Source organism: Vigna unguiculata, chromosome 8 (assembly GCF_037176805.1).
Source record: "Vigna unguiculata cultivar grain cowpea cultivar isolate G323 ecotype 2 chromosome 8, ASM3717680v1, whole genome shotgun sequence".
NCBI lineage: Eukaryota > Viridiplantae > Streptophyta > Magnoliopsida > Fabales > Fabaceae > Vigna > Vigna unguiculata.
The window spans coordinates 41,302,400-41,435,572 of record NC_140799.1 but is presented as its reverse complement, the minus strand read 5'-3'; the positions used below and the strand labels follow the sequence as shown (position 1 = coordinate 41,435,572).

Genomic DNA, 133,173 nt, shown 5'->3' with positions numbered 1-133,173 from the left:
TGAAATATCAAATAAACTTAACAAAAATTTGATTAAAATAACTAAATTTTCGTATTTCGAGAGATGAAAGACTAAATTGATCCAAGATTTGAAAATGAACTAATTTTCAAAATTCACTAAAAATTAAAGACCAAAAACATATTTAACCCATAATTTTATTATTTAAGTAAGTTTTAAGATTCTAATAAAATTATCTGTTTTTGAGAAATTTAATTTAAATATAATTTTTTTATATTTTTTAGTTAAAATTTTATTATTTAATTTTATTGTTAACTAGTTTTATATGAATGTAATTTTATATCGTCGTTAACTAAGTATTTGGAAATAGAAAATAAAAATATTTAATTAAATATAAAAATTTGACAAGTGTTGCAACATTTTAATTTTCTAATATTATTAAGAAGTAAATTTATTTTGAATTTGGAGTGTTTTCCTGCTTCCCATCAAATTTCTTCATGCACCCATCAAATTACACGTTAAATCAGTTCTAATATATATTTTTTTCGGAAATTTTTTTTCTGATTATTGGTTGGTTGGCCCAAAACTCGTATTCTAAAAATGTGGATGCTAAAATACTCATTGTTTAGATTTTGAAGTTTCTTTTTACTACTTTACTTCCCACTTGAGAGTTTCAATGCTTCTAGAAGTGGATGATCACAAAACAAAAAGATAATTGTTTTTTTTTTTATGTTTCTTTAATTTGTCTAATTGGAATGTTGTATGTTGTCGGGATTTTCAAATTCTGTAATTGTTAAAAATTTAAATATGCTGACTAAAAATGCAATCAACTCTAAAATTAATTACTAAATCCTTCAATAATGATAAAAAATTTCTCTTAGTTATTGAAGTTGTTTTACAATTTTTTTCTTATAGGAATGTTATTTTGATATAAGTAACTTTCATAAAAATTATTGCGGATGATTTTCCAATGTGGAAAAGTATATGTTGATTACAAAATAAAATAATGTCAATTTAACTCAATTTTTCAATCACCAATTCACGTGTTTACTTATATATCCTACTTCGATCCAACCTTGGTTAATATAACAATTTATTATATATTTTTGTTATATTATTATTATTTTATTATCATACATCAAATATTAACAGATCTAATAAATTTATCGAACCATGTAATATATATAATTTATTAGGTAAGAACACCTAATAAACAGTTTCCTTAAAAATGTCATGACCCTAAAAGTTGCACTGAAATTTGAATTATATTTTGATAAAGTGGAGTTGAGAATCTAAAGCTAAAGAAGTGTGCATGTAATTAAAAATCCAGATAGAAAAGAATACGGTGGATGTGTTCCCACACTTTTTGGTGATCCAAAAAATTGAAGTGTTGTCGAAGGGGAAATAAAAGTATAATAATATGTGTATAGAATATTAGAATCATTTACTTTCTTCATAACTTTATCTGTCTGCTATTCTAAACATAAGATTGGCCAAACACGTACGACTGAAAATCTTTATATTCGATTCCTTCCCTTTCTCCCATCCCTAGGTTGGAACAAACTATATATATATATATATATATATATATATATATATATATATACCTATCAATAAATCTACTTTGAATTTTTTTATTAATAATTTTTTATTTATTATTAAAATGTTAAATATGTTTTTAATTTTTTAACTATTTGTGAAAATTAAAATTAGTTTCAATTTAAAACTTTGATATAATTTAATTTTTTAATTTTAGAAATGTGTGAATTTAATTTTTTTAACCAAAATTTGATAAGTTTATTTGATGTTTTAAATGAATTTTAAAATAGTTTTTTTATTAACATTGAAACGAAAATGTGTCTAACGATATAAATAACTTAAATATTATCATAAAATATGTTTAAAACTTCAAATAAACATAAAAGAATTAATTTGATTAAAAAGACTACGCATATTTCTACGATTAAGAAACTAAATTAAGTCAAAATTTAAAAGATGAACTAATTTTAATTTTTAAACCCTTATTAAATTTTGTTCAACTTTATTATTATTATTAATACTATTATATTATAGATTATAATTTAAAATATAATAAAAATAAGTAACAAAAAAACTTGATTATAATTTAGGTTCTGATTCATAAATTAATTATATTTTTTTATTAAAAATAAAAAAAATTTAAATACTAATAATTTTTAATTTGTAAAATAGTATTTAAATTAATAAATAAATAAATAATTATTTAATGATGTAATATAATGATTAAGACATCATTTGCAATGCCATCTTAGATTTAATTGAAGTTTAATGCCATTTTGCTCTGTTTTTTTAAAGAAACATTGTCTTGGATTCCTTACTTCACTTCCTCTGTTTCTCCATTCTGATGTGTTAGTAAAAGGAGTTACTTTCTTTTGTCTTTTTAAATGCAACACACTCTTTCTTCACAAATCATCACTTCACTTTTCTCCTACAAAACCCTCTTTTCAGTCAAACATTTCATTCCAATTTCAAGATAAAGTTTCTCTTCTCTTATCTTCCATCTTCTCCACATTCTTCTTCCCCTTCCCAGTTTTTTTACAGAAACATTTTCTCTCTCTCTCTCTTTAACATTATCTCAAGAAATGGTTCCTTCTGCAATCACAACAACCTCAAGAAAAAGGAAAAGAACAAGAAGAAGCACAAAACAAGAACCATCAAAGAAAAGTGACATGGATTTTTCTGATGCTGCTACGTGTTCCACTCCCAAAGGGCAAAAGTTTCTGATACCACAACTTTCAACATGCCCTCCACCACCACAGAAGCCAAGAATGCTTTCCAATTTCTCTCTGCGTAGATCACATTTACCCTTCTTTGCACCACCAGACTTAAACATTTTCTTCTTTCTTGCGTTTCAAAATCTTCCCCATTCCTTTCTCTAATATATATATATATCCTGGTTCGTGATACTATAAAAGTTCGTTAGGATAGATTCTAACATGTGTTTTAAGTCTAATTCAATTCCGTAAAACTAGTCTAAGTTGAGATTTTCATCTCGTTTATATATTATGAAATTGTTTTAAAATCTATCTCTGTATTTAACAGGGTGCACTTTCGGTTTGTTTTCTTCTTCCTTTATGAGTTTAAATTTGAAGTGTTGTGGTGAGTGCTTGTGGGTGTGGTTTAAGGTTTTGAGTGTCATAGTTTGCAATGTTGGAAGTTGCTATTCTGAAAAATACTTAGTTTGTAAAGTGTTTGGTCTGAGAGAATTAAAGTCTTGTGCTTTTTTATGTATGCAAATTCATCTTCTTTTCTGTTATGTTCTGTTTCTCTTCTGCACAACTGTTACTGAATATGATTAATATTTTTACTCTTTTGGTTAATATTAAGAGTTTTGTTACATATTCATACTAATTTTTCCTACTTCATATATTTAATATAATATTCATACACGATAATCTTATAGAGAAAAGCTAGAGATGTTTCTAGCATGGTAAAAAGTTAATATGTTCAGTAATTTTAACGTTGTTATAATATAATTTGTTAGCAGCTAATTATTGGGTTTATGACACTTTTTTGAGCAGTAAAGACTCATTGCCGTTAAGTCAGTTGAAACCTTTTCGGTGCAACTGCCACTATTGTTTTTTTTTTTAAATATTCACTTTCCTTCTTATTAATTAATTTTATATTAAAAAATCTGATCAACCATTTTGTATGAAATTTCTTCTCTCAGTCACAATTTTATGTTTATTATATTTTGGATTCTGACAAGTCAAAAGAAACTATTATTAACTTTTTTGGATTTTGATGTGTCTATGCAATGGGTTATCATATTATATATTAGAGGATGAGAATCCGAAAAAGGTTCCTTATTATCTTACTGTTTTTTTTTTTTTAAGATCGTTATTCACAACAACACATTCTAGTGTGTAAGATTACTCAATTCATTTAAAGTGTACAGAGATTAGTGTAAGTTATCTTTAATATTTAAGTTTGAACTTTCCCTTTTCGAAAAATAAAATAAAGTTTACTCATGTACATGTGTTGATGCTATTACAATTCCAGCAAAGAATATTTCATTAACATTAATGACTCATGTGTTGTTGAAAAAAATATATTAATTACTTTTTATTTAATACATACTGTCATAAAAATTAAATAACTATTAATTGTAATAATGATGATGACAATGATGTTACCATAAAAACTAATGACAGTGAAGATGAATATCAGAATTGATTAGACTCCTGAGAATAATATTTTTATAGGTGATGTTCAGTTCTTGAAATAAATGTAAATATAAAACTCATTAATTAATTGTATAAATAAATTCATTAAATTTAAACTATATTAAAATTTATTAATTTTTAATATTTATATATTTTAAGTTAATGATTTATCAAACATTAAAAAATATTAAAAATAAATTAATTAATATAAAATAAATATTATAATTAAGTAAGTTTAATATCACTTTGATAGATATTAATCTTATTTGTTTTTAATGATAAACAAATTAATATAATTTAAAAATGCTAATTAAAATAAATAATAAAATTAAATAAATTAGCATGCTTTAATGGATATTAACTAAAATGAATTTAGAAAATATATAAAATCATATAAAAAAATTCTACTATTTCACTCTCGTAATTTTATAACTACACGAATTATTTAAGTAATCACTTTTATAAATAAAAAGAAATTTATATTTTAAATTTCAAAATTTTATTAACCAACAAAAATAGTAAAATAAATATAAATCAAAATCTAAGACTTATAACATCTCCTAATTCTACCTCCAACCCTTGTATTATCTTTTTTATTTTTATTTTGTATTATCATTTACTTTTATTTATTTTTATTTATTAATATAAATTAATTTTGAATATAAAACATGATCATATTATTATTATTATTATATATATATATTATTTAAGTGAATTAGTTTTTGTGAGATAGACCTAGATTTTATTACTAGGATATTATAATCATTAAAAAATTATTTTATTTAATATTGATTAAATTTGTAGTGTTACCTGTTATTAGATTTCCTCTATGTTTAATGTATTCATTTGATTTAAATTTGACTCCCTCAGTAATAAATATAAACTTATATTGTAATAAAATGTATTTATTATAAATATAATATATATAAAAAATATTTATTTATTATAAATTAGATGATAATATAACTTATATATTCACAATTGTGCATATATTATAAATTTTAATTAAATAACAAAACATCTACTCTATATATTTTGTAGAGTAAAACACTAGTTATAGTTAAAGTTGATACCCTTAAACTATGAGTTAATTAGGCTGAGTTAGTAGGTTGACAAACCGAACCATAAGTTATTACTTATTTATTGGAACAAATCCCACACTATAAAATTACAAAATATGAATTAAATATTTTCATCCGAGTTAGAGAAGTTATGTTGAGAACCAACTGAAATTATTTACTTCTAATTTTTTTTATAAGTATAATTGATTTTTATAAGTTTAAAAGTACAATTTTTTTTTATGTGACTCTAAACAGCACCTTAAAAAGTGCTGCCACGTTATTAAAGCAATATTTATTGGATTTTGGAGTGAATAAATTGCAATGTTGATGAGCTGTGAAGTGATAATACGTGTCCTCCTCACTCCTCACTGGCAGGTAAGGCTTACCTTTTCCCATTTTTTTAAGTAAAGAAATAAAATTGTTTTTATTTTTATGGTGGAGAATCAATAATTCATCCGAGGAAACTAAAAAAAGGGACACGTGGATAACTTTGCTGTCAATTCTCGGACGCTGTGGGTCCCACTCCCAGGCCACGCGTTCACCGGATTCTGCTACTCAAGTGCGTGTCACGTGCCCTAGAAATTTTGTTTCTTTTTCCTTCCTCGGAGGCTTTGATATCCTCACCCACCTCTCTCACTCCCTACCAGTTTTCTCCTTTTCCCTCCCACCCCAACCCACGTGTCCCCTCCTCCCGCGTGGTGCTGACGTCATCATCGTATGTCACTTGAAATTTAAACCCCAACACTGGACTAAACTTGTTAGTGTTGTTAACATTGTTTTTATTTTCACTTAACTCGTGTTATTGTCTCTCACCAATTTCTCTATCCTCTTATAATAACAACAACTCAAGTGAGATATCAACATACACCACTCCACATTCTGGAGACAGCACAGCACAGTTCTTTCATTTGCCTCCCACCTCCCAAATTTCCTTGATCAACAGGGGAATTTGGTCTAATTCTGATTCCTTCTCTTTGAAGGGCTTTTGAGGATTAGGGTTTTGGGGGGTGATTCTTTTGTTTGCTGGATTAGGTAAGTCTTTGTGTGATCTGAATGTAAGGATTCTGTGTCTGCATGTGTGAATTCTGTCAAGGTATCACTTACACAGTTTATTCTATGGCATGTGATGTGGGAGACAGATTGTTTTTGGTTGTTAATAAGGTAGAATTGGGATTTTGTTGCATGCACTAAGATCAGCCAAACCTTCAGATTTTTGTGATATTCTATGAAATCTACCTCACTAACTGGTGTTTATCTGCATGTTAGACTGATATTTAAGGTTGCATGTTGGAATATCCACTGTTACTGTTTGTTTTTTGACTAAACAAGGCAGAAACAATGTTGCTGAATGTCAAGTTTTTGTTTTGTAGGGGCATTTGGTTGCTGGGCACTGGCTGGGAGTTCAAAGATTTTAGCTTTTAGCTCGTGCTGAAGATCAAGTAAGAGAAAAATGAAAGCTTTGTTTTAAGCATCTCTTTGCCTTAACAAGTATTGTCTTTTCGTGACGATTTTTAATAGCTTTGAGTGGGGGTTTCTCGATTTACTTTTACTTGCACACCACGTGTTATAATTTTATTCATATATGAAGCTATAAAATGTTTTTATGTGTAGCTTTTCTGTATCAGTCTACATTTTAAGAGGTTGCACTAGTTTTTAGTATTAACATTGTCGGAAATACACTGTTTTCAAAACTTTTTGAGTTATATGAATCAATCATGAGCATTTGTCGTTACCCTAAAAAGAGGGCTTGCATTTTCTTGTTGTATCAAGTTAATGCTCTTACTTCACACCTTTGCTTCATTTCTGTGATTAATGATCTATTTGTAAAAAATATAAAAACAGCTCGGTGAAAAAACCCTATAAACAAACCTACCCAGAGTTACTATCACAGGTGTTTGTCTTATTTCACTTGTTACCATGTTTTGTTGTGAGCTCAATTGTATTTGGTACATAATTTGACTTCATTAAGTCTTTCAATTATTAATAAAGCTGTGAATTGTGCTTTGATATCATACTTGTCAATTTTTGCCAGCACTTCAATGCTTCTGATACAACTATGACTATAGTTTTCATTTGATCATGTAAATTTGTTTCACAAATACCTTATTTATCCATTCTTATTTATCTTGCCTTTGATTTTATGAGGAATATAATTTTCATGTGCAATATACTTTTGCAGGGATCATGCAATCAAAATCTGAAACTACCAATCCGCCTAGGTCTAATCCACAATCCTTTACGCCTAGCAATGTTTATTCTGAACCCTGGTGGCGTGGTATTCATCCTCATTACAAACCTGTTCCTCCACAAGCAATGTCAGGAGTGAACGCATCAAATTCATCATCACTTGAACGTCCTCCACAAGCAATGTCAGTAGTGAACGCATCAAATTCATCATCACTTGAACGTCCTAATGGCGATTCAGAATCCAGTGAAGATCAATCTTTGTCCAACAATGGGGTGAATGAGGAAGACGATGATGTCACCAAAGAATCACAACCCACTGCTCCTAATCAACCAGGTGCATTACATTGTATTGTAAAGAAAAAAAAATATGCAGACATTGAAATCAGGAAAGAAAGCATGTGCTTATATATACACACAATGCGTGAAATTATGTTGGTGTGATTTTTTTCTTTATTTCTAAGCGTTACAAGCTTAATGGAACACTATTCTTTTCTTGGCAGGAAGTTATGGACAAGACCAACAAGCCATGCTGCATTCTTCATCATCTGCACCTTCTAGGCGTGATGACTGCGTTCCACCACATGCTCCACAACTAGAACTTATTAGCCATTCATTTGTAAGCCTTGCCCTCATGATATTATTTTTTAGCACAAAGATCATAGCTTTAGGACTATGTTTAATAGCATTAATTTTTGCTGTTCGTACTTGTCTATGATGAAAATTCTATAGTTGGAAATATTATAGTTCCATTGCATGTTTTTGTGATGGATCCTAGTATGCTTCAAAATCTAGGTATGTGCTACAAATCCTTATTATGGTATTACCAAGAGTGTTTTCACATCATACAAACTTTCTAAACTCATTGTTTTGCATGTCTCATAAATCATTCTGGTGAGAATGTAATCTGTGCATAGCCCCCGAGGGATTGATTTTTTCTTGATATATGATAAAAGAGCTATTTGGTCTATTTTCTGTTTCAAACTATGGTTATATTTGGAGGATATCATTGCAATGATAAATAACCTTATTATATTTTTTCCTATTAGGGATATGCTCCTTTTATAGGAATGCCTCATGCTAGAATGGCTTTGCCGCTTGAGATGGCTCAAGAGCCTGTTTATGTGAATGCCAAACAGTACCAAGGAATTCTGAGACGAAGACAGGCTCGTGCTAAAGCAGAGCTTGAAAAGAAACTAATAAAAGTCAGAAAGGTACAAATGAGCACTGGCTTATGCATTTTTCTTACTCCATAGTTCTGTATTCAAATTATTCTTTTGAGTATGCTAACCAGAGTTTCTTCGCAGCCATATCTTCATGAATCTCGTCATCAGCATGCTATGAGAAGAGCAAGAGGTAACGGAGGGCGTTTTGCAAAGAAAACTGAGGTCGAAGCTTCCAAACATACGAACAAGGAAAAGAATATGGGTGCTGCAGGTCCAGTTTCAGTTAATTCATCTGATTCTGCTAAGACATGGAACTCTGCCAGTGTGCAACAAGACGCAAGAGGTTCTCAGGTGCATGAGAGATTTGAGAAACACAACTATGCAAATGTTTTGCAGTCATCATCTGCGTTCTGTTTGCACTCCGGTGAGAGAGTAGAGGAAGGGGACTGTTCAGGTCAACAACGGGGAAGCATCTCCTCTGAGCAAAGCTCACAGAGGCGTCTTGCTATTCAGTAAATCACTGCTTCGGTTGATGGTGAGGTTGGTGTATAATTGAGGGAAGTAGTTCTTTGAGTCGAAACCATAAACATTGGCAATTTGCATGCCGTGCGGCAAATCATTCTTGGCTGTGTTTATGCTGGTCATCATACGAGGAGAAGAATGATTGATTGGGCCCATGATGTTTGTCTTGTTGAAGTCAACCAATCCTTCGTTATATTCTCTATTGTTTTTTTTTCTTTATTTTGTACAAACAATGTTAAGCAGGTAGGAAAGTCAAGCCTACGGATTAGAAGACATTATGGAACAAACTGTTTCTTTAGATTCACTTTATGCTGGCTTTATTCCATGTTATCTTTGCTTGGTTGTTAATGTTGAGTTTGAGACATCATATTAGTTCAAGTGCATACGAGTAGCATTATGTCATTTCACCGTTTTTTTTTTGTGTGATCAAACAAAAAAGTGAAACTTATTTCGTTAACAAAACTTGTAATAGCTATTGGGTCTTGAAAAGCGAATGCATCATGAAATCGTCTAGTTCATTTTGCCTTCAATGTTTTGCACTTAAATGATAAATTTTAGCCACAGTGGTATAAATTCGAAGTAGGAGTTTTCAGTAGACGATACCTTATGCAGGACAAGGCTGCCTTATACGTGTTGTCATGTTTGAACATTGAAGTGAGCATGTGTTGTTCTCTATCTTAAAACCTGACCAGCTCAACACTCTGCTTTCATGCCAACAATTTACATCTTAAGAGTTATCTCAACATCTTAGATGAAATTGACTAGTTTCTCGGAGGATCATGCAAAGAAACACTTCTCATATCACAACATTAAGCTTTGGCAACAGAATCACACCATAAAGCTAGGTACAAACTTGGAATTCCTGAACTGCAACGTTTGCATTCATCAACGTTCCTAACATTATTATTTTTTTATACCAAAAGGTGACCAATTTTGAAAATATCAGAGAATCTGCATGTTTATTGTCCAACCAGATTCAGTGCAGTCCTCTCTACTCTTTGCATTTTACAGTCAATGCATTGTTGATGAATAAAGACAGGACAGTTCAGATCTCAAATACATGTTTCAAGTCTAATTTACCGAGAGAAAAAAAAGTACAAGTTGTCCAATCTTCATTTCATGGTTCCAAGACACTAACTGTGTGAATGAATCATTTTGGGGCCTTCAAAGTACAAAAGAAACTACTTTCTTAGCCCCAATACCTGGATAGGTCTGAAAGCTTCTCAGCCAATTTTTTGAGCTACTATTCCTTTAATACATCCAGTGAGAGTGAACAATCCAAAAACAAAGCCAACAATGCTGAAAGTTCGAAGCAGGACCCACTTAGTCGTCCATGGTACAGTAGAGGATTGATTCAAATATATTTCCACAGGAAAATATATGGTCAATGGCCAAAAAATCATGCTACCCAGAACCCCCAAAATCTGGTTGAAGTAGGGAAAGACCATTGCAATCACAACTGTGGATGCAACATAAGCAGTTCTGAAAGTCAGGCTGAGAAAATTAAGTTCAAAGGCTGGTAGCAACGGGAGTTTCAAGATATATGTGTGATTCATAAATTCACTATCCGGGAAATTAAAACGGAACCAACTCTCAACAGTGGCAAAAAGTGGCTGGCTATACACCTGCACCAAAAGAAAGTAGGTGACAATTAGATGATTTTACACTTTATGATGATTTTACAACAAGCTACCCAAGACAGGTGATGCATAATACAGGAATTGAAGAAATATTAACAGGGAGCACCCAAAAAAATTGACACGGTATCTCTATATTCAATGTACCTGATATGAACCAACTAGGTGAACCACTATACAAACGTTAGCAAAGTTCACAAGCCAGTAAGACGACTTAGAGGATTCAAACCCTGTTAAAAGGTTTCCTGGTGTATTATCACCAAAGGCAGCATATCCAGCACCTCCACAACTGAGGTACATAAATGTTGTGACAGTGACCGCAATTACTGAGGCCTTCTTCATGGTTTGGTTTTCAGGTGGAGGTGATTTCAAAGTATCCTTCAATAATTACAGAAAATTATATCAGCCATTACAGGTAAAGTTACAGTTTTGTGTGTGGATTTGCAAGGTATTTACCTGTATTTCCATAATAATTGTTGAGAACGGAAATGAGAATGATATGTCACCAAGTGCTTGAGAAACCAGCCATAACTTTTCAGTTCCACTGGAGGTACTGATTCCTCCAATGCTACCCTCAGCATGTCCTTTGTCTGAGCAAAGTTTTGTCAGAAAATTATACACATTTATCTGATCAAAACTAATACTTATGGTGGGCCTGAGCTAAGGCTCCCATCATACCTATGATTTGTGCAATGGAAAGCCCCATTCCTATGAAAGAATAAGTAAAGGACATAATTGCAGCAACAACCGACAACCATTCAATGTTATGGAAGTTGGGTATCTGTGAGAGAATAATTTGGATAACGCCAAAAAGCAGCATGTAATATGCATCTGCAAATTCACATGATGCTTCACTCCCTTCGTTGTGGTAACAAAATGAATGTTGTATTGTTCTGCAGCCACAAATACAAATAGCAGTCCAAATTAACAGTGGCAATCATATAGTATTATTCTTAGGACAGACACCAGTGAGAAAATCTTGTTTTGGAACAGGTAGCATCCATAGATAAACAGAGGGAAAGAAGAGCAAAGAAAAGAAAATTTCATGACAAGACAGGAATCAGTATGATAAGTCATCAACACACCTTAAGCTGATAGCTGTTGTAATGACGAAGGCGATTGCAAAACCATACAAACTTATATTCACAAGAAGACCACTGAGCCGCCCATTACTTATTCCTGCAAATGTCCAAAGACGATTCTGTCATATAGATAGCATTCTTTCCAATGACAATGTGGTAACAAGATGCAATTTTTTGTTGTGATGCATTATTGTAAGGAATATCCTTGGTTGTTCATGGAGGCTAAGTTCTTTTGGGAGATTTGGAAACACTCAAAAGTGAGTTCTCAATTAGATTTTTCAGCACACAAAAGTAAGGATCCAAACTCCTAACCACAAACTTAGATGAACGAAGCTCATCTCCACCAAGAGGTAAATAAACTCATATCACATCAAATCAATAACAATTTCAGAATATTTATTCCCTACCTAAATCCCTATAATCTCATCACTGTGAAATTAACATTGAATTTGTCTCTAATCAAATCCATACAACACATAGTTCATGCAAAGAAGACAAAACATTCAAGCTCATCACCATCCAAAGATAAGTTCATGTCTCTCAACCAGATTTTTTCCCTTTTTTTTCATACACAAAGGTAATGCATCATTGTAAGGAATATCCTTGTTCATTAATTTTCTTGGTAGATCTGGAAACACTCAAAAAGTGAGTTCTCCCCAGTCAACTATATTGTCAGAGGATTCAACCCCCTCACCACATACTTAAATGAACCAATCTCATCATCACTCAGATCAGACACTTGGTGGCACCACATGCTATACAATTCAAGAAAGTAGATAGGGAATGAATTGAATTGTTCGTACCTAAATGCAGATGGACAACATCAAGGTAGGAAGCACTCCTATTTGGGCCATGTTCAGGATGGGGATGGCGATAAGTGTTGCATAGAAGAAAAGAAGAGAACAGAGTGATGGAAGCAATGAGAATGACTGAGAGTGGTCCTGCAAGCCAACCAAGCTGTGCAGTGCTCCACGGCAGAGACAGCACTCCGGATCCTATCACCCCAGTCACTATGTGTGCCACTGCTGTCCACACCGTCCCTTTTGTTCACAAAGTCAAATTCAACCAAATCCAGTTCATCACAGTCACAAACAAACACCAACATGTTAGTTAGTAATAACATCACTATTCACTTTTGCACTAAACATTTGAGATGACCCACGACACAATACAACAGAACACAAAACAACACAAACCTGTCCTTTTGAGAGAGCCAGAATTGGTGAGCAACAGTGGGATGTTGTCACTTGACTCAAGTGCCTCAACCATCTTCTCATTCACACCTATTCCTATATCAGATGACATGCTATGTGCCTCATTCTCCATCTGGTCAATTCCTGGGATATGACCTTATATAGAATAGAAAGCAGCGAGAGGGAAAAAAATTTGATTTTTCTCTTGCTGTGTTGTTCGACAGAATGGACTGTGCAAAAGGGTCAAAATTTCATTTGGGAATGAAGCATTGAGACAAAAAAACTGCACTCAACAAAGGCAAGGCCAGATCAAGATAGATGATACTTGTCAACCAAATAAAAAAGGTTGTTTTTTTTTTTTCTCTTATGGTTATTGGGGTTGTTTTATTGAAGATGGTCCCATACTATGAGAGCCGTACACGAGTTGTGTTTGTGGTTTGAGGTTTTTGCCTTGTTGTTTCACCATAGACAACAAAACCTGTTACAGAGCTGTGCCGAATAATCTAGATGGTTGCAGGATTTGGGGTTAAAATTTCCCAAATAATTTAATTGTTTCAATTAAAATATTTTTTCATATAAAAAAAATACTAAAATAATGTTTCATAAGTGTAATAGAATAAACGAAAAATAATATACTTGTTAAGTGTTTCATTAGTGGAACTATACTAAATAGCTTTATAAGGTTGTAGAGCAAATATAGAAAAAAATTAATAATATCAAAGAATCACCATTTTTTTTATTTTTTTCTTCACCTCTTTGGTGAATAATTAAGAAGCTGGTCATCTTTATGAGCATTTGTGCAATGGTCCCATCCTTTCATTAAATTACAAGTTTTCTAAAATGAACACGGGATCTTAAAATATCTAATGGAATTTCTTAAATTTAAGACTTAGTTTTATTAAAAAAATAAAAATACGATAATATAGTTAATATTATTGTATATATAAATAGTTAACTGATAAGAATTTTTATGTAGACTATTTCATCCATACTGATCTTATCTGTCCCACGTCAATTATAATTTTACTATTTTATAAAATATTATAAATCGAGTAATGTTGATAGTTTTCAGTTTAAAATTAGTTTTTTCCCATTTTTTATTTTGTTTATAAATTAATTAGAAGTGAGATTATTTCATTAATTATTTTTTAAATGCATATTGAAAAACTTATATTGTTTAAAAGGAGATTTTGATAGATAAAGAAATTTCCTACCACACATACACCCTCATAAATGACATAAGGAACAAATTATACTCCAAGAATGATGAACAATTGTTAAAATTAGATGTTATTGCAAATAGTAGAGATTCACATTATTAAAAATACATTGTAATAAGTAATGAAAACAAATCCTAAAATGATAATGGAAAAAATTATCATAAATTTATTGTCATGAAAATTTCTATGTGTTATTATCCATTTTGTTAGTTCAAAAAAACTGGTATAAAATGGATAAAAATGATTTTTTTTTAAATCAGAATAATTATAAAAATATATAAAAATTGTGATGTTAACTTGTTCACATATATGCTACTGTTGGTAAAAGGAAATTTCCGTACACTATTTTAGTAGAACATCTAAATATTGTACTACGGAAAAAATTGGTTAAAATAATTAGATATGGTGATATACTGAAAAACAAAATTATGTTAGTGTAATATTATACTATTTCATATTTTCAAATGTTTAATATTGAACATTGAACTTGATTAGGAATGATCAATTCAGACACAGAGGAAACAAATTTTTTAAATGATACGCAAAGATTTGTTACCTTATTATATATCTTGTCATTCTTGAAATAATTGAATAAGTTAAGGTTTTCTTGATGTGTTATCATAATGATGAAAAGGTTTAGACTTTAGCAATATTAAGTAATTTTCTCAAAGGTTGCATCCACAAATGTCTGGAAAGAAAACAATTCATTTAAGTAATCATGAAAATTTTAAACACTCTTATCAGAGTATTCTTTAATATTAATTGGTTTGATTTGATGATGTCATATTTATATTTTGTTTAATTTATATAAGTGATAGTTTTTTTTTCTACATTGCAAGCCATAACAGTACTAGTCTTAAGATGCATTTTTGCTAATGGACTCCTCAAGTGAATGTATGTTAAAAAAACATTTCTATATAGGTATCAATATTTTAGAAAGTAAAATAAGATACAATACCTATAATATATTCAATTTCTTATTTAAATTTCTTCTCTTAAATTTTAAAAATTAATTTTTAATCACTATAAAACACATGTAGTAACCAACAAAAAACACAAGTTTAATATATATACTTACAGTTATACAATTTATTAAAAATATGATATATATATATATATATATATATATATATATATATATTTTAAATTGATTATAAGATAATTGAATTTATTTCAAACAAGAAATAAGATTTAAATTCTATCAATTCATTTTTAAGTTTCACATCTTTAAATTTTTTTATTTAAGTGTAAGTATAACTGTAAGTATTAGAAATACAAAACAATATTAAGAATTACCGGTAATTTTCCAAACAGCAATAACATTTACAAAAGTAGACCTAATATTTCGGCGTCTGTGCTTAGTGCAAATCGAGCAGCCACCAACCTCCGTTCCGCGGCGTTCGCTGCCAAGTCCTTTCCGTTTCCTTTCCTTGCCTCACCGCTAATAGGTACACGATTTCTCCCAAATTTCGCATTGAAATCGAAGTTTATAATAACCAATTTATTCATATTTCGCATTCTATTGATGTCTTTTTTGTTTTCTAAAATGTTCTGAATGTTTTTGGCTTCCTTCCCTTTTTTCTTCAGCTTCGATTTTGGTGCAGTCACGAAACCCTAACCATGGCACACAGGTTACTCAGAGACCACGAAGCGGACGGTTGGGAGCGTTCTGATTTCCCCATCATATGCGAATCCTGTCTCGGCGACAGCCCCTATGTTCGAATGGTCTGTTTCAAATATTTCACCATGTTTTTTTTTTTTTTTAATTTGAGGGATTCTGCTCTGTTTTTGCGAGATTGAATGGGATATTGGAAGGGAGCTTGTAACAAGTGATTCTGACTATGACACCAACTCATTCCCTGACTTCCTTTATTCTCTTAGGGCATTTTTTTTTTTCTCTTTCTTTAACTGTGTCATCTTCTTTCACTCGTACCGGTTATGAGAACAGTAGCACTTCCTCCTGTCTGATCGACTACTCGTTTGTTCTGTGCTTGTTTGGTGAGGAATTTTAAGGGTTGTAGGAACAACTGAACCGAATTAGATTTTGATGTGTTGAACCTGGCCATGTGACCAGCCAACAAGAATCGAAGAGTTAATTTGTTATACTTTGCGCTTTACAGTTTTTGCATCGTGATGATGATAAATTTATAGATGCAGCTGCTGAGTTTAAAACCTTTTTTTGTCATTGAGGCAGGCCCATGGTTTTGTTTTCAACTGTGTGAATTCGGAATCCCTAAGCATTTTAGCATAGTTCTTCTAGGGCGTTTCAAAGTAAACAATTATTTTTATATCTTTGTATTTATTTTACTTTTAGTTTCCATAGAATTCAAGACTACCGGAAATAAACGAGTTAGAAATTATTTCAATTCTTTCATCTTTGAAAAAGGAAACACTAGGATTGTTGATCACATAGTAGTTAATGTTTAGATTTAAAACCATTGTTATATGCTATTTTTTTTAATTGCTTTTGGTCATGTTTAATTTTGTGTGCAGACAAGGGCAGAGTATGACAAGGAGTGCAAGATTTGTACACGGCCATTCACTGTGTTTAGATGGAGACCCGGCAGAGATGCGAGATATAAGAAAACTGAGATATGTCAGACATGTAGTAAATTGAAAAATGTCTGTCAAGTGTGCCTTCTGGACCTTGAATATGGACTACCTGTTCAAGTCCGAGACACAGCTCTCAATATTGATTCCAATGATGCGATTCCGAAAAGTGATGTTAATAGGGAGTATTTTGCTGAAGAGCATGACCGTAGGGTATGTTTTCCTTATGTCAAGTTATGCATTTATAGTTTCTGATAGTTGAATGTAATTAATGGTCAGAAGAGTAGTTAGTGGGTTTAGAGTCGATCTGTATCTAGTTGTGAATGAATTATTATTTTTGTGGTTAACATATTTTCTGTAATATTTTGGAGTTACTTTTTTGATTGCGTGCAGAATTCCTCAACCATAGAACTATGATTTTCTTATTGTAATTTAACAGCTATTAAAATCTCAAATTTTCTTTTTCCATTTCTTTTAGGATTTATACTATTTTAACTCAGTTCTCATTTATTAGTTGATCATATCTTTTTACTAAGAGTGAAAGCATGGTGCAGGCTAGAGCTGGTATAGATTATGAATCTTCTTATGGCAAAGCACGCCCTAATGATACTATCCTGAAGCTTCAAAGAACAACCCCTTATTACAAAAGAAACAGAGCACATATTTGCAGTTTCTACATAAGGGGTGAATGTACCAGAGGAGCCGAATGCCCTTATAGACACGAGATGCCAGAAACTGGGGAATTGTCTCAACAAAATATTAAAGATCGTTACTATGGGTATGTATGGTTAAAAGTGACATACTTATTTGCTTATGACTTTTTAATACTTGTTCTCTCTTGCAGTGGCCCTTTTTGTTCCAAATTAGTTTTCTCTATGTATTGTCATTGGAACTGGGCAGCAACTAGAGCATTTTGTCATCTCCTTGATGGATATAACTGTTAGTTTATTAGGCACTCACTCAATTGTTTTGTGGTTGTCCTATGCGATGACCTGTTGCATGGCTAAGATAAAAAGCTTGCAGGGTTTTTCTCCCGCAAAGTCATGTGATAGTTCTGCTTGTAGGAAGCTGTGTTTAAACAACTATAAGTAAACCTTACTCCACCTAGTGGGTCTGGTATACATGTTAAAATCACTATCTGAGGATCCAAAGTGCGGAAATAATATGGATTACTAAGTTACTAACTACCATGTAATTGCATTTTTGTCTTTCTTTCTTTCCTTCTATATGTGAAGTGAAACGACTTATCTTGTCTGGCATGCATGCTCCTTAGCCTGTAATTTTTCTTACTTTTAAGGACATTTTTTTGTACTTTGATTATTCTTAATTTGTAGAAATAATTATATTTTTTTAATATGGACTAAGGATGATTCCTTTGTAGTATGACACCTTTAATTTTCAATCGTAGCAAAAAGTGATGTAGCAGACGTCAATAGCCATCAAACATCTTATTCCGAGGATATTCTTTTGCTTCTATATTTTTAGTGCATCATGAATATACGATCATTTTTTTTTCTTATCTCATATTAACCTATTGCCTATGTATTCTTTGTTTTATCTGCATAATTTTCTAGTGACTACTGATACTGATGATATTTCTAGCTGCTTTAGTATGTGATGTTTATAATTTTGCCTCCGTTAATTTTCTGTTCATGCCTTAAATTATTCAGGGTTAACGATCCCGTGGCCTTGAAGCTACTTGGCAAGGCAGGGGAGATGGCCACACTGGAGGCTCCTGAGGACGAGAGCATTAAAACTCTCTATGTTGGTGGACTTGATGCTAGGGTCACTGAACAGGATTTGAGGGATCACTTCTATGCCCACGGAGAGATTGAATCTATAAAAATGGTTCTGCAACGGGCTTGTGCTTTTGTATCATATACTACCCGAGAAGGTGCAGAAAAGGCAGCAGAAGAACTCTCAAACAAACTGGTTATCAAGGGCCTAAGGTTAAAACTGATGTGGGGCAGGCCTCAGACATCAAAACCTGAGTCAGATGGCTCTGATCAAGCTAGGCAGCAGGCATCTGTTGCTCATAGTGGATTGTTGCCTCGGGCAGTTATATCACAGCAGCAGAACCAGGACCAAACACAAGGAACATTTTTCTATAACAATCCACCACCTATGCAGCAGGAAAGAAGCTACTACCCATCAATGGATCCTCAAAGAATGGGTGCTCTCATTTCATCTCAAGATGGTCCTCCTGGTGGGCCTTCTGGGTCCGGGGAGGACAAGTCCAGTTTGGAGAAGCAGCAAATGCAACACTATGCCCGACCAATGATGCCTCCTCCACCTGGCCAATATCACCATCAGTATTACTCTCCATATGGTTATATGCCTCCACCTGGCCCTTATCAACAGTATCCACCACCTCCATACAATACTGCTGTTCCTCCATCCCAGCCGCCTGCTGCAAATCATACTTATCAGCATTCTACGCAACCAGGTTCTTCACAGACAGGGTCTGTACAGGCTGCTCATGCCCCATCTGAATCTGGAACATCAACTTCAGGGTCACAGCAGCAATGAACTTGCCCATGTACTGATGTTTTTAGTTATGCTTTAGTTATTCCTTAAACCGACCATGACGGAAATATTTTCACCCAAGCTGTCAATTTACTATCACTACTACCTTGATATTTCTTGTGTTGTGGCTTGAACAAGTTATTTTCATTATGTGATTTTGTAACTCTTGGCTTCCTGGTTAGATCATTGTCATGCTCACTTTAGTATTACTCCGGCTTCAGTTTTGCTGCAAAGCAATTGGTAAAAAGATGGCTAATTGATTTTATAACATCTTATAATTCATGAAAATACATTGTTTTAAAATTTTCTATTGCCGAGGGTTGTTTTTTACCTTGTATTTCGGAAAAGCTTGGAGTGATTCTTTATCGATTGCTGTATTAGTTGCTTTCACTAAAAATATAGCAGGATTCCTGATGGTTAATTTCTTACACCCGTGTGGCCAGTCTAATATAAATTCTAACGATAAAGTGACATGTGAATGATAAAGATGGGGTCTTTCATTCCTTAACTGTGCACTTGCAATTTACAATCTCAATCAATTCTTTATTCCCCATTAATGATTTCCACTGCATTTCAACTTTTTTTAATAATAAAAAAAAACATGTCCAGTCCATATGGTATAAATGACTTTATATTACGTAAATTCAAAACAATTTAATGTGACCTTTACAAATTTTGGGCTGGAACCAATAATCCTTATTACACTTTTTTAAAGGGAACCAAACAAGACTGTTCCATGCCTAAGACAAACTTTACAAACAATGGAATTAACGTGAAACTGAAATACATGAAATAGATGCCAAGAAGACAATGAACGCAAACAAATGAAGCACCCTTCATTAGCTTAGTTTCTCGCTTATGATTCCTTCAAGTGATCCAACGAGACCTAGTAGTGACACAAGAAAGCAAATAAAGCTGAAGGTTCTTAAGACGATCCATTTTCTAGACCAAGCTTCAATTTTCCTCTGCACAAAATACATCTCTACAGGGAAATATATAGCCAATGGCCAAAAGCCTAAGGCTCCTAACACTCCCAGAACTTGATTAAAATAAGGAAATAGGATCGCGAGTCCAGTAGTGGAAATCACATAGGCTGTTCTGAAACATATCCTGAACAAGTTTAGCCGAAAACTTCGCAACCAAGGAAGTTTCAATTGGTAGAAATTATTCACAAAGCCACTGTTAGGGTATCTTTTTGAACACCATCTGTCAACAGCACCATATATCGGCTGACAGAAAATCTGATAAAAAAAAAAGATCACATACAAGAATCAGAACTACGATTAATTTTATGAAGTAGTAGTTCAATTGAGTATGCATAAGAAGCTCCAGTCTTATGTATAGTACCTGATATCCTCCCACCAAGTGAAGAACAATGCAAGCATTAGCAAAGTCAATGAGCCAATAGGGCTCATAAAACCCAAACCCTGTCAAGAGATTCCCTGGTGTTTGATTTCCAAAAGCTGCATATCCAAAGCATCCACAACAGAGATAGAAGAATGTTGTAATGAGGATAGCAATCATGGAGGCCTTTTTCATGGTCTTGTTTTCTGGTGGAGGAGACTCTAGAGTGTCCTTCAGTCAAAATAAACAAATTCAATATTTTTGTTTCAACTGTAACATTTTGGTTATTATAAATTTCAACAAAATCTCTTTGTATTTTACACAGTCAAATCATTTAAATTGAATTCATATGAAAGAGTACCTGTATCTCAAGGAGGATGACTGAGTATGGATATGCAAAGGCAATATCACCAATTGCTTGGAAGACTAACCATAACTTGTCAGAAATATTTGCAGCAGGTACTCCTGTTAAACTACCCATAATTCTTCCATTTTCTGCCAATGCAGCCATAAATTTCATCATCCATTGTTCTCTTTCAACTCTTTGATATGCCTAAATCTAACATTCCATATATTTTCCCATTTAATATGTATTTAGCAGCTAGATATGGATTTTAGTACAAAATACATGTTTTTCCCTTCATTTTGTTGCTTCAATAACCAAAAGGTTTGGATGGACAAGTAAACAAAACCTTAATTGTGAAAATGAAAGTTACCTATTACTGTTGTGATGCCAAGTCCAAGTCCAATAGATGAATATGCAAAGGACATTATGGCAGCAACAATTGAAACCCATGCCATGTTATGAAGATCTGGTATGAATGACATTATGATCTGAACTAGTCCAAACAGCATCATGTATTCTGTATCCCCATATCTACAAGGAGCCTCATGCCCTTCCTTGTGATAACAATTTGATTTCAGTATTGCTCTGTGTTTATAGAAAAAACCAAGCATCCTTAGAACATGAATAAAATTATCATCAAGGTAGATTAGTGTCTTCAATATGACATGAAATAAAGAGATGATAGAAGCAATGAGCTACAGCACAAATTCATACTTGCATATAAATAATGATCTTCTCATTCTAGATGGGGTTTAACTGGAATAATACCTCAAACAGGTTGCTGTGGTAATTACATAAGCAACAGTAACCCCATACAAGCTCAAATATTGAAGGAAACCAGCCAACCATGTCCTTTTATTGCCTAAACTAACAGTAAACATGATTAGTTTGCATAATTATGGTGGCAGTTCAGTGGAACCATGTTCCAAGTTTTAGACTAGAGTGGCTACCAAGATAATTTCTAACAGCATCCATGTAAGTGTAGTTTCTTTTCCCAGATAGAGGATCCAGAGTTCTGTAACAATCGGAAAGGAGGAATGAAGAAACACATGTCACAATTGCGCAAAAAAACAAGAAAAATGGTCCTGCAATCCATCCCAACTGGGAAGTACTCCATGCCAGAGACAGAACACCAGCACCAATAGTTGCTGTGATGATATGAGCCACAGCACTCCGTGTAGTTCCTGGTAGAATTGATGGAAGGACTAAAATTCAGAAGCCAAATTCATATATAAGAATATGAAATGCTTATGGTTGTGTTATGGCCCCAGAGATTTTTACCAGTCCTCTTGGCATGCCCATCATCATCATAATCACCAGTACCACTTCTAGTTATTTGGAGAGAGTTTTGAACAGCCATTTTTATCCAATAATCCAACTCAGTTGTTGTTCATGACTCTAACTGAACAATCAAACAAACTACAACTAACTACAATCAAAAACAAACTACAACTATGTCTGATAGCAAAATGATTTTGGTCTCCATGTAACATGCTTTGAAATTGTGAAAGGAGATATCATTTTACAAGTAATATCAAAATTGATGAAGGACTCTGATGTCTATGACAACTCTCCTAAAGTTAACAGACCAACCAGATGCATGGAAGAGGTTTCAGGAAATAAACAAATCTAGAATAGGCTGATAAATATGTGTTTGTGTCTTTATGTTGTTATTGGTGCATGAGCCAAACCAATATTCAAATAGTATAAACTTTTAGAAGCCATGTTCTTGGATAACTAAAGGTGTGTAAAACAAACATTACTAGCTACAAGACACAGCATAAAATCAGGAAAATTTTGAATATAAAAGATGCAGGTCAGAACAGGAAGCGATGATGAAGGAGATTCTTTGAAATTTGAAGCTAAGAAACTGTGCAGCGTATGAGTGTGGTTATAGGTTATGCAGGACAGCTTTTAATAAAAAAGACTATTCAGTAGTTATCACGAGTTTCTAATAGTGGAGATGTCGTGTTCTGGTGGAGTATATTCTCTGTGTACTACCCAACACAGTGCAAATGGTTCAGTAATGAGTACCTATCAGAGGACCAGAGTTACGTGAGTGAATGAGTGAGCCCAACGTTGGAAGATCCAAAATATTTAACATCATCACATCATGTCAAGAGTATCACTCACCTTAGTCAAAACACCACTCTACATTACATCACTATAGTGTGTCTACTATTTCAATCAATCTTTACATAACATATTCAAAATTTTCAATTCATGAAAATTTGGAACTACCAAATACCTCTCATGGAAAAGAGAGATTGATAATTTCTCTTTTTCATTATGCAGCTCCCGTACGTGTTGGAAGTCCCACATCGATCAGAGATAAGACCAATTCATAATATATAAGTGAGGTGCAGACCTCACTTTACAAATTGGCTTTGTAGGGTTGATGTTGACTGAAAATTAATTTGAGTGTTTTAATAGATATTCCAACATGGTTCAAATGGCAGTTTACAATAAACCAAATGACTGAATATTTGTAATGAACGTGGTTTTGTCGTTGAAAATGAAAGCCCGCCAAACATGAAGACCATACGGTTTTATTTTATGCTATTTTCAACCCTTCTTTATGATACCTATACGTAGCCTCTTGCACTTCGATGAGTGTATAGAAAATATTGGGTTTCATTGAAGAATGTAGGACTAGAAAGTGAGACGTAAAGCGAACGTAATAGTAGCAGGATTCAACCCTATGACCCACTGGTTTAGCTTCCTTCATTTCAATCTCAAGGAACTCGGAAAATCTGAGATTCCATTGAAAATTATGCAGGATCATTGGGGTAAAAGCGTCATCTTTATTCGTTCAGTTTTTGTCTTTTGTCTTTTGCAACTTTAATTGATACGAATATAATTTGGGTCGTACATATCGTAAGGAAGAAGATTGTGCTCTTCTTATGGGACTTTGTGAAGTTCCCAATTCCATGATGATTTATTTTATAGAATGCAGAATTGAGACTAAGAAACAAGAGTATCAATTACACTACCTAGGATTCCAAGGAACCGATACTAAAGTTGGTAGACACAACCCTTTAGTAGCAACGAAACAAAGAATCCACGAGTTGTGTTTTCCTGTAGATTTGCACAGAAAAGTTCTTACTCTTATGATAGTTGTGGACAAATAAGTCTCTCCAGATAAAATACTTTATATATTAAGATTTGTTAGTATTTTGTAAAGAGAATTACACGGTCAATGGTCTGGAATAGGTGTGAGTCAAAAAAGTCAAAGTTCCACATCGGATAGAAAAGATAAAGTTAACACTATATAAGAATAAAGACCCATAACAACATTGTCTTAAGGTTTTGGTGTAAAAGTGGTGTCTAAGGTCTTGTATGTGTAAGACTAATGTTATATAACCATATGGAACCATAATCTCTCAATGACTATAACCATGACTATAAGATGCCTATCATTATAACCATAACTCATATATGAAGAAAAAACTATATATAAACCCAACATCAATTTATAGGTCTTTTAACTTGATCTTTCAACCACATATATTAAATACAATTATTACCAAACCACAATTAGTAGAACTATTCAATTACTACCAAAATTTTATTTATAAACTTAAATGCAGTTATCCAACTATTATCTAAACACAATTAAATGAACTTTATAATTATTATTAAGAAACATTGTCATCTTTCGCACTTTTTCAACTACTTTCATCTAAGTTTACCCAACAATAATGTCGTTGGACAAATAAAGAAGATAGATGTAAGAGTGCAGGAAAAGATAGGTCAACCTTGGATTTAGGTTGAGTCCAATGAGTCTAGATTCTAATCAAGTTAAGTTGGTTCATATTCAAGTCGATTAAAGTGTTCAATGAATATTAAGTTGGGTCTAGTCCAATCAAGACTAGATCAAGATAGGTTAATTGAAGTCTATTTGGATTGAGGTCAAACTGAATCGATTAAAATTATAGAATTCATTCAATCAAGTTGGACCTGACCTCTATCAAGTCAAGTTTTAATGGGTCTAGCTTGATTTAAGTTAGGTGGATAAATACAAATTAGATTAGGTTTAACTTAATCAAGTTAAACCTACTTTTATCCAACTAGATAAAAAAAATTACAAAGATCATTGAAAATTTTCAAACTGAAATTTAAAATTCACTAATTTTAAACGATCAATCACTTTAATAAAATTATAGAATTTTAATTTCTTTTAACATATATTAAAATATATTAAATTCTCTAGAAAACAATTATCTTTTTAAAATCTCCTATCCAAACACACAATAAGATAATGGTTAACATTATCTCTTTATTTTCAAACAAGGAGAGTTATGTTTTGCATCTCCATACAGTTTTGCACCCTCATAAATATAAAAGTCCATACTTTGTCCTTCTAGTTTATGAAAAAATAACTTTTAAATGGTCTAATTTGATTTTTTTTTTTTTTGGGTTGTACAGTCCGATAGATTTTTTTTTTCATGAGAAAAAAAAAATTCTATATTTCATGATTCATAAATTATTTTTTCGTCTGAGAAATTTGGATTATATAATTTAAGATGTGTTTTGGATTGCATTGTCCGAAAGTTATTTTTTGCATCTCTTACACACTCAAATAGCTGCACGAATAAATATTATTTCAAATATTCTAAAGGTCCAGTTTAGTTACAAACTTAATTATTTGGGTCAGCCCGAGCAATTATCGTAGTTCCGGGTTGATAGTTAACCCGGCCCGTTAAGGCTAACTTAGAAATGAAAAAGAAAAACTAGTGCCTAATATTTGGGTTTTTCTTCCTGCACTTCCAAAATTTCTTCTACACCTTCAAACTTTTTTTAAATTTCCAAAAAACTCTTTGACCCGTAGGCACCACACCTCCAAAATTATGTCGATTTCCGGAAGTCAAAATTTTTGACTTTCGGAAGTCAAAATATATCACCGGAAGTCGATTTTCGGAAGTTAAAATATATCACCGGAAGTCGACTTCTGAAAGTCAAAATATATCACCGGAAGTTGACTTCCAAAAATCAAAAATCATCACCGGAATTCGACTTCCGGAAGTCAAAAAGTATTCCCGGAAGTCGACTTCCGGAAGTCAAAAAAAATTCTACTTCCGTAAGTAAAAAATCAAATTTTATTTTAAATATTTTTAATTCTTTTTAAAACTTATATTTTTTAACTTTTTAATGATTTTTTTAGTTTATTATTTTATTTATTTTTTATGTTTTCAAATTTCTTAATATATACTTTTTCTAAAAATATTAATATCTATATATATAATTTTATTTTTATTTAATATACTAAAAAATAAATATAAATATAAAAATAAGTAAAATTAAAATAATATTAAACTTTAAATAAAAAAACTAAAAAATAATAAATTTATTCTGCTTCATTTAATTTTATTTAATATTTAAATTCATTTTAAAATAATAAAACTTTAAATTAAAAAAAAATAAAAAAGAAAATATATATACAAATATATATATATATATATATATATATATATATATATATTCGTTTTTTTTAAATTTTAAATTTCATTATTTATATATTATTTATATATGTTATTTTAAATATGATTTTTTTATTTTTTTTATTTTTATTAAATTTTTAATAAATTATATAAAAATAAAAATAAAATTAAAAATATAAAAAGATATATAATTGAAATGATTTTAAAAATTTGATTAAAATAAAATATTTAAATTTTAAACAAAATTAAAAAATTTAAATAACAGAAATTATAATAATATCAATAAAATAAATAAAAATAAAAATAAAATTGTAAAATATTTTAAATTAGAATAATAACATTAACTTAAAAACAATATATATATATATATATATATATATATATATATATATATATATTCAATTTTTTATTTAATATTTTTATTATATATTCTACTTCATTTTATTTTATTTAATATTTAAATTTAATTTAAAATAATAAAACTTTAAATTAAAAATTTAAAAAGAAAATATATATATTCAAATATATGTACACGGAAGTCCACTTTCGGTATATATACGGATTTTGACTTCCGTTTATATATATATATATATATATATATTTATTTTTTTAAAATTTAAAGTTTTATTATTTTGTTTGAAATTTTTTTTAATTTTTTTTAAAATTTTTTATTTAAATTTTTTATTATTTATTTTTTTTAATTTTTGAAGTAATTTTTTTTTAAATTTATATGTTTTATAATTTTTAATATGTTTTTAAAAAATAAAATAAAATAAGTCAGAAAATATATATTTGAGAAAGAATTAAAAATATTTAAAATCACTTAATTTTTTTACCTACGGAAGTCGACTTCCGGTAATGTTTTTTGTTTTTTGGAAGTCGACTTCCGGTAATGATTTTTATTTTTCGGAAGTCGACTTCCGATGATATATTTTGACTTTTCGGAAGTCATATATTTTGACTTCTGAAAATTGACTTCCAAATGTATTTTTGGAGATGTGATGTCTGTGAGTTTTCTTAAATAGTCAAAGGGTATTTTGGGACTTTAAAGAAATTTTAGAGGTACAGAAAAAATGCTTAGAGGTGTAGGAAGAAAGACCCCTAATATTTTCAAACAACACGACTATAAAAGTTGATTGCTACAGAAAAGAAAACCCAAAAAAAGAAAAATTAGTTTAAGAGGATTTTACCAAATATACTTTTATTGTTGAGTTATCTAAATTACGCTGAAACATAAATTGATGCAATTATAATTAAATATACATGTCGTTGTGTTCATTTTGAAGAACATATTATAAATTCATTTACTTTGAAATAATAAAAAAAATAATAGATAGTTTTGTGCTGGATAATATTTATTTTTTGTAATAAATTTTAGTGCTTACGTTTTATAGATTAAAAATATCTAAATATAAATCATTTCACTTAAAAGTTAATGTAATGAAAAACAATTGGGTAAACTTAGCACCCTCTTATTTTTAACATAGTTTATTTCATTAATGGATACATCTTGTCCATTATTTCTCCACTTTTCTATTTTTATAAAGAATATCTAACAAAAAAAAAAATGATGGTTATATTTCCCTCCTTTCCTTATCTATATAAATAATCTTCATTTAAAAAAAAATACAAAGAACAAAATTAAAAATAGGCAACCAAACATGTACATGCTTCTTTTTTTTTGTATGTTTTATATCATATAAAGTTTTACAAAATCATTTTTATATCATAGAGCATTTTTAATTTTCTAATTTTACAAACATCATTTAAAATGAAAATTCATAGGAAAAGTCACATTATTCTTACAAAAACAAAAATAGTCTGAAATGGTAATTTAGACTTCCTTCATGAAAACTTATAAAACATTGAAAAATTATGTGGTGATTTTCTATGTGTACATTTCTGTGGACTAATTTTCATTCAAACTAGATATTTATCTCCATTCTATTTCACAAGATTTCATATATCCAAGTTTGTGACATAATATATCCAAGATTTTCAAAGCAAATTTTGAAATCTTCTATGTTTTAGTAAATAAAAACGGCAATGGTCAAGACAAAACTAAAAATATTCAAATTTCAAACCAAATACGCATTAGATAAAGAACAGAAAATTTAATAAAGCATGAACAAAAAATACCTGATACTGGTAGCAGAAGTAATGATATATGCAGTGGTGGTGCCATATAAGCTTGCATACAACAGCACTCCACAAACTGTTTTCTTCGTCTCTCCTGATTTATCACAATATTTCTTAAACATATATACTCGGTTTAAATTAATAATCATAAAAATATTCCACTTTTATTTTTAAAATGTTGTGAATAAAAGTAAAAGTTTAATAAACAGCTGCAACATGTCAAACTTTATACATTATAAAGAATCAGATAATGATATTTTGACGATTAGATTTTGACAATTTCTTTTTATAATCTGAGGTGACATCTTCTGAACTAAGTTATGGATATAGAAAAATGGAAAAATGAAAATATGAAAAGTTATAGAAGATGTCAATTTAAAAGATGTCATCTTAGATTATAAGAGAAAGTTGTCAAAAATTCATTTTTCATATCATAAAAACAATGATATTTTGACAACTTTCTTTTACGATATTAGATGACATCTTCTTAATTAGATTATGAATATAAAAGAAACGAGGCATGTGCAGTAACCTTGGTAGAAATGGACAGCATCGATGAGGGAGGAACAGCGAATGTTGCCATGTTGAGGATGAGAAAATGTGTAGCAGTCAGAAAGAAGGTTTGAAGAAACAAAGGTTGTTCCTGCAAACACTAAAATGATGAAAGGACCACCAATCCAACCTAATTGTGCCACTGACCATGCCAGAGACAGCACCCCTGCCCCTATCACACCAGTTATTATGTGTGCCACTGCCTTCTGCAGATTACCTTCATGCACATAAACAATTTTTTCTTTCTCTTCAATCATTCAAATGTTCATTAATTTAACACACAAAACAAAACCCTTCCAAATCAACTCAGTAATCAATGCCATCCATTACGTACATTCAATGAAAAAATATCTTACTTTAATGAATGAGTCTCAATAATAAAATAACAATTATTCATCTTTATCTTTGTTTTTTTCTATCATGTAATCATGCTGAATTGGAATAAGATCCTTAAAACACAACAGAACTTATGTTTAAGCAGTGTTATTAAACTGCAATAGTTAATTACGTTCATTACCCTTGTCTATGTACAAGAACAACGAATAAATTAAAATATACAAAACCGGTGATAACACGACAGGTCTAATAAATAACAAATTTTGTTTATAGTCTTGATCTTTATATAATACTCAACTTTCTCATTTTTATTCAATGTGGAACTTGGAATCACATTTGGATTCTTATTGATATTTTCATCTCAAACTAACGGAGTACCCATTTTTCTTTACCGCCGTTCTTCTTAGTGTATTGTTATAATATATTAAATTATTGTATTTTTACTTAATTTCGTTATGAACACCACAATGAAAAACTGTTTTTTTTTTAAAAAAAACTGACAGAAAAAACTAGCAACTACCATTCTCACACCAATCAGTCAAATAAATACATGCTATACAGTTTTTGTATCTAACCACACTTGCTAATACTATCTGATTTCAACTGACAGAAGAAAACTATTGTTTTGTATATACAAAAGCAATTGTTGGAACTGTTATATGGATTGTTAGAACTTAGAACATTAATGGGGCGAAGAGGAAAAAGGAAAAGGTTTCGAAAACGTTGAAATCAGATACAAAGTTGAAATGATGAGGAATATGAGACTGATAAATATATAAAACTAGTGTAGCAGATAAGTTGAGATGCATGCACAAACCAGTTCTTCTTAAAGGATGTTGAATCAAAGGTGAAAGTGAATCCTCTGGTATTTCTTCTTCACCCATTTCGATATCTTGAAACGAATTCTTGCAACTCTTCGAGGTTGATCTTTGGTAGCTTCTCAGAAGAACAGTGAAAATGAAATATGAATATGATGAACACAGAAAACCAGTTCGGAAGATCACCTAACTCCTCTATCTGCAATTCTTGGTTTCTTCATCACTTGTTCTTCTTCTGCAACAGTTTAGTTTTGTCACCAAAATTTAACGTTGATCTCTGTAGAAAGTGGAAATACCTTTTTTATTTATGCCAAAAACCATTGCCTGTGTCCCATGTTCCCCACTAAATACTTTCCAAATAAAATAATTAAATTTAGTTCTACAAGATTGCTAATATATATTAAGAAATTTATTCATAATTTAATGATTCCGTCATAGTTTACATCAAATTTGAGAGTAAAACTGTCTTTAAATATAAAATTAGTAAAATGATTTTTTTGACAATTAAATTTTGACAAATTTATTTGAGATGACATCTTCTAAGTTATTACTTAATTATCCATTTTTTTATTTTTTTATATTTCAAAATCACATAAAAGATGACATCTCAAGTAATAAGAGAAATTTGTCAAAATTTAATAATTAAAATATCATTATTTATAAAAGTATAATCCTCGTGAAACCAATATCCCATGATTAAAATCTAAATTTACAAATCCAAAACAATATTAGTTAATTTAAACCTTAAAATACACACAAATTTTATTAGTTGAAAGCACGGTTTATTGCTAACTTCCTTTTTCTGGTAAAGCACGTAAGCTACAAAAGAAGTCTGACTTTTTTTTTTCCAACACGCAAAAGATTGCAGGAGGAACCACATATTAAACTTCAAGTTTATTTAATAATTATATAAATATAATTTTGAACACATACTTTATATATATATATATATATATATATATATATGTCAAGGTCAAACATGTGTTGAAAATAAATATTGTATACATATAAATGAAAAACATTTATGTAAGAGAGAGAATATTTTGAATCTATCTCAATTCTGGTTGTCAAATTCTTATATAGGTTTGTCAATTTTGTTTGTAATAATTTATATCTTTAAAATAGTAATAATGAATTATAATTAAAAAGAAAACACTATTACAAATAAATTATACCCGGATATTTGGTTAATGAAAGAAAAATATAATGATCTTCATTTGGTTGAAAATGCAATCATTTATATTGAAAATCCATGATGCACAAAGATAAGCAACATAATAAAAAAAATAGTAAAATACTCCTATTTATCGATACACAATAACTCACTCTTAGTTATAAAAATAATATTTTTCTACCTAAACAAAAAATTATACATGGACCAAAAAGTCAGAGACGTGTCCCTTTCAATAAAGATTGTTTATGTGATATTTGTATTAAAAAACGAGTCTTGGGTTTGTTTTAAGTTTAAAAAACTCATATAATTTGCATTAAAATGTTACTTATTGATGTAAAACCCAGAAATGCTATTGAATAAAAGAAACATGTCACAAGAAAAAAAAAACTAAAAAATTTGTCATAGACAACGTAAGTACGGTTTTCGAAAGTTTAGATTAACTTTTGTTTGACTTGAATTTAGATGTACATAAATATTAGTTATGCTTTTACTTTTATAATATCGCAGTAATTATTTTTAGTAGGATAATTAATTTTCTTATTTGCATGAATTATTTTGTATTGTATGCTAAAGGTCATTTCAAGGGTTTGTGATATAATTTACTTTCTTTTTAGGTTTTACTGTGTGGCCTCAATATAACTTTAACTTTAAAATCTCACTTTAATTTGTTAAAAAAATTATTAGAAGAAAAAATGCATTTAAAAAGAAAACATTTTTATTTTTATAGTCTAGAGTATTATTTAAGATCCAAGATTATAAATTTCACATCATGTTACATTCCAGTAATTTGGATAACACTCGTGTGTTAAACTCATCCATAAATATGAACCTTCCTGACATAAAAATCACCTAATAAAATAGAATTTAGAGTGACTAACCCAATAGAATATACATTATCATAGATGGCACAGTTAACTGGTTTGTTAATGATAAAACCTAATAGAATAATAGATGGCATAATTAACAAACCAGTTGCATGATCATGCATGGCTTCAAATGCAGAAACCAAAGATAGAAGATTCCAACAGCGAAAAATTGAACAAGGAACTCAATGCCAAACTTAGCATGGAAAAAAAAAATTAAAGTCTCAGCACTTGTCAACTTCAAAGGTTAATTCTTGATCCAATATAATACCGGAAAACAATTAGTGTGCTTTGACAACTTGAGGCAGAGATTTGAGAAGGGACAAAGATGGCCTTCGAACGGTGTGATTAAGCAGTAACATAAATGTCAGAAGTGTTAAGGCTCCAGCTTGATGAGCAGTGCCCAGTGAAACAGGTACATACGAAAGAAGCGTTGAAACTCCTAAAGTGACCTGTAACCATGCAAAACTAATTAAATAATAATACACTTAATCATACAGTAGCTAACAAAAAACAAAAGTCCAGATTCTTTACCAGATTTCTACCGGTTCTTTTGCGTCGTCTGTTGTATCTTCAGAATACATTGATGTTGGTACTTTAAAAATCTTTTTAATATATTTTAAAACATAGATTAAAATACCCACATCAATGTATTTTAAAGACACAGACAACAATATAGTATAGAATCTAAATTCAAAAGGAAATACCACCATAATGTCTTTCTTCTTATTTATTACCATCTTCGTATTCAATATAAAACTGCAAATGGAAATTATTACCTGAAGAGCTGCCATGCCAACAGTGCCTCCAATCACAGATCGTATAGCAGGATGTAGGTCCAGCTTTCTTGTTGACCACCATAAAATGCCCACTGAAACCAGAGTTGCAGTTGCAAGTATACGGTGATCAAGCTGTCAAGGACAAAACACCTATCAGAATTTCATGTTGTTAAACTTTGGCTACCAAACCACACTATGTTATGAGGATAAATTTTCCAAACACTTTATTCAGTTAAAAATTCTCAAATCTTGAAAAGCGAAGATATATCCAACCAAAAGAAGAGTCAAGAAAACAAAGGTGTTACTATTTTTTACTTTTCAGAGATGTCAACATGGATTACTTACCTGTACAGTTGATGTATTCTCAAAGAAATTTCGAATCAGAGGCTTCATTTCAAAAATGTCTTCGGGTATCCACGTATCACCCATCTTAGGAAAAGTATTAAATGCATGGCCCTGGAAATTCACATGTAAGCGGAGTGATCATTCTTCATCCTTGCCAAAGGCTCTATTAGAACATACAGCATTTCAAATAAAAAACGGAAGGCCAGAAACTATTGAGTAAGAGAACATACAGCATCATTTCCAGCAACAAACGCACCAGAGACAGCAGTAAGACCAACAAGCACGCTGACAGGCAATGCAAATCTCCTCACTTTAGCTGCCCCACGAACCCATGTCAGGGATTCAGTGGGTGGTTCAGGCAAAACAACAGAAAGTGCAGTCCAAAAGAGGCCACAGTAAATAGCAAATGCTGATGTAAGATGAGCTGCTAGACGATAAGGGCTTACCCTTGGCTGAGAATATTCAGATGGTGGTTCCTATGGAAAGAAAATGTTAGTAGAGTCTGATAGAGCGGGTCAATTTTAACTTCAAACAAAGAGGAATTTATACTATTTATGTTCCAACCTCTAAACCACTTTTGACCATCCACCAACCAATGAGACCCTGGCCAGCACCCAGGCCAAAAAGAGCAGAGAGTCTAAGTCCTAATCTCAGGGTAATATACCCTTTATGAAGAAAATATGAATATGGCAAAGCAAACATAACTCCTAATGCCCTTCCCCACATACGATGTGCATATTCCATCCAATAGATGAATTTGAATTCTTCAATCTTCATGCCTCTGTTGACACTGCAACAAGGGCAAAACTAATTATCGTCATGACATTCATGAGAACCACTAAGCTCTCTCACCGAGAGTCAAATCACTTCCACTTAGTTAATACCTTAGTTTTCTTGTAATCGATACACAATCAATACTTAAAATTGTAGATTCTGATAAAAGCTTGAAAGGTAAAACGAGCCTGTCCATTGGCACAGTTCCAAAAGGCTATTTTAAAAACTGATCAATGCAGTCATCTATTCTCCATCACTGTCATACTCTGAATCACACAATCATGCTGGTCATTTTTTCTTGCAATGATTAAGTTTGAACTATCATTTAACCACGTTAATTTCATAATGGAGTTTGAGCACAGTTGTATGCAACATTATTCCTTGAATTTAAATTATTTAACTTTTATGATTTGATTTTATAAGCTTTAGTATACAAGTCAGCCAACTTGAAAGGGACTTGTTTACATGAATTTTGTGTATCTTTCCACCCAGAAAAAAACAAGTCCCTTGATGCATTTCATAAGTTGATGAAAAAACTAAAGGTGTAGAATTATAAACTCTACAATGATATATGCTCACTCAGGTGTAGCAAGTGATTATTACCGTTTGTACTCAGGTGACTCTTTATACTTGTCAAACTCTTCCAACCATTCCTCATCTGACAAAGGAGGAAGAGTGCCGGTGAATTTCCAATCAGTCATTGAAAGACCAGATCGGGTGAGTCTGGTTAAACCACCAAGCACCACCATGCTGAACACCCATGCTGCAGAGCCAAAGAGCCATATTCCAACCACTTTCTGCGCATGAGAACCCCCAGTCACAAGCAGCTTCAATCCCTCCTCCTTGTGTTGAGCCCCAGCAGCCACCACCTTAGAAAAGTTCCTTGTGTATGACACATGAACATGAGGACCCTAAAAGCACCATCACAACACAACTTCCTCAGAACGAGCATCCACACATAATACCAAAAGGGACTAATTAAAAAAGAAGAACAGTAGCAATGTTCCCATAATGGCGCAGATATTTAACATTTAGGAGTGATATAGTGAATATATGAAGTAAAGGAAGAGATCACCCCATAGGTCATACAAGTTATAAAAATTGAAAATTGAAGGGAACCCAGATGAGAAAAGAAGGAGAAAGTGCGGAAACCTTGGGAAGAAGTTGCGATCGGAAAGCATGAATGTAATGGGTGGCGACGGGAGGGGTTAGAAACTTCAAAGGTGGTGCTTGGGTTGAAGAAGAGAAAGACGTCGTCATTCCTCTTAGCTTGGGAATTCCGATTGCTTCTTTGCCGCGCCTCAACACTGACCACACCGTTCCCCTCCCAAACATCTCTCTCTCTCTTGCAACTTGCAACTTTCAATCAGGGTTTAACCAAGGTTTTGTTTTGCCAAACCCAAACGAACACTACTAACACCTATTCCCACCACTTACGTGTCGTTTTTTAGGCCTAAACTCCAAATTTTAACCTTCCCTGCCCTCAAAATAATATGAATTATATTAATCGTAGCTTTTTGAACTACTTTTTCTTCTTCTTATCATTTTGTATTATTCATATTTGTATAAATATATTTAAAAAAAAACATAAATAGATAAAAAGAATTTGTGTCTGTGGGCAGTAACTGTGGGTTATAGCCATATTTTAACTTTTTTTTTTTTTTAAATGTGGTAGTGTTTTGCTTCTACTGCTTTTAAGTTTTCGAAGATGCTAATCACTGACATACCATAATAGAAGCAAATTTTTCAAATCCTTTATATACCAAAACAGGTTATGCAAATCCTTTATATACCAAAACAGGTTAATCTTCGTATTAGACTTTTGTGTTTTCACAGTTTTAAGAATGGCACCAAAAACTCTTTCATCTTTTCTGTTACTTTTTCTGTTGTCTGTCACGTTATGTTAGAAAACAAGTGCAAGGTTTAATCTGGCTAGTAATGAGTTTAGGCTAGAGATGAAATGATTTGCTAAGGCCTAATTATATTAGTAATTATGATTCTTCAATTTATATATTTTTACTCTAGACTCATGTTTTGCTGGAAAAATCACCCGAAGAAAAAAAAACTTCGGAAATTAAGCACAACTTAATAAAACCAAGAGCAATACATTCTGCTAAAGCATAACACAAGAAATAGGTAGAGAAATTTGTGATATTCTTTTATTGCTTCTGATTAATTTAACTGTTACTAGTCCCCTGGTCCACGTATATTCATCAAATTGTCATGAACCATTTATACATTAAAAGTATATATAGTCCCTATTAGACAAAGTCCCTGATTCAAAAATCAATGGAAATACTCCATTGGTATAACTCTTTCTCGGGTACTCTCAATTCAACAGTCACCAATCCAGTTTCTTCCTCATACTTGAATTCTACTTCTTCTGAATCCACAGTTATCAACTTAGGCCGAACTGATGAATAAGCACCAAATTGGCCACAACCACGAACTTTCATAGCTACATTTGTACTTTCATTAGATCCCAAACTGAAGAATTCTTTGACAGCCCCTCCTGAATTGAACATCTTTATTAAACCAATAGGAGAAAATTTGATGTCATTGTTCAAGTCCTTCACGGGAACTATTGTGAAAACTTCGTATTCTTTGGATTTCAAGGTCACTGGGAGGGTTGCATCCTTCGGAAGGTAAACCACTTCTCCTACAAATTGACATCATGAAAAGGACATTATTCAGAGAAAGTTTGGTTAACATTTGTAATCTTTGTAAGTGTCGTGTCAAGCCAAAAACTTACCACCAAGATGGGAATAAATAACAGCATCTCCTGTCCATTCATCATCTGTTATCCTAGATAAATAGTCAACATCTTTAGCTCTAATGAAACCTGTGACAGTGCCTGGATTGTCATCATGGATAAGGTTCTTCTTATCAACTTTGCACCACCCAGCTCCTTGACAATTGAATACCGCAACAACTCCAGAAAAATCATTCATGTTCCAAATCTTTAGAAGACTGCAAAAGAGCATTCATGCTTTATTCAACTGTAGAGTGTAAAGTGTAATATACTGCATCAATTGGTCAAGTATATAATATAGGTAGCCAAATCATTTTGAATTCATTACCTCTTTCCATCTCTGGCTGGATCAGTAAATAAACAATCCTTTGTTGGTCTTCCTGGAAGTTTAGCTCTTAGTATAGAACCATCAGGTAGTACAAGTTTCTTCAAAAGATCAAAGTCATGGTGTCCTGGCTTGTCACTGCAGAATATAATACCATCATCCCAAGGTAAGATATCAATCATGAAACTAAATAAGTACTGAAAAAAAAGTTACAATCTTCATTCACCTGACATATATTGGACATCCTCCTACAGATCGTGCTGCTGCGTGGTATTCAGCCATTGGATGCAGACTCTACATATCACAAAAATTGTTAATCAGTTCCACCTTAAGCATGTGCATGAGCATACTTTTTTTTCACTAAAATAGAATCTATATTTGGTAACTTACATGAAACATATCCCAGTCTGGCTGCATAAATTCACCAAGGAAAATAGTATTATAAGCCACTGATGCAATGTGAATAGTGTGGGAAGCAGGGTCTCTTGGCCAGAAATCATCTGATGCCCTAATAACAGCTGAACGCTTTGCACTACACAAGTAAATTCATTAAGAAAATCATCAATAAATGTAGTGTAACGTTAATGAAAGGATTTACTGAACAATTCATACCTGTATAGTCCATCAGTGTTGTGACTCATGCAACAAATAATTCCATTATCAGGGAAGTTCCTGGAAATTGATGCCTCTAACGCCTGGTGGTATTTTCTTGCAAGTTTCACCCTCCCACCATGTCCTGCTCCAAGAGTTTCAAGGATATTCTGAACATCAACCTTGACACCATCAATACCAGCAGATGCCAAATATGAGTGAAGTTCATCATAGAAGTGAAAAACTTTCTCGGGATTCACAAGACCAAGCCCATTGATGGCAATGGTTGCCAAAGCTTCATCTGGTTGATTTGACTCAACTCCAGGAGATGAGACAGGGAAGGCCATCTTTGAGTCATAGTGCTCCATGCCGGTAACCCCGGGTTTAACACCACCCCAGTATCCTGTTATTGCGTGCCACACATATACGTACCTGGGGAAGATTTTTCGAAAGCATGAGTGAACTGAATAGCTTATGAAGAAACAGAAGCAATAAAATGAACATGGCATACTTTATATCATGCTCTTGTTTGATTTCATTGGTAATATGACGAAGTCCCAGAGCTGGATCCTCTACTCTTTCACCTTCTTTGCCATCTTTCTGGAATTTGTGATTCTCTTTGATGTTGGTTAAGCGATTTGCGAAACTGTTTGATATGAAAGCAAGAAAGTGAACTTGGTCAACAAGGAGGGATTGAATTACAATCTGATAATTGAACTCAGAAAAAGAATACTCACTTGGCTGCATGATCAGATTTCCATTCAGTACCATTAGGGTCCATGTCAACAGATTGCCAGCCATCATCAATTATAACAAACTTAGCAGGAATTCCACCTTTCTCGAAGCTGCAAAAAATTATTTTAACACTCAAATTAATGTCTCTTTGATGCATGTATATGATAGAATGATCATTGTCCTTGGAAAGAAGTACCCACCTCTGTAATCCTTGCTTCACATTCTCTGAAGTGACATTAGTGTAGAAAGCATCCCATGTACACCATCCAAACCAGTTCAAGATATCTGGCATCTGAATATGAGTTTAGGTAAAAAATGATAAATTAGAGGTAACTAACTTTATGATGCAGTGTTAGACAGCACTGTCCATGGAATTTACACAATAAGGAGGAGAAGATATGTACCTTCTTTCGCTCGCGATGAGCAAAGGTATGTAAGTGTTTCTCTACAGCTCTGAACAAGATGATTACAAAAATAATGAAATGAATAACCTGAGTTGTTTAGACATCTACATAGAACATTGCTCATCCAAAAACGTGGTTAACTAGAAAAAAAGTTTTACTTCAAAAGATTAATCTTTAAAACTAGATCAATGAACAGAACTCAAAACTCAATTTTTATACTAAGAATTAGAGAAAACACGAGAATTTTTTTGGAAACGTTGCAACTCACTTGACAGAATTTGTTATGACTTCGTAAGGGTCGGATCCAGCCCCGATATAAACCAAATGAGTCCCATCGAAGTCCTCCACAGCAGGACAACCTGCAGTAAGATACAGATTTCATCACTTTGCGCATCAACAAAAATCACTACAGATTTGTGAACAATCTTTGTTCTTTTTTTCTTTTTAAGAGCACATACCACTTTCCACACAGATCTCAATCTCGTTTTGATCATTCCCCTGAAGAACTGCTCTGAAATCTCCTTCCAGAAGGGGTAGGAAAACTGCATAGGTAGCAGCAGTTTGGCCTTCTCCTGCATCAATATCAGAGCCACTTTGTGCTTCAACAAGCAAGAACTGCGTCTCAAAGGGGACTTCTTTTCCACAGGTACCCATTCTCTGCGTCATCCACCACATCTTGAACCGGAAAACACACATAAACCGCAACCCCCTATAATGAAAGAAGCAAAAATCATCATCAGAAATTAAAAAATGCAGTGACCTTGGATGTTATTATTACCGCCATTTCATCTTACACTAACATGAAAAGATTAATGAAGAACAACAAAAGATAAAAAGAGAATTTGCAGAGAGAAAAGTAAAGAGTATACATACTCAAGCTTGCCGATTGGGAAGACTGTGCGACTACCCTTTTGATGGGATTCAACCCCAATGAATGCCCCATTGAGCAACGCACCCCCACATGCAGGGTTAACAACAACGTTGTCATGGACATGGCTCAGCACTTTCTTCCCCAACACCATCAAGTTTCCATCTGCAACAGATATCCCTGCCCCCACAGTCATCTTTCTGTTCTCGATGAATCAATACAACAAACACAGACACCCCCCACAGAATGGTTTGATTCAAATCAACAGCAGTATCAAATGAAAGTGCAGCACACACAGCACCGCAACCCCACACTGTTGCTTGTTCCAAATCCAAGTGAGAAACAATGCATATGCAGAAGTGGAAGGAAAGAGAAGCGTATTTATAGCAACAGGATAATGATAAATTGATAATACACGTAAAGCTGTGTCAGCTTGGGGTGCCCAAATTGTTAGGAACTGTTTCCATGATGATGCATTATCCATACAATGCAATCAATCTAGCCACTGCCAGGTGAAATTCTCTCTTTTTCATGAAATTTTGCTGCTACAAATATTCATGTGGACATATCCTGCGTTATCATTTACGATGAAGCCAACATGACAAAAACAAATTATATATATACTTGGGATGTGGTCTTGTCCTTTTACACTATTTTTGATTTCACTATGTATGATTAAAAGGTCGGCTAATCATAAAAGCAAGCATCACTCCAATCCTTAGCTGTTAAAAAGCTTTAAAAAATTGCAATCACATCATCTTTCAAGTTTCAATGACCTTTTTGTACATATTTAAATAATGCACTTATTCATTACCATACGATTCTTAAAATATAATTGACATAAATTATCTCTTCAATTATTAATTAAGTAACATAGATACTTTACTTTTAAATAATACGATATTTATTATCATGAATAAAATAAATAAATAATACAGTGATTTTTCTATCGAGACACGGGAAAGTAGAGCACATTGTGTATGTGGGGTGGACCCACAGTACCAGATACTCGTGGTATGAGAGTGGTTGATTGGGTAAATGGATATGACAAGGCGAATGAGGTGTATGGAGAATGATGCAAAGGCGAAGCAGCATATCACTATCGCTGAAGAAAATCTCAACGCGTGATACATGAGTGGTGAAATGACCTACGTGGCGTATCGAAGATGGGGTCCATGTGATGATGCCTTTTGAAGAACATTATCGTTTGGTGCGGTGATAAAAATGAATAATCCGGAAGGTACACGTGACGTTTTGGTGTGGCGTGGGTTTTTCTGATATTCAATTTTTCTTTAGATGCAATTTGAGATGAGGCTCTGATGTGCATGCATTTCACTTCATTTCAATTCAATTCAATTTTTTGCAAGTTGTGTTGGTTGGACTGACAGAACATATCAAGAGGTTATTGAGCAACTGATATGGTTGAGGAGTATGACATCATCAGAAAAAGTACGCGTGGCAATGACGTGTTGGATAAGATTGCGGCTCTTTCACACCTCAGATCCCACGTGGCATTTGGAATTTAAAATTCAACTGCAGCGATTATTATTATTATTATTATTATTATTATTATTATTATTATTATTATTAAGATATGTTTAGTGTTGTTAACTAACTTAATTTATCGTTGAGTAAAAGTTTGAACTAAATCTAACAATTCCGATTTGGGCTTTTTCTCATTTTGTTTGGGGCCCTCGGCATTAGTGGGCCTAATACTTAGAAAACATAATACAGTGTGGTGATTGGCTATAATGAATACACTAAAACCAAGAAAACCAATTTGGATTCTAATTTCATTTGCATGATACCTTTTCAACTTATGGGTTCAAACAGTTGACTACTCTTCCTTCTGATTTCTATAATTAAAAAAAGAGAACCATTTTGAAAAAAATCAATTTAATTTAAATTAATTGCATTTTTGTTCTTTTAGTTTAAAATACATAGATTTTAATATTATCATGCTTTTGAGTTAACAAAAAAATATTTTTTCTATTTTCAAACTTAGGTAAATTTTATCTCCCAGTGAAATTCATTTTATCTAAAACCTTCAAATCGTCATCCTTTGTCTAAATATCGCGGGTTGACGATGAAGTTGGGATATAAGATCAATTTAAAAATAATATATAATAAAAAAAAAAGTGAAAGATAGTATTCTGTTTATATTTGCAAAATCAAGTACAAATTCCTGCGCTTAAATTATCCATTTATGTGAAACTTGAAAAAAGGAAAGTTGGTTTAAAGTTACGAAAAGTGAAAGATATAAAAATAGAGAAAGAATAACACATACTTTATCCATTCATATAAAAATAAGTTATGATATTGTACCAAATTTGAGGAACAATAAATAGAAATATCCATTTACCTTCTTTTTTTCTTTCTCAAAATAGACCATTATTGCTTGAGGTTGTTTACCATTTGGTTTTTTGTTTTAGGAACTCATACCTCTTTGGTGAGTACATAGTTTTTTCTGGTTCAGTTCAACTTCATCCACTGAATTATATGTAAGAAAAGTGATTTCTGATTTACCACACCATTGTTTCTGCATAATATAGCATATAATAATGGTAATGGCGCCCACTGTAATCGGAAAAAAGCTCTTCTTCTAGGTTTCTAATTTAGCTTCTTCTTAATTCCTTTTTCTTCATTAAAATAGTTAATAATCACTTTTCATGCTTTGTCATAAAACTTGCAGAAGCAACCATAATGCATGACCACATACAGCACTTTCCAATTAAACAGTAAAATAGAAAAACATAGCACAATCTTGAATTCAAACACCAAATTTATGTGCTCGGAAGCTTCATTTTTATACCATTCTCCTCAACGAGTCAATGTTCAAGCTCCATTCATAAAAAGAAATAAAAGTTCCAATTTTTTTTATCATTTTTCTAAAATAATTTCACCCCACTTCTTTATTTTTCATTTTTTTCCTGTCCCACACGCTGTTCATTTTCTTTAACACGGTGCAAAAATAATAATAACTATTATTAAAGATGTGGGGTAGCAGCTTCTAGAAACTTTTGCAAAACCATGATGCAGGTGTGTTTGTGGAACAAAACAATACCAGGTGCCACTTAAATGACTGAAATACCCTTCTAATTCTCCACCTTTGACGGTCATATAAAACTATCTCGCTTCTCGTAACAACAGCCACACATTCTTATTTCCCATTATACCCCTCTTCGCAAAAAATATCTCAATGCCATTGATCCTAAATCTCGCACCACTCACCGGAGCCGTCACGACTCTCCGACCTCCGCCCGGTGCCACGATGGTCCGGGCATTCACTGCTACGATCGACTCCCGGAGGCCGGCGAGCCTCTACGAAGTTCTCCGGATCAAGCAGAACGCGTCCGCGGTGGAGATAAAATCGGCGTACCGGAACCTGGCGAAGGTGTACCACCCTGATTCGGCGCTCCGGCGATCGGAATCGGACGAACGGGACTTCATCATGATTCATGACGCGTACCAGACGCTCTCGGATCCGTCAGCGAGAGCCGTTTATGATCTGTCGTTGATGGCGGCGCGTGGCGGTAGTGGCTCCTTCTCTTCTCTGGTGGCCCCCGATGGGTCTTCCCGGTTGTACTACCAGACCCGCAAGTGGGAAACGGATCAATGCTGGTAGAAAAAGAAAAAATATATATATTTTTTAACAAATTTATGGGTTCATCAGAACAAAAAGAAAAATGAACAGAAAAGAAAGATTGATCAAAAGAAAAAAAAAAAGAGTCTGTAAATTATATTTTAACCCATTTGTCATTTTTTTGTCTTCTACTTGCCTCAATGTTCAGAGTGATCAGTGTTCTACTGTGGATAGGGATCTGATGGCTAATACAATTTTTTTTCAGAGAGGTTAATATTGTATTAATTATAAAATGTAATTTTTTATTGATTTTTAGTTGGAAGGCCATATATTAATGTATTGAGATAAAACATTTTATTCTGTTTATTATGTTTCATTGGCTATGTTAGAAGAATTTAAACCATTTTAGTCTTTGAACTTTCTTTTTTTAATATAATAATCGGTACATATATGATTCATCATATTTTATGAGTGTAACTTTTAATTTTAGTTTTATGTTTGAGCATTATACATTGTAGTTTGAAATAAGCATTTCATGATGTATTGTTTCAAACTAATTTATGCTATCTCAAATTCATCATTCCATATTAAAATCTTGTATCACAAAATATAATATTTCAATACTTTTTTTAATATATTCTAAAAAATAATATTTCATGAAACTGCCATCGTGATTTGTAGTTCTAACAATAATGTACCAACAATCAAATTACTATAATGAACAAATTCGAGAACAACGATGTTGAAGGCACAGAACAAGTGCTAGGGTAAATGTGAGGAAATTGTGGTTAGAGAGGGTGAGAAAGAGAAAGGTTTTTGAGACAAACAAAAAGGAAGATGTTCAAGAAACATTTATGGAAAGAACATAAGAAACTTTCTGAGGAAAAACATTCTCCGATGTTATAAAATGCTTTTTGATTAAAGTATTTTCGAAGATTCTAAGAGAACAGAAATGAAACTTCTTACTCTTTTTCTTTCACACACAAGTCCTTAGCTACACCCAATAATTTCTAAAGTGTGTAATTGAGTTTTAAGTTTATTATAAATTTTTATATGTTTACTTGAGTTTTTTTTATTAATATTTTGCATATTGGGTATTTAAAGTTTTTATAATTTTTAATTGAATTCTTGTTGTTTATTTATTTTTTCATTAATTAGATAATGTGTTGTTATTTTATTAGTTTGAACATGTTAAAAGATAAGAAATTAGGTTTTGTAGTTAATATATAATGATAAAATGGATAAATATGTTTCACTAATTTGATGATGATGTAGAAGCCATGAAATAATTTGATAACCTCATTGTTAAACATGTTTCACTAAACAATAAAAAGTCACCTGTCATAACTACAATATCATTTATATTAACAATAAAATCACAAAAATTTTAACACATGAAAGTAATTATGCAAGATGATAGAGTAAGCAAATAGTCATGTCAATCAATTAAAAAAAAATCAAATAGGGTTAAGAACTCAATAGACAAAAAAATTTATGGGTAAATAAGTTTTTGTCCCTTAATTTTTAGTGAATTTTGAAATTAGTCAATTTTAAAATTTTTGATCAATTTAGTCTTTTATTTTTTGAAATACATGAATTTAGTCATTTTAATCGAATTTTTGTTAAGTTTATTTAACATTTCAAGCGCGTTTCATAATAATATTTAACTTAACATTAAAGCAAAAATGTGTCAAACAGTATAAACAACTCAAATACAATTATGAACTATAAAATACTTTCGAAACATTAAATAAACCTGACAAAATTTGATTAAAAAAACTAAATCCACATATTTTGAAAGATGAAAAGACTAAATTGATCCAAAGTTTTGAAATGGACTCATTCCAAAATTTACTAAAAATTAAAAGACCGAAAACATATTTAACCCAAAATTTATTAAAGACTTAATAAAAACACATACAATTAAGAAAGACTATAAAAATAATTAAGACTTTTTAAAATGCTAATTTTACCATTTGTAAATGTGATTTTTGGATAACCTATTTTAGAAATATTTCAAAACAAACTTTCTAAAATTGTTGGAATAGAAGTTCCGAAACAAAGCTTATGGAATGAGATTTTAGGAACAAGTTTCCCATAACATGTGACATACATTTTGGAATGAACTATTTATAACAAAAATTCTAAAACATATGTGATAATTTTGGAACAATTTCCAAATCGAGTTTTCCAGAAATTTTACAGAACACATGAAATGCACTTTAAAATGAGCTTTACGAATGAGTTTTTTCAGAACGCATTTTCCTTCTTCCTCTATAACAATCATTGTAGTGACGACAATGGCAGTGATGTTACAATGAATAAAAGCATTTCGGGTAAAATATGGTGTTAACAGGTTCATTATGGATATTAAATTGAAATTTTCATTGATTCCTCCACCAAAACGATTTTAGGGTTTTTGTGCATTTATTTATTCTGAGATTTAGTATGATTGCGGTTAGTAATAATGGGGGTGCAAAAAAAAAAAGCCATCTCCAGATTGCTCGTTGGACTAAACAAGCCCGTGTTTTTCGGGCCTGGGATGCAAATAAAAAATGTAAGAAAATTTATTTTGGCTAATTAATTGACGATTAAGTAAGTAGTATCTTTCAGGATTAACATTTAGGGTCCAATAGATTCAACCACTGCACCACTCTTCTTTTACGCATCATCCACATTTCACATCAAACTTCACAACAATACCTTCACGCTTTCGATCAAAACCCAATTTTTTATTTTATTTTTTTAAATGCCCATGATTTCACTTACAAATATTTAAATATTAAAAAAAACAATAATTTTAATTTTACTCTCTATAAATAACGCTTCTCAAATAAACCTAAATTAATAGCAGGTTAAATAATTGACTTTTATATAAAAATATCTCGCTAATTAATAGCATTCTCCTAATGATCTGTTTTACTGCTATGATGTGTTGCATCGAAAAAGTTTAGAAAAAGAATTTTTTCTTTTCTTTTTTTGTTTTAATTTTTTGTTAAAAGGGTATCTTGTTGGTAATGGATTAGATAGCTTTTCTTATAAGCGAACAAAGCTTCAAAACGTCTTCAACTCGTGACAGAGACACCAACGTTGGCATCTCTTCCTTCTTTCTTCTTCTTCTTCTCTCACCTGCTTCCTCTCCCTGTTCCCCTTTTCTTTTAAATTCCGCATTTTCTTCGCAATTCTCCCCAACCGAATTTTGCATCCGAATTTCTCAGATCCAAAATTCCCAGAACAAAAAGACTGAAACTTTCGTTTGTTTTTCGGATCACATCACTGCTGAAAGATGTGTTGTGGGGGAAGAGTGTGCATGCTCTGCATTTGCTTGATTGTTGTGGTCATCACCATCGGCATGCTCTTTGGGTTCGGAGTCTTCAAGCATGGATTCCACAAGATCAAAGACACTGTCAGTTACTGCGATTCTTGCGGCGGCGGAGCCGCCGCAGGAAGGCCCTTCATCGGTTATGCACCACCGCCATTGTTCTAGTTCATCCTTCCCTTATTCTGTTTCGTTCTTGTTAATTTCTGTGGATTTGTTGGTTTTTTTTTTCTTTTTTATAAATTAGTTTTCGCTAGGGTTGATATTTGGATTGTAAGTACCTCCTTATCGGGAATTCATGTTTGATTTAATAATCACCTGTCTTGGTTACAATGCTTACAATGCTGTTACTATTTCTATAATTACCTCATTCTGTTCCGTTTCTGGAAACCATCTCGATAAATTCGTGTCTATTTTATAGCGTATGTAGAAGAAAAAAAAGCCATTGAATTATCTTTGATTATTTTAAGAAAAGCTCAATGCTTTGATTTTCTAATTATTTTTCTTGGGGTATAGTTATTTTGACTCCAAGAGGTTTTTCTTTTTCTTGAATTTCGAGATTATCATATTGGTCAAACATCAAATTGATGATACCTCAAAGGGGTGAATGCAGAAATTTGAAGTTAAAAAGTTTGATATTTATGTGAATTTTATTTAAACCACCATGCGCGTCACTGTTATTAGGTGAGGGTGAGGATTTTCAAAATCAATGGGGGAAAAAGGGTAGGGAATGATGAAAGTGAAATGAGTAAGATGAAGAGGTTTGTGGATATACTCTTTGCGTAAAAGTGGGTTTAAGTTGTGATGGTTTCCTTTCATGGCTTGTCACCAAATATTCGTTCTTTGCGTGTTTCTCATCTTTGATTAATCATTTGCACCATTCACTCGTACTTGATAATCAATCACTGATGTGCTTTCTGCCACCAGAATATGAATATTTGGTGTTTCTTGTTGGCATCACTGTTTTCTAAGTCTGGAATGAAACTAAATGCAGTTAATTCTGGTGAAGATGGTGTATAATTTTCTTGTGTAAAACTTGAAGATAAAGGTATATTATATTATATAGTTGAAGTAAACTAGCTGAATGGATTGATTTATTGCTTCAAAAGAACCCAAAATACTGATTAAGCAATAGGGTACTTGAAGAAGATAAAAAAAAAGAGTAAAGGAATTTTGAATATTGATACTAAAAATATACCAATTCTACTCTAATTCAGTTGTTTGATAGTTGAATTTGGTAACCACATGAAAAAACTCAATTTAAAAGGAAAAAATTGAGTTTATTTCATACTTATAAACTAGAAGCCATAATGATATTATTGGAACTTCACATCGATGACGGGATGAAGGAAGAAATTATTGGAAATTCACATTGAGGATGGGATGAAGGAAGAAATTAATGGAGGTGCAGGAAACAATACCCTTTAGCGGATTGCTTCAGCCCATTCTACTAAGCCCAATTCCATTAAGTTTTGGGCTTTTTCTACCTGCACCCATTATTACTAAGTTTATCTCATACTAATAAGAAAAAGATTAAAATATTCTCTCTCATTGAATCTCCATTTTTCATTGCACTGTTTGAGAAAAAGAAAAAGAAGAGAAAGAGTTTATTCTAGAAAATACTTATTTTTAAGAGCTCGTTTTAGAATTAATTTCATTTGTTTGGGAAAACACGTGTTGGAAAGTTTCTTCCATAGAGCTCATTCTGAAAGGTATGATATATGTTCTGTAGTTCGGAAATCTTATAAAATTGAAATAAATGATAATAAGTAAACCAAAATCAAGAATAATAAAAATTGTAATAAAATATAACAAATAAAAGTAAATAGAATTACATAAGTTATAAATTAAAATTTAATTCATACAATTTATAGTTTATAACCTATAGACTCTTAAAATAAAGTATTATAATTAATTTACTTATTATTTTTTATTATTCAAATTAATTTGAAAACTATTTTATTTTGGTCGCATTCCATGGCTTGTAAGTTGTAACAAACGAAACGACCCGTTCTCCTTTGTTTGTTGCTCCTTTTGATTGTTCCAAACGGACAAAAAATTGACCGAAGAGAAGAATGAGTTATCAATCATAATACCTAATAAAAAAGATTCGTTTTCTTTTTTAATTCTATTGGCGATTGACTCTTTAGTTTTATTGTCAATTAGTTTTATAGTCAATAGTTAACACATGGACAGTGATAGGTTATTTTGGAAATTATATTATTCTTTACGAAAATATGTGTTATAGAGAAAAATCCACACTTCAAGTTATATATATATATTCTTCATTCACTCCTCTAATTATTTGTTTTGTTCTATATTTACAAAATTTACACAAACTTTAAAATATTTTTTCCTTTTATCACAACCTACAACCTTGATTACAATTTATTTGTTTTCGTATGATTATATTCAAATAATTTTTATCAATTTCTGTATAATAAAATTTAATTTAGGTTTCACATTTGATAATTTTTACCCCTTCTTAATAATTTTATTTATGAATTATTTTTGTTCACATGAAAAAGTTTAATTCTGAATTTTGATGATAAATTTTTGTTTTAAAACAACTTTGATTACCTCTCGACCATTCAATTATTTTGATATATGAAAAGTTTTTTTGTTTTACAAGGTGCTTTTTATGCTATTTTTAATTATACATTTTTTTAATTTTTGTGTGATTTTATTCAATGATATATCAAACCATTTTATTTTTCCTTTTACATTTTTATTTATTATTTATTTTTATTATGTAAAATTTTGTTTTGATGATTGTTATATAATTTCTTTTTATTTTCTAATGCACTTTTATAATATAATAATTTATGTTAATGTTATAAATTTTGTTTATACCCTTCGACATATATTGAAAGTTTAAAAAATAAAAAATTGATGTCTAAGTTTGAATTATAATAAGGTGACACCATAGCTGATCGAAGAGAAACGGGGTGGTGAATATGATTTTGTAGAGATTGGTTGCTGGTACAATGAAGAATAGGGTGGATGAAGATGAAGGTGAAGCACACGAAGAAAAAATTATAATTTGTGTACCTTTTTAATTAAGAGATATAGACAAAGAGGAAAAAACTAAATAATGAACTTTAATTTTTAAAGTATTGTTATAATATTAATTAGAAAAAGTTATAGTATGAGTAAATAAAAGATACCTTTAATTAATATCATAAGTTTTTATGTTTGTGATTGTATGTCGTTGTTTACACTGTTTAGATACTTAACTTATAACTTTTATACTAACAAATCATAAACTAACACATTAAGATTAAGAGTTTAGGTGAAGTGCAGGAATTGAAAGAAGAAAAAACTAAAATATATATTATAACAATGGTCACATAACAGTGCAGCCACTATCATATTCATGATGAACACATGCAACAGCTGGGGGATACGGTGCATATGAATACCATGGTAATAGGATTTCATCGTTTTCTTCATCTTCTTCTTCTTCTTTCTCTTTCTTTTTTTTCTCCTTTTTGTCTTTCACTTCTTCCACACTCTCGATCACGGCATGCCCCAATTTCTTCCTCAACGCCCTACCCAAGGACACTGAATCCACTCTTTCTCCGGTCACTGTCATTTTATTATCCCCTTCCAAAGCTACTGAACTCACACCTGCATCAAATATTCGAAACATTTTCCAGAATAATACAAGTGTGAGTCAAAGTTCCACATTAAAATTAAACATTATATAAGATGAAAAATTCATAATCTTGTTGTCTTAAAATTTTAAGATTTTGAGTTAAAAATGATGTCAAATAAATTATATGTGTAAGACGAATGTCATGTATACATAAAACTACAATTTTTCGATGATTACGATATTTTTATGACTAAAAAACTAGAGATTTTTTAATAGAATAAGAAAAGAAATGTACCATTTGCATCTACCGCGATTCTGAAGGCTTTTCTTCTGCATTTGTCGCAGTCCATTGACACCCTTATAACTATCTTTTGCTGCATCAGTGAAAAACTAATCAAAGTAGATAATATATACTAACGTTAGGTCAATGCATTAATTATTCAAGCAAGATCTTACCTTCATTCTCAAAAATGATTCAGATTCAGGGGTTGTTTGAGGAAAGAAAACCTATTTTAACTTCGTTTTTGTGCTTAATTTGTGGCGTCGAGTCTTGGCATTTTATACAAGTTTTTTGGTCTCTCTCCCTATTACACTCTTTGTGTTTATTAGTTGACTTATGGTAAATGGAACATTACGCTAGACTAAGTATGTATGAACATAAGAATCACTATGTGTACAAGTCTTCACTCAAGATTAATCAATGTGTTTATTAGTTTTTGGTCAATTCATGCTTTATATATATATATATATATATATATATATATATATATATATATATATATATATATATATATATATATATATATATATATATATATATATATTCACTTCAGATTTTGCTGCATCTCTGAACGTTTGAAGGCCCAATCATTTTACACCAAAGAACATTCAACGGACAAAAAGAAAATAAAAAACGTTAAATAGTAAGGAGATTTTGATTTTTCTTCTTGTTTTCAATATTTTTAATCAATAGAATATTTTGTCCTTCTTTTCTCTTTTTTCTGGTCTTGATTTATTTTGGTAATTCTTTGTCATGGTATACTGGGACAAGACCGTAATTAGTGCGATGTGAATACCTAATTTCTTTATTTTTTAAAAACAATAAATAAATAAAGAGGTCCTAATTTCAAACATGGATATATAGCACTTTACTTTAGCCCATATAGAGTTTATAACATTTGGATTAGGACCAACTAAAATTAGGTTTGGAATTTGGGGTTTTTCTTTCGCTATCCCCTTAATTTCTAACCGCACCTCTAATTTTCAAAACGGCATTTACCTTCGTAAAAGTAACTTCCAGAGATTGCTTGTTCCATAAATCTTTCAGAAAAAGTTTTCTGGAATTTCTAGACCAAGAATTCCGAAACAAAATTTTTGGAATTATTAGATTTATTAAACAGAATTTTCAGAATAAATTTTCTGGAATGTGTTTTATATTTCGGAACAAGCTTTTTGAACAAAATTTTCAGAATAAATTTTCCTAATATATAGTATCTTGTAGAACGAGTATTCCAAAATGAATTTTCTGAAACAAACTTTCTAAATACATGAAATGCGTTGTAGAATAAACGTTTAACTCTCTCCTCTTGCTTTAAAGTGGAAAACTGTTGGAAAAGTGTTTTATTGGATAAGATAGATAAAGTTAAATATTATATAGTGTTTTATCCCAAAATCTTAGGACAATGATATTATGGACCTTTATTCTTATATAGTGTTTAATTTTGTCTATTCTATCCAATGTGAAACTTTGACTCATACTTGGATCGTTCTCTATACCTATACACTTAACATAATTACTCGCGGATTTTTTATCCATTTTCACTCACATAAAAGAAAAAAAAAATGTGTTGCCTTTTACACATGAACAAAACCATGAGCAATTGTTGTAGGTAATTCAAACCATTTGTGATTGAGACTATGCACAAAACTCAGCAATGCAGGAACACTATCCAACATGATTGATTGAGATTGAATCATTGGTTTCAATGAAACATGAACCTTTTCTGGCTGCCCTCACTTTCTACCAGCCTTGCTTTCTTAGTGCCTAAACATCCAACGCAGCATTGTACTAAGTCTGATATCAAGGGACAAAACCATACTATAACTTCTGTACACGCATAATTCAAGCCCTCACAGATCCCACAGCGAATAATCCACTTATTAACATAATATCAGAATCATGATTTAGAACTTATCTAGCAAGATTTATTATTTGTTGGATCTATTATAACACTTGTCATCGAAAAATTTATTATTTGTTAAGTCTATCGTGTCATCTGCTATGAGATTATTATCCGATCATATAAGTGGTAGATGTGAACCTCTCTTTCTATAAACCAGTTTTATAAGATTGAGTTAGATTTAAAATCTATTTCTTAATATTTAATCAAACTTACACATGCATATTTGACCAAGTCTAAGCCATGCAAAGGTTGAAACCTTAGAGAATAAGCAATCTACAAAGTTTGGCCTCTGTGGAAGTCACTCTTTAGGACCTTCTCAAACTTTGCTGCATACCAAAAAGCATGAAAATTAAAGATTAAAACACCAATGTGGTCCAACTTTAGTTCAACTATGTCACCTTTTTCCAATACCAAAGAAACACATTGTCCCCACTGCACCATAGCTCAACTTCAAAAGCTTCTTTTCCTCTTCACTTCCATTGATCCATCACCCCATTTACAATAAATAAACATATCACTTCTTTCTCTCCCTCATTCACTTCCATTGGCCTATTTTACCACTGCACCAATTCAAACATGCTACCTTCTGTTGATGAACTTGGCTCACCAAAACAACCAAGGATTCAACACTCTCTGCGATCAGAATCATCAAATTCCCTTGCCAGCACAAGACCAATTCTTGGGCAACCTCGACTTCAAAGGACCAAACCAATCATATGGTGTGCTGCAATACTGTGCTTAATATTCAGCCTCCTACTCATCTTCTTTGGAATTGCAACACTGATCCTCTACCTTGCAATGAAGCCAAAAAATCCCACTTTTGACATTCCCAATGCAAGCCTCAATGTAGTCTACTTCGACTCACCACAGTACCTCAATGGTGAGTTCACTCTCGTTGCAAATTTCTCCAATCCTAACAGAAGAATTGGGGTGAGGTTTGAGTCCTTGAATATTGAGCTTTTCTACTCGGAAAGACTGGTATCATCACAGAAAGTAAAGCCTTTTACTCAGAAGCCAAGGGAAACCAGGTTGCAATCAGTGAACCTGATATCAAGCTTAGTGTTCTTGCCTCAAGATGTTGGTGTGAAACTTCAGAGGCAAGTGGAAAATAACAGGATCAATTACAATGCAAGAGGAACTTTTAAAGTGAGGTTCAATATTGGCCTTATCCATTTATCTTACTGGCTGAATACCATATGCCAGATAGAGATGACTAGTCCTCCAACTGGTATTCTAGTGGCAAGACAATGCATAACAAGCAGATCAAGATGAGGCAACATGGTAGAATTTTTTTGTTCTTGTTCATTACTTTCTGGTTTCTACTTTATTTGGAGGTATAGGTAATGGTAAATACCAGTGTTGAAAACAGTGATATGATTTTTGTGAGCCATGAAGAAAGAGAAGATCAGAGGATAGCATTTGATTTTAATTGATATTTTATTGTTTTCATTTGTAGATAGAGACTTGGGTGGAGGGTGTTGAAGCCCTTCCACACCAGAAATATGTAGAGGATGAATTTAAAATTTATCTTTGAGTAGTTTTCTTTTCCGGAAAGCAGGAGTTGAATTAACTTTCTGGTTTTGTTTTCTTTTGCTTCCTTAATTGTGTCGTGTCAGCTGCACTAATTGGAATGCCTTTTGATTGTGTAAGATACTTAAAGCAAAGATGTTAAAAGCAGAAAAGAACTTGTCAGAGGTTGATCATTGACGTGGTATCAACTAGGATTTCAAAATAATACATAATTTATTGTGGTGCGCTTTATATGCCAAAATCATGTCTTAATGCAGAATATTCATAGCAGACATTTACCATAGTTTAAGCACATCCCAAAATAATGTCTTTAAGGCCTTTACAGCACATAGCAGAATCAGAATATCCTTCAATTATCAGTGACTACACAAAAAAAAAATTGCGTGTGTTTCTGGTTAACACCACTGCAGATTTTGAGGTAATTAATTAATTACCTGAGTTCTGCAAAGCTAAGTAATCATTATCATTAGTATTAGTTTAAAATAGGTGCTGCTGACAGTAATTAACTTGGAGATACAATGGTAACTGATAAATTTAGCTCCTATAAAGTAAACTGATATTTGTAAAATATGTAACCCAAAAAATAAACATGTTAATCAGAAGCAAATGCTTAGACTGTATCATATATATATGCCAGAATGCCCCCACCCCAGATCAGTTCTCAAGTCCATTTACAGTGTTTGTTTCTCAATTCTCACGTTTTCCTATGTACCTCAACGTGACTGAATCAAAAACCATGGATTGAAAATTAAACAGAGATTAAACAGAGAAACAAACACACTCTTGGAAGCCTAATACTTGTAGTTCTTCTCATACAAACTCTCAGAAGCCAACCCAGCTTTGCTTCCACCACCATACTTTCCCAGAGTTGCCTCAGAATTGGCCTTGCATCTTGCAAGGAATGCTTCTTGAGCTTTGGTAATATTCTCTTCCTTTCCACCCCATGTCTTGAGTGTGCTTTGTTGCAGTGCCCTCCCAAATGAGAATGAGAGAGTCCATGGCTTCAACACCTCCAACTTGTTCATTGCATTGAGGTTGAGGGTGGCTTCTTCTTCACTTTGTCCACCAGAAAGGAACACAATCCCTGGCACCGCAGCTGGAACAGTCCTGCGGAGTGCTTGAACTGTGTGCTCAGCAATCACCTCAGGTGTTACCTGCATGCACACAAATGAAATTCTCTTCCAAGTAACTATATTCTTTTGGTGCAAAGGACCGGTAGGAAAAGAACACACTCCAATACAACCAGATAGCTTAGTAAAATATTACTAAACAAGCCAAAATTCATAAATAGCTTTACTTGGTAGCCGTAGGAGATCCCATAAAGACTAGAGATAAGACAAGTTTATAGTATATAAGTGGGTGCAAATCTCGTCTTACAAGCCAGTTTTGTAAGGTTGAGTTAAGCTTCCATCTCTTAATATGGTATCAGAACCATAAGTTTGAACCTATCATAGCGAGATTTGTTCTTTGTTGGATCTATCGTATCACTCGTTATTAGATCACTCATTAATGTTTAATCTCACACTCTTACAAACTAGTTTTGTAAGGTTGAATTAGACTTAAGTTCCACTTCTTATAACTACTGAACTGGTCTTCACACTGTGAGTGATTTTCCTAGAGAAGGTTGTTCAGCAAGCAAGTAATGTCAGGTATCATTTTGAAAGTATTAGTTACCTTTGGGCTATCAGAGCCTGGAGTGACCATGTTGGGCTTGAGAAGAGTTCCTTCGAGAAGAACATGCTGATCATTGAGAGCCTTGTAAACAGCAGCAAGAACAGTTTCAGTAACAGCAGCACATTTGGCTATGTCATGAGGTCCATCGGTGAGAATCTCAGGCTCAACAATGGGCACAAGGCCATTCTCCTGGCAGATGATGGCATAGCGTGCCAAGCCCTGTGCATTCTGCTGGATGGAAAGCTCAGAGGGCTCAGTGGGGCCAATTTTGAGAACTGCACGCCACTTTGCAAAGCGTGCACCGGCCTTGTAGTACTGCTGGCACCGAGCTCCGAGAGAGTCAAAGCCCTGTGTGGTGGTTTCACCGTTTGTGCCGGCCAACTCAACAACACCCTTGTCCACTTTGATGCCTGGGATCACATTGTTCTCTTCAAGAACCTCAACAAAAGGCTTCCCATCGGTGGTTTTCTGGTAAAGGGTTTCCTCAAAGAGGATCACACCAGAGAGGTATTGGAGAGCATTTGGTGAGGTGAAGAGAAGCTCTCGAAGGGCTTGGCGGTTAGCTTCAATGTTCTCAACATTAATGCTGGCTAAACGCTTTCCGATGGTGCCAGTGCTCTCATCTGCTGCCAAGATACCCTTCCCAGGTGTGGCTATGTACTTGGCATTCTTGATAAGCTCATCTACAATTCATATAAAGAGTTAATTTTTAACATACAAAACATTGCATGAAAGTTGAAGGAGCTAACTTCTTCAACCAAAGTTGCATGAAGTTGGTGAAACTCCTTAGACATGAAATCTTGATAACATAATTTGACACTAGTCACTTGATACCTTTATACATGTCAATCCATGCACTTGTTAAGTTGTTTAAGTTTTAGTTGAAGTGTGTGTAGTGTGGATAAGATGTAAATGTATACCTGCATACTTTCCAACAAAGGCAGACATGGTTAATTAAGCTTTGAAAATGGCGGGAAAGAGATAACGGATGACAGCATGAAAACTGAGTATAGGGAAGAAGAAAGCTATATAGATAAAAGTGTGGAGGGAATATACCAAGTGGTATCTACGGAAGCCATGCAAGAGAACCACGTGTCCCGTGATTAGCCTAACGAAGGTTATCACTCTTGGATAAAGAAACGAGTGATCCTTCATTTGCCCAAGTGGCAATGGATATTTTCAGGAAAACTCTCTCATCCCTCATCCTCTCTTCTCATATATCACATCATATCAATCCATACCTACATATATATATATATATATATATATATATATATATATATATATATATATATATATATATATATATATATATATATATATATATATATATTACATACAAACAGGGCACAGTTGCATGTATTGGTGGGGGTGGCTTTGGCTTCTCCCCAAAGAAATTGTACACACACACACACATATATATATATATATATATATATATATATATATATATTCATTCTAAAGGAAAATAAATATATATTATAACTCTTGATAATGATTTTATATTTTTTGTTTTATTTTTAATTTCTTTTCTTAATCATTGCATCTCATTTTTTTCGTCCTATTATTTCTTTCCACTCAAAATAGTTGCATTTTAACTGACATTTTTTATAATTTTTAAGGCATTCCCTTTTTCTCCTGATTTCTTAGCAAAAAAATGGGAAGATTGTTTTATCATCCAATCGTGTAAATTGTTATCTGTGCTAACGTTGTCGGTTTCATCATAATTAATTCAAGGTCATGTCTAGGATATCATTTAATTGGGCAATTATAAAATATTACAATAATAGTTTAAATAATCAGGGTTGTTATTCTCGATACTAAAATCTAAATTGTTGTTTAAGGAATATGAAGATTGATTTAGAATTTGAAATAAAGTGATAAATATAACAGGAATTTCCTATCACTAGATTTCTTGTTTAATTTTTAAAAATTGATTCTCTTTTTATTTCGCTTTAGTTAGAGTGTTATACTATTTCGTTTTATTTTATTTCTGCAGATGTAATTTTCATGATGTATGACTAATTATTAGTTAATTATAATTAACCCTAAAAGAATTGCCTAGCACAACCGCTATTATGTAGTGTTAAAAAAACATACAAAATTCTGAAATATAAAATATCCTAGAATATCTAGATACTTACTTGTAAATACTAGAATATGCTCCATAATCTTGTAATCAAATTAACTCTTACACCCTGTTTGTTTTTAAAGGCACGGAAAAGCTCGGATAGAAGATAAAAGAAATGCGAAGAGAGTATAAAAAGAACTTAGAAAAGCCTTGTAGAGTTTCTCTACCAACAAAAAAACTATATTTCCATTTTTCTTGAATTAAGGTCAAATCCCGACTTTAACATTGTTCTTGTTTTTTATTCGTATCCTCCACCTTTTATATTTTATTCCCATATCACATTACTCCTTCACCACTTTACATTCTAACTATTCAAATAATTCATTTTAACATATTTCATTTTTTTTAATAGGTAAATTGTTTGCAGAAAATGAATGTTTCGGCCACATTTTGGATTTTTAATTTGTTTTTTCTCTGTCCTCAAGCTGCATCTTCATATGCAATTTACACTCTCTATACTGCACATAGGGGATTCAAGATACTGTATAACTGGAACAAAATTACACTAAGAGCTTATACATTCATTTATGCATATATAAAAGTACAAATCCCTGAATTCCATAAACATGAATTTTGACAAGCCAGTACCCGACAAAGAATAAACTCAAACAAAATTCTGGAATAACAGTAAATGGTAAAAAAAATGCATTGGAATATTCTAAGTGTCTGATTGTAAAAACTAAAGGATTGTGATCAAAATTGATTTAGAACAGAGTGATTTAATACATCGAAACCAACAGAGTGACCGAGTATAACTAGTGTGAAGGGAGCAGCACCTGCTGGTCATCATCTGTTCCAAAATACCGATCCCCAAACTCACCCATGCCAGGTATGACACGGAAATCTTCATTCAAACCAATTTCAATATCAGATGTCACGATCTTTATTTTTGGGAAGCTTTTGCAGACCACATGAACACCTTGAGGTGCCTGACAATATGAGAGCATATATGTAAATCATTATCTACAAAATTATGGGAAGATATAGTGATATATTGAGGAACCACAAACATTAAGAACTTACTGATATCAGATTGAGAAATATAATGTTGAACTCTGGTACACCCTTCTTTAAAAGTAGAGAAATTGCTTGAACAGCCGAATTACCTAAAGATGAAATGTTTTTCAAAATGAAAAATCAATAATATCCTTATTATGCTAACTGTTTGTTACTTGACTTAATAAGTCGCAGCTGATTGCTGACTTTTCATATACTTATTTACACAATGTAAAATATTCAACCTAGGACATAAAAACCACCATAAAAAAATAAAAGAAAAAGAAAAACATGATGAGAATGCAAACCTGTGCCTAAGATAGGATCCAAAAGCAATACATGTCTATCTGAGATATCCTTTGGCAACTTCTCATATATTAACTGCTCAATAATCAAAGGATCAGTTAGTGACCCTGAAATGAAGACGCATATATAACCAAGCACACAGATGACGAACCTGTTGACCATTGTCACCTTCTCTGTGAATAAGAATTTTCCCAATTTTGATGCCTTTGCAGCATGCTCGTAAAGCATTTTCCATACTCTCGCCACTGAGATTGGATCGTATATCAAATTTAAAGACAGTTTCTTTTCTAAGCAATTATTTCTTATTTATCTAAAATTACATTATCATCATAGGAACAAATCAAACAAAGGAATAGGAAAGAACATATTTTAGTCAATACTCTATAGCAAGGATGACAGATATTCGTAGAAAAAAAAAATCTACACTAAAACAATACCTCCGGATGATGGAGACACCACACAACCTCTTACAGAAATCCACACCACTGTAAACCGATCCTGCATTAAAAGACAGTATAAATTGAAACCATAAAAAAGTAAGACATGAAACAAACTAGTTCTACATTTTGAATGTTCGAAGGAGAATGTCAACTAAGAAGCAGCCACGAAAGCTTATCATTTTTAGTATGGCAATTGCGGCAATTAACATCATGAGCAGAACATGTCTCTCAACCGTACAATGCACGATACCCCCTTTGGTTCCCATTCTATGAAGTATCTACTGGACTCGGAATTCAGACTGCAGAAATGATATCTAGCACTTCCAAGAGGTCCAACATAAGTTAGACATTTCTAAAACAAGGCTAGAAACATGTAGTCCATGTTCCTCCTAACTTTTGTGACATGATACAGAAAGAATTTAGAAACCAAATATACCCAACAGGCACATCACCAACCGCACTTTCAAGTAAAATGAGAAGAGAATAATGCATCATTAGAGGTCCATATAATACTAGCCAAGAAAATTATGATTGAAAAAGAACAGCATACCAGTTGGAGTGATTACTTGCTTTTCCGTAAATGGAAGATGCCCTAGGCCATGTTCTACAACCTTTTCAAGTGAGAAAATTTCATCATTAATGCTTAAAGAAAATGTCATGTCACCACTGAAATTAAAAGCAGCAAATGAACCCCCTTTACATACCAAACGAATCAAACGGTCAGAATAAAATACAAAGTCATGTTTCGTTGTTTGAGAATCCCGAATCAGGGTATGCATACCCCGTATCTGCATCGAAGCAATTATCCTGATTATTCAGCCTCCAGTAGCAAAATCAAAATTTGGATCTCTAGCCATATAGGGATGATTGAAAAAATTCAACAAAAGATAAGGGATACCTGAAAAGTAGACTGAATGACATATAAGCTAGGGTATATTTTACACAAGTCATGCTGCCCAAGCTTCATGCGGATATGCTGTACAATCAAATCGATAGCTACATGATTATCTCCTCCACGGGGTATAATGATATCGGCATACTTCTTGGTGGGAAGAATAAAGTCATCAAAAGCCGGCTTCACAAATTTAGAATACTGTATCAAGTATACAAGAATCAGTAACTAACAATATACAGTAAACTAAAAAGGGAATATAATAGCCTGCTTTATTAACAAAACCAAAAAAACAGATCATTAAAGATTGAAGTTCACAAAACAGAGTAATTACAAGTTTTCTAATCAATGAAATTGCATAACAGTCTGTCAGCAACATGAACTAAAATAGCATATCCAAGTCTTGAAATGCAGTGAATGTAAGAAACACGAAGGCAAAAGCAAAACAAAAAAAACAAAAGACAATCAAAGTATGAAAATGGAAGCGCAATTGGTGTGGCTGGAGAGTAGCTACCTGATCGAGCACAGCTCCAATATCACGAGCATTGTCAGCAGTATCCCGTTTAATTCTTCTCGCCAAGCGAATATCAGCATCTGCACTGAACATTTCATAATGTTAAATGACAGCATAACTTCGTATTGCAACAAATACATAAAATATAAAAGTATGCATGCCTGTAAAATAGCCAGAAAGAAGACAAATGCAATCGTTGATAAAAATGGAAACCGGTATAAAATGGGTGGGGGAGGCAAAGATAGTGTCAATTAGCACGTGAGAAGGACATGAACAATTTTAGATAATGCGAAGAATATCCACTCTCCTATATCACAAAGTGAATTAGGAAGGGAGAAATTTAAGCCCTCCAGACTAAAAGGAATGAGTATGATAACAGAACCTACAAAAAGTAAGAAATATCAAAGCCACAGGAAACACAATAATAGAATACAGTACGCTATAAACATAATGGAAATAAAATAATAAAGGACCTGTGTCGACAAATATCTTCATATTCATCAATGCCCGTACTCGTGGATCATGGAAAACAAGGATACCTTCCAAAATAATAACATCCGCCAGGTTTACCTGCAAAACACATTAAACCAACATAAAATGGAAGTGTGGAAAAAAAATGCATATAAATTTCACTCTGCTGGAAATAATAAAACTGCACAAGAAGCATATATACTGCACGATTTGGCAATCATTAGTAACCAAACTATTCAAATTCAAATAAGAAAATCGCTGTCATGTCATCCTAATATATTTTTGCTTGATCTATACAAATAAAATAACAATTCTTTATCATGATACAAAAACTAAAAGTAGTGAACTATATCAGTCTTAGCCTGTTTTGTTAAGCATTCCAAGATCGTGGCGTAAAAGTTATTAATAAAAAGTGGAAAATATGAGATACCCGTCTCGCTGGAAAAACACCACTTTTGTAACCCTTAAAATCATACTTCGGAATATCTACTGCTTGGCCACGCTTCAACTTGTCCATAACACGTAGCAAATGCTCAGTATCAAAAGCTTCTGATGATATCAAAAACATGAATTAGAAATAAAGTAGCTATAAAGTCCAAGGACCATCATTTACATATATAAAAAAGATAAACGCTTTTAAATTTGCTATCTTATCAGTTATTAGGTGTATTATATTTACCATTACGAAGTGGGCTCAGCTAATAATTATGCTCCCTAGGTACTCAAGTCTAGTATTATATGAACTTTTGTTCAACCTTTAGAATGCTCATGATGCACATAATACATTTAGTAACACTGTGACATGAATTTGCAGCGGTTGCACCAACCATGCTCATCTATAGGCTAAATTCGAGAATATTCTAGCTCTGAAACTTCGTTAAAACTTTAAGTTCAAATCACTTAATTTTGAGGTAAATTATGACGTAAATCTTTCAAATGTTAATATCCTGAAGTATTTTGAGAGTAAGAAAGATGAAGTTTGTACCCACTAAATGAAATGGATTTGTTCTGGTAGAAATTTAAATATCTATAGGGAACTGTAAGACCAGGCCCTTTATAATGTCTTAATGTAAAGAGCAAATCACTAATTAATAAGGAGTTACAATTGAACTTACCAGGATGGTCAAAGTTGTAATCTTGTACTCTTATAAGTTCCGCCTCGGACAAATTATGGTAAAATGAATCCTGTTGTAAAATAAGTAATTCATTTATTCCTCTTGGCATTCCACCACGAGTGCAATAAAACTCATCGATCCTAATTCTTAAACACGAAACCTCAAAAACGTAAAAAGACCAAAATACAAAAGCAAAAGTAGAATATATGAATAAATAAATAACTAAAAAGGTTAAGATCATCATTCAAGCAACTCACGTGAGTTGTCATAATAAATATTTTATACTTCATTTAAATTCAAATATCAGAAAAAAGTTGATGTAGGAAATTTAAATGCAAACAAATCTAAATAATTAGTCCTATTTAATATTCCTGAAACACCATTCTTTTTATGGCTATTCTATTTTCATTGAATTGCTTTTATTTATTATATCAAATTCCAATAGTGTATTTTAATATATATATATATATATATATATATATATATATATATATATATATATTAATTGAGAGTAATAAAATTGAACGATATTAACTGACTTTCTTAATTAGTATGAAATTAATTCTGTTTATTCATTTTTCTTACCGTAAGCAATTCAATAATGTTTTTCCCAATCCGCCAAGTCAATAAATTTTCCTAAAATGACCCAAAATTTGACCGTTCTTTAATATTATATTATTGATATTCACTTTAATTTATAATATTTTTATGTCATTTGTTAGAATAAAAAATATATAATGATTTTTACTTACATAAATTTTTATTTCAAAATTTAAAATGGAGAAAACACAGAAAACAATTATATATATACTAATGTCTATTATTTACTTTTTATAATAATGAAAAAAAATAATGTCTACTAATAATTCTAACTATAAAATGAATTTTAAATTAATCACAACTTAAAAAAACGTTAAGAAGTATATTATGAAAATATAAATTATATTAAATGATAAATAAAAGTAAATTACCTTTTATTAAAACATATATATACTAATATTCAATATTATGAAATTAATTAGACTCTATTAAAAAGTAGAAAGCACTATTGCTTTATATACCAAGTAAGCTTTGTTTGCAACCCATGAAAATTGCTTGGCAACACCCAAAAAACAAGACATTTATAATGACAGAAGAGCACCTACATTGGAGAGGCCGTAACTGTAAAAAATGTTAGAAAACATATCCGAAGAACTTTTAACTTTTGTCAACTAAACAAGGTCTATTCCAATGTGACTTCTGTTGGTGAGAAAATCATTGATATTGTTTGGGAAATTGAGGGAGAAAAGTATACGTGTTCATGACAAAAGAGGTGGTGAACAACACAATACTGGTGCCCAACATAATGTCAATATTCAATTGAAAATAGTACAGAACAAAGATCAACAAAACAATCTATTCAAAAGATTTTGGGATATCACTGGGACAATATGACCGAACAAAATACTAAGGGAATTCAAATATAGGAGGATACACGGTGCTAACAAGTTATAATCCCTGAAGCATAAACTGAAAACTACTGGCTGTTTTCCGTAAATATGTTTGAGTCACATACTTAAATACTTATAAATTATCAATCTAATCACCACTAAGTATATATAAAAAAATTCACTCCATTTTTTCCATATCTTTTATTGTGTCTTTTTTATCTCTATCATTTATCTCATCCATTTCTATTTTCTTCTTATTTATTCTTCTGCTCGAATTCAAAATGCAATGGACTCTTAGTATTTTGTATATTATAAATACCTGATTAACAAGTACAACTCGTTGGTCATGAAGCTGCTGAATAATCATATCACAAACTGATGTCTTACCAGAGGCTGCTCCACCAGCAACACCTATCACATGCACAATCGAAAAAAAGTAAATAGAAAAGGAATTAGAATCATAGAAACCTAATAAAAATTGCTAAGATGTGAAAATGAGACATCCATAGCTGTCAAGATCTTATTTTCAAAGCTTCTGCTTCTAACTTTGAAACAAATAAAATTTCAATATTAACTAAGCCAGTTTGCCTGAAGCTCTAATTTATATGATTAGGGGTTAGGTGTGTGAGGTAGCCCCAGTTTCAAAACTGTAGAATGACAAAGTACCAGGAATAATCAGGAGAAATGGTGCAAGAACCTAGAGTCTGTTCATTTTGGATCAATTTTTCCACAAATAATTACTAGAGAGGAAAAATAAATAAGACTAAAATTAGTTTATGTATAAATCAAAAGTAAAATTTTTAGAAATTAACATAAAGGGAAGTATTTTCATTTGATGTGAATTTTTAAGTTTTCTCAAGTATGACGACTCTGATTTCATGTTCTAACAACCAATATGAATTCTGAGTTGGTGGTAGTTTATCTTTCACAATCAGATAAACTTCTGTTTCAAGAAAATTGTATTGAAGAATAATGTCTTCAAAGGTAATGTTGTTCTCCACTTGACCACAAAAGCTAATGGCTCACTGGAATCATTTGCTAATGCTGGAGGAAAAGGAATACTGGTGATATTCCTCTGCCTTAACAAAACAGCAGAATTCACACATGGAGTCTGGAACCTCAGTTTATAGCAACCAGATCCTTAGTATACTTAGTATACTTAGTATACTATTGTACAATAGATGAGGGCCAAGAAAAAAGACAAAGTTAATACAAGAAGTGCCCACTTTGACTTCCATGACACAAATAGACAAAAATGTGATTTTATGACCGCATAGGTGGGTTGCCATGAAAAAACAAACCTATCACGAATGGTTGTTTATTCATGTCGGTTGCAGAAGTAGTCGGTTGCTCTGTGCCAGCGTTTCTTTGATCTATACCATCCATGTACACTCCAGAAAAGTGAACCTCAGATGAAGACTCCATTAAATCCACAGCTGACTTAGTTCCCATGGACAAAGACCTAGAAAAATAAAACGTCAAACAAAGACTCAATAAAAGACAGAAGAATATGAGTAATAATAATAATAATAACAATAATAGTTTTTACAGTTTTCCAATGTATCTGGGCTGATTGGATCAATCAAAGACAGCCATTTCACATTAACAGTAATGCTTAATCTGGATTCACCCATCCAGATGAAGTTCATTCAAACCTTCTAAAAGATGATTTCAGTACACCATACAAGAATCCAAGAATCTTAACAATTGCCACTTCCTAAAGCGTTATACATATAAATAATCAGAAAAGCGTTATTATATATTCAAGAACTGAACTAAAGGACAAAAGAAGTATAAACAAGTATTGTGAAAATTCGTTCTGTCCATGGCATGATCTATCAAATAAATAATAACTATTCAAGACAGACATCATCAACATCATCAGACGCTTCCATCCGATCCGATGGACAAAAAAGAACATGATTCCATCACCATGCGGTGCACGTAACAACACTCCAGCCAAAGAGAGAGACAGAGAGGTTTCAAGGTTTATATACATTTGCGTGCAACCAAACCAGAAAACAGATAAATTAAAAACGCAGCCATTGTAGTATGAAGCGAGAGAGCGCAGCCATTAATGGATTAATGCAGTTTTTCTGAGTGAAGAAATCCAGATCCAGACAAAAGAAGAAACGAAATGCGGAGAGGATCGAAATAGTGAAATAGTGAAAGGTGAAACGTACCTTTGAAGTGAAAGAATTGTAGGAAGACGAAAGAGGAACGGAGTGAAAGAAAAACGAAAGAAAGGGGAAATGAATATATAGCAGCAGCATACGGTGGTGCACTCTCTCTGGCGCTGCCTTTTCACCTTTTTTATCGTGCTGTTTGTATATATAGTGACGTCGATTGAAACCATAAACAGAAAGAGATAAAGAAATCTTGATTTCGGCTCCACTTCAAATTAAATCGAAAATAACAACAAAAAATACCTTGTTCCTTTTACTCCATTTCAAGAAATCAAAATTTGGATATGTAATTAAATTTTAAAGAGAAAATATTTATTCCATTAAATATTTTCATGAATGCTATTGAAAATATTAAATATTAAAATTCATTGCATTTTTGTTTTTCCTTGATAACAGTGCAATTTTGTTTTGTCGGGCATTCTCTAAATCCCTGTGGTTAATAAATGCTTAATAGATCCTATTAATGTGTGATTAGGTTTTGATGATTGTGATGCGATGCAATAACGTAATTAAACGAGGTGCTGATGTAAGGTAATGATTGACATATTAATCAGTAAAATAATTTTTTTACTGCTAAATTTTGACAATTTTTTTTTATAATTTAAGTATTATTTTTTAATTAATTTTATATTTTTTTATTTTTAATATTTAAAAATTACTTAAAAGATGACATAATTTAGTAATCAAAATACTATTAATTATTAAATTAATATATTTTTGAAAAATGTGTTACGTAGAAGAATTGGGATGAGACAGGAGAGTGTGGTTGGTTAGTGGGTCTGTGTTGTGTAGAGTTGAGTAAGCGAAGAAAAGTCTCTAAAATGAGGACCCCACAACACGAGTATTAGGCGTTGTGCTGTCACCGAAATTTTTAGCGTCAAATTTCATTCGGCACTGAATCTCATGTCTCTACCAACCTTCCTTCTACAACTTTCATTCACCACTCCCATTTTACAATTATTTTCTAATACCAAATTTATTTTTCACTCCCATAAGTATATATTTTTAAAATTAATTTTTGAAAAAAAAAAACTCCTCAGATTAATTTTTTAAATGTACACGTTTATTTTCAGGTTAATGTTTGGTTTTTTTCAAATGTTATAATAGATTTGTTTTGTTTTTAAATTTTATAAAAATAATGTAAATTGTTTGCAAAAAAAAATATATTTTATATAATAAACAGTATGGTCTGTCTTATGTTAAAAAATATTATATAATTTGGAACGAATTGAAAAATAGTCTAAGAATAATAATATTTTTAAAAGATGATTTTCAATTAATTAATTAATTAATATTCAAGATTATAAATAAAATTTTATTTTTCAAAAATCATTATTCTTTAGAATTTAGTTTTTTAAACTTTATTCTACTTTATATTTAGAATTCTAATCCTTATCTTTTATCTTTTAAAATATCAAAAATCACAATATTTATCATAGCAAAGAATTGTACTCATTCATCTAATTGAAATAGATAATCGCATTTAATAAGTGGGTAAGTTTGTTTTTTTCTTTATTTTGTGTAGGACATAATATTTTGAATTGCATGTGGCTTATAATCAAATGCATGTGACGGTTAAATTTAATATTTAGTTGTGATCGTAAGAGTATGGTAAAAATTGAAGTTTTGCTTAATACTTGATGATTTAATTCGGATATTAGTATGTCTTAACATGGTTTAACATTCTATAAATAAAGAATATTAGTGTTTAATATTATATAATTTGTACAAATATTTGTAGTTTCATCTAGTGTCCAAGACAATATAGTAAAAAAATTTACTTTCATTTGAGATAAATATTCAAATGACATAAATACTTTTATTTAATTTTATATGAATGTAAATTATATGTAAGTAAAAGAAGTATTATACATGTAAAAATAATTATTTATTTTTCGTATACATGTTATATCTTTTATTTCATTTTTTAATTTAAATAAGGAAACAACATTATTTTTTGGATAAGCTTAAGTTAGATATAGCTGTCATGTCATTACATAAAATTTTGATTTAAAAAAAAAAAAACATGACAAAACTTCGTTATACAATAAATTATGCAATTATCATAAAAAAATTATCAATAAAAATAAATTCATCGATAAATTATAATTTAAATTATCAATAAAAATATCAATCATTAAATATTTATCGATAAATTTTGTAAGTCAAAATTATAGGTAATTTAGAATTGTTATTATTGATGGATATTTTTTTTTGTAAATTTTATCAATAAAATGATTTTACATTTCTCATTTTTAGCTTTGACTATTTTGAGGTCAAATTTATTAGTAAATTATCTTTATTGTTGGTAATTTTCACTTTTATACTTTCTTAGTTTCCATAAATTATCTTCAAAACAATAAATATATAAAATAGAAACAATTATGATGTTTGATAAGCGTCGAAGAATTAATTAGAATTAATTATTTAACGCATAAACAAGAATTATTGTGAATTTTAATTAATTTTGAAAATTAAATATATATTGATTTTACCTTAAAAAATAAATTTTAATCAATTTTACATCACTTAGAATCTAACAGGTTAAACAATAACAACGCTAAACAATAACGAATAAAAATATATAAAAATGAAATACTTTACTTTATCATCTGTATTATTTTTTCTCCCTCCTCCTCCTCTCTTATTCTTTAATTTTTACCTACATTACATTTATTAATCATATGAGAGTGAGAGTAAATGGTATATTATACACATACTCACAACATAATGAATATTATAATTAATGATGAATTGGGTTTGTATTAATTTTTTAAAATGATATTTGTAATTAATTAATAGTGTGTAAAAAAGTGTATAAATTAAGATAAATAATATTGATCATGTGGTTCCTTGTTGGGTCCCAACAGAGACATCACTGGACCCACTCATGCTGCACTCATTCATTCCTTGAAAATCGAAATTGTTGAAATCGAAAAGAGTGTTTTCTTCTGTTTTAATTAGGTACTGAATAAAAGTTATTCAATTATTGTATAAGCCAATAATTGTAAACATAATAAATTTTATTAAATCATGTTTTGAAATCCGGATCGCATTATCTACGTCGGTTTTTATATAAGTAGTGGTTTAAGGCTATTTTACCAAAATTTAAAACACATTTCATTATTTCATTTTTAATATTATACATAAGTTATTTATTACCTTTTTTGTAGTATTTTCAAACAATTTTGAACTTATAGTAACAAATGAAATACGAGTGAAACTAAAAAAGGTTTCACATTTTAAAAGTTGAAAAGTAAAAGAATAAAAATAAAGAACAAACTTTATTTTAAAAGTTTACTTATGTAGAAATAGAAAAGGTAGTTGGTTTGATGGTTATATTAGGAAAGTATATTATTATAATTTAATAATATTATATATATATATATATAAACTATATCAAATATTAAAAAAAAATCTAAATAAATATAAAGAAGTGAAGTGAATTTTCATTTTATGAAAATGTTAGGTTAAACTATTTATAAGTCTTATTCTTTTTAAATATACTAGCTTACGATATATTTATTTAAATTTTTGTAATGTTTATCTTACTTCGTTTTATTTTATATTATTTTAAACACTGTTCTTTTTATAATCTAAAGAAATACATATAAAATAGTAAAAACAATAAAGAGAGAAGTAAAAGTAAATATATTTTTAATTCAATAAATTTGGTTAAAATAAAGTTATTCATATGAAGTATTATTATTTTTTTATTTTTTAAGCATTCTTTTTATATATGCTATATGTTTAGATCGGATGTATAAATTATTAAGACAAAACATAATATATTTTAATAGTTACAGAAAAAAAGAAAATTGATCCTTGAAAATTTCTAAAAACATGTTAGTGGATTCTTATTTTACGGGTATACTCATCTTTTGTTATTGATTAAGATAGCCTATCACATTTATTTACTAACTAATTTGATTTAAGATTTTTTTCTTCTTCTTTCATAATCATGTATGATGTAACCTAATAACATCTTCATCAGCTGATTTCACATCTTTCATAAAATATATTTTTATCATAAATTTGGTATCATATTTTGAATTTTTATATATTAATAAAATTTCAAATAACAACTAATGATTAATGAATTTTAAACTTTCAGCCTAGCTATTAAAATTCACAGTAATACTTAACAAAAACTTAATTAATAAATTTATTGTTTATAGTTTTGATTATTTTGTTTGGATAGATATCTCAAACTTAAAAAAAAAAATACTATTAATCGATATATCTATTCAGTAATAATTATTTTTAATACAAAAGCCAATTCTACACGAGTTGAGTACACAATCTTATTTTTCTCATGAAAAAGAAAGGAAGTTCCAAGCATAATCTAGCAGTTTTCAATGTCTCATTTCATCCTTAAACTCTTGCTCACAAAGAGATCCTGACAAAAAAAATGTGAACAAATATATATAAATGAAGGAGAGATACGAGTATGTATAAATTAATAAAAATATATATAAAAAATAATTCTTACGTGCTACAATCGATGTCTTTGGAGATGGGAAAACCCACATCAACGTTACATAATTTAGGAAGTTGAACAACTTTGTCTTTGTTTAGGTTAGGAGTTTCATTGGCGGTTGACTTAAGACAATCACATGCCTCACGAAGTTCAGATTTTGTAGGTGCTGAAGCTCTCACATTCCTCACCGCATTACAACAAGCACTTGACAGACTCTCTTGATTTGTGGTGAGAAAAGGTAAGCATGTGAGCAATGAGAGTTTTGCTTGCACACAACTGAATCCATTCACTGGTTTCATGGCTGCAACTGTGAGGAGTAACACAATTGCCAAACAAAAAACTGATGTAGACACTCTCTTCATTCTCACAGTGTGCTTTATCTCAATGATTCACTGTTGTTTTGATTTGGATGATGGAACACGCTGAAGTATGTTATATTTATAGTGTTATAAGCTCTCTTTACGATAGTATTGTTCATTTTTTAAAAGAAAAATAAAAAATATAAAGAAAAAAATTAATAAATTTATTACTTCTTATACCTTTTGATTAAAAATAGTACTAAAATCTCTTATATGTAAGTGACTTATGATTTCAAATTTATTTTCAGTATCTCAATTCTTAACTCATACGTTCAGGTACATCTACTTAACAAACTTACCATATATATTATCTAAAAGATATTATAAGATAATCTTTTTTTATATAAAAGATGGTTTCTTTAAAATAAAATTACGATAACAAAAATTTAGAGGTGACACACAACCAATACTAGATAATTAAAATTTCATACAATCCTTCATCCAAATTTAGGTAATAATCTTACATTAATGACTAAATTACACATATAAAGAAAAAATAAATAAATGATTGTTTTTAATATTGTTTTATGAGACAAATGAGTTTTAAAAAAAATATATTACTTTTTAAAACTTTTAGTTAAAAATAGTACCAAGATCTCTTGTATTTAATTGACTTCTTATTTCAAATATATTGTTAGTATCCCAGTTCTTAATTTAAGGTCAGGTAGATCTACTTGAGAAACTTATTATATACACTAGCGTACACACAAGCGCTATCGCATCTGTGTATACGTATTTTTTAAATATGAATGATAGTATCTTAGCAAAATAATGTAATGTTATTAAGTTAATATATAAAATAAATTTATATTTATTAAAAATGAAGTGAAACGTTAAAAATAAAGTGAAATAAGTAGAAAAGTTAATTGTTGATGAATAAAAAAAAATAAGATAAACAATTTTATAGAAAATAGGTCAAAAAAACCATTAATTTTAAAAAATAATAAATAATTATATTATAAAGGGTAAAATTGGTATTATGAAATGTGGACACAAGGAAGTCCTCTTTATTACTATTTATTATTATTATAGATTATCAAAGAAATATCATAAGACAAAAAGATGGTTCCTTTAAAATAAAATTACGATTTTTCAAGTGAAGTTAAACAAATTTTTAAGAAAATTTTATTTAAAATATAATTAAATAAAAGAATATAAAAAAAGTTAACCTTTTTGAAATAATTTGCCAACAAAACTGAGGATGTAATTTTCAAAAGATCACAAAATATAATAATTATAAATATATGTGATTTTTCTTTTATTAATAATTTATAAACAACCAAAACCAAAACAAAACAAATATGAAGCTTATACAATAATAATAATAGAATATATAAAATAATAATAATAGAATATATAGTTAAATTTCTTTTATCCTAGGTCACCGAATAAAAAAAAGTTTCTTTCACTTCATTTTGGTCATTTTTTATATATTTCTTTGAATTACAAGTGAACAATGTTTAAAATAATAAAGAAAAAACAAGGATTGGAATGACGACCTTAAATAAAAAAATTAGTTATGGTTAGAAAGTTATAAACCAATGTAATAACAAAAATATAAATCTAAAGAAAGGACTCCATACATTTGGATACATGGAATGAAGTAAACAATGTAATTAGAGATAAATTAATTAAAATAAATAATTATGATTATGATGAGTGTGAAATTAAAAATAAATTGAATAAGATTAAATATTTTTATACTAATAAACATTGATACAATATTAAAAATCGTCTGTGTTCTAAATTTTAATATGTTTTGATTTATATTTTATAAATAAATAAATAAATATAGTATTTTTAATTCACGTACACATAATTAATTAATATAGTGTTTATATGAGTAAAATTCAAAACATTTTTCTTTAAATATATGAATTTAATCACGAAATTAAAGGGTGCGATTTTTTAACTCTTATCTTTGTTTAAATAAAGGTAAAATAAAATTAGAAATATGTCACATTTAAAATTCCCTCCTTAAGATTTATTATAGTTATTGTTGATAGATAAAAAAACTAGTCGATCTACAAAAGCTACAAAAAGCTTCAGATTCTAAAAGTTGTTTTATCAATATATATATATATATATATATATATATATATATTTAAAGTTATACCACCACCCAAATTTTACACTTATATATGTTATAGTGTGACCTGTAAAAAAATTTATTTTTTCTTAATGGCAGTAAAAACATACAAATACTCGTATAAGCTAAACAAATTTACTCAAATTTATTCAATTTAGTTGGAATATAATTTAAAAAATGAGAAAGTAGATAAAATTATTATTTTGTATCATAAAATAAAATGGACTTAAAACTGAGATAAAAGACAAAGACATAGAATATTTAAATTGGACAGTCAACGTTCGAAAGAGATTTGAATTTTGGAAGATTTTGGCTCTGATGTTAGTATTTCAAAATCTATGGGTCCCACATGTAATCTCTCTTTTACTACTTTTAGACACAAATTTTAGTAACACAAATATGTAAAAATTTAAATCAATTTTTCTTTAATTGGAATCTAGAGAACCTGCTTCAGTTTATATGTATTTTTTCAAGCATTAAAAAAATTTCTAAAGATAATATTATCATGAAACTATATATTTTAAAATAAATAAAAATTCCAAATATATTGATTGATTTTAATGGTATTATTTCAATAAATTTAAAGTTAAGAGACCTGGAAAGAAGAAAAAAACATAATTTTAGTTATTAATTCAAATAGAATTTATGAATAATAAAAAAATATAATTATATATTTCATAAACAAAAATTTCGTAAATATTCATATTTTTATAATGTTTAATCATAGTACACATTATAGCCCACTCACTCTTATTTATAAAATCCTTATTTTCAATAGTCAGTATTTACAAAATATATCTGAAAAAACATACGGAAAACTATTTTTTTTTTTACGTTTACAATTAGTATTTTTAGTAATAAACGTCGTTTTCTTAAAATGTTTATAGTGACATTATCTATTAAAAAATTCTTTAAATAAAATTATAAAATGTCTTCTTTTCATATCTCATAATTTTGTAAAAGTTAAATAAATATACTAAAAACCGTTAAAACTATTTTTTTTTAAATGATGAATCTTTGGTGACCGTAAAGTATTTATGTATAGTTATCATATTATAAACCAACTTTTACAACGCTTGTATTATTTTTATAGTAATCACAGTAAATCCATATAAGAATGGTTTTTTATTTATAAACACTTAAAAATATTAAAACCACCATAAATGCTTTTATTAATTAATTCTTTATGCAAGTTAGTTAGAGTAATTAATGTACACACGCAAACCATAAATAATCTGTATACTCTTATGTATAACAAGCTTATTATTATTTGTAATAAAACAAAATCATATTAACAGTATTTTTTGATTGATTTTACAATCAATGAAATTTAAATAGGGTTCATTAACAAAATAGGTAAATCGAATCATTTGAGATTCTCAAAATATTATAGTTTTAAGTAAGAAAATTAAAAATTGTTTCCGAACATGTAATTTCTTAATTAATGTACTATAACCATGTCAATATATGTCTGCAGATTAAAATCATTAATAAATAGTTAAAACATAAAACAAAAAGATACAAAACACATAATTTTGTTGAAAATATATTTAATATTCCATTAATTTTAAAACGAAAATTTCAAAGGCACAAACAATGTTGGTACGACGTTTCAGGGCGAAACGTACCGTTCAGTGGGTCCCACTGAGACCACAGTTGCCACGTCAGATAGGACTCGGGCGCCGTTAAGACGCCGTGAACACGGGAGTGACGGTTACACCAACGTTCAAAATTAAAGTTCTCTCTCTCAATTCATTTCAAACTCTCCCTCACATTGAAGCCAAACATTTAATACAAACCCTCTTTCGATTTTTGAACGCTCATTTTTCATTCATCAAATCCACGAGAACTCTGCTTCTTCTTCATCTTCTTCGTCACGCTTTTCTGAGGCAGATCCAATATCTTTCCATATTCAGAACGAAACTTCACTTCCGAGGTGGTTAGCTATTTTTTATTTGTATGATGGCTTTTTTCGATTCGAACAGTTCGATTTTTTTCTTCTTAGAAATGGCGAATCACAGAAACTAATTGGAACACAAGATTGTTTTTCACTTATACACATCATTCGAGCACCATTTCTGATGAAGGTGTGACTCGAATTTTAATTTTTAACCGATACTTTTTTTGGTGGTTGGATACTACTATATTAGGAACTGCATTGAAGCATTTCTCAAATTGTTGGTGTTGCAGAGAAACATGCCACAGGAAAGTATACTAAGCTCGATTTTCGCATCTCCTCATAAGAGAGGATTGAATTTGAAATGTTCTGCTTCAGTTTGTACCAACAATGAGGCTTCGTACCCTGTGATGGCGGAGGAGAGCATCAACGATCATGAATTGGCTCAGAGGAAAGCAGAGGAAGCAGGTATCAACTTTTAACTTGTACTATTATGGTTATGTCATTGCACATTAGCACTGTTCTCTTGTTACACTCGCTATGGGGTTCTCATTGTCACAAAAAATGTTTCATCACAACATTACATTAATGAATACAGGTTTAAAGCAACTTCAAGAGCTTAAGAAAATGTTGTTTTTATGGTTGTTGTCCCCCAAGATTTAACCAAATCTGGGAAGGGGGAACTCTGGTTTAAAGCTGATTGAAACTAGAAACAGTGCACTGATACTATCTCTTGTTTTGAAGTTGTTAACAGTACTTCTTCTGAAAAATAAACCCATAAAACCATCTAGGAATGATGAATAACTGAAACTGCTTATTCTTTAAAAAAAAGAATGCTATTCTTCTCTTTGGAGTGATGATTTTTCCCTCACCATAAACAAGACATAGTTTCCTGTTAAAATTGAATAATGAAACATGCTTGTTGCTTGAGTTCAGGCACATTTGTTGGAAAAGTTTCATTATTTGACAAAAAAGTAATAATTAGAATTAGACCAGAGAAATTAAACAAAGTGAGGCTGGAAAAGAGAAAAAAAAAAAAAAGGAAAGACAAGGGACAGAGGACACATGAAAAGATGGTGGAGCACAAAATTATGAATCGCATTATGAATTGCCTGGGATGGTGTTGCTATGAAATGGGATCATTCCCCCAACTCACTAGCATTCACTGGTGGCGTGGGCCTTTAACGTTGTTATTCAAATTTTTCTGATCTCAACCATGTTCTTCTAAAGATATCTCAACTAGTATAGTACTAAAATTTAAGGAACATAACACTAATTAAGATTTAAGAGCCCACCAAAGTCTGTTATATTGGTGGGATACATTTTTTGTTTCCCTGGTTGATGTAACTGGTTTTCATCAGTTTTATCATGGGAAATTCTCGTTAATAAATTTAACTAGGTACTTTTAGTGGGATTTCAACATCCTTACTTTATATTATTCAAATAAATATTTTTTGTGTAATTATTTATGTTAAAAGTATTGATGAAGAATGCTTCAACTCGTAACCTTATTTTAAAAGTAATTTTATGATACTCAAATAAATAGTCTTAATAAGTTAAAGTTTTTATCTACTTTACAGTCTATTATTCTTTGACTTAAATCAGTAATGAAGTTTCATTTCAAACCGGAAACATCATGATTTTGTGCCATTTAATGCAACAATGCTGTAATAATCATGGCTACACTGCTTTAACTTTAACCTCCAGTACTTGTAATTGAAGTAAACATAACTTAGTCAAAAGCATAATAGTAAAAGCCATTTACAGGGTATGAAACAGCATGTGTTTTTCTGAATCAGAAGAATAGACAATTTAATATTTTCTCTTTGTTCTTTTACCATACCTTTTCTTCCTCTTTTCTTGACCAAATCAATAAGTTTCAGTAATAATGTTGTGGATGGAAGAAAGAAGAAAAAGTAAGAAACAATCAACCACGTTAAGAAAGACAAATGAATGAAAATAAAATAAATGGAATTTTTTTTCTGTTAATGTATCGAAGCATTATTCCGAGCTTATAGAATTTCCGCTCTTAATTAATGAGAAATAAGCTATTTTAACATGTTTACTCTTGCCACGAATAAAAAAAAATACACTTTTTAGAATTTAATAATAGAAATTACATAAAATTAAATTTGTCATTATTTATTTAAATAGATTACAAAAATATTTTCTTTTAGCAACAAATCATCGTTATTGGTAAAAAAAAAAACAAATTTGAAATAAGCTACGTTAAGTATTAGTTAAAAAAATATTTTTGGAAAAGTTATCTTCACGAAAATTGTATAAATTAGCTTAGAAAGAAATTATATTACTTTTTTTTTAAAAAATATTTGCGGGAAGTTTATCTAATTTTAGTTATAAATTCATTCCGCAAATAAATATATATTTTTTGATAAATTTAAATTGTGAAAAGTAATAATTTTATTTTTTCGGGTAAATCATGGTTGTCACATAAAATAAATTATTCATGACATGAACCGTAAGACGTTGCCGTATAGAGATTTCCCGCCATCTCTTTGTCTTGTTTAAATATTGATTGTTTGTGTTGTGACATGGTGGTGGGAACAGCTTCAAGGAGATACGAAGCAGCAGAATGGCTTCGCCAAATGGACAACAGCGCATCTTCATCGCTCTCCAAAGAACCCTCCGAAGAGGAATTCTGCCTCGCACTCCGCAACGGTCTCATTCTCTGCAACGTCCTCAACAGAGTCAACCCCGGCGCTGTCGTCAAGGTTGTCGACAATGCAGTGGTCGACAGCCTCGCCCTCCAGTCTTCCGAGGGGCCCGCCCAGTCTGCAATTCAGTATTTCGAGAACATGCGAAACTTTCTGGAGGCCGTCAACGACATGAAGCTTTTGACATTCGAAGCTTCTGATTTGGAAAAGGTGACCATGATCCTCACCCCTTTCACGTTTAAAGATTCTATCTTTACTCTATTGTTTTTACGGGGTTGAGTCACAAAACACCATTGCTTTAATTTGCTTCAGTTCTTCCAAGAGTTGAAATTCACTTTTTCCAAAAGCTTAATTTGTACCGTTAACTTCTCCAAGATCTGTTTCTTGATTCATGCATAACCTTATTTCATTTTATAGAAAAGCTGATTTTATTTTTCTTTCTTGTTTTTCTTTCTCTCCAAGAAGAGCTTATGGAGAAATTTCCTCCAAACATGCCATATATGATATACAGAAGCATGCATACAATATAGAAACATAATTCTTTGATGATATCAAGATGATTTCATGAGCATGGTGCATTGGTAAAGCTGTACCTAAGTTGATTAAGGGTCTTGAATTTGGAAACTGCCTCTTTACATAAGTCAGAATTTGGAAACTGCCTCTTTACCCTTTTTTTATTTATTGTTTTTTATAAAAGTATGTGCATCTTTAAGGGTTTAATGTGTTTTTGTAGGGGGGTTCATCGAGCAAAGTTGTGGACTGCATTCTCTGTTTGAAAGGGTATTATGAATGGAAGCTGTCGGGTGGAGTCGGTGTATGGAGATATGGTGGAACTGTCAGGATTACTTCTTTCCCCAAATGGTCTCCTACCAACATACTCGGCACTGAAAGTGTTGACGAGTCCGAGTCATCACAGTTTCTTCATCTGTCTGGAGGGGTATCCATTGAAGAAACCAAAGCTGCTAATGCTTTGACTTCCCTTTTTGACAAGTTTGGACTCAAGCTTCTATTGGCTTACCTCAAAGAGACCGATGGGGTTGATGATCTACCGTTGAATGCAATGGTAGGTAAGATCCTTCCCTAAGACTAGATATTTAGATTGTTGTTTGGAATATGCTGTGAGAAATTAAATTTGTGCAAGAAGATTCATTTGATACTTTGCGATCAGCAATCTTATTTGTGACTGGTTGAAATTTTGTGCAGGTAATAGATTCTTTGATCAGAAAGGTTATCAGGGATTTTTCTGCATTGCTTGATTCTCAAGGCACTCAGGTACTTCTTGTTGGGTTTATATATTTTTTCACATGGGAGTTATAGTTATTGAGAGATTGTGATTCTATATATATGTGACATTGATCTTACACATATAAGACATTTGACACCACTCTTACCCCAAAACCTTAAGAGTGTGTTTGGATAAAGTATTTTAATGAAGCAATTCATTTTTTAGAAGAATTTAGATTTCTTTGTAATGAAATGCTTTGTTTGGATAGAGAAATTAAAAAGCATTTCAAATCAAGCATTTTTTTTAAAGGATTTCAATTAGCTAAATTAGTAGAAATTCAAATACCTTCAAAATAAGTGGAATTTGAAATTTTTTTCACTCAACCTCACATTCTAGACGATTCGGACGTGCCTAATGATCCAGACAGGTTTGACGATCCAAACGGACCCGACGATCCAGACGGGCCCGATGACCCGGACATGCTTGACGACCTAGACGTGCCAGACAACTCGGACGAGCCCGACGACCTGGACGGGCCCGACGACCTGGATGAGCCCGACGACCGGATGAGCCCGACGACTCGGACGTGCCCGATGCCTCGGAAGTGCGGGACGATGCAGACAAGCCCGACAACCCAGACGAGCCTGATGACCTGGACGGGCCCGACAACCCAGACGAACCTGACAACCTGGACGGGTGCGACGACCCAGACAGGCCCGACGACCTGGACAGACCCGACAACTCGGACAAGCCTGACAACCTGGACAGGAACGATGACCTAGACGGGCCCGATGACACGGACGGTCCCGACGATCCAAACGGGCCCGACGAGTCGTACGAGCCAGACTATCCGGACCGGCCCGATGGTTTTAAAGGGCCCGTACGAGTTGTCGGTGCCCGTTCGAGTCTCGGGCTCGTCTAGGTCGTCGGGCCTGTCCGGGTCGTCAGACGTGTCCAAGTCGTCGGGCCCATCCTAGTTGTTGGACCCGTTCGGGTCTTCGGACTCGTCTGGGAGTACGGGCCCGTCCAGGTCGTCGAACCCGTCTGAGTATTTGGACTCGTCCGGGTATTCGGACCCGTCCAGGTATTCGGCCCCGTCCGGATTGTCGGGCTCGTCCAGGTCGTCAAGCCTGTCCAGGTCGTCGGGCCCATGCATGTCTTCGGTCCGTCCAGGTCGTCGAGCCGGTCTTGATCGTTGGGTCCTTTCGGGTCATCGGACCCGTCTAAAGCATTAGGCCAATGACCTAGACAGGTTGGATCGGGCCATATTGACGAACTTGACGGCACAATCGTGCAGTATGGGCCGTCAGGCCTCTAGATCATCGGGTGGGTCATTGGGTCTAACCAATCCGGTTACGTAGTTGGGTCTGCCCGACCCATCTGGGTTGTCGAGCATTTTTCCAAATTTATCATGAACTCAAAACATAATTAAGCGTAAAGTAAATATTGTTAAAATTAAATTTTATCTCACAATAAATTCAATTTTTTTTTTCCAAACAAGAAATTGAAATGTAAGGTATTTTAATTTTCTTATCCAAACAAGTTATTTAAAAAATGAATGGAATTTAATTACAAACAATTCAAATACAAAGCATTTTAATTTCTAAGCATTGTTAAAATGCTCCATCCAAACACAAGGTAAGACAATGGTATTATGGATCTTTATTCTTAGATAGTATTTAACTTTATCTTTTCTATTCAACATAGACTTTTGACTCATACATAGACTATTCCGAACACTTTTGAATCTAATGATTCTGTTAAGTCTTGTTGTGACGTTTGTAATGGAAGAACACCTTCTCTTGTTTGGAAGGTTACCTAAAATATAACAACTGTCTGCAGCTTGGACATTTCCTCAAGAAAATATTGAAAGGCGATACCAGTTGTCTCACTAAGAGAGAATTCGTGGACGCTATCACATTATATCTTAATCAAAGACGTAGTTTGGCATCAAATGAAGTCTCTAAATTATGCACTTGCGGTGGAAAACGCGACAATAATCAGCACAGTGTTCAATATTGTGCCAAGCATGCTGAAATAATTGATGCCCAGCAAAAAGAGCTTGAGGTATACAAGTAGAAATCTAACGTACTGCTTATTATATGATCTTAGACTATCATCATTCTCTGTAATGGTGTTTTTTTGTTGCTCCAGGGACTGAGGTACTTTTATGAAGGAATAAAATTGGAGCTGAAACAAATTCAATCAAAGTGGGACCAAGAATTGAACAGGCTTGGTAATGATCTGAAGACTTTTATTTTTTATAAGAAATATCCTTTCATGTATTTAAAATCTTCTAATGTAATATTCTTTCATAATGCTGAGTTGAATTCTATGTGCTTCTTAGAGAATCATATAAAGAGCCTTGAAGAGGCCTCCTCTTCGTATCACAAAGTTTTGGAGGAGAATCGTGTTCTTTACAATCAAGTACAGGACCTCAAAGGTACACAGGAATCCAATACACTTTTTCAAGGATCTACTTACATGATTTGTATACTTTGACAAATTTGCCGACTTACAGGAGCCATTAGGGTGTACTGTAGAGTGAGGCCCTTCTTGCCAGGACAACCAAATGGACAATCTACTGTAGATTATATAGGAGAAAATGGAAACATAATGATTATGAATCCCCTTAAGCAAGGAAAAGATGCTAGAAGAGTGTTTTCATTCAATAAGGTGTTTGCAACAAGTGCCACCCAAGGTATTTTAATTTTAATTTTTGACATATTATAAGAAAATGTATAGGGCCAGCAAATACTTTGTTTTACATAATTATTCCTAAACGACTCTGTAAAATGGGGTGTAAAGATTTGAAAAATAGTAATTCACTTATTTTAGATAATGGAGACTTGGTTATGTAACGAAGAGTGGTAAAAAAAGGGTATTTGTATACTGTGATAATATAACCATGACATCATATTGTAATGCACTTGTTACAAATAAATAAATGATTTTTTTTAATTTATATCTTCTCAAGAAGCTCTTATGATTATTTTCTTTGCAATGTGCAGAAGAAATATATGCTGACACTCAACCATTGGTTAGGTCCGCCTTAGATGGATATAATGTATGCATCTTTGCATATGGACAGACTGGGTCAGGAAAAACCTACACAATGGTAACATAACATTATACATTATACATTATACACAACTAAAGCAATCTATCTCAATTTTATGCATTCACTCAAATTGGAGTGCTGTCCTAATCCTAAATTCTTTGTTTTTATTGGAAGCCTCGTAAGAAATAACAACATTATTACGGTTTTGTACTGAAATTGGTTACTTTCTTTTCATGTCTAGTAGTAAGTGGTAGTAAAATAGGTCTTGTCCTGTATGTCACTAAAAGCAAAAAAAAAAAAAAAAAAAAACTGATTGCATGATACTGCAATGTCATAAAATCATTGTCAAGTTGTCTCATCGTGTTTCTTATACATGTTTGTTTTACTGCTTGGATAGAGTGGCCCTGATCTGATGACTGAGGAGACATGGGGTGTAAACTACAGGGCTTTGCGTGACTTATTTCATATTTCAAAGGAAAGAGCAGATGCCATAAAATATGAAGTTGGCGTCCAGATGATTGAAATATACAATGAGCAAGTGAGAGATTTATTAGTCAGCGATGGCTCTAACAGAAGATATCCTTCAAGCTATACCTGCTGTGCTTTTGTTAAATTATAATCATTTTTCACTGCTGCATATGAAACTTCTTACGAACTCCAAAAAAGAAAAAATACTGTTTTTTTTTTTGCACTACTTTTGGCAATATGATTTATTTTGTCTTGTTCATTTCCTTGACAAGACATACATTGGATATACGAAACAACTCTCAGTTGAATGGGCTTAATGTGCCCGATGCATCTTTAGTTCCGGTTAATTGCACACAAGATGTTCTTGATTTAATGAAAGTTGGTCAGAGGAATCGTGCTGTTGGTGCTACAGCTTTAAATGAGCGAAGCAGCCGTTCTCATAGGTAATATTTCTTGATGAAAAGAGGGCTATTCTAAGCATCAAATATATTTTACTTGACATATTTCTTTTCTATCCAATTGCATTGCAGTGTGTTGACAGTTCATGTCAGAGGGAGGGACTTAGTGTCTAACTCCATTCTTAAGGGTTGTCTCCATCTTGTGGATTTGGCTGGAAGTGAAAGAGTGGACAAATCGGAGGCTGTTGGCGAGAGACTAAAGGAGGCTCAGCATATAAATAAATCTCTTTCTGCACTTGGGGATGTTATATCTGCTTTGGCACAGAAGAGTCAACATATTCCTTATAGAAATAGCAAGCTCACACAAGTTCTACAAGATTCATTAGGTAACAAGCAGACTTCAATAGAGACGATATTTACCCTTTTCTTTTGTACGAATTCCTCATTATAATTAGTTAGAACAACAATTAAGAGTCTTTTTTTTTTCTTTTGGTGCTTCAACCTTCACATTTTTTCTAGTACAGTTTTTTTTTTTTTTTTTTACTCTGTTGCTTTAGTTGTTTTGCCGCGGAGTTGGGAAAGGGGTTGAGATGGGTTTGATTGATGATTTTTTTATTCTCCATATCCATAGGTGGTCATGCAAAAACTTTGATGTTTGTTCATATAAATCCTGAGCTTAATGCTCTTGGAGAGACAATTAGCACACTTAAGTTTGCGGAGAGAGTTGCAACCATTGAACTTGGGGCTGCTCAATCTAATAAAGAAACTGGAGAAATTCGGGAGCTAAAGGAAGAGGTTTGGTTTTTTGTCATAACTCGAGCGGTTTTCAATTTTACTTGGCCAATGTTTTAATAGTTTGAATATTTTATAGATATCAAATATCAAATCAGCATTGGAGAGGAAGGAAACTGAACTACAGCAATGGAAAGCTGGGAATGCACGGAATCCCACAGAATCTCAGAAAGCACCAAGAGCTGTTTCACCTTTCCGTTTACCCAAAAATGGTACCAGTGACAGCATGAAACCTGAAAACTATCAAAGACACATGGACGATAGAAGCTCTGAGGTTATTGCATTCGAAATAAACTTTAATGATAAATTTGTGTGAACATATATTAGGAAATTGTATCACACTGAAGTATAATTTGTAGTCTCTAAATCTGAAACTAAAATTTCAGGCTAAAACTTGTTCTTCGGGCAAGCAAAGAAGGTCACGATTTCCCTCTACGCATATAGAAAAGGAGTCGATACCAAAAATGTCTATTCTGGCTGAAGAAAAAATAGTGAGCTCAGGGAATACTAGATCACCATCACCTCCAGTCCGGAGGAGATCAATATCCACTGATAGAGGGTCAGTCATTAAAAGCAAGGTCCGAAGTGACACAGCAGAAAACCAACCAATATCAAAGCATCTACTTCCAGCTAGAGTACTAGTAAATAAATCTCTAGTCACAATGCCGATGCCCTCATCTATAGACAATAACTCAAGGGTGAATCTGCATTCACAGGAGTCAGTGAAGCAAGATCGCATTAATGAAACTCTCTTCAACCTCCAGAAGATAAACTCCCGTAAAGTTAACCAAGAACATGAAGAGGAACAACTCAAGCAAGCTGCTCTTGGTGTGGCAAGACATGGTGGAACTAGGAAGAACAAGGTTGACAATAAGTCCAAGGTTAAGCCTCATCAACAGTTTCCCTTTAGGATTCAAAAACCTGATATGACGATACCTATTACTGACATGGAAATTGGCCGTGATATGACCACGGAGGCACCTCGAAAGAGCAATTATTGTGAGCCAGAAAATGATATAAGCCTAATGGAGTCTGCAGTTCACGGTGTTAATCTTAAGAAGATAAATCACAACATCTCTAGGAATTTTCAGAACATTGGATCAAGGTATGGATCATAAAAAACTATGCTCGTTTTCTTGTTTCTTCTTGAAAATGACATTATTCATACAATCGTAGTCTGGCTGATAGAGTCATTTTGTCATTTGCAGAGGAGGCCAAGCAGCTGAACCATTATTGTCCAGCAAAGTTGAAAATAAAATATTTCAACATGGTTCAGGACGCAATCTTAAGGAAGGCACCAACACTACATTGCCTGAATTTAGAAGGAGCCGATCTACGCCACGTGGAAAGTTTTTTGTTTTATCTTGAGGATTTCTGATTAAAATTTGATAATTTTTTATATTATTTATTTTTGTACAGTGATAACTATTGATGTGCATGTCGGAGTGCCGGTTCACATAATTTTGTTGACTGAGGTCTTGAGATCATGTCACTTCCTCGGTTTTCATGTTGTGTAGCTCTTTTGTAATTTAATTTTTTTGTATGTCAATATACTTCTGAAATCTTGAGGGGTTATGCTGCTAGATGGGTAAGGTATCTTCACTACATTTTATGAATTCAGCTCATTCAACAAAAGTAATGGAGGAACTAAAGAAATTATTGAAAACATTGTACAATTATTACAATTGTACTTGGTTGTATATGTTTGTTATTGTAATTTTATTGTCTTTCGTTGAACATTATCAGTCAAATTATATTCATACAATCCCTTAGAATTATTGAATTATTGATCTCTATATGTATACTTAATGGAGAATAACAAAGTGACCTTTTGTATAAAGTTGTAAAATGATAGACTACTAAATAATAAAGGTAGATATTTTAAGGAGCCTTTACTCTCTCTAGACGTGTTGAATGACAAAAGAGAGGAAATGTTCACTATATATATATATATATTTAGGTATTGGGCTCTCTTCATATGGAGAAAAGCCCAAAACGTTCACCCATAGGTTTTTCTTTTATTCTTTTTTATTTGAGTTGTTTATATATATATATATATATATATATATATATATATATATATATATATATATATATTAGCTCAACTACGTAAAAATGGAAGGATTTTCTCAAAGCACAACCCTATATTTAAATTAGTATTGCAACCTGTTTCTATTTTTCAATTTGTGAGAAGTTAGTCTATTAATAGATAAAAGCAATAAAAAAGGATCATCTGTTCTTGACACCACATTGACAACCTTAGCCCAGATTTTGTTCCTCAAACCACCATGTCTTAATTTTCACGTGTTTCAGATCGTTACAACTATTGCACGTAATTTCCTAACATTGCATTCATTTAGCGTTTAACCTCTGATTAACAATTCTACAAAAAAGAAAACCCCTCTGATTAAGAAGCTGTCCAGGTTTTGAATACACAAAGGGTGAAATTAAGATGATGCACTGTTGTTGCATTGTTAGAAGCATCTGTGATGGGTTTTCCAATCATAATTCTATCTGACCATTGGAGACCCAAGAGGATCAATCATCTATCCTACAACAAAATCAGAAAATCACAAAAATTTGCAGGATCAATCCAGAATTGTCCAATTTAAATGGTCAATGGCTCATTCTATTGTAAAACCTGTGGTGTTAACCTTGCAAGAACCGTCCAGGTTGAAAACATCGAAGGATGCTAAAACCACAGAAGGAGATAATACCCATCAAAATTCTGTGACCTTTGTTTATCAAACCAAAATAGCAGAATCATTGCGAAGTGTAACAGTTTCATGGTGCAAGGACAGCACAGATCATTTCGTTTCCATCGGCGTAGAGAACACATTGGTAGAAAACAAGTTCTCCTTCAAGATTGATTTGGAATCTGGACATGCTTGGGGGAAAAAGGGTCTCAGGTCGTTTGAAATGGCAGGTACAAGAGTAGACATTTACTGGGATCTTCGACACGCGAAATTCTCCACAGGTCCACAACCTATTTCAGGTTATTACATTGCATTGGTTTGCAAGAAAGAGGTGCTTTTGTTGTTGGGAGATTTGCAGAATGATGCTTTTGAAAGAACCAAATCAAAACCATCCCCAGAAGAAGCAACCTTGGTATGCAAGAGAGACAACGTGTATGGGAAGAAGGTGTTTTGTACCAGAGCCATTCTGGAAGATGGTAAGACAGAACATGATGTTGTGATTGAGACTTCTCTTTCTGGTCCTGATGATCCAGAAATGTGGATCACCATAGATGGCATGTTGACCAGCAGAATAATGAACTTGCATTGGAGATTCAGAGGGAATGATATAGTGATGGTGAACAATTTTCCAGTGCAAATCTTCTGGGATGTGCATGATTGGCTTTTTACAAATGAAATTGGTCCAAGCCCTGCATTTTTTGTTTTCAAGCCAGGATTTTTGGAAGGTGCTAACGACCCCAAAAGCAGAGAATGCCCAGAAAAATATGGAGAGAGTAGCAGAAATGAACTGCAAGAGGAGAATTCATGCACCACAGGATTTTGCCACTTTCTGTATGCTTGGAGAACTGCTTGAGATTCATTGTGCTTTCCCAAAAGTATTTCCTTTCCTTTCCTTTCCTTTCTTGTAGCAAATGCTTTCATAGACTTTCTTTATTAGCATTTGACATAGAGTTGTTCGCAACTTTACCTTGTTTTTCTTTCCTTCACCTACTTGGTATATTTATATATATGTTATATGTGTATGACTTGAAAAAAATAGTAACTAAACAAATTAGCTTCATTATTTTGGGTATGGCTTCTAATATCATTTTTTACCAGACTTTTCTGAAAGTTTTTTTGTAACACAATTTAAAAGTCCAAAATGAATCTAGAAAGGAGTATGAACTTAGATATAATGGGGTGTATATAGAATGAATATAGTACCAATGTAGGGGTTGTGCAAAAATTGGATTGTCGTCATCGTTGCACCATCGCCATTGTAGGGGAAGAAGGAGAGAGAGCGTTGTGAAAAAAAAAATCATTTCAGAAAACTCTGAAAGGAGTTATATACATTCTAGAAAGCTTATTCTGAAAAAATTATTCTGAAAATTCTGTTATGAAAAGTTTGATCCAGAAAAAAAATTCAAGCGTTATGAGATTCCTGTTCTAAAAACCAGTTCTGAAAAATTTATAGAACAAGTAATCAAAGAAGTCACTTTACAAAAATATAAAATGATATTTTGAAAATAATGGGGGTGTGCCAAGAAATTAGGGGTGTGAGAATAGCATGGGCCTTGAAGTTAATCCGGGCCGATCCAAATATGAGCCCGACTGGTGAAAAAAAAACTGGTGATAGAAGCGAAAACTGAAAAGGAGCGAAAAAAAATGAGAAACCCTTGAACTTGGTAGGCACGAACTTGGGTTGAATGAATATGGCAGGTTTCGCGGGAAACGTGGTGTTCAAACTCTCGTGCCAGCTTCCTTCTCGTTTTTCTTCAATTTCCCGGTAACTTCTTTTCTTCAGTTTTCAGCCTCAGCTTTCAACAGGGATAAATAGGTTCATTCTGATATATTTTTTGCCATTGTTCTAATCTTTTTTGTTTTGGTGTTAAAAAAATAGGTCTATTTGGAAGTCACCGATTGCGTGCCTGAAGTACAGAGATTTCAGTTCTTCTCTTTCGGTTAGGTACATTGCTTGTACCTTCTACAGAGTGAAACTATCTGAAACTGCTCTGCCAGTGAAAAGCCGGGGATATTGTGGTTGTACCGATGTTAATGTGCTCAAGATAAATGGTGGAAAAGATGCGCATGCAACAATTGCCCATTGTGAAAGTTCTCAAGATCCGAATGAAATTTGCTCTGACTTCTTCTTTGATGACAGTGAACAAGGTAAACTTCTATCTAATATGATATGGTTTTAGTTCATTGTTTGGGAGTTAGTTGGGCTTCACTGTGCAGGACGCAGGGGAATTACACCACTAGCTATGGCTAAAAACAAAAGTTTTGTAATTTTATGGCTGGCATTGGATTAAGAATTTCTTATAATGGAGGATTCTGAGCGTTGTGATTTGGGGATTTTAGGTTCTTTCGATCAAATTGAAGAGGTTGCAGAGCTGACTACGCATCAAGGAGGGGACTCAGGTGACCAGGATTTGATGCAAATTGACAAATTTATTAGTGATGTTGAGGAATCTGCTGTTAAATTACTTGCTGCTAGGTTTGTTGATTCCACTTCAATTTTCTTAAAAAATAGTTTGTTTCACGCTTGACTAGCTATAAACTATATAGTCAATTAAATTGAAGAGTTTCTGAACCAAATATGGCCCAGCTTGATGCTTGTTTAAGTGCAAGAAAAATCAAATTTCGTCATGCTAGTATGACTTTGCAGTTAATCGTTGTTGTTTACCCTTATTGAAAGGATTGCTTGCAATTGTGTGTTGAGTACACACATAAGAATATTCTTATTTGTAATGAACAAGAGATAGAATAATAAAGAAAAAAAGTTAATAATTAATAATGAGAACCATTTGTTAATAATGAGAACCATTTCCCTATTTGATGTAATCAAATCATATCATATGTTCCTATTTAATGTAATCCAGTCAAATTTTTAACATCCGTGTTGACAAAACTTCCTTTTAACTTTTACTCAGTGTGACAAGCCTCGGGAAATACTTTAGGAAATTGTCATTAACAATGAATTCCTGGGGTTGTATTTGCCTACAAGTTGTCAACAAGGAGAATAAATTTTGTAATAATTTGCTGACTAATATATTTTCTCTTTTGGAAAGTGGAGCGTGCAAATATAGAATGCAGTATTTTTCTTTTAACCATACTGGTCTCTCTGTTCCATAGGGCACTCACAGCACTTGAGTTGAGAAAGAAATTACTTGGAAAGAGATTCTCTCCCAATGCAGTGGATGCAGTGATAAACAAGTTCCAGAGAAGGTACGTAACTTACAACATAAAAAATGTGGAGCTGTTGTTTCTTAGCCAATTTTAAAAGCTTTACTTGCTTTCAGACAACTACCTTCTAAATTGGTTTCCATCAAGTTTTTGTCCAGTTACCTCAAAGAGATTAATATATTTTATATGATGTCTGTTCTAAAATATAGATTTATGCAAACTTATATCTAAACTGCTATCACAAAGCTGACTTTGAATGCAGCTGTAGCCAAGTATTAATTCAGTCATGTGAGGGAAATGGTTAGATAAATTGATCCTGGGGAAGAATGTATTTTTAGAATTTGAGTGTCCCATCTTACCACTTTAAGTATGAAAATTGGACTAACTTATTCTGTATCCCAAACAACTTATAATCAAATAGGAAATGAAACTGAAGATGAACATTAAGACATGGTTTGTAGTTGTTTGACAGGGTGTAACGCTTCAAATAAATATGTATTTCAAAATGGCTGATAAACAACAGATCCACAGTTTTTAAATGAAGTTACCAAGTCAGAGTTTTATTTTTCTATTTAATTCTTCTTGCTCTTGGGAAGGATACAAACTCTGATTTTTTTGTTTTTAGAAAAAATATTCTATAATGAGTTTTATATTATTAGTTTATATATGCAGATAAAATAATTTTGTTCTGTTCAGAAACCTGAGTGGTACATTTATCTTAATCTTTTCAAGAAAACTTGCATATACACACACACATATGGCATAGTAATACAATATTGTGCAGTAATTTTCAAGATATGTTTTTCAAGTCATTTATAAACTGAGTTTGCAGACATCATACTTTTGTTTATTTGGGGTGCTTAGTTTAATTAACCTTTTTTGTATCAGAGGGTTGATCAATGATAGGTTGTATGCCGAAACATTTTCTCAGTCAAGATGGTCTTCATCAAGTTGGGGACCGAGGCGGATCAAACAAGTAAGTTATTCTATTTTATATTTTTGTTTGTCTTACTAGTTTTTGGCTTTCTTATACAGCCTGTTCGGTTATGCATTTCTTCTTGATCAATACTTTCCCATGTTTTGTTAATGATTTTCATTTTGTTTCAGTGCTTAAGAGGAAATAATTGTTAGTGGTATGCTTACACTTTGCATGCTAAAATTTATCATCATTTTAACTCTAGAATATAGAATTAGGAGGGAAAGATGTAATGCATTGTGGCAGCGTCTTGCTAATTCAGTGTGTGCACTTACCTTTTTTTTTTTCATTCCGCAATTACTATGAGAATACAAATGTGAAAGTAATAGGAATTATATAATTTTCTAGTATATGTATTATCTGTACACAAACCTTTCACCATGCAAACCGTCAACACTCACTTGCCATATACCTGCTCTGCTATTATTATCCGAGGAAAATACTTTTGTGTGATGCACTGCTATTGTTGTGGCAGGCACTGTTCAAGAAGGGTGTTAGTCAAGCTGATGCTGAGAAGGCAGTGGAAGTGGTCTTTAAGGACAATGATTGCGCCGAAGATCACAAGTCAGTTATTGGCTTGTCAAAACATTCTTTGGATCATCTTTATACTCAAGTCTCAAAGCAGTGGTTCAGAGGTCAGAATGTTCCCAAGGAGACAAGAAAATCAAGAATTGTTCGGTGGCTTCAGTATCGTGGTTTTGACTGGAATGTCATTAACTTCATCTTAAAAAAACTAGAAGGGCAGGACCAGAATTCTCCGTAGTGCACAACTGTGACATCCAACATTCATAGCAATCAGAAAATTGATTGGTGGGCTCCATACATGTATCTTGAAGTGTATACTGTGTAATATGGTGGTAGGGTTGAAGCCTCCTTTGGCTCTTAATGCTGTGGCAGTAAAAATTGTAGTTCATTGCTTCAATTTGCTCAAGGCATGTGGCATTCGAACACACAAGGCCACACTTGTCTGGGTACATTAAAGCTACTTTTTTTTTTTTTTCATGTTGAGGCTGAGATAAAGCAGGAGACACCACTAAGAAGGTGGTACTTGTAGTGCACGCTGCCATTGTAGATATAGTGCTGATTTGATATGATCCAGAAAAATTGATGATGCGTGCTTATGCAAGAAAGATGATCAACAAATCTATCCAATAACACTCATACATCAACTTGTATTATGGATTATCTAGAGCAGATTGAGTGCCATTAATTATATATAATGGCATCTGTTGAATTATTTCATAAAGCGATGGAGAGTGGAGACTTAAAGGGCTAGTTGGATGCAAACGTGCTGTTCCAGAATTCTTCACTAGCAGCACTGAAACAAGTTTTATATGATTGTGTTTGTATTAACTTGTTTGAAAGAATAATCTCTTATTTTTTACAGTACATATAATGAGAAAGCTTATGAAAAATAAGCAATTATTCCATCTTAAGTAAGGTCTCTCAGATATGCATAAAATTGTCCTTAAACTATATAATTTGTGACTTATTCTAGAAAGTCTGGAACATAATTTCGGGGAATTGCATATAAGCAAGTAAACTTTAAGTTTTACTGAAATAAATTCTTAATTTATGTGTCAAAAAATTCCTAGTTTTTATTTGGCAAACATGTGTGCCTTTACTTTATTGCTAGTCCTTGTTCAGTTTTTGTTAATCAAATAATTCATCAACATGAACCATAAAATGAAAAAACTGCAGTTCACCTTATAAATGAAAGTAAATAGAAATTAAAACATCTAGAAATTCCAATAAAGTCTTGAACTAAATTATTTTAATATATATATATATATATATATATATAATTAAAAGAAAATAAAACCACAATACGAAGAACTAAATAGCTTAAAGGAAAAAAATGGGGAAAGTTTAATGGGGAAAGTTTTTCTGAATACCGAATATCATGAAACATTTAAAAAAAAAAAACATTAGGTTGCATTTTATTGAGTTTCCTGAGTAAAGATGTAGACAGACTTAAACACTTGTGGTCTAATTTAAATGAAATATTTTTTATTTTTTGTCTAATCCATTTATTGTATCACTTGAATAGACCTAGGCTGATTTGACCCGTAATCTTATGTGTCAATCCATTTTATAAAAATAATAATTATATTTAAATTTTTTTAAAAATAATTTTATTATTTTAAAGCATGTATTATAATTTATACTTGTATCAATTTTCAACAAATTATTATATTTAAAATTAAACTTAATTTTAAGATGAAATATATTTTTTATTCTTCAAATTATATTTAAAAATTATTGATTTATATTTAAATTAAATATATATCTATATGGTCCTATATTTTATAAAAGTAAATTTTCAACAAATTTGAAAGTTATATCATAGTTCTTTAAATTAAACAAATTTCTCACATCATAATTCCTTAACGTTTGTTAAAAGGTTTTACACGATTTTAATTACATATTTAATTTAGAGATAAAACACAATTTTATTGAGATCAAAAGTAAGTCATAAATAAATCTATATTAAAAATTACTATACTATCTTTTAACAAAAAATTTTAAAGAAACAACAAGCATATTAATTTTTGTTTAATTTTATTAAATATAAAACTTAACCTTACACTATTTATAATATTTGATGAATACTTATTTACTGCTATTGTACTTATTGCACTGTTACATGATGCTTTATGACGAATCCATTCCCTAATTTTATTTTCTTAATGTACTGTTTGTGTGTGTGGATATTTTAATGTATTTAGAATGTTATTCTCCTATTCTTTTCCCGTATTTCTTGTTTTATTAATTACCTAATACCACAAACTCTTGCTCCTCAATTATTTTCCTCCTCTTCCTAAAAATGCCAAAAAGTGGTTCAAAGAAAGAATCTTATAAAATACAACCAAATAAGCTTTTGGTGAGAAAGGAGAATTTTGTGAACCTTGCAAAAATCATAACAAAAGTTCCTTGTCGGTATCTGCAATCTGCATATGCTGCAGAACTACACTGCTGATCTATCTGTTATACATGTTATCTTTCACTTTTTCAGAGTACTAATGTAATGGTCCTGCAGACACAACAGATACATGTGCGTGTGATTAAGATACACACTTTCATTCCCAACTTCATAGATGTGCTTCTCAAAGCAGTTTTCAATAGTCTCTTTCAGACAGCACATGCACATGCCACATGTGAGGTAACCATGTGATTAAGATACACTCTTTGAATACAAATCCTGACTTCACCATGCACTCTAAGAACAGTATTTTCTCTGTGTAATATTCAAAAAAATGGTTATCACTTTAACTCTTAATGGATGACTAAGTTTCCAATTAACAAGAAATTATCTAATAGAATCAAATACACGCAGGTAGCTATTTGCCATGAATTTGAACAATTTCTAAATGATAATGCAAACAGTAAAAGACCAACCAAGTAGCCTGAAACTGACTTTGCTGGTTGAAAGGCTCTATATTCTAGAATGCTTTTTTAATTGTATCCAATACATGGTTTCTTGAAATAAGCACCAGCACATAGTAATTGTGACCAGTTCTAATTGACATTCCATTTCACTATGCACAAATGATGTGAATCATATTCGTACTTTCTTCATGAGTAGCAGCATGCTTGCTCAACAGATTGAGCCCTCAGAAAAGTTAAAGGAAAATTTGGAATTTCCATGTGAAACTACAGTTTTAAGAGGTGATGCAGAAGCATGCACTGATGAAACTCCCTTCAATGCATCAGAACCTGTTGTGGTTGGTGCCTCAACAGATCGGATTTCCTTAAGCATTGCAACAGTGTCCTTCATTGTTGGACGGTCCTCAGCTCTGGTGCTGACACATAAAAATGACACAGCTAGAGTTTGTAGCATTTCATGCACAGTGGAATCAGTTCTCCCTCTCAGTGTTGGGTCAAGAATTTCAGATGGGTCACCTTTGCTTGCTAAGTGGTTCCTAACCCACTGAACCAAGTGTGCACCACCCCCAGGAAGTGTTGGGTCAAGGGGGTGCCTCCCTGTCAGGACCTCAAGTAGGACCACACCAAAACTGTACACATCACTCTTCTCAGTCATCTGCTGCATAGATGCATGTTCTGTACTCATACCAGAAAACAAAAAGTTACTTCAGTTTCAAAGGGTTGTGCAAGTACTGAAAAAAAGAAAAAAACTAACTAATTTAAACTTGGTAAGAAAAAAAAGTACCTGGAGCCATGTACCCGTAGGAGCCAGCAAGGTAGGGTCTTTGAACTGGCTTGGAATTAGTACAATCACCATTTTCACTTGCAATTCTAGCTAGGCCAAAGTCAGATAGGTAAGGCTTATAGCCAGGACCTAACAACACGTTCATGGCTTTGACATCTCCATGCAATATCGAAGGCTCACAATCATGGTGCAAATATGCAAGTGCATTAGCCACTCCTACCATAACATCATATCTGATTTCCCATTCTGCTTTTCCCTTTCCTGAACCATGAAGTAATGAGCTCAAGCTTCCGTTAGGAAGGTACTCATAAAACAGCAGCTTCATGTTCTTGCTGGATCCCCAACCCAGAAGCTTGATGATGTTGTTATGTCTAATTGAACTTAGTGTTTGAATTTCAGAAGTAAATGCTCCTGACTCTGCCGATGACCACATCTTTTTAACTGCTAGTGTTTGGCCACCTGGAACTGTAACCTTGTACACAACTCCAGAACTTCCAGTGCCAATCACATTGGATGAAGTTAAATTCCGGACAATATCGTCAACAGAGAATTCAAACTTCTGATACAGAGTTAACACCCAATTGTTGTTTCCCATGAGTGCTTTGTTAGAAACATGAGCACGAATCAAGACATGGACTGTGAGTAGTACCAGTACTGCACTGGTGCTTAAGAGAATGGAAAATATAATCTTCATGAACAACCTGGCATGAACCTTGGCTTCCTTTCTGTCTGCTGGAGTTACAGAACCAACAATGTACAGGCCATCATTTCCTGTAAGATCACTGAGAGGGAGCTTCCTGAAGAATGGGGTGTTAGGCAATTCTCCAGTGAAGTCATTGAAGGAAACATTTAACGAAACAAGGTTTTGAAGATCAGAGAGAGCATCCAACTTCCCTGAGAGCTTATTGTGGGAGAGGTCAAGCACTCCAAGTTTTCTCAGACCGGAGAACTGGGGTGGAATTTCACCAGAAAACTGGTTACAGCTGAGATTGAGAAGGATTTCTAGTGAAGGAATTTGAGCAATTTCCTTGGGAATTTCTCCAGAGAAACTATTGCTTCCCAAGTCCAGAAGCTGTAACTTGGAGCAAGATAGGATCTCAGCAGGTATGCTTCCTCTGAGTTGATTGTTTCCCAAGTTGAGTTTGGCTAACTCGGTTAATGAACCAATGGAATGGTTCAGTTCACCTGTTAGCCTGTTGTCTGAGAGGTCGATTAACTGCAGGTTTTTGGGCAGATTGTTTGGAATTGAGCCAATGATACTATTTGAGTGAAGGTCCAGAAACTCAAGATTTTGGCATCTGGATAGTGTAGGAGGAATTTCCCCTACAAGATGATTGCTGCTCACGTCCAAAAAGTTCAAATTCTTCAAGTTGGTGATCTCATATGGAATTGTACCTGACAATCTATTATGATTTAACCTCAACCTGTAGAGGCTTGTGCAATTACCTATCTCGGGTGGTATAAAGCCAGACAAATCATTGGAAAGAAGCAACAGTTTAGTGAGGTTCCTCAGTCCAAAAAGTTGTTTGGGTATTGGACCAGTTAAGTTGTTGTAAGAGAGATCAAGTGCCTGAAGATCTTGGCACTGTGAAAGACTATCTGGGATTTTTCCTGTCAGCTTGTTCTGCCATGCAAAGAAGAGAGTCAAGCTTCTCAAGTTGCCGATAACAGGAGGAATCTCTCCAGAGATGGCATTATTGTCAACTTCCAGTTGAGTCAGGGAAGTGCAGTTTGTGATTTCAGGAGGTATAATGCCTGAAAGCTTGTTAACACTCAGTTGAAGCCCTTGCAGATTTGATAGCTTACCAAAACTGGCTGGTATGCTACCTGTGAGAAGATTTTCTGACATGTCTATGACTTCCAGTTGAGTGCAGCTTCCAAGCTCTTCTGGGATTGTACCAACTATATTGTTTTGCCACAGTAGAAGATTCTGCAGCTTCCTGAGCTCTCCAATTTGGCTTGGGATTGAACCAGAGATTGAGTTCTGATACAAGTACAGGTTCTGCAACTCACTGCACTTCCCTATCGCTTCTGGTATAGAGCCTGACAGCAGAGTTGTGTAAATGGCTATGGTCTGAATCCTTTTCAGCATCCCTATTGAAGAAGGAAGATTCCCAGAAATGCTGGTTTCTGCAAGGCCTAACACCACCAAGTTGGTGCAGTTTCCAATATCCCATGGCACCTCACCCTTAAGGTTTGTGTTCCCTCCTACTCTCAACACTTGGAGCTCAGTTAATGAGCTAATACTCTTTGGAATTTCTCCACTCAGTTTGTTGTCATAGAGTGTCAAGTTCACAAGACTGGATAAATTTCCTATGCTGGATGGAATGTTACCTTCAAGAAAGTTGGTATGCAGAGCCAAAGTCTGCAGTTTGCTCAGCCTGCAAATTTCTTCTGGGATTTCACCAAAGAGAGAATTGCCACTGAGATCAATGAAAGTGAGCTCTTTACACTCTCCAATCTCCTTTGGAATCCTCCCTGTGATGTTGGCTGTTGAGAGGACAAGAATCTTCAAGGACCTGAAAAGTTGAAAATTTGAAGGCAACGAGCCTTGCAAGTTAACTGAATTCAGGTTTATCTCAACCACCTCTCCTTGTAAGTTGCAGTGCACCCCAAACCAATTGCATGGGCTTGTGCTGGAAGGATTCCAAGATGCTAATGCATCTGCAGAACTGTTTAAACTGTTTTTCCATGCTAAAAGAGCTTGGCCTTGCTCATTAAGCTGGGAGTAACAACAATGAAATAAAAGAAGCAAAGAGAGGGAGAAAATTTTGGAAGAAGGTGAGTGATTCCTCAAGCTTAAAGACATTTCTTAGAGGAGAGAAGTGGTGATCTGTTTTGGGATTGTGGAGGGGGAAATCCTATGAATTGTTTATAGAGGAAGAGAAGAAGCTCTGAACACAAAGAGCCAGCTTCCTCATTCTTTTATTGCTGCACTATGTTCCTGTTCAATGACAAGGACTTGTCCATACCCATGATGATGGTTGTTGGTTTTTATTGAGCCAAACATCTCTTTTCATTCATTTGTTTTCGGAAACTCAGTGTATTCATGAACAGAAGTAAAGACTAATAACTTGAAATAATGAAATTCATATATTGATCTGACTTTTCTCAACATATGTTATCCTATACATATATATTTGGAAATCAAATTTTGATCACATACTTAAGAGATATAATTACTTTTCAATCATGTCACATTAAACCTCCTTTTATATTGGTTCATCTTGATTAACCTGTGCCAAACCAGTGAGTTGAAATTCTGTCAAATTTGCAATCTGAACGTAATCCAATTTGTTAGTTTCTGTTAGATAGTGTTTCACTAACAGTGAACTGTGAGACATGAAACTGGTGGAGGGGTGAAAATCACGTAAAGAAGACTTTTGCATTTTTGTTCCCCACGTGGACACATATAGTAGTATCTTGTTTCTTGCTTTTAGTTGGCAATAGTAATTATTTTTCATCTTCGTGTATTTATTTAGTTTCCGAGATTATAGCAGAAAACAAGGCATGGCCAAGTAAGCACATCAGGGCTAGTAAAATGACTTTAGAACTTTTTTGAAATCAGCTATTAAGATAATTATCTTACCTCATAGATGGTGATCGTTGATTAATCAAATAGAATAGACATTTTGATGGTTGAGTGAAATAGCACTGTATTCTGTTAATCATGAAGATAATTTCTTCCTTTAATTAGCTAGGCCCGTTTTGTGGTCCATCGCTTTTGTGTGGCTGCAGTTTTTTATGAGCCATTGATGTAGTGGTTGCTACATGCCACCCTATGAAGTTCTGAACTTTAAGCAACAAACTTGCATATTTGGATCAGATTTTCAAGAATGCATGGAAAGGGTTTGTTTCCATTGTCAAAATCTCAACTGGGTATCCATAATTGGTGTTAAATTTACTCAAACCACTGAGATATAAGCAAAAGGGACATAATTTATTTCAAAAACAATACTAAGACCCATTTCGGTATGTTTGTAGATAAATGGAGTGCATGAGGAATCTGATGCAGAAGTGAAAGTGCACATGGAAGCTATTAATACATTAAGAACGATATTATAATTTGTGCAGGATATGGTCATGAGTATAGGGACAAAATTACAGTATTTTCAAACATTGAATTGGAATTTGTTCAGAATCAAGAAGAGATAACTAGCAAAACAAAAAGAAAAGACAGTTTAAATATGTAATCCACCTTCTTAATCTGCACAAAGTGGTCATCATGAGTTAAGTTTCAAAACTAGAAAATATTGAGATTAAAAAAATCTGTTCTTGCTTTTCTTTGATCACAGAATTACAGATATGAGACTGAGAAGCCACCCATTTGTGATCATTTTGTGCTTTTCTGGTGAAGCATAAGTATGTGTGTAGATAACTACTACTAACAAATAATTAAATAGTTAGTTAATTTGTACAGGAGCATAAAAGTTTAATTATAGAGCTAGATTAGATTGATGGGACATAGAAAAGAAACAGGAATATGATTAGCACATAGAAAAGAAAGTAATTAAGGCTTATACGTGTAATGCGACAAATAAAGAGAAACTCTGATGAAGTATATTCAGGAGTCTGCACTCCACATAGAACTCAAATGATGCAAATTCCATGGTTAATAATAATATGGCTTAATATATTATTAAATCTCTCAAATTTCCAGAACTTCTTAACAAACTTTTTGAATCAAAAAACTAAAATTCAGTGATTAAATTTTGAAACTAAAAATCTACTCCATCTGAAAGTTTGAATGGCTTAAACACTGTGAAGCAGTGTGTTTCTACTGTGTAGACACATTTAGAGCCATATGAACCTTTTGCAGACACACACAACTTTAGGTAGCACTTCCCCCACCTATCATACAAATGAATCTCTAAGATTACTACACAGGATTGGATTGAAGATCCTTTTGCCTTATCTAATTTGAACTTTTGTGACTGTGTTCTGTGCATTATTATCAAAAAATTAATCTTCGCCTACTGTCCCATCTAATGTTTTGCTTCATTTTTGCTGATAGATGGGTAAGTTTCAGCTAAGCCCACTAATACATCTTGAAAGGTCAAATCAAAAACTGTACACTTAGGACAAGTTTTCTTTATTATGCATTCGTGTAATGTGTAATTGACAGCTTTTCATTCATTCAATTCAATGAATGTGACTTAATTCATCACCTTTGTTTAACAGTTTGCAACCGATCAGAGTGAATCAAAGTTCCACATCGAGTAAAATTAAAAAAATTGAATACTGTATAAGAATAAAGATCTATAAATTCATTCCTATAATATTTTCGGTTATCTATATGAAAAGATACTATTTATTTATTTAGTCCATGAGTTTCACCTCATATATTATGGTGAATGATGACAGAAGATATAAAGAAAATATATATGCATATATAATAGTAATATTTGATGGTAAAAGAGAATATGAATGAGCAAAAAGAGAGTGAAAAAGGGCCCAGTGACATTCAAAAGAAGAAACAAAAGGAAGCAGGTATTCATGGATGGAAATTCCTTGCATATATGAGGGATCCATCTCTAACCCCACCATTTTATTGTCGGATTTTGTTTGTAAAAATGTAAATGATAAAGGTAGCCAAACACACAAAAAAGGGGCAGGTCTCATAAAGGCTTCCCATTGGGGGCATGCTATGAACAATCAAGTTTGTAGTACATAAGTCATCATGTCATTTTTCACTCAGTAGCTACCTATATATGAAAAACAAGAAGGCCCTTTTGGTTCATCACTTGCCTAGATGAATCCAGTAAATCATAAAAGAAGATTATAGAAAGAAGATAAAGAAAAAGCAAAATGTGGCCATGATTCCCTTCCAAAAATCATTAATAATCCATTAATTAGCTCCTCTTTGTTCACAGACATGATACTAATGGTCTCAAATGACAGAAATCACCAGAAAAATACAACATTGACGAGACATGAATTCAAGTCACATAAAAAATAATACTGTCTTCAATTCATAATCTTAAAATAATAAATTTAATTTATGAAATATAAATTGTTCAACTTTCTTATTTTTACTTTTTAATGTCGTACTTAAACTCTACAATAATCTATACAAGAGAGATTCGGTTCGATACATATAAAGAAAAACTCATGCAAAAGGCTAAAATATCATTCTTATTAGAAAATCTTAAAACAATAGTTTTAAAGATTTTTCTAATTCATTTTATTCATTCTAATCCGATGTAAAAAACTTTCAAATCACCGTTCAACATCAATCAAAATTTAATAATTTAGTATTAAAATCATATTTTTTAAATCTAAAAGCTCTGAACCCTAAACCACAAATGCATCGGGTTAATCTCTAACAAAGAAAGTTGGCTGGCACATGACATGAATCAAAATATTAATTGGTGGATTTGCTGTGGCAATAATATTTAAAAACAGTGCCTACATGCTGCTGAGGCTGTCATAATGGTGCACCTAATATTTGGACTGAAGAAAAAAACTGTTTATCAACATTTTACGCCCCTGGTTCTCCTATATATATATGTTTGTTTATTAAAAAGCGAGTGTGAGGTTTCAGCTTTTTAGTTTTCGGAAAAGAGATTAATTGAATACATAAGGAAAAGAGTGTGTAGGTAGGTTTTGTTTAGATTCCCTGAGTGATAGATTGTTAACTAGCTTGGTAGGAGCTCATGCTCACGAGAGGAGAATATCTATAATCTATTTCAATACATAAACATCACTGCAAAATTCAAATTTGACTAACAATAGAATGGTCAATCACCACTCTATGTTCCTACTGTCGGTAGCTATTTTGTCACCACTAGTAATGCTCCATTTCATGTGTCTGTGTGTGCAAGAAGATGGGTAATTCCACTCACATACTTAAAATAACATTGTTTTCAACAAATCAGAATCTCAACATTGAATGTGTATTCGGTTAATTAAGTGTAGATCTTGTACTTGGTTGTGTTGTTGATCAAGAACTTTCGTTTCTTTTTCTGAGTAGTAAGATATGATGCTTGGCAAAATTTGTTGGTAAGAATAAAACTCACAAAAGTTGTTCAAATTCAAGTACGAGTTTATTTCTCGCATTGATTATATATGACAGAGTTGAATAACATATAATGAAAGAGACTTATGATTATGAATTTATTGTTTTAAGATTTTGGATTTGACTTAATATCAATCTCTTATGTGAGTTAGATTAAGTTACATTTGATAATGTGTCTTTTCAATAAATCCTTTCTTGACCGACTCATAATTCTTCTATACAGTTTTATTTGAGTAAGATTATTATGAACAATAATGTTAATCGTGAGAAATTAATGTATTTTTCCTTTACTTTGGTGTTTTTTATGTTGATTGGTTTGAAATTTGAATTCTTTACTGAATTTTTTTGTATGATTCCTTTTTACGTGCCTTAAAAATGTATTGAGGAATATTGATTTTGATGTTTTAAAATATATTATAAAGAGGAGCTAGGTCTTTAGTAGAAAATTGCGTATAAAAAATTCAGTAAAAAATCTGAACTCGATTGATTTGGCTTTGGAGTGAAGAGGAGTCGGTATTTAGCATGCAATAATAGAAGGAAAAATAATAGAAAGAGCATGGCTCCCCTGCCATATATTGTGGAAATTTGGGAGAAAGATTATGAGAAATTTCATGATTTGCATTGGGGTGGAGCCTTTTGGGAGAGGTCTACGGGTAGTGTAGCATCATAGGAACTTTTGTCCTTAATGCATGGCACACGTGCAATAGAGTCATCAAGTGGTGAATTCGATGCACATCAAGTGGACTTTTGAATCCCAATAATAATGACACAGATTGATGGAACCAACCATGATTTGTTATTGACATGATCATGATGATGATGATAAAATCGCATCAAAGTTATAATATTAGTAATTGATTAATAATAAACCATAGGGTCCAAAATCATGTTAGAAGAACTGCCAAGTTACACTTCCCCACTTCACACGTTTGGATGCTCCATCCTCGTCATCATCATCAATATCACCAATCTTTGACTATATTATACCAACAATTGAAACCTTTCTTGTTTCTTTCTAATTATTTGCCCAATTCCTTCAACTTTTCATTGCTTCACCAAAACCATAGAGATAAGACCAATGTGTGTCCACATCCCAAGCAATTTCTCCACAATTGAGATTTATCACCTACTCCATCACATGAGCAAATTCGATGTGAAGTGGTTTAGGGAGCAATTTCTCCACTAGTTTTGCTTCTTTTTTCTCACATCTTCACCTCATTCATGTTTTTTCACTCCCGGCAAAGTTCGTGCGAGAGACAAGAAATTAGTAGATGATCCGTTAGTGGTCTAATATTGGATGGAATAGAATGTTCAAAAAAGTTCGTTATGATAGATTTTAACTTGGTTTTGATACTATGTTAGAAGTGAGTTTTAAGCTTAACTCAACCCCACAAAACCAACTTGTAAAGTGAGTTTTACACCTCACTCATATATTATGAATTGATTTTATCTCTAATTAATATGGAACTTCCTACACATACCTCTCTATAAAGACTCGACACCGATATATCAGACCAGTATCGTCTAGTTATGTGAACGGCCATACCAGTTGCGAACTGATAGGAGAAACCTATTTATTACTGCTAATCGCCAAGATGCAGAAAATGACGAAGAATACACAGGAAAAAAAATAATCAACATCACGTCATTTTATAGATTTCTGTGCGAATAGATCGATTTGGTACTAAAAATCATATCGCATTTAAGAGAAAAAAACATGGTCTGAGGGTGAGTTTCACATGATTGAAAAAACCTGAGTTTGATAAAAGGGAAAGATAGTGGTCCTGAAAAAAATCACATTAAATCAAATGATAATCTCATCCTATCCATCCATCATTCATTTACCCGTAAGTTCTGGTTTCTGTTCCCAGATCACTTTCCAAATGCTATAAATTATTCGATGTCATGTGTGGAAAGTTAGAATATACTATAGTCATTCCAATCCAACAATAATTTTTCCTTTCAAACAGTATTTTTTATGGGAAAAAAATGGTCTCAAATCCATTGTATAGAAATTATACAGAAATGGAAAGTTTAAGATTCAAATAAGGGTGAAACTCGTTTTTACGTATAAAAAATGGAATGATTGTGCTTGTTTTCATGCAATGTGAATTGTAAAATAGGTGCAAAGAGTAAACCAAAATAAAATTGAGAAAATATTAGTCATAAAAATTAACTAATTAATTAAAAAAATTATTTATTTATTTTGTATAATTGATCATTATCATTATTCCTAGACATATGTTGATGAAGCCTTAATTATACTTATTCCTATCATTGTTGAAGGGTCATTTCCAAAGCTTCAGATGAATATGGACAAAATTCGGATCCCACCTCACTTCCCAAAACAATTAATTAATTTGGACCCAAAATCAGTCAGAAAAACTCAATCAAAAACTTCAAAATTTAAATTAATGTTATTCTAACCACCGATATAATTTTGGTAATAAATCTGTTTGGAATATGTTTGTACTATAACTTTGGTTCCAGAAAATATATATATATATATATATATATATATATATATGACTGTCTCGTTAGTTTTTTTAAAAAAAAATATACTGCATATGTTTTAAATAAGTTTGTAATTTTTCAGTTATTCCATTTACATTTTTTAATTTATTGATATATTTCCACCTAAATCACATTTCTTTTTAAATTTTAAATTAAATTACACTTTGCAAGACTTGTTTAAAGATTCTCCTGTTTCTGAACCTAATGTAAGAATATAAGAATCTTATGCATTTTAGGGACTGAAGATTGGTTCTTTTTTTAAACCTAATATGGGCTGGGCTTAAGAAGGTGTATAGAGACATCGTAGGTCACAACCAAAGGATGCACTTCATTAAATTTCTTCTTGCACCCCATTATTTTGAATTTTATTGTTTCATAAAAACATTTCCGGAAGCTTTATGGGGGTGTAGAAAGAATATTGGCAGGGTGGAGAAAGTACGACCCAAGAAGTTATGACAATTGCTTTTTCTGCATCTTAAATTTCAAAAATGACCATTTTACCTTTCTGGAATAGATTTTCGGAATTTCCAGAATAATATTTCCACAATCAAATTTTTTGAAATATAATTTTCAAACAAAAATTTAAACAATATTTTCAAAATAATTTTCTTAGAATGTGAGAAATACGTTTCGGTATATGTTTTTAAGAACAAACTTTCCGAAACATATATAATACCTTCCAAAATAAATTTTATAATATACTCCTCCTACATGAAATATGTTCGGGAAATTTTTTTCTAAAATACATGAAATATTTTTCGAAAAACTTTCTAGAATTCAAATATTTTCATTATATTGTGGGGTGCAGGGAGAAATTTGCTGAGTGAGGAAGCAATTTTTCAGATGTTATTTCCATAAATTTTAATAGCATCTTAATAATTTTTAAAATGGTTATTTTACTCTTCAAAAAAGTGACTTTAGGATTATTTGTTCCAAAAATATTCTGGAGTAAGTTTTTTGAAATGTTTCGAACATGGTTTTTAAAATAATATTTTTGGAATATCATTTTAGAATAAGCCTTTTAGAATACATGAAATGCATCAAAGAAGAAGCTTTCTAAAAACATAATTTCTTAAACAAATTTTGTTAAATATGTATAATATCTTCTTTAACAAGCTTTTCCAAATGATCTTTTCATAGTAAATTTAAAAAGAAAAAAATGGAACAAGCTTTTCAAAACATCACTAATTTTTCTTCCTCTCAAAAATGCACCGGGGAACAAAGTTCCAGTCACAATAACAGCCGTGGCTAAGCTACGAGGAGGGTGTTTTAATTTCTTTCTTTCAATATGGAAGTGCAGTTAGTAATACTGGAAGTACAGAAAGAAAAAGTCTTATTTTGGGTTGGTGATAGATTTGGGCTTGTGTGTATCCGGCCCATATCAAAATGAAAGGGCAAGCATGCTTATTGGGCTTCATCAATTCGATTTAAACATTTGACATTCTCAATCTATTACAAACCTACAGAATTTTAATCATCTCTCATGCATACCAAATACAAGCAACACCGAAAACAACAAACTCTATTTTCATCTAGTACTAGTACTCAGAAACCAGAGAACCCAATTAATGATCACATTTCCATCTGGTACCAACAAAAGAAAACCTAATTAAATAAGAGAGTTATCATTATCTTATCCTTATATATAAAAAGAACGTGAATTGAAACTTTAAAGAATAATTCATTTACAAAAGTTAGTTAAAAAATTATTAGATATTTTACTGAAGTAATTAAATCATATATACTAGCCGTTAATGCTTCAAAATATAATTGATATTAATTTATAACATGAATAAAGTGTGTGTTTATTTATAAATATTAATATAAACATTTTCTATTTATGTTACGTATACTTTTTTTTATTTTGTTTTATTTATTTTATTTATTTTAATATTGTTTTTATTTTTACTTTATATATTCATTTTTATTTTCTTACTTTTAATTTATATTCAAATTTTCATCTTATCTTATTTTATTTTTTATTATTTTCGTTTTGCTTTAAAAAAATAATAAAAATATATATATATTAATATTATAAAAAATTTAAAATGAAGTGAAAAGGTGAAAATTGAGACTCAACGTAAACCTCTGCTGAGCATTCCCTTCCATGTAAGAAACGTTCAGATTTTACTTCATTTATGTGTCTTAACACAAAAATGAAAATGCTGGATATCTGTGTATCACTATTTCACCCATGAGAATCGTAAGAGCAAAGATATAAGGTAATAGGAGGAAAGAGTTGTTTGAAAAGAGGACAAGCACTCGAGGGAAGAGGATTTTACCGTTGAGAATACACAATAAAAGGCAACAAAGGAGGGAGAGAGCAGGGGATATCGGTGGCAGCAAAGCAAAGCAACCCATCGAGTCTAAAAGAGCAGAGGAAGCGTGCCAAGGCTGGATAAAGAAGAAGGTGATTGGTACGTTGGATTCCATCGTGAAGGTAAGTGTTTAGGAATTGAGCATTGTTCATCATCCACTGTTATTCTTGTTTATATTCACTCACGCTCATCATGCTCATCATCATATATGTTCATAACCACACATAAAGCTTACTTGTGCATTGAAACCAGCCATTAATTCACAACAACACCGAAACACACTCTTATCACTTCATTCTCCCTCAATCTCTCCTGTGTAGAGGTGTCAATTTGGCCCAGCCCACAGGGTTTGGCCCTGATCCATGTGGGCTAGGGCCAAAAAAGCCCACATTGAAAAAAAGCCCCCAACAAAGAAGCTCACAGGACCAAAAACCCTACAAAAGCCCTGTGGGCCAGGGTCAACCCATGGGTTTTCATCTTCCACATGAAAAATATATTATTTTTTAAAACATATTACTATCTGTGGGACAGGCCCAATGAACCGGAAAAGCACGACGACCCGAATAGGTCTAACGACTCGGACCTGCCCGACGACCTCGACAAGAACGACGACTCGAACGAGCCCGATGATCCAAACAAGCCCAACAACCCGAACGGGCCCGACGACCCAGACGGGCCCGAATACAGGACAAACCCGACAACACAGACGTGCCCAACGACATGGAAGGGCCCGACGACCCGAACGGGCTCGATGACCTGGAGGGGCCCAATGACCCGGACAGGCCCAACGACCCGAATGGGCCCGACGACCCGTATGGACCCGAATGGGTCCTACAACCCAAACGGGCCTGACGACCCATATGGGACCGACAACCCATATGGGCCCGACGAGCCAGATGGGCCCAACAAGTCGAATAGGCCTAACGACCAAGACGGGCCATACGACCTAGATAGGCCCAACAACCTGGATGGGACAAACGATATGAATAGGCCCGACGACACGGATGGGCCCGACAATCTGAACGAGCCCAATGATCCAGATAGGCCCAACGACCCGAATGGGCCCGACAACCTGTATGGACCCGACGACCCAAATGGGCCCTACGACCCAAACGAGCCCGACGACCCAAACGGGCCCGAAGACACGTACGGGGCTGACGACCCAAACGAACCTAACAATCAAGACGGGCCCGATGACCCGGATGAGCCTGACGACCTGGACGAGTCCGACTACCCGGACAGGCCCGACACCCAAACGGGCCTAATGATTCGAACGGGCCCGACGAGGTCGTCGGGCCCGTTCAGGTCATCTGGCACGTCTGGGTCATCGGGCCCGTCTGGTTCGTCTGGCCTGTTCCGGTCGTCGGGCCCGTTCGGGTCATTTGGCACGTCTGGGTCGTTGGGCCCGTTCAAGTCGTCGGGCCTGTCTGAATCATTGGGCCTGTTCGGGTCGTCGACCTGTTCAAATCGTTGGGCTCGTCTGGGTCGTAGGGCCCATCTGGCTCATCTGGCCCGTTTGGGTTTTCGGGCCCGTTTGGGTTGTCGAGCCCGTTCGTATTGTCTGGCATGTTCAGGTTGTCAGGTCTGTCTTGGTCGTCGGGCCCATCTTGGTTGTCTGGCTCGTTTGGGTTTTCGGGCTCGTCCGTGTTGTTTGGCATGTCCGGGTTGTCAAGCTCGTCCTGGTCGTCGGGCCCATCTTGGTCGTCGGGTCTGTCCTTGTCATCGGGCTCATCCTGGTCATTAAGCTTGTCCGGGTCGTCGAACCCGTCCGGGTCATCGGGCCCGTTCAGGTCGCTCAACTTAATCTTTGACTCTGACTTAATGTAGTATTATTTGGGGGGTTAACCCACCTTAGTCCTAACCCTAACCCACTAGAGAGTGGGCTTTGGGGGCTGGGGCTTTTTTTTGGCCCCCTCATTTGTGGGGCCCTAAAAGGGGACTTTATGAAGAGTGGGCCAGGGTTGGCCCATGGGCTAGGGGCCAAATTGACACCTATACTCCTGTGTGCACGCATAATCTCCAAACTAGTTTCACCCGGCACCCCATTATCCTCTATGTTTAACCATCGTTCATAATCCACCAACACTTTCACCCTTGAATCAGCCAATCAACCACTTATACTCGAACATGGAACCCACTTCATACTCGTTTTCATCAATACGCAATTCATAAGCCAAAATCTGTTACATCTCCAAATTCATACCTTCACCTAAGAACAATATTTTCTTCCTCAATGTTTGAATCCACCTGCATAGAAACCAAGATAAAATAACAGAGAACCGGAACCCCTTTCCATTACCAAACACTTAAGCCTTATATTCCCCCATCATCCATATCAAATCACAGCAGAGAGATGAGCAAAGGAGTAGAAACCCTCGCCGGCGGCGATTCAGAGTTTTGAACGGAAGACGCGCTAATGGCAGCGACCTCGCATAGAGGGACGACATGCGAAGAGAAAGCAAAGGTCGAGCATCCCTGGGTTCTCGACGACGACACCCCTAAGAACAGGATATCGCCGGCGATGTCTCCGACGGCCGTGACGCGGAGCAGCGACCACGGGTGTGGCAGTTCTTGAGGAGCAGACGCATGACAGCGGCTCCTAACGCGGGCGTCGATCTCGCGAGAGAGAAGGAGAGAAGGGGTGGCTTCCGGCGTCGACGGTGATGGCTCCGGTGGTAAACGACGTGGCCGACAACGACTTTGGCTGACGGAGATCGCGTGGCAGCTGGTTCTTGGTTGGCCATAGGACTATTTCGCGCGTTGGAGAGGGAGAAAGAGATGTGACGCCGGTGAGTGGCGGTCGGCATCGTTGCCGGCGTCCCTGGCCCGCCAGAATGGGTGCGACGTTGATGATGGTTATTGATGGTTTTGGTTTCAGGCGTGAGTGGAGAAAAAGAAACTTCGTTTTTCTTTTTTTGAGAAGAAGGGAGATAAGGGTTCTTGTGCTGCCACTCTGTGTTTTTTTGGGCTCGCGTTTTTTTTTCTTTGCATCCTGCACCTTCAACTTATTTTTCATACCCTCTTTGCTTTGGAAACTCCTTCGTGCACCTCTCTTTGTTAATCTGTACACCTCCATTCATTTGTATTTGTTTCTCTTGTGTATTTTTCAATGCACCTTTCATATTTGCTGGCACCACACCCCCATTTTTGTTTTGGGCTCGTTTGTTGTTATTGTGTGCAGTCCATTTTCCACTTCACACACATCTAGTAACTGCATGCTACACCACTAGGTTTACTAACACCACCATTCATTTGTGTTTTAATCCTATTTTGGGTTTGTTTTATTGGAAATGTCAAATTTGGCCCCTAGCCCATGGGCCAGGCCTAACCCACTCTTCATAAAGCCCCCTTTTAGGAGGCCTCTAAATGAGGAGGCAAAAAAAAGTTCCAACCCTCAAAGCCCCCTCTTTAGTGGGTTGGGGTTAGGGCTAAGGTGGGTTAGCCTCCCAAATAATACTACATTAAGCTAGAGTCAAAGATCAAGTCGAGCAACCCGGACGGGTACGACGACCCAGATGGACTTGACGATCCGGACGGGCCCGAAGACCAGGACGGGTCCGATGACAAGGACGGGCTCGACGATCGTCGAGCCCGACCCGACAACCAAGATGGGCCTGACGACACAAACAGGTTTGACAACCTGGATGGTCTCAACGACCCGGACGTGCACGATGACCAAGACAAACTCGACGACCTGGACGGGCCCGAGGACACGAACGGACTCGACGACCAAGATGGTCCTGACAACCCGGACGGGCCCGACGACACAAACAGGCCCGATGACCCGGATGGGCCCTACAACATAAACAGGCCCGACGACCCGGACAAGTCCTATGACACAAAAGGGCCCTACGACACATTCGGGCTCGGGTTCGTCTTGACGGGCGACGAGCCCGACAACCCAGACAACTCAGACAGGCTCGACGACCAGACGAACCCGACGAGTTTGATGACCTAGACGGGCCCGACGATCCTAACGAGCTCAATGACCTGGACGAGGTCGACGACCCGGACCGGCCTAATGATCTGGACAGGCCCGACAACCGAGATGGGCCTGACGACCCGGGACGGGGACGGGCCTGACAACCCGGGACCACATCGACTTTGCATTTTTAATTAAAGCTACCTCCATCGGGCGGGCGCTATAGGGTGTTAACACCTTCCTTACACGTAACCAACTCCCAAATCTAAAATCTGGTTTTCCGCATACTTGTTTTATTTTTATGGTTTTCCATGGTTGTCGAGAATAACTATGGTGTCAACTCCAAAATCTCTTTTTAAACTCGTTTCTTTTTTGGTTCGTCGTCCCGTCGCGATTCCGGTTGCGACAAATATCAAACAATGTAACAAAAGTTGAGAAGTTAAGGGCACTTACCTTGGAGATAAAACTTAATGCACCAATAGCTTCTTTCTTTTCCAGTCACGACACTCTCCCTTCTCCTCCTCTGTTTATAAAATCTTCTCGAGATGTGGGATAAGGCTGAGAGCAGATGTTGCTTCCTGCTCCTTCAACCATCATGACCATGGCCAACTAGCTACTACACGTAATTCCCAATACAAAAACAATGATGGCATAACTGATGCACCTCTAAACATCTTTCAACTAACCAATAGTAAAAAGACATAGGTATGCTTTAAGAAGATATTGGTATGCTCTAAAAAGATATTGGTCTACTCTAAAAAGGCATAAATTTGCTCTAAAAAGACATAAGTCTGCTGATAACAAAGACCTTACGTTAACCTCCACCTCTCCTACTTCTATTTTTTTCCTTTTCTTTTTCTTTTTTTTGTTGTTTTTTCCTTATGCTTTGTTTTTCTTTTATTAAATTAGAACAAGAGTCGTAAAACAAAATGAAACTATAATAAAAAGAGAAAAATAATATAATAATAAATAAAATAAGAAGAAAAAAATAAATAAAAAACATAAAAAATAAAATAAAACAAAAAGGCAAAATTAAATTAAATTAACAAAAATGATGATAATAATAAATAAAATAAAATGAAATAAACATAAATATTTATTCTTTCTCAAATTACAATATATTTTTACCTTTTTATTTTATTAATTATTTATATATCAATTGAACTTTTAATTAACTTGTTTCTATTATTATTGTTATCACTGTTATTCAGACAAAATTTGGTATTGACAGAAACGAATTGAACCTAACCAAATTGAACCAAATCAAAACGAACCGAATTGAACTGAATCGAACCAAACTGAATTGAATCTAAGTAGGCCGAACGAACCGAATTGAACCGAACTAAATCGAACTGAATTGAACCAAAACAAACCGAACCAAACTGAATTGAATCGAAGTAGCCCGAACGAACCGAATTGAACCGAACTAAATCGAACCGAATTGAACTAAACTAAACCGAACCAAATTGAACATAGCCAAATCAAATTAAACTGAACCAAATTGAAATGAATTGAACTAGACCGAACCAAATTAAACCAAACCAAATCGAACATAATCAAATTGAAACAAACCAAAACAAAGGAATTGAACCGAATCAAACCAAACTAAATTGAATCGAATTACACCGAACTTAATCGAACTAAATTAAATCAAACCAGACCAAACCGTACCGAGTTGAACCGAAATGAACTGAACCCAAACAGATCGAATTGAACTGAATTTAACCAACCAGAATTGATTTGAACTAGGCCAAATCGAATTTAACCGGTCCAAGTTGAACCAAATTAAACCAAACAAAACTGAACCAAACCAAACCAAATCGAACCGAATTGAACCATACGAAAACAAATCAAATCGAACTAAACCAAATTGAACTGAACCAAACAAAATCGAATTGAAGAAAACTGAACCGAAAAGAACCAAATTCAACCGAACCAAATCGAACCAAATTGAATCAGACTAAATCAAAATGAATCAAATTGAATCAAACCAAACCGAATTGAACCAAATCTAACTGAACCGAATTGAACCAAATCTAACTGAACCGAAATGAACTAAATCCAACCAGACCAAACCACACATAATTGAAAAAAATCAAACCAAATCGAATTGAATCGAATTAGGCCGAACCAAACCAATTTGAATCGAGTCAAATCAAATTAAACTGAACCAAACTAAATTGAATCGAACTAGACCAAACCGAACCAAACCGAACATAATCGAATTGAAACAAACCAAAATGAAGGAAATTGAACTGAATCAAAATCGAACCAAACTGAATTGAATCAAGTTAGACCGAACTTAACCGAATTGTACCGAACTGAACTGAACCAAACTAGTCTAAAACAAACTGAATTGAATCAAATCTAATCCAACTCAATCGAATCAAATCGTACCCAATAGTCAATTAACAGGTGACTATTACACTTTTATAATTAAGAATATTTTTTTTCAAATCGGATCGTAATTGACTAAATGGAACTGAATCGAATTGAACTGAACCGAGCCAAATTGAATTGAACCAAACCAAATTGAACCAAATTAAACAAAACTAACAAATTGAACCATACCAAATGGAACTAAACCGAATTGAATCAAACTAGACCGAACTGAAGCGATTTGAACCGAACAAACCGAACATGGGTTAATTTTTTTTAATAAATAAACAAGGAAAATATCATTATAAAAGTAAATATAAATAATTTTTACAATTTGAATATAACTATTTTTATTTATTTTCTAGATAATTTTTATTTTTTGATTAAAAGAATAATTAAAAAAATGTTGAATAGAAAAATCAAGTCACTTAAATTGTAAATTAAAAAAAAACAGTTAATTAAAAAAAGTTACTTAAAAAATAAAATAAAAAAAATGTGGACTTGAGAAATAAAACTAAAAAACAAATGCACACAAAACAAAATCTCTTTATCAATTACTTTATTTTGTAAATGAATATTGTGAATGATATATTTTAGACATATAAATTAATTAACACTCCCCATAATATTTACCCATAACATACAAACCTATAAATTTTTAACTGTATACAAAATAGATACGTCTTTTTTATATTATTTTTTATATTTTTAATTTAATTTTATATTATTTTTTATATACAAAATAGATACGTCAGTTTTATCATTTTATTTTTCTAAAATTTAAATAATTACTCGTTATTAATCTGTTATCACGTTACTAAGTATTTTTCAAATTTAAATAATTACTATAATAAAAAATTATTTTCACAATATTTTTTATTTTAATAATTAAAATTATATATATTTTATTTTATTTTATTAATTATTTATTTTAAATTTAAATAATTTATAAATATTTAAAATCGTGTATATATAAACGCGATATCGCTGAATGTATGCTAATTATTTAAAAAAAAATTTAAAAATAAAAGCAGGAAACATTTTAAAATTGAAGGGACCCAGAGCACAAAAATAAATCGAAGAATTAAAATAAGATGGTTAATGTTAAGATTGAAATTTATTCCAAAATAAAAAAACCATTTTCAGGCAAAAGAAGGGAAGGGCAAAAGTGTAATTCTGAATAAAAGGTGGACCCAAATATAGGAGTAGAAGGTCCTGGAATTGCGATGACTAAATATTAGTCGTTAGAGCTTAGAAGGATCTAGAATACCAAAACCCTAGCCCAGTCCTCTACTTAAATTCACACCCCTAACGATTCTTTACTCCATTTCCTTCTTTTGCATCTTCTTTGTCACTCTCTTCTTTGAATCTCAAACTCCATAGAAGGCAGATCCAGAATGTCGGAGACCGAGACGTTCGCTTTTCAGGCGGAGATCAACCAGCTTCTCAGTCTCATCATCAACACCTTCTACAGCAACAAGGAGATTTTCCTTCGTGAACTCATTAGCAATGCCTCTGATGTATGATTTTACTACCTAAACTCTTCTCCTCTCCTGCACTTTATTTGGGATTCATGTTCTTTTGCATAATCATGTTTTTTAGTTTTTATTATCCTTCGCCTTCTTTGGTTTCCGCGGTTTCTGTGTTTTGTTGTTGTTTTTGCACATCTTTTGCGTCATTTAATGTTATTGTTCTATATTATTGTTTGTAATTTCTCATGTTATTACTAAACACCTCCATGATTTTCTGGATTTGTTTTATTTCAACCAGTTTTTGTATTGTGATTTTTATGATTTGCGTGCTTTTACCTGTGTATTTATTATGATCTCTTGTTTGATTTTGTTTACCTGAAAATTTCTGATCGTTTCATAGTACAATTGATTTAACGTGATTCTAATTTGGTAGAGTTGCTATTCGAGATGAATTGTTTCTTTCGACACTCGATAAACATTTTAAAATATAATTTTCTCAAATAGAATTGCATGATACATACGTTTTACTGTATGTTATATTTATGATATCAACCTTAGTCGTATAATAAATAATTAGATTGTAAGCAAAATACAATCACAACATGAAACACTATTTAAGAGACATGCACATGCTCATTTATGATTGGTAGTTCTTTATTATTTCTAAACCTATATAACATTATTTATAAATCCGAGTCTTGTTTTAATCTTGATTTTTAGTCTAAACCAAACCTTTAAATTTAAAAGATAAATGTTTCTGAACCAGTTTTGTTTTGCACATCTTGAATTTTAGTCTAAACCAAACCTTTAAATTTAAAAGATAAATGTTTTCGAACCAGTTTTGTTCTGCACACCTTTAGTTGTTGTACTATGTACTGTATTTCAATCATTGGTCTTTTTCCAAACTAGGGTAGAAATATCTATTTCTTTTTTATTTTTGAAGGAGTTAATGGTTTTGTTTGGTCATGAGCTATTGCCCTGTATTGTATTGCATATAGGAACGTTTGTTGTTCTCTTTGTGCGATATATCTGATTTCTGGCATGTTTTTACCTGTACAGGCTTTGGACAAGATTCGATTTGAGAGCCTTACTGACAAGAGCAAGCTTGATGCCCAGCCAGAGCTGTTCATCCACATTATTCCCGACAAGACCAACAACACATTGACTATCATCGATAGTGGTATTGGCATGACTAAGGCTGGTAAGTTACGATGGTTTGCCATTCTTGGTTAGATTTTTTGTTCTTTTTGAGGTATCTTTTTTCAATTCTTGTTCATTTCATGTTGCAGATTTGGTGAACAACTTGGGTACAATTGCGAGGTCTGGGACCAAGGAGTTCATGGAAGCCCTGGCTGCAGGTGCTGATGTGAGCATGATTGGCCAGTTTGGTGTCGGTTTCTACTCTGCTTATCTTGTAGCAGAGAAGGTTATTGTTACCACAAAGCACAATGATGACGAGCAGTATGTTTGGGAGTCCCAAGCTGGCGGGTCCTTCACCGTGACAAGGGATACCGATGGTGAGAGTCTTGGCAGGGGAACCAAGATAACCTTGTACCTAAAGGAAGATCAGCTTGAGTATCTTGAGGAGCGTCGTTTGAAGGACTTGATAAAGAAGCATTCCGAATTCATCAGTTATCCAATTTCTCTCTGGATTGAGAAGACTATTGAGAAGGAGATTTCTGATGATGAGGATGAGGAAGAGAAGAAGGAAGAGGAGGGCAAAGTTGAGGAAGTCGATGAAGATAAGGAGAAGGAAGAGAAGAAAAAGAAGAAAATTAAGGAGGTGTCTCATGAGTGGTCTCTGGTGAACAAACAGAAGCCCATCTGGATGAGGAAACCTGAAGAGATTACCAAAGAAGAATATGCTGCTTTCTACAAGAGTCTTACCAACGATTGGGAAGAACATTTGGCTGTCAAGCACTTCTCTGTTGAGGGTCAGTTGGAGTTTAAGGCTATCCTCTTTATCCCGAAGAGGGCGCCTTTTGATATCTTTGACACAAGGAAGAAGCCTAACAACATTAAGCTGTATGTACGCAGAGTCTTCATCATGGACAACTGCGAAGAGTTGATTCCAGAATATCTTAGCTTTGTTAAGGGTATTGTGGATTCTGAGGACCTTCCTCTTAACATCTCCAGAGAAATGCTGCAGCAAAACAAGATCCTGAAAGTCATCCGCAAGAACTTGGTTAAGAAGTGCATCGAGCTTTTCTTTGAAATTGCCGAGAACAAGGAAGATTATAACAAGTTCTACGAAGCCTTCTCTAAGAACCTGAAATTGGGTATCCACGAGGATTCCCAGAACAAGTCAAAGCTAGCTGAATTGCTGAGGTATCACTCGACCAAGAGCGGTGATGAGATGACTAGCCTGAAGGACTATGTTACCAGGATGAAGGAGGGACAGAGTGACATCTACTACATTACTGGTGAAAGCAGGAAAGCTGTGGAGAATTCCCCGTTCTTGGAAAGGCTGAAAAAGAAGGGATATGAGGTGCTTTTCATGGTTGATGCTATTGATGAATACGCAGTTGGTCAGCTGAAGGAGTTCGAGGGTAAGAAGTTGGTGTCTGCTACCAAGGAAGGACTGAAACTTGATGAGAGTGAAGACGAGAAGAAGAAGAAGGAAGAATTGAAGGAGAAATTTGACGGTCTTTGCAAGGTGATAAAGGATGTGTTGGGTGACAAGGTGGAGAAGGTTGTGGTGTCTGATCGTGTTGTGGATTCTCCGTGCTGTCTGGTGACTGGTGAATATGGTTGGACCGCGAACATGGAAAGGATCATGAAGGCGCAGGCATTGAGGGACAGCAGCATGGCTGGTTACATGTCAAGCAAGAAGACGATGGAGATTAACCCTGAGAATCCCATCATGGATGAGCTCAGGAAGCGTGCTGATGCCGACAAGAATGATAAATCTGTCAAGGATCTTGTTCTCTTGCTCTTTGAGACTGCTCTTCTAACTTCTGGCTTCAGCCTTGATGATCCCAACACTTTCGGTAACAGAATTCACAGGATGCTGAAGCTTGGTCTCAGCATTGATGAAGATGCTGGTGATGCAGATGCCGACATGCCACCTCTGGAGGATGCCGATGCCGATGCTGAGGGCAGCAAGATGGAGGAAGTTGATTAAATCTAACTCTATTGTTTACAAACTGTTTTGTGATTGGAGAACTATCTTTTACATTTAGTGTTTGTTTTTAAATTTTGTAATTTTTGAACTTTTGTCAAGTCGGGTCTCTTTTTATGTTAAAATTTTTATCAGTTTCTTATGAGTTTTTTTTTATATTTCAAGATTTGATCTCTAGTATGAGAAATCGTAGCTAGTTTTAATAAGAGGTACTTTACTAGTTATTTTAGATACTACAAATGAATCATCAAATTATTAAAATATGGTTTTAAATATAAAGTAATGTATTTTCAATTATAAGTTACTCATTATTCCATAGATAGCCAATGCTTGTGTTCTGAAACATTTTTATGTTAATCGTAGTCTCTTACTTTGCATGTTGTTATTTTGGTACAAAAGGAAAAATATATTCTGGAAAATCATATTCTAATTTTTCAAATGTTGGTTCCCTCATGTCTTTCACCTCTTCACCCGCTGAAAGTAATCTAGATTAGTTAGCAGAAGTCTGAAATTCCTAAGCTATGCTCACCATCATCAATGGGATATTGTTGTATAGTACAATATGACAACTCTTTAGGCTTGAACAACAAATGTGTGGGAGTAGGGAGCGAGGCTGGAATGCATGAAAGATGCCAAGATTCAAGCAATAGGCAAAAGGATGTTGTGCATAACATGATAAATTATTTGCTTTGAGGTGTAAACAAATTGGCCATTTAAAAGTTTCCCTTCTTTCTTTGATTTTAGAATAAATGCACCTTTGATCTTTAGGTGGTTTCCCAAACCCTATTAATTCTTTTGGCATCAAAGCAAAAATGTTGCTCTCTAAAACAACTAACAAAGGAAGACGATGAGGACTCACTGATTTGTCTTGCATTACAATAGAATTCCCTCACCATTGCAATGTTGGCTGGAGAAGGATACATAAATAATTTAGTCCAATTCCTTCTTTTCAACTCTTCTTGAGAGTCAACAAATTCATCCAGTTCCTAGTTCCAGCTGAATTTTTCTTTCCGTTATAAGTTTGTTCTCTTCAAACATAGGGTAGATATATGCACGAGCCTTGGACTTGTAGCAAAAATTATGGGACATGGGTTCTGGTACTTGTCTAGGGTGTTTGGAGCAAGTAGTTGTTGTTGACTTTCTCTTTTTATAATCTGGGTTGAGGAGGAAGCCACTAAAAACGAATTGTTAGGACTTAAAACATTAAAACCAAGACACCACATATTACCAAAATAAGTGGATAAGTAATCAAAATTAATGCATAATATTATATTGAAGTGCTAAGAACAACTAAAACCATGAAATACAAAGAACAAACAAGTTTAGACAAAATCCAATTGGTTGGGTGAGTAATTTACTCATTGAGCAAAAGCATAATTGGCAAAGCTGGGGATGTAGAGGAAACTTTATTCGTTCGGAAAATGTATCTCTAATTAAGTGAGAGTATTTTAATTGTAAGTCAAATAAACAACAGTGTGTCATTTTGGGATGGTGTATTTCTCGTTGAACGAGAGTATTTTAACTGAAAGTTAGAGAAATAATGTTGTCTCACTTGCTAGGCGAGATAAGACTCATTGGGTAAATTTATGCAAATTGCTTTAACTGGTCTTAATCAGTCAGTGAGCGAGACACTCACTTAGTAATTTTTGGAGGATTTTTTTCCTGTGTTCACTTGTTGGACCAACCATGGTGTTGCTCAATGAGAATGTAGTTAATGAATTAAGGATCCATGAAAGTACCATTATATTTTTTCCATGTTGGGTAGTCTTTTGGTTTGGTCATGCCAGATGGTGGTTTGACTTGACAAAACCAAATTTTAGATTTTGCATTTAACGATATGGTAATAGCTCGATGTCAAGTTGAAAGTTGTCACCATTTAAAGGTTTTTTAACAAGAACCATTCAAGGATGATTTGAATGGTGAAGGAAGTAAGAGATCAAATTTGTTCTCATCGTTGGCCATAGTGGTTTAGAAACAAGAGGAAAAAAAATACGAGAAAAAAAGAGAGCAGGTTGTAACCACTCTTACACCATGTAAGTAAAAAAGAGATACCGTGAAATAATCAGATTATACTTTTATTTAGAAACATACAAGCAATACAAATATGTATCTATAATTTGATGATTATGCTCCAATAACTCAACTATTTATTTCTATAGTTAAGTTATTAAGAGTTTCCATATTTATAGGAAGAATCATGGGATATGATTCACTTTCCTAATACAAGTGTGGGTGTGGGACATCCATGATTCACTTTTCTAACATAGGTGTGAGACATCAACAATGAGACTGTCACAAGAGAGTGTAGATTTTTGGAAGCTACTTGTGTATTTTATTTTGTAATTATAGAATTCTCTTCCTTTGATAAAGACTTTTGTTTTGAAAAAAACTTGTTATGAACTTCTATGAGGAATGCTGTAATACTTGGATCATACATCGGTAGTTAATGTTTGTTTAATATTAATTATGGAATACTTTAAATTAGTACAATAATTCTATCATTGTTATAATTATCTAACTTTCTTTAGGTGGACGGTGAACTATTATGAAAAAGAGTTTCACCATCTGTAAAACTCATATCAACAATCTAATTACACTCTAATAATATTAATGAAACATATATTTATCTTAAACCCTTCAATATCATATGCAAGTCCCAAAATCTCACTATCACAACTAATTACCCATGATCAATATATCATTTATTTATTTGATATATTTATTACTTTTTTGAAACAATATAATTATTTGAATGATAAATAAGATTTTTAAAACAATGTTTTAAACAATCAAATTAATAGAATTTGAATTTGAATTATTAATTATTATTTAAATATTTAAATTTAACTATCTTTTTTGTAAATTTTGATTTTAGAAAGTTATTTGTAAAATAAACATTTTTTGAAATAAAATTTCATTTTAAAAGGAAATTCAATTATTTAAGAGAATTTAAATATAAGATATTTTACTTTATCAAAATAAAATACTTAACAAATAAAGATAATTTAATAATAATTAATTTAAACATAGTACATTTTAAATTTTTTAAATTATTGAAATTTTTCATACAATGCAATGAATTATCAAACAAAACACAATAATAATCATTATTCAGTTTTTATTTTCTAATATAATTATCCGTTAGTACTCTTTTATGTCTCTAAAAAAGAATTATATATGAAATATTAAACACAACCAAACTTATCATAAAACATCATTTTATGTTGCTAAACTTTAATTCCAAACTTAAAAAGTAAGGAATTGGATGCATCCTTTTTATTATCCTAACATAACTGGCCAAACTTTCCTATCGCTATAAAAAACAAATAATTTTGACATCAATTATTACTTGATTTGGAAAACATGAGTTAGAATGCCAAATTGATAATAAGAAAGGTGAAGAAAATAATATAAAAACAAAGTCTCCATGATGTTCTTTGTAATTTCATAAAATTTAAAAGAATTTTTCCTAGGTTCACATATATGCATTCAAATTCATTAATTAAAATCATTGTTTGGTGGAAAGATATAGGAAGAAAACTAGAATTAAAATTTAAGTTTAATTATTCTTTTAATATTTGTTTTTGTTTTAAAATAAATTGATCCAATTTTTTTTTAATTTTAAATTTGATCATAATTTTTGAAAAATTTATATAATTTGATATTTTTGTTAAATCTCTTAAAATAAATCAATGATATTTTTATCAAAATTGACATTATGATTATGTTAATTATATCAATAAAGTACATCATTATTGTTAACAACTTCAATTTTAATAAAATATCATGTTTCAAGACTCTAAAAAATGACCAAATTATTACATCAATATCTTACAAATTAGAATTAATTTGAAACTTCAAAAAAATTAAAGGACAAAAATTAATGGTAATCCAATCAATCACCACAATTATTTATCTTTTAAATAAAATATTATTACCATATAAATTAATTCAGGCATAATATATATAAGGGATATTTTTTCAATATTTGGAAAAGATTAAAACAAATCATTTTAAAAATTTCGAAACTAAATTAAACATTTTAAGATTGGAGGGACTAAACAAAGACAAAAATGAATCAAAGAATTAAAAAAAATGTAAAAATTTAATCTTTTAAAAATAAAAAAGTCGTGAATAGTGTTCAGACTAAAATTGAAATTTAAATAGAATAAAAAAGAATTTAATTTGTATTTTGTAATATTAAAATAATCCATTTCTAATTCAAACAACATAACTAAGTTTATTTAAGAAATACTCTAAGACTGGGTACGAAAAATATGATAACTAAACATGGTAGTTAGACTTTAGAAGGATCTAGAAGGCCAAAACCCTAGCCAGCACTCCTACTTAACTTCACACTGCTACGCTTCCTTGCTCTATTTCCGTCTTTTGCATCTTCCCTGCAACCCTCTGAATCTAACCCTAAGACAGATCCAAAATGTCGGAGACGGAGACGTTTGCCTTTCAGGCGGAGATCAACCAGCTCCTCAGTCTTATCATCAACACCTTCTACAGCAACAAGGAGATTTTCCTTCGTGAACTCATTAGCAATGCCTCCGATGTAAGTTTTTTTTTTTTTTTTTCTGCACTTTCCTCTTCTTATTGTGTTTATTACTCTTGTTCTTGCATGATCTCGTGTTCTATCATACGTTGATTCTGTTTTTGTTTTTATTATGACTTTTTCATCTTGATATGTCATAGTTTTATGTTATGGTTTGAAATTTCGCATGTTATCATATTATTGATAGGCCTACAGGATTTATTGGATGTGTTTGGAACTCTTTTTCCGTCCGTTGCTATTGCTATGATTTGCGTGCATATCATTATTTATCCATGTTAGCGTTGTTGCTTCATGTTAGAGATGTTGATTCAATGTTAGAGTGGTTGATTCATGTTAAAGCGATGCCAATGATTCTCTTTATTGTTACTGTTGTTGAAACCCTAAATACTAATTAAATTAGAAAACGAATTTTAATGGTTTTCATTAATTTTTTAAAATTTTGTTCTGTACCTGTGTTTTTGTTTGGTTCATTTTCCATGTGACTAATGATCTTAATAAATCCAAATTAGTATTCTGCCGTCCCGTCAGGTGGGATTGATAGTTCTTAATTATTTCTATATTTCTAACTCTGTATTTAAATACTTGGTTTCATTTTTATTCTCGCTCTGAACAAAACACTTAGGCGTTATATATAATTTATGTTTGCTGTTCTCTTTGGGCGATATATCTGATTTCTGGCATGTTTTTACCTGTACAGGCTTTGGACAAGATTCGATTTGAGAGCCTTACTGACAAGAGCAAGCTTGATGCCCAGCCAGAGCTGTTCATCCACATTATTCCCGACAAGACCAACAACACATTGACTATCATCGATAGTGGTATTGGCATGACTAAGGCTGGTAAGTTACGATGGTTTGCCATTCTTGGTTAGATTTTTTGTTCTTTTTGAGGTATCTTTTTTCAATTCTTGTTCATTTTATGTTGCAGATTTGGTGAACAACTTGGGTACAATTGCGAGGTCTGGGACCAAGGAGTTCATGGAAGCCCTGGCTGCAGGTGCTGATGTGAGCATGATTGGCCAGTTTGGTGTCGGTTTCTACTCTGCTTATCTTGTAGCAGAGAAGGTTATTGTTACCACAAAGCACAACGATGACGAGCAGTATGTTTGGGAGTCCCAAGCTGGCGGGTCCTTCACCGTGACAAGGGATACCGATGGTGAGAGTCTTGGCAGGGGAACCAAGATAACCTTGTACCTAAAGGAAGATCAGCTTGAGTATCTTGAGGAGCGTCGTTTGAAGGACTTGATAAAGAAGCATTCCGAATTCATCAGCTATCCAATTTCTCTCTGGATTGAGAAGACTATTGAGAAGGAGATTTCTGATGATGAGGATGAGGAAGAGAAGAAGGAAGAGGAGGGCAAAGTTGAGGAAGTCGATGAAGATAAGGAGAAGGAAGAGAAGAAAAAGAAGAAAATTAAGGAGGTGTCTCATGAGTGGTCTCTGGTGAACAAACAGAAGCCCATCTGGATGAGGAAACCTGAAGAGATTACCAAAGAAGAATATGCTGCTTTCTACAAGAGTCTTACCAACGATTGGGAAGAACATTTGGCTGTTAAGCACTTCTCTGTGGAGGGTCAGTTGGAGTTTAAGGCTATCCTCTTTATCCCGAAGAGGGCGCCTTTTGATATCTTTGACACAAGGAAGAAGCCTAACAACATTAAGCTGTATGTACGCAGAGTCTTCATCATGGACAACTGCGAAGAGTTGATTCCAGAATATCTTAGCTTTGTTAAGGGTATTGTGGATTCTGAGGACCTTCCTCTTAACATCTCCAGAGAAATGCTGCAGCAAAACAAGATCCTGAAAGTCATCCGCAAGAACTTGGTTAAGAAGTGCATCGAGCTTTTCTTTGAAATTGCCGAGAACAAGGAAGATTATAACAAGTTCTATGAAGCCTTCTCTAAGAACCTGAAATTGGGTATTCACGAGGATTCCCAGAACAAGTCAAAGCTAGCTGAATTATTGAGGTATCACTCGACCAAGAGCGGTGATGAGATGACTAGCCTGAAGGACTATGTTACCAGGATGAAGGAGGGACAGAGTGACATCTACTACATTACTGGTGAAAGCAGGAAAGCTGTGGAGAATTCCCCGTTCTTGGAAAGGCTGAAAAAGAAGGGATATGAGGTGCTTTTCATGGTTGATGCTATTGATGAATACGCAGTTGGTCAGCTGAAGGAGTTCGAGGGTAAGAAGTTGGTGTCTGCTACCAAGGAAGGACTGAAACTTGATGAGAGTGAAGACGAGAAGAAGAAGAAGGAAGAATTGAAGGAGAAATTTGACGGTCTTTGCAAGGTGATAAAGGATGTGTTGGGTGACAAGGTGGAGAAGGTTGTGGTGTCTGATCGTGTTGTGGATTCTCCGTGCTGTCTGGTGACTGGTGAATATGGTTGGACCGCGAACATGGAAAGGATCATGAAGGCGCAGGCATTGAGGGACAGCAGCATGGCTGGTTACATGTCAAGCAAGAAGACGATGGAGATTAACCCTGAGAATCCCATCATGGATGAGCTCAGGAAGCGTGCTGATGCCGACAAGAATGATAAATCTGTCAAGGATCTTGTTCTCTTGCTCTTTGAGACTGCTCTTCTAACTTCTGGTTTCAGTCTTGATGATCCCAACACTTTCGGTAACAGAATTCACAGGATGCTGAAGCTTGGTCTCAGCATTGATGAGGATGCTGGTGAGGCAGATGCTGACATGCCACCTCTGGAAGATGCAGATGCTGATGCGGAGGGCAGCAAGATGGAGGAAGTTGATTAAATCTAACTTATCGTCTCATTGTGATTCCAGAACTATCTTTTATATTTAGTGTTTGTTTTTAATTTTGTAATATTTGAACTTTTGTCGGGTCTCTTTTTGTCCGTTTGTTTTGAGTTAATCTTATATCTCAAATATTAGTATCAAGATGGAGCAAGTTGATTGATTCTAACTATTTTCTTTTAGAAACGTGGTTGCAGAACGGTCTTTTGTGTTATTTCCTTTTAAATCAGGAAATATTCGAACTCAGTTTCTTATCTCAAATTTTTTACTATGAAAAAATGTAATTTCATTTTGTATTAGTATTTAGTTTTAATCACTGTGTTTTTTTGTACAAAACATATATACAGGGAGTGTTTAAAGTTTGAAGTATGCTTAAAAATCTAAGATAGATAGCCGAATTGCTTAAAATGTATTTTGTTTTTCATTTTAAACTTTTTTGCGTTTTACATAAATTAATTATTATACTGTATTTGTCGAATGTTGTTTTCGTTTTTATAATCGATCAATAATACAGAGTCTGGAGTAAAATATAATATGTAACAATTAATGTAGTTTTACACTGTTTTACAGACATGAACCCGTTTGTCACGAAAAATCGTCCTTCTTTGCCGTCGCTTATATCAGAAAATGTTTTACAAATCTTATCATAGGTTGTCATTCCATTACCATTAAATCACCATTTTTTTTATGGTATGTTACTTATTATCCTGAAATAGATTTATTTATTATTACTTGATGAAGAACTTCAAATTTAATTGAACCTTATTATTAGCCTAGTTTCAGACAAAAAAGATGGTAAAGGAAGAGAACAAAGAAGAAACAAACATGGTTGTTTAGAAAAGAAATAGTAGTATATTATTATACTATACAAGCTTGGTGAAGTAAAAGAGATAAATACAGTAAGAAACGTACACACATAGTTGATTATAAACACGAGAGTTCTTTCTATCGAAACATTTGCAGCAATGATGAGAAGAAGCCATAGAAAATTTTACTGTGGTTGGAGTGAGGGTTTGAAGTCCCTTGAAGAGCCAACAGAGTTTGAATGGCGCATTGTGTCAACACGGTGTTGGCGACACCTGAAGGAGCCAACATGTGTGGTGGGTGAGCACAGACATTCCCTCTTCTCACTACAAGACCTCTTCAATTCGCATTCACTCGTCGGTGATTCAGACATACGCACTTTCAAACCTGGGATTTCTACTTCTGTTCCATTCACATGCTTTACTTTGATGCAATTCTCCTCTTTCTTCATCTTTGCCTCCATCTATTTTATGTAATAAGTATAAATTTAAGTTTCACATCAGAGAAAAAAAACTCATAAATTTAATGTTTCAATATTTTATATTAAAATTGATATCAAAGATGTTATAATTTTCTTTGGATTTGAGCTATATGATATATGATCCGCTAATGATTTAACGTCTAATTATGGTGCACGATAATATGTATGTACATTTTATAAATGTTGAAGGCAATATATGAAGGAAATGTATGAAGATTACTTAGATAGTTGAGAAGGTTTCCAGAAAAATATGATGTTCTTCCGTGGATGGATTACTTGTTTGACAAAAGCGTGTGGATTAATTGTCTGCAAAAAAAGTAGAGGAAAATGATCCCGAAATGAAAAGATTCAGAGAAACTTAAATGACAAGCCGTTATCCAATTACGTTTAGTTGTTTAAAAAATGTGTGGTATTTGCTGTCAACAATTTATGGCCACAAGTTCTCAAAATGCTCTGTTGCCATTTTTTTTCTCAACCTACTTCTTGGACAATAACAATCATTTATCATTTGCTAATTTCAACAAATTTCTAATAATTTTGACACCTTCTTGACCTCTTTCTAACATTCATTTTTTTCACAGACCCATTTTGCTTCTCCATTATGCCACGTGCACAATCTTAAATTTACGTCATTATTTTGTCTTTTATTATCCTTTTTTCCTCTATAGGATGCTTTTGTCTCAAATATTTTCAGATGACAATAAAAGAAAAAACTTAATTAATTTGAAAGACTATGGGATTCATCACCTACAACCAAGTATTTATAGTATAGTTTTGGCCACTGGTGAGCTATTCTGTACAAATATAACCTCACTCAAGTGACCAATGTAAAGTAGTATAAAAGACCAAAAACTAAGGAGAAAAGAAAAAGGAAAAAGAGAGGGTAATATCAGGAAGTATACATGTGAACAAATAAGATTAATCCTTTTGTCTGTTGTTTAAGCTATTTCTACATCTCCAATCCTTGCTTGCAAAGAGGACAACATGATGTAATTTTTAGCCATTGATCCACACATTTTAGATGAAACACATGGGAACAAGGCAATTGTCTAACTTCCTCTTTGTCTTTATACTTGGTTAAGCAGATACAACATTCCTGTAAGCACATCACAACACAAACAAATCTATCAGTTCAAAAGATTTGGAAATATGACAGATCTTGAAATAAATGGAACTTAAAGCATATATCAAAACTGAGAATCACGATTATATACTACTATTGCCAAGACGGTTCAAGGGTTTGGCAATAGTAACATATAATCTTTATCCTCAGTTTGAGACTTTTCTTTTTTGGAGGTTTAGTAAGAAAAGTTAGATTTTTTCTCTAAAATTGTTTATAGAAAAGATAGTCTATATGTACTAGTGGTAGCACTTACTTGGTCTTCATCAATCAGTTTTTCACTCCCATCAGAGTCATTTCCAAGCTCTGACTTTGCACGACCTTCTTTATGTCTCCAACTTGGAAGTTGTGAAATTTGATCTTCAGAAGCTCCTTTGTCAAAAGAGGCTATGTTCATGTTGTAGCCAAGGAGGGTGCTAATGAGTGGCACAAAACAGCATAGCAGCAGAAACAGTAGAAAAGGGAAAGAGTAGCACACTGCATTCCAAGCAAGAAGAGTGATGCAGAGCACATGCAGTTTTGGAGCTTGTTCAAAGGATCCAAAACGTGAGTCAAAAACCCAAACATTTCCCATCACAAACCATATGGCAAAGAAAAGCTCAAGTGAAGTCCTACACTTGTTCATCAAGTGTGACATCCTGCACACACTGAACAATACAGTGCAAAGTTACAGTTTCAAATTTCACATGATTTATATCCTTAATCAGATAGAAAAGAATGAAATAAGCAGAAGATTCTGATCACAGTGAGAAAGCTGTGTTGGGCTATTTGATTCTTGCAATCACTTTTTAAAGGGATAAACTAAAATTAAGATTGCTATATGATTACTTGACACTTGGTATTTTCCTATCTTCAACAATCATACACGTTTTGTGAAAATACCATAAGTTCATAACCAACTCAAAGGAGAGCAATTTTTCTTTTTATCAAACAGTTGTTTTCAAACAACAGAACGATGGTATCAAACTTTTCTAGCCAATTTTAAAGCATACTCATGGCATTAGTTCACTACAATACAGTAATTAAATACAATTACTCATGATCACTAGCAATAAAATTGACAGAAAAAAGTTGAATTGCATATGATACCTGGTTTCTTCATGGTTTCTCTGCTGTTCTATATCAGAAACACCGAGAGCATCTCCTTGAGTGAGATAAATTTGACGATAGCGACCATAAAGTAGCAGCAGATTAAGAACAACACCAATATCATAACCAGAAATCCAAATCCTCATAGGCCAAATAGGTCTCTCCCTCTTGGAAATAGCCAAAGTGAATGTTGTAATGGTTATTTGAACAACCAAAGCAATAAACTCCAGCATCATCCAAGTGCTAGAATTGAAAGGGTTGGAGCCAAGATTGGACCTTGATCCATTTTGGTAATGAAAAACTCTTCTCAAAAAGGTAAACCATCTTGCTCTAGATATTCTCATGGCCACCCGAACCAAGAAGGAAGGAGGGGTGACACGTGGAGGCCGGTTTCGAGCACTGGAAACTCTATCTTCTGTGACAGAATTTGAAGAAAATGGAACCATGCTAAAGTCTTGCTGTGGATGAAGAAAGCACCTAGAATTCATTGATAAAACGTTCTCTTTTGCCCCGTTTGTGCAGAGAATTTGTCCAAGGCGTGTAGCAGAGAACAGAGAATTGATTGACTCCAACAACAATATTTCTTAAAAACTCAGCTTTGCATCAAAAGAACTTGAAATTGAAGCATCCCAATTGCGAACTTTGAAGAATAGAGTTGGTACCTTGATCTGCAAAACTCTTAGCAACAGAATCAAACCAATCTTCAACTGCATGATCGTTTCAGTAACCACATAGTTTATGCAGAGATAAAAATATGAAAGAGGAGATGAAGAGTTTATAGAAGATGATGAAGGGAAGATTGGTGTGAAGGATTTGTCAAGAAGGTGAAGTTGTGTTTCAGAGGGTGACCAAGAATCAAACTGTTGCTGAGGTTTGCTTTGATTCAAAGGGAATCACAAGGTTTGGAGGGAAGTTAACCGTTGGCCAACTTCTTCTAAGCTTTATTTTATATGAAGACAAGCTCACAAAGCAATTGCACTCCAATTTCTCCTCTTTCTTCTTTCATCCCTAATCTTTCTTTTTGTTTTAGTTTTGACGGCACAAGCTGAAACAAATATATCTTAGTTCCTTAAGAACATCAAATTTGTTTTTTTTTTTCCTTAGTTTTACATATTAATTATAAATTAGGTAAATCCGACAAAGATTCATTTATCGTGACATTTTTTTATCAGTTGTAAGTTGATAAAGTTAATGTGTCAAACTTGAACCATAAAATAACTAACTGGACTTCACCATAAAGTGTTCAGGAACTGTAATAAAATTGTGATAAAGGTATGATCGTATCATAAGGAATTGGATAATACTTTCTGATAGTTATAAACAAGGTTAAATATGATTTTGTTCTCTCAATTTTAAGTAAAAATTAAAATTAATCTCTCTTTGAAACTTTGACCCAATTTAGTCCCTTAATTTCAAAATTACATGAATTTAGTTCTTTTAACCAAACTTTATTAAACGTTTCATGATCGTTCTTAGCTAATATTGAAACAAAAATGTATCGAATGGTGTAAACATCTCAAATATTATCATGAAATACGTTTGAAATGTTAAATAAACTTAACAAAATTTGCTTGAAAAGACTAAATTCACGCAGTTCTGAAGTTGGGGGCTAAATTTGGCCAAAGTTTCGATGAAAGACTAATTCTAATTTTTACTAAAAATTAACGGACCAAAAACATATTTAACCCTTATAAATATTTAGAATTATATTCAAAATTTATAGGATCAAAAGATAAATATATGAAAGTTATACAGGTTAATTATGAAAAGTAAATTAATATGAAAGAGAAAACAGAGTTGATATCAAACTTTATGATATAAAAATCATTAGTCAAACTCTGTTATTATGATTCATCGAGTAATTCAACATCGAATACTTCTCAACTTTCATGAATGTCTCTTCTCGAAGTTCTTACTCTATGCTGTTTTTGTCTTGCTTTCTCTACTGATATATATATATCGCAATTTTGGAAGAGAAACTTATTTGTAAGTTACAATTTCACATCAGGTGAGAAATTTTTTCACTCACCAAATTGTGATTGGTTGAACTAATATTAAATAATCGACATATTCAGAATCTACCTTCACAATCTTTTCATAATTATTTGGGATTTATTAAGCGAATTTGGATTTGCTGAACATATTATCTTAGCTTCGAGATCTATCTTTCTCATAATATCTCATAATTTAGATGTGTTAAAGATGGATAAAAAATAAGATTAATATACAATATAAATGAAGATAATTCTCATTTTGTAAGTTATTTTTGTGAGAATTAGTTACACTTAAATTTATTTTTTAATATGGTATTTGAACAAAGAAAATTTTAACAAAATGTTGTTCAGTTATACTCATAAATGAAGTGTTTTGATGACATATATTTATCATAATTTTGTTCTTAAAAGATGCAAGGTAAGTTTGAAAAAATTTCATTTCATAATTAGTGTTTATGTTCTTACCTCAATTGGATAACATTATTAAATCATATCCACGACATTATTCTATTTTGAAATTTAAAACTTTTATATGATTTTATCCTTAAAATATGTATGATATGTTCTAAAATCTAAAACTTTGATCATGATTTTATTCTTAAAAAATATACAGGATGAAAGAAAAAAAATGCATTTTAATCATTCTTGTTGTTGTGAGACACTCTACAAGTACATATATCTACGGGAACATGAATATCAATTTACCAGAAAAATCCCTAAACTTCATATTGAATCTTTGAAAACAAAAAAAGTAGCAGAAACGCAAAGATTTTTCCTTTTTTGGGAGTGAAAAGAAAGTGAAGTGTATCTGTATTTGAATGAAAGTGGATAAGATTTAGTGGTAAGATTTGTTCATATTATTTAATTATCATAAAATTGTAATATGTGAATATAAATACATAATAGTGATTTGAATTGTGGCGGGTACAGTTGATATTTTGGTATTATGTGGTAAACGGTTGGCCACCTAATCCCACCAACTGTAGTGTGGCCCTTCTCCTCTCTAACAATAATTGCTATGTTTTTTTCTTCTTACCTCTTCCAATCTCTTCTAATTAATTATAGATCTTCACTTTCTCTTAATTACACAGGTGCAAAAATTAAAGGAAAACTAAACGTACAATTGTGGAGACAATTTTTCAATTAGGCCTAATTTTGTATTTGGCTACGATAAATCAAAATCAAACGTGGAAAAGCCTAAATTTGAGGCCAAAAAATTGACGGCTAAAGGTCAGATTCACGCGTTCTTGAATGCAGGAAGGTGTACAAATTTCAAATATTCATACTCATATTACAAGTTCCATTTTCTATTTTGAAGAAAAAAGAGTCCATAAAGTTTAAAACGAGCATAATTTATATTAAGACCTTCATCCCTTGCTAATAAATGCTGAAGAGAAATGAGATAGGGATAGAGATCAAATTGGGTTCAAATTTCTCACTTAAGGTTCATCATCATGGGTTTGAATCATATTGGATTAGAAAAAAAAAACTTAATTTTTTCAGATGTCGATCAAACTGAACTTTTTACCTAATCCAGATTAAAGGGTTTGAGTTGGATGATCCATAATCTATTAATAACAATTTTTTTTTTAGTTTTTTATTTTAATTATTTTTCACTTTAATTATGTAATGGATGATTTTTTTTTTTAAAATACTAAATTTTTTTTCAATAATATTTAAAAATTTTAGATGTTTCATTTAGTTTTTGTCAAATTATATAAATTAACACTGATTTTTAATTACTATCTTTAATCAAGAAACAAGTTCTTTGAAAAACTAAAATTCTACTTTACAGATTCTTTGACGTGTTTTTTTTTTCATGTTTTCAAAATATATTAATTGATTTTAATATTTGAAAATATATATCTTATAATATATCGAAAGAATAATATATTTTAAAGACATCAGGGAAAAAACATAAAAAATTGAAGGAAGAATTAAAATTAAAATTAAAATTAATTATTATCCATTGTCGTGTGATTCACGAGTAAAGCACGTCGGTTAAGCTGGTTTTGACGTATTAGAATAAAATTTGACCCCATTTGAGCGGTGAGACATGCAACGTGTTAATATTGACGTATCTCGCAAAGGAAAGCTATCACAATCACTTTCACAAAATGGATAACAAATCAGAACAACTCAACTTCAACCCCAAACACTGTCTTCTTAACACGATTACATGGACAAAACAATACAAAACAAAAAACTTCACACAAAACTATGCAAAACCTATCTCAAATTCTCAATTTGCAACATCAACCAATTAAAAGTTGTAATGTAAATAAATTAATTTTACAATTTTAATCAGAGTTTATTTGAGTTTATAAATTCTTGAATGCGACTTTGTTCTTAGGTTAGATTTGTTGGCGCATACAAATATTGAATATTAATAGAAAAAAAGTCACATTCATGGGCAAGTGCATCATCATCATCAACAAAACAAAAAATTGATAATTATTTGTTGCTAGCGACTTACCGACTCTGCCCATTATAATATATTTTGCGTGTAATTTATTATAATTGAACTTCTTTTTCAAAAATCATATTCACTCAGGCCAATAATCAACCAATTACAACAGGTGCAAAATTGACTACTACAAATATACTATTATTTTTTCCTTTTCCTTTTAATAGAGATATAATTAGTGAATCATCAATTATATTGTTAAGTTGATCAAGTCTTAAATTTAACATATTCATCTGTTGATCCATTAATTTTGAGTTATTTTTTGTTGCCTTGGGTTCATGTCCTTATTTGAACCACTTATCCTGGAGGAATAGGTCAAGTGTCTGAAAGTTTTACAGTATTAAAACTAAGTATAAATATAATTTTATAAGATTGAATTTGATATAAAATCCACTTAACATTGAAAATTAAGTCTCATTTTTGTGCACACAAAAATATTCA

The 133,173-nt window shown here is 32.7% G+C and overlaps 19 protein-coding genes and 1 pseudogene across 22 annotated transcripts; 10 read left to right on the top strand and 10 right to left on the bottom strand.

The window, feature by feature from the left end:
* Positions 1 to 5,984: 5,984 nt before the first annotated feature.
* LOC114193948 (nuclear transcription factor Y subunit A-9-like) lies at positions 5,985 to 9,400 on the top strand. Its single transcript, XM_028083954.2, has 6 exons — positions 5,985 to 6,256; positions 6,595 to 6,663; positions 7,404 to 7,745; positions 7,912 to 8,027; positions 8,458 to 8,622; positions 8,716 to 9,400. Exons 3-6 carry the CDS (start codon positions 7,409 to 7,411, stop codon positions 9,088 to 9,090), a joined length of 993 nt encoding a protein of 330 aa, XP_027939755.1. The 5' UTR covers positions 5,985 to 6,256; positions 6,595 to 6,663; positions 7,404 to 7,408; the 3' UTR covers positions 9,091 to 9,400.
* Positions 9,401 to 9,932: 532 nt separating this feature from the next.
* LOC114193947 (putative amino acid permease 7) lies at positions 9,933 to 13,435 on the bottom strand. Its single transcript, XM_028083953.2, has 7 exons — positions 13,012 to 13,435; positions 12,619 to 12,855; positions 11,819 to 11,912; positions 11,412 to 11,626; positions 11,190 to 11,323; positions 10,881 to 11,111; positions 9,933 to 10,721 (listed from the first exon to the last, which is right to left on the bottom strand). The coding sequence occupies exons 1-7, from the start codon at positions 13,139 to 13,141 to the stop codon at positions 10,320 to 10,322; spliced, it is 1,443 nt and encodes a 480-aa protein (XP_027939754.1). The 5' UTR covers positions 13,142 to 13,435; the 3' UTR covers positions 9,933 to 10,319.
* A 2,077-nt stretch (positions 13,436 to 15,512) lies between these two features.
* On the top strand, positions 15,513 to 19,485 carry LOC114194485 (zinc finger CCCH domain-containing protein 40-like). The gene is made up of 5 exons (XM_028084739.2): positions 15,513 to 15,676; positions 15,816 to 15,953; positions 16,722 to 16,991; positions 17,333 to 17,556; positions 18,449 to 19,485. The coding sequence occupies exons 2-5, from the start codon at positions 15,849 to 15,851 to the stop codon at positions 19,305 to 19,307; spliced, it is 1,458 nt and encodes a 485-aa protein (XP_027940540.1). The 5' UTR covers positions 15,513 to 15,676; positions 15,816 to 15,848; the 3' UTR covers positions 19,308 to 19,485.
* Positions 19,486 to 19,919: 434 nt separating this feature from the next.
* On the bottom strand, positions 19,920 to 30,571 carry LOC114194526 (putative amino acid permease 7). Of its 2 annotated transcripts, none has more exons than XM_028084809.2 (7): positions 30,280 to 30,571; positions 29,107 to 29,343; positions 28,575 to 28,668; positions 21,365 to 21,579; positions 21,010 to 21,143; positions 20,652 to 20,879; positions 19,920 to 20,545 (listed from the first exon to the last, which is right to left on the bottom strand). In XM_028084809.2, the coding sequence occupies exons 1-7, from the start codon at positions 30,344 to 30,346 to the stop codon at positions 20,144 to 20,146; spliced, it is 1,377 nt and encodes a 458-aa protein (XP_027940610.1). In that variant the 5' UTR covers positions 30,347 to 30,571; the 3' UTR covers positions 19,920 to 20,143. The 2 variants fall into 2 exon arrangements, with proteins under 2 accessions (XP_027940610.1, XP_027940609.1); XM_028084808.2 differs by lacking the exons at positions 28,575 to 28,668; positions 29,107 to 29,343; positions 30,280 to 30,571 and adding exons at positions 21,763 to 21,856; positions 21,945 to 22,178; positions 22,276 to 22,902.
* Positions 30,572 to 32,288: 1,717 nt separating this feature from the next.
* On the bottom strand, positions 32,289 to 35,635 carry COX15 (cytochrome c oxidase 15). Its single transcript, XM_028083315.2, has 7 exons — positions 35,368 to 35,635; positions 34,819 to 35,126; positions 34,006 to 34,231; positions 33,672 to 33,917; positions 33,442 to 33,552; positions 33,097 to 33,228; positions 32,289 to 32,769 (listed from the first exon to the last, which is right to left on the bottom strand). Exons 1-7 carry the CDS (start codon positions 35,548 to 35,550, stop codon positions 32,599 to 32,601), a joined length of 1,377 nt encoding a protein of 458 aa, XP_027939116.2. The 5' UTR covers positions 35,551 to 35,635; the 3' UTR covers positions 32,289 to 32,598.
* A 713-nt stretch (positions 35,636 to 36,348) lies between these two features.
* LOC114193489 (seed imbibition 1) lies at positions 36,349 to 40,474 on the bottom strand. Its single transcript, XM_028083314.2, has 13 exons — positions 39,896 to 40,474; positions 39,481 to 39,731; positions 39,291 to 39,381; positions 39,023 to 39,071; positions 38,819 to 38,910; positions 38,621 to 38,728; positions 38,395 to 38,529; positions 37,905 to 38,315; positions 37,683 to 37,824; positions 37,519 to 37,586; positions 37,296 to 37,430; positions 36,968 to 37,185; positions 36,349 to 36,874 (listed from the first exon to the last, which is right to left on the bottom strand). Exons 1-13 carry the CDS (start codon positions 40,084 to 40,086, stop codon positions 36,495 to 36,497), a joined length of 2,271 nt encoding a protein of 756 aa, XP_027939115.1. The 5' UTR covers positions 40,087 to 40,474; the 3' UTR covers positions 36,349 to 36,494.
* Positions 40,475 to 42,927: 2,453 nt separating this feature from the next.
* LOC114193865 (chaperone protein dnaJ 11, chloroplastic-like) lies at positions 42,928 to 43,839 on the top strand. Its single transcript, XM_028083829.2, has one exon. The coding sequence runs from the start codon at positions 43,090 to 43,092 to the stop codon at positions 43,513 to 43,515; it is 426 nt and encodes a 141-aa protein (XP_027939630.1). The 5' UTR covers positions 42,928 to 43,089; the 3' UTR covers positions 43,516 to 43,839.
* A 2,668-nt stretch (positions 43,840 to 46,507) lies between these two features.
* On the top strand, positions 46,508 to 47,134 carry LOC114193838 (uncharacterized). Its single transcript, XM_028083784.2, has one exon. The coding sequence runs from the start codon at positions 46,760 to 46,762 to the stop codon at positions 46,958 to 46,960; it is 201 nt and encodes a 66-aa protein (XP_027939585.1). The 5' UTR covers positions 46,508 to 46,759; the 3' UTR covers positions 46,961 to 47,134.
* Positions 47,135 to 50,098: 2,964 nt separating this feature from the next.
* Positions 50,099 to 51,026, bottom strand: LOC114192987 (heavy metal-associated isoprenylated plant protein 47-like). Its single transcript, XM_028082672.2, has 3 exons — positions 50,847 to 51,026; positions 50,686 to 50,764; positions 50,099 to 50,422 (listed from the first exon to the last, which is right to left on the bottom strand). Exons 1-3 carry the CDS (start codon positions 50,850 to 50,852, stop codon positions 50,139 to 50,141), a joined length of 369 nt encoding a protein of 122 aa, XP_027938473.1. The 5' UTR covers positions 50,853 to 51,026; the 3' UTR covers positions 50,099 to 50,138.
* A 1,947-nt stretch (positions 51,027 to 52,973) lies between these two features.
* On the top strand, positions 52,974 to 54,344 carry LOC114195200 (uncharacterized protein At1g08160-like). Its single transcript, XM_028085591.2, has one exon. It carries the CDS (start codon positions 53,150 to 53,152, stop codon positions 53,843 to 53,845), a length of 696 nt encoding a protein of 231 aa, XP_027941392.1. The 5' UTR covers positions 52,974 to 53,149; the 3' UTR covers positions 53,846 to 54,344.
* Positions 54,345 to 54,675: 331 nt separating this feature from the next.
* LOC114195199 (fructose-bisphosphate aldolase, cytoplasmic isozyme 1) lies at positions 54,676 to 56,920 on the bottom strand. 2 transcript variants are annotated; one of them, XM_028085590.2, is made up of 3 exons: positions 56,698 to 56,920; positions 55,778 to 56,460; positions 54,676 to 55,257 (listed from the first exon to the last, which is right to left on the bottom strand). In XM_028085590.2, exons 1-3 carry the CDS (start codon positions 56,723 to 56,725, stop codon positions 54,895 to 54,897), a joined length of 1,074 nt encoding a protein of 357 aa, XP_027941391.1. In that variant the 5' UTR covers positions 56,726 to 56,920; the 3' UTR covers positions 54,676 to 54,894. The 2 variants fall into 2 exon arrangements, with proteins under 2 accessions (XP_027941391.1, XP_085521948.1); XM_085665822.1 differs by lacking the exon at positions 56,698 to 56,920 and adding an exon at positions 56,612 to 56,636.
* Positions 56,921 to 58,408: 1,488 nt separating this feature from the next.
* On the bottom strand, positions 58,409 to 66,413 carry LOC114193126 (uridine kinase-like protein 3). Its single transcript, XM_028082829.2, has 15 exons — positions 66,256 to 66,413; positions 65,374 to 65,534; positions 64,392 to 64,483; positions 62,643 to 62,712; positions 61,958 to 62,076; positions 61,530 to 61,626; positions 61,057 to 61,136; positions 60,549 to 60,743; positions 60,355 to 60,438; positions 60,201 to 60,261; positions 59,648 to 59,708; positions 59,362 to 59,455; positions 59,213 to 59,285; positions 58,932 to 59,014; positions 58,409 to 58,837 (listed from the first exon to the last, which is right to left on the bottom strand). The coding sequence occupies exons 2-15, from the start codon at positions 65,522 to 65,524 to the stop codon at positions 58,664 to 58,666; spliced, it is 1,434 nt and encodes a 477-aa protein (XP_027938630.1). The 5' UTR covers positions 65,525 to 65,534; positions 66,256 to 66,413; the 3' UTR covers positions 58,409 to 58,663.
* A 4,333-nt stretch (positions 66,414 to 70,746) lies between these two features.
* On the bottom strand, positions 70,747 to 71,107 carry LOC146884492 (non-specific lipid-transfer protein A pseudogene; annotated as a pseudogene).
* Positions 71,108 to 74,950: 3,843 nt separating this feature from the next.
* On the top strand, positions 74,951 to 85,285 carry LOC114193257 (kinesin-like protein KIN-14F). The gene is made up of 17 exons (XM_085665548.1): positions 74,951 to 75,273; positions 75,377 to 75,551; positions 77,652 to 77,968; positions 78,492 to 78,821; positions 78,962 to 79,030; positions 80,826 to 81,050; positions 81,138 to 81,219; positions 81,331 to 81,426; positions 81,505 to 81,684; positions 81,995 to 82,101; positions 82,442 to 82,622; positions 82,793 to 82,955; positions 83,043 to 83,296; positions 83,542 to 83,705; positions 83,782 to 83,976; positions 84,089 to 84,807; positions 84,911 to 85,285. The coding sequence occupies exons 1-17, from the start codon at positions 75,268 to 75,270 to the stop codon at positions 85,068 to 85,070; spliced, it is 3,423 nt and encodes a 1,140-aa protein (XP_085521674.1). The 5' UTR covers positions 74,951 to 75,267; the 3' UTR covers positions 85,071 to 85,285.
* A 632-nt stretch (positions 85,286 to 85,917) lies between these two features.
* On the top strand, positions 85,918 to 87,921 carry LOC114193258 (kinesin-like protein (DUF868)). Its single transcript, XM_028082986.2, has one exon. It carries the CDS (start codon positions 86,322 to 86,324, stop codon positions 87,249 to 87,251), a length of 930 nt encoding a protein of 309 aa, XP_027938787.1. The 5' UTR covers positions 85,918 to 86,321; the 3' UTR covers positions 87,252 to 87,921.
* Positions 87,922 to 88,010: 89 nt separating this feature from the next.
* LOC114193626 (regulatory protein RecX family protein) lies at positions 88,011 to 91,975 on the top strand. Of its 2 annotated transcripts, XM_085665549.1 has the most exons (7): positions 88,011 to 88,163; positions 88,278 to 88,546; positions 88,616 to 88,645; positions 88,736 to 88,874; positions 89,513 to 89,605; positions 90,452 to 90,539; positions 91,015 to 91,975. In XM_085665549.1, exons 1-7 carry the CDS (start codon positions 88,084 to 88,086, stop codon positions 91,300 to 91,302), a joined length of 987 nt encoding a protein of 328 aa, XP_085521675.1. In that variant the 5' UTR covers positions 88,011 to 88,083; the 3' UTR covers positions 91,303 to 91,975. The 2 variants fall into 2 exon arrangements, with proteins under 2 accessions (XP_085521675.1, XP_027939300.1); XM_028083499.2 differs by lacking the exon at positions 88,616 to 88,645 and having other exon boundaries at positions 88,739 to 88,874.
* A 1,906-nt stretch (positions 91,976 to 93,881) lies between these two features.
* LOC114194573 (uncharacterized) lies at positions 93,882 to 97,780 on the bottom strand. The gene is made up of 2 exons (XM_028084899.2): positions 94,711 to 97,780; positions 93,882 to 94,601 (listed from the first exon to the last, which is right to left on the bottom strand). The coding sequence occupies exons 1-2, from the start codon at positions 97,517 to 97,519 to the stop codon at positions 94,138 to 94,140; spliced, it is 3,273 nt and encodes a 1,090-aa protein (XP_027940700.1). The 5' UTR covers positions 97,520 to 97,780; the 3' UTR covers positions 93,882 to 94,137.
* A 16,324-nt stretch (positions 97,781 to 114,104) lies between these two features.
* On the top strand, positions 114,105 to 117,618 carry LOC114194563 (heat shock cognate protein 80). Its single transcript, XM_028084886.2, has 3 exons — positions 114,105 to 114,381; positions 115,393 to 115,534; positions 115,623 to 117,618. Exons 1-3 carry the CDS (start codon positions 114,259 to 114,261, stop codon positions 117,455 to 117,457), a joined length of 2,100 nt encoding a protein of 699 aa, XP_027940687.1. The 5' UTR covers positions 114,105 to 114,258; the 3' UTR covers positions 117,458 to 117,618.
* Positions 117,619 to 121,732: 4,114 nt separating this feature from the next.
* LOC114194301 (heat shock cognate protein 80-like) lies at positions 121,733 to 124,921 on the top strand. The gene is made up of 3 exons (XM_028084429.2): positions 121,733 to 122,015; positions 122,713 to 122,854; positions 122,943 to 124,921. Exons 1-3 carry the CDS (start codon positions 121,893 to 121,895, stop codon positions 124,775 to 124,777), a joined length of 2,100 nt encoding a protein of 699 aa, XP_027940230.1. The 5' UTR covers positions 121,733 to 121,892; the 3' UTR covers positions 124,778 to 124,921.
* A 1,836-nt stretch (positions 124,922 to 126,757) lies between these two features.
* LOC114194300 (E3 ubiquitin-protein ligase At4g11680-like) lies at positions 126,758 to 129,298 on the bottom strand. The gene is made up of 3 exons (XM_028084428.2): positions 128,272 to 129,298; positions 127,439 to 127,829; positions 126,758 to 127,158 (listed from the first exon to the last, which is right to left on the bottom strand). Exons 1-3 carry the CDS (start codon positions 128,757 to 128,759, stop codon positions 127,012 to 127,014), a joined length of 1,026 nt encoding a protein of 341 aa, XP_027940229.1. The 5' UTR covers positions 128,760 to 129,298; the 3' UTR covers positions 126,758 to 127,011.
* Positions 129,299 to 133,173: the final 3,875 nt, after the last annotated feature.

Bases quoted from the DNA above. Each gene is read 5' to 3' on its own strand.
- LOC114193948 (XM_028083954.2), top strand. From the start codon at position 7,409: ATGCAATCAAAATCTGAAACTACCAATCCGCCTAGGTCTAATCCACAA. The intron at 8,028-8,457 runs GTAAGCCTTGCC...TTTTCCTATTAG, and splicing joins AACTTATTAGCCATTCATTT to GGATATGCTCCTTTTATAGG. The intron at 8,623-8,715 runs GTACAAATGAGC...GTTTCTTCGCAG, and splicing joins AACTAATAAAAGTCAGAAAG to CCATATCTTCATGAATCTCG.
- LOC114193947 (XM_028083953.2), bottom strand. From the start codon at position 13,141: ATGGAGAATGAGGCACATAGCATGTCATCTGATATAGGAATAGGTGTG. The intron at 11,913-12,618 runs GTACGAACAATT...GGACATTTGCAG, and splicing joins TGTTGTCCATCTGCATTTAG to GAATAAGTAATGGGCGGCTC. The intron at 11,324-11,411 runs GTATGATGGGAG...AACTTTGCTCAG, and splicing joins TTCCATTGCACAAATCATAG to ACAAAGGACATGCTGAGGGT.
- LOC114194485 (XM_028084739.2), top strand. From the start codon at position 15,849: ATGGCACACAGGTTACTCAGAGACCACGAAGCGGACGGTTGGGAGCGT. The intron at 15,954-16,721 runs GTCTGTTTCAAA...TTTTGTGTGCAG, and splicing joins ACAGCCCCTATGTTCGAATG to ACAAGGGCAGAGTATGACAA. The intron at 17,557-18,448 runs GTATGTATGGTT...TAAATTATTCAG, and splicing joins ATTAAAGATCGTTACTATGG to GGTTAACGATCCCGTGGCCT.
- LOC114194526 (XM_028084808.2), bottom strand. From the start codon at position 22,354: ATGGCTGTTCAAAACTCTCTCCAAATAACTAGAAGTGGTACTGGTGAT. The intron at 21,857-21,944 runs GTAGCCACTCTA...CTGTTAGTTTAG, and splicing joins TGCTGTTAGAAATTATCTTG to GCAATAAAAGGACATGGTTG. The intron at 21,580-21,762 runs GTATTATTCCAG...CTATAAACACAG, and splicing joins ACCACAGCAACCTGTTTGAG to AGCAATACTGAAATCAAATT.
- COX15 (XM_028083315.2), bottom strand. From the start codon at position 35,550: ATGTTTGGGAGGGGAACGGTGTGGTCAGTGTTGAGGCGCGGCAAAGAA. The intron at 34,232-34,818 runs GTAATAATCACT...CCCTTGTTGCAG, and splicing joins GAGTCACCTGAGTACAAACG to TGTCAACAGAGGCATGAAGA. The intron at 33,918-34,005 runs GTTGGAACATAA...TTCTTTCCATAG, and splicing joins TGGTCAAAAGTGGTTTAGAG to GAACCACCATCTGAATATTC.
- LOC114193489 (XM_028083314.2), bottom strand. From the start codon at position 40,086: ATGACTGTGGGGGCAGGGATATCTGTTGCAGATGGAAACTTGATGGTG. The intron at 37,825-37,904 runs GTATGAATTGTT...TTACTTGTGTAG, and splicing joins AACACTGATGGACTATACAG to TGCAAAGCGTTCAGCTGTTA. The intron at 37,431-37,518 runs GTGAATGAAGAT...TATATTCTGCAG, and splicing joins GGATGTCCAATATATGTCAG to TGACAAGCCAGGACACCATG.
- LOC114193865 (XM_028083829.2), top strand. From the start codon at position 43,090: ATGCCATTGATCCTAAATCTCGCACCACTCACCGGAGCCGTCACGACT.
- LOC114193838 (XM_028083784.2), top strand. From the start codon at position 46,760: ATGTGTTGTGGGGGAAGAGTGTGCATGCTCTGCATTTGCTTGATTGTT.
- LOC114192987 (XM_028082672.2), bottom strand. The intron at 50,423-50,685 runs GTACATTTCTTT...TATTTGATGCAG, and splicing joins AATCGCGGTAGATGCAAATG to GTGTGAGTTCAGTAGCTTTG.
- LOC114195200 (XM_028085591.2), top strand. From the start codon at position 53,150: ATGCTACCTTCTGTTGATGAACTTGGCTCACCAAAACAACCAAGGATT.
- LOC114195199 (XM_028085590.2), bottom strand. From the start codon at position 56,725: ATGTCTGCCTTTGTTGGAAAGTATGCAG. The intron at 56,461-56,697 runs GTATACATTTAC...TATGAATTGTAG, and splicing joins CTTTGTTGGAAAGTATGCAG to ATGAGCTTATCAAGAATGCC. The intron at 55,258-55,777 runs GTAACTAATACT...GTGTGCATGCAG, and splicing joins CAGGCTCTGATAGCCCAAAG to GTAACACCTGAGGTGATTGC.
- LOC114193126 (XM_028082829.2), bottom strand. From the start codon at position 65,524: ATGGGAACTAAGTCAGCTGTGGATTTAATGGAGTCTTCATCTGAGGTT. The intron at 62,713-64,391 runs GTATTTATAATA...ATTTTACAACAG, and splicing joins GAGTTGTACTTGTTAATCAG to GATTCATTTTACCATAATTT. The intron at 61,627-61,957 runs GTATCTCATATT...TGTGTTTTGCAG, and splicing joins GTGTTTTTCCAGCGAGACGG to GTAAACCTGGCGGATGTTAT.
- LOC114193257 (XM_085665548.1), top strand. The intron at 81,220-81,330 runs GTAATGATCTGA...TGTGCTTCTTAG, and splicing joins CCAAGAATTGAACAGGCTTG to AGAATCATATAAAGAGCCTT. The intron at 83,977-84,088 runs GTTATTGCATTC...CTAAAATTTCAG, and splicing joins TGGACGATAGAAGCTCTGAG to GCTAAAACTTGTTCTTCGGG.
- LOC114193258 (XM_028082986.2), top strand. From the start codon at position 86,322: ATGGCTCATTCTATTGTAAAACCTGTGGTGTTAACCTTGCAAGAACCG.
- LOC114193626 (XM_085665549.1), top strand. From the start codon at position 88,084: ATGAATATGGCAGGTTTCGCGGGAAACGTGGTGTTCAAACTCTCGTGC. The intron at 88,547-88,615 runs GTAAACTTCTAT...TTCACTGTGCAG, and splicing joins CTTTGATGACAGTGAACAAG to GACGCAGGGGAATTACACCA. The intron at 89,606-90,451 runs GTACGTAACTTA...TTTTTGTATCAG, and splicing joins ATAAACAAGTTCCAGAGAAG to AGGGTTGATCAATGATAGGT.
- LOC114194573 (XM_028084899.2), bottom strand. From the start codon at position 97,519: ATGTCTTTAAGCTTGAGGAATCACTCACCTTCTTCCAAAATTTTCTCC. The intron at 94,602-94,710 runs GTACTTTTTTTT...GTATGAGTACAG, and splicing joins CTACGGGTACATGGCTCCAG to AACATGCATCTATGCAGCAG.
- LOC114194563 (XM_028084886.2), top strand. From the start codon at position 114,259: ATGTCGGAGACCGAGACGTTCGCTTTTCAGGCGGAGATCAACCAGCTT. The intron at 114,382-115,392 runs GTATGATTTTAC...TTACCTGTACAG, and splicing joins TCATTAGCAATGCCTCTGAT to GCTTTGGACAAGATTCGATT. The intron at 115,535-115,622 runs GTAAGTTACGAT...TTCATGTTGCAG, and splicing joins TATTGGCATGACTAAGGCTG to ATTTGGTGAACAACTTGGGT.
- LOC114194301 (XM_028084429.2), top strand. From the start codon at position 121,893: ATGTCGGAGACGGAGACGTTTGCCTTTCAGGCGGAGATCAACCAGCTC. The intron at 122,016-122,712 runs GTAAGTTTTTTT...TTACCTGTACAG, and splicing joins TCATTAGCAATGCCTCCGAT to GCTTTGGACAAGATTCGATT. The intron at 122,855-122,942 runs GTAAGTTACGAT...TTTATGTTGCAG, and splicing joins TATTGGCATGACTAAGGCTG to ATTTGGTGAACAACTTGGGT.
- LOC114194300 (XM_028084428.2), bottom strand. From the start codon at position 128,759: ATGAATTCTAGGTGCTTTCTTCATCCACAGCAAGACTTTAGCATGGTT. The intron at 127,830-128,271 runs GTATCATATGCA...TGTATTGTTCAG, and splicing joins AGAAACCATGAAGAAACCAG to TGTGTGCAGGATGTCACACT. The intron at 127,159-127,438 runs GTAAGTGCTACC...ATGTGCTTACAG, and splicing joins AACTGATTGATGAAGACCAA to GAATGTTGTATCTGCTTAAC.